The 144,179-nt window shown below is 39.0% G+C and overlaps 1 long non-coding RNA gene across 7 annotated transcripts; it reads right to left on the reverse strand.

Moving 5' to 3' along the window:
* Positions 1-2,807: 2,807 nt before the first annotated feature.
* LOC147002471 (uncharacterized) lies at positions 2,808-100,544 on the reverse strand. Of its 7 annotated transcripts, none has more exons than XR_015048664.1 (7): positions 100,418-100,538; positions 41,180-41,280; positions 40,501-40,731; positions 16,078-16,302; positions 10,363-10,483; positions 6,868-8,192; positions 2,808-3,711 (listed from the first exon to the last, which is right to left on the reverse strand). It is a non-coding gene; the product is annotated as an uncharacterized LOC147002471 (long non-coding RNA). The 7 variants fall into 7 exon arrangements; XR_015048665.1 differs by having other exon boundaries at positions 2,808-4,220; XR_015048669.1 differs by lacking the exon at positions 41,180-41,280 and having other exon boundaries at positions 100,418-100,544.
* Between the last annotated feature and the right edge of the window lie 43,635 nt (positions 100,545-144,179).

Here is a 144,179-nt window from a genome sequence, read left to right on the forward strand (position 1 = left end):
ATATAATTTATTTCACGTAGGAAATTACAAAAGAGTATAGTGTTCAGGCTGTGGCATGGTTTTGAATTTTATTTATTTTAATTGTCTGTCTGTATGTGTCTCTGTATGAGTCTGTACATATGTGTAGCTGTTCATGGAGGGCAGAAGCATCAAGTCTCCTGGAGCTGGACTTACTTGACATGGGTACCAGGGGCTGAATTCAAATTCCTTGCCTGAACAGTGTACACTCTTAACCTCTGAGCCATCTGTCTAGCCCTAAGTTGTGGTATGATTACTATTGACCGATCTTATCCAGTGTATAGTGATAGAGAACAGACAGTAGAATGGGAGGTTGTGAAAAATGTGCAGTTATTCAAGGAAAGGACTACACGTAAATTTAAATTTATGGTCAGAGAGGATGCAGGGTAAGCACTTGCAATGGTTAGAGTTTAGCACCACTAGAAGGAAACTTGGGACTCCACACTGGACCACACTCATGGGAGAATCCATGCTTGCGTTTTTACAAGCTCCAGCTCTCATTGGAAAGGAAAGACCCTAGGATGCTAATGATACCAATACCATAGAACATCTGTTGAGGATAGTTGTAGGCATGGTGTGGATCAGCACAAGAGAGAGGCTATGTGTGTTGTAGAACTGGACTGGTGAGAGCAAGTCAATCTAATTGGAAGAGAGATAATACCAACCTACAGCCAAACAATGCCTGTGGAGTTGAGAATCTCTGGTGTTTGCTCTGATCTTGATCTGTCCTTGCTACCATTCTGAAATGGGAATTATATTCTAGCTCAGTGTGTATTGGATGAACGTAAGCTGTGTTTAAGAAAATTACAGGGGCTCACAAATACGAAATTAAGTTTCAGGACTTTGAGCTTTTGTGTGATAATAGAATTGGTAAGGTGGTGGTGGTGGGGCTCTGAGAGATGAGCAGAAGGAATTTCATGTCCTGAGATGACCATGAGACTTTGAGGACTAATGATGGAATGCTATCAATTAGGCAATGTGTTTGATGTTAAGCTGATGCAGGTCGAACTTGTGGTTAATCTTCATTATTGACTCAGTTGGCTTAGGAGATATTCCCAGATGTGTATCTTTGAGAGGGTTTCCAGAGAAACTTACCTGAAGAGGGGAATTTAGAACAAGATGGAGCCCAGATAGGAATTAGTGAAATACTGATGAAGCACTCAGAACAGTTAAGACTGAGACAGCTGTATTTTATTTAGTTAAACCTAGTAGCATGGCCCACTTTAAAGAAGGCCTCTGTGTGTTGGGGGAGGGTAGATGTGAAATGGTTATACATGAGAGATTTGATGGATAGTCTGCATGAAGTTATACTTTCTTGCAAAGTCATCATTAAGTTTGAGTGTTATTAAAATGTTGTTGAAGGTCACCCTTATATATAAATATTCTTATTTTCCCTAAGTCAGGAATTGCTTTCATATAAAGTCTTTCTGTGACAAATTATCGTTCAATTTTTTTTCTTGACACTGTGACTTGAGAACTCACCACTGTCTCTATAGCTAAGTGCCCAGTTCCTATGAGAGTGGACTATATTGTCACATAAGTGTCTATGAAGTGACACTTGTCAATCAGGTTTAAAAGAATATTTGAGTCAGAGAGTTCTTGAACCATGGCTAAGGTTGACCCAGGAGTCGCCTCTCTCTGAAGCTACAACGTAGCATTTTAATGAGTAGCAGTCACAAAATACAAAGTTCTTATTCTGACAATAACTGAATGCATTTTCCTGCCCATTTATATTCCGCCTTTTATTACCTAGTAAGCTTCTGAGATGATGTAGCGATAGCGGTAGCTACTATTTATATAAGGAGCTTGAGCTCCGATGGGAAGAATACTTTGGAATTTCATGCTTTCATTTGTTTATGAACAAGTGAAACAATGTTTCCATAGTAGAATGCCTTTAGTTTGTTTGTCTTCTCCAGTGGACTTTCCTAATTTTAACACAGTGAAAATAAACCAGACCTTATATTTCTGAAAATTAGATGTTATATATCAGAGGAAATGGAGGAAATAATAAAGAAGAAATCTCTAAAAATGAAGAACAACTGTTCTGAAAACTCTGACTTCAGCTGTGGGACCCTCAGTCTAGTGGACCCTGAAGAAGCATCGATGATTAGTGGGTCAGAAGTTGTGAATCTGGGGAAGACTAGTGGTTTGCACATTAGAATATGCTGACTCCCAAGATACTGTCCTAGAGATAGTATTTCGTGTGACTAGTCCTGGCTGAGACCCCTGGAGACAAGAAACGTTTGGTTCAGGGTTTGTTCCAAGAATCAGCATTTTGGAAAGCGATGGAACTATAGTGTGTATTTAGGTTTGGAATTGGAGTTCCCAGATAAAGAAGCCACAACTTTTCTGAAAAGGAATTAAAAAATAGGTAAGAAAAGGAGATTTAGAATTTAATGAGTTTGTACTACTTTTTTTTCCTTTTTACATATTTTACCATACTTATTCCTTAACATCAATCTTGCAAGATAAATCATTTTATTCTGATTTTATCTCAAGATTCAGAAAGATTTATAGAATTTTAAAGGTCACATCCTAGCTGCTGGGAGGCAGAACCTCTATTTGCATTCAGGTCATTTGGTCTGCTGTTAGAACCATGGGGGCTTTCAGGACAAGATGGTCTGATGGAATTCTAGTCCCACCTTCAGTGCAGTGATGTTACGTTGTCTCTCTGTGCAGTGTATCCACTGCCAAAGACTGGCTTTCTTACTGTTCTGAAAAGAGTGTACTTATACAGAGAGCTGAGTGGGGAGCTTCTCTCTCTCTCTCTCTCTCTCTCTCTCTCCCTCCTTCCATCTATCTATATATTATCTATCTATCTATCTATCTATCTATCTATCTATCTATCTATCTATCTACCTACTTACCTACCTATCTATCACATGTTGAAGTTAGATGTAGTTCATGCTGTAAGTATGGCAAGACTTGATGATGTGTCTCTCAAAGGTCTGTGCTAACAGATTTATTTTTCTAAAAGGAACTTTCCCATTCTGCATATAAAATAAGTAAAAAAGATGTTAAAAGTCCAGTAGTGCCACTGAGCCTGCAGTCTAGAGTGGACTTACACACGGCTTAAGTTCTAGGCTTTGGCTTCTCGATCTCCCTCTGTGACACATGACCTCGTGAATATTGCATGTTGCTTCTAAGCCTTACTTTTAGTTTTAAATTTGTATCATGAGAATAATCTGACTGCTTTAGGAATGAGTATATACTTATTGAGATAATGTGTGCAGTGCCCCCAGACCATAGCAAAGCATCCTGTTAATGTTAATTGGGAGCTGCAGGAGGGATCATGAAAGTCAGCTCTAAGTAGCTCTAAGTAAGGATACAACTGGGCCATATGTGCAGAGATGTAGAAGAAGGCAGGACCTTCTCCATTGCTGTGCTTCACATTGTCTGTGGACCGGGGCATTCTCAGCATGTGCGCTTCACACACTGTCTTAAGGTTTGCAGCCCTGTGCCAACCTGGTGCTCATCAAGGCTGAGGATTCCTGGGTTGCTTCCAGAGCGACTGCTTTCCAGGTGTTGCTAAGGCTCACTGAAGTTGAGAGAGACTGCTTCAATAGACACGGTTCCCCTGTGTTGATCACAGCTGGAGAAAACCGTTCACCAGAGAAGAGCATTTGAGTTTTTGCCCAGGTTTACTGGGGATCAGCAGTGCTCTTCATGCTGGTTTTGCAGCTGGAGTTCTTTCTGCAGAATATAGGGCATCATTAGTGCTAGCAGCAGCGGATGGGAGGCACTGTTAGTGGGGGGAGCAGGGAGGAAGAGAAAAGCAGGAGGAATAGATAGATGATGGATGGATGGGAGGGATAAATAGATGATGGATGGATGGATGGATGGATGGGATAGAGATACATACATGCATACATACATATGAATGTAAATACATAGGTATTGTAGACTAGACAGGTTACATATAGAATATTCCTTATGAGATACCAAGTAGTGATTACCCTTAGAAGAACAGCTGATGCCCTAGGAGAATCAGAATACTGGGATGAAGCTAAGGCAGTATGGACTGATCCCATGGGGAAAGCAGAAGACATCAATCCGATCTTCATATTGGGCTTGAGCTGCAGTAAGTTGGGGCAGGTATCCTTCCATAGGGGGATGGAAATGGCCTCCCTTCACGAATGACTCTTCAGGCATTCATCTGGAGCACTCAGGGGAAACCCAGTCTGTCAGATTTTACTTGTCCACTGGCAGAACAAGAGCATTAGTTCAAATAAGAGGTGTGCCAAACCTTTCCTATCTCTAATCTCCCTAAACCTTGATGGAAGCTCAGGGTTGGACATCATTATACCTATTTTGAAAATGAGTTTACATGAGACACTCTGCTAAGTGAGTAAGGGTGAACCTGAGTTTCAGAACAAAGGCTTCTTTGAAACTATCCCTCTGTAGTAAATGAAGTTTCCCTCTAGGTTTCTTAGAAAAAATAGACACACAATGTAGTGTGCATATAATAAAGCTAATATTATTTAAATCTTGCTCCCCCCCCCCAGATGATTATCCATGACTCATGGCTCCTTTTTCTGGTGTGATTAAATGCTGTTCTGTGGGTTATGGATAAACCGGAAGAACTTATCTGATTTCTGTTTCTGAGGTAGGACCTCACAATGTAGACATAGTTGGTCTATAACTCACTTTGTGGACTAGGCTGGCCTCGAACTCACAGTAATCTATCTGCTTCTGCCTCCTAAGTGCTGTGTTCAAGGGTATATGCCAGCATACCCTGGCAAGAATTTCTTTTTAAAAATAATATTTATTCTTTGAAACTTCTGTGTATTTTGATTGCATTCGTCCATTATTACCTTCCCTTAGAGCCACCCTCTTTTTCCTAAGTGCATGTACTCCACTTTTATTTATAGTTGATGACCACCAGAGGCCTCATTCTGAGCAGAGAAGCTATTGGTCGGGGATGATTACTGAAGGAGAGAGAGTATCTTTTTGTGGGGGACATGGTGCAGAGCCTCGACCATGCCAAGGAGAAAGAACATAGATTTGACCAGACTGTCCCACAGGTGTTTGGCTAAGGGGCTCAGAGCACGTGCTGGGGAACCACAGGAGAGTCTCACGCTGAGCGCTGGATTGAGCTGATGGTTTGGGCAGGAGTATATCTTTTCTTTTCTTTCTTTTTATTTCTTTTTTAAAAAATATTTGCCGAGTATAGTTAGTACTATTTGCAGAACCGCATTGCATATATTTGTTGTGAGATGATAAAACAATGAGAACAGAGTCCCACAGCTTGCAAACATTAGCCTCCTCTTTGGATAGGTTCTGCACTAACATAAGCTCCACTGGAGATAATAAAACCCTTACCAGTTGGAAGAAAGTTTATTTATTTTTTTATTTCTTTTTTGATGAAAAAAACTTATTTCAACCATTTTTTGAGAGAAACGTAATTTATGTTTTAGTAGAAGAAAATTAAATAACACTCTGACTTAAATTCTATTATGAGAATCGTGTCCTTGTTCTATATTGAGGTGAGTTTTTTTCTTTTTTTTCATCTGTTGTTGAGAGTCTGGATATAGAGTCATATTCTATGGTATTCTTTGGCCACCATTTATATTTTTAAATTAATGCCTGACATCTTACCAGCAATTGTGTTCACACTTCTTATTACTAACATTTAATAGGGACCAGCAATTAAAACAATTGCCATCCCTAAGAATATTGTAAATTTATCAGACATACTTTTGCTCCTGAATTATATCTTGGAAAATAATTAAAATTCTTGTTCCTATTGTAATGTGATTATTATGATGATTTAGGATTTCCCCAAACAGTTTATTTAATTTGGTCTTTTGTTTCATATGTATTTTACTTTATTTTCAGGGTAGGATGTTTTAGTAGTTAGGCTTAAAAGGCATACAGTCTCACAGTTGTTGATTTGAGAAATCCCTTTACAATGCCAAGTTAGTCTGTTTGACTCTCAGGTATTCCTTAGCTGATCAAAAGAATCTCTTGGCCATCCTAGGATGTCTGACTGACTTCTATTTGTCCTAAGGAAGGTAATTAGCTCCTCAGCTCACTGGGGTCTGCTCTTGGCCTTGAATGCATTAGTCCCTGTGCTTCTTAATTTTGGTCATGTTGACACAAATTAGAGTCACTGAACAGGAGGGACCCAACCCCCAAATTGAGACATTGCTTCCACCTCTATCAGATTGTGCTGTGGGAATGTCTGTAGGGATTTTCTTGATTAATGGTTGATGTGGGCAGGTCCAGCCTATTATGTCAGCGCCATCTCTGAGCAGGTCGGTCTGGGCTGTATAAGGAAGGCCCCTGAGCAAGGCTGGGAGAGAATGGCAGTAGAGTGTCGCTCCATGCTCTTCCCTTTCAGTTCTTGCCTCCAGGCTTCTGCCTGGAGTTCCTGCCACAGCTTCTCTTGATAATGGATTATAACCTGAAAGTTCTAATAAAACCCCTTCCACCCCCAACTTGCTGTGGTTTTGTCAACTCAACAGAAACCTAACTAGGGTAGTTCCCAATAGAACCTTCGGAGAAGAGGGCTAGCAGCTTGAATCCATTTCAAAATCTTTGTCCTTATGTTTTAGAAAGTGCTGATTTAAGTAGTTCTTACAGAGTTTGTTCTCCATACTGTATAGTGCTTAGTACTTTACAGAAATGTAAGTCCTTCCTTGCCAAATTCTGATTATTATTCTGAGTCTAGTGTCATTCATTTCTGTTGGATCTATGATACTTTGTAGCCATATATAAACAAAGCAAACGGACCATTAGCTAATAAACCGAACAGCCTGCCTACTTTGGCCATGCCATTGATTTCCATAGATACTTTTATAGCAGAAGACATTATAGAAAGCCATTAATTAAATGATGTGCTCTGACCTTTTCGATCCAATGCTCTATGGATGTCTACAGTTTCATATCTGCAGCAAGATGTTAAAGTCATCGAAAAGTGAGATAGCGCTATTCTCAACCTCGATATTCACAGTCGTTAATTGAATAAATCAGTTTTGGGTACTGTCCCAAACACCATGCCGGCTGCTGCAGATACAATGCTTGCTTCTGTTATAGGAGCTCATATGCTACAGTCTGTCAGACCAAGTGTTCTCTTGAGGGCCAGCTTCCCTCCTGAAATAATTCCTTAGATTAAAAGGCATAGTATCATTCTGAGGTTCGATCTGAGATCTAGGCCTTTCTCCTGACCATGACAGGGCTTGGGGAAAAGAAAGAACAGCCAAAGCTGACTTTACTAAGGAGAAGTAATTTATATTTTGAGCCATGGATTGGAACTTTGAAAATAGATGAGGTTATTCAGTCAGCCTGGGCCTTGGTGGGAAGAAGCAGGTAGCTTGTGAGCACGTGGAAGATTCCTAAATTGTCACCCACTGCCTAAGAGTTCTCAATATCGTGTAAACATTGTTCATAAATTTGACACTGAAAACAACAGCATGCAAGCTGAAAATAAGCAGCGAACTGAAAACGAGCTGCCTTTAATACAGGGAGCGTTTATATTCAGTTGCAGTGCCTCCGATACACGTTAGCTCCTGGGTTTCTCTGGTCATTGTCCAGATCCTATTTGGACTCCATATGTCTGACTGCTTCCCATGTCCTGTGCACCAAGAGGAGTGCAGTGATGAGCTTAGACTCACCCATTCCCGCTGTATTTTCTTTTTCTGGTGTGGCAGGCTTTGAACTCATGACCATCCTGCATCAGCCTCTCCAGTGCTGGAACTGCAGGCATGCAACACCAGCCTGACCCTCGGCAAATGCTGTGAAAGTACCGATGGAAGTTTCCATATGTCTAATGATATAGGATATGTGTTCCTAGGCTTTCTTTCCAGGACTGGGATGGAATGGGTGTGTGAATGTTAGATAGGAAACCCCCAGGAACTTGTTATTAGGATATGGGTGGGCGACACAGGGAACTCTTTGCATCTGTCTTCCTCCCATCCTCTTTCGCTTTACTCCTCGTGGTAGAGTTGGTCTCATTGTTGATGCATCTGTCTTACTTTGTACCTTCTTTCTTGATCTGCAGTCAATCAAGGGAGGGCTCATGTTCCCAGTGATGGTTTGGCCCACAGGTGCACATTAGGCAGTTTTGTCTTCTTCACCTACTGTGTGCTGTCCAAGCATACTACCACCCATGGCAATGCTGTCAGGGTGGTTTGTAAAGGGACCATTTGTCTGCTCCATAAATGTGGTACAAACTGCGTAGGAAAAGTAACTGTTCAACACTGTATATGGCTAACATGTAGCTATCTGTATGTTACCAATTATATTCTAGATGTAAACATTTCTAAATATTCAAAATTTGGTCAACAACATTTGGAAATTTTAATCCTTCTATATTTAGTTCACATGAGCAGGGAAGCCAAGCTGGGAAGGAAGGCACAGGAAAGAATGCAGAAATAACCTTTGCCCCATCCTCCAAAACACCAGAACAGCCCAAAGGAGGTCTCACATCATTTACCTTTACTGTTTGTAGGGTACCTGAGATGTATTCGGCTGTGGAGAGTGTGTAGGTGCCTTATTTTCCTGCTAAGATTATAATTCTGAATCTGATACTGTGCCTAATTAATATTTTACATGAAACATGACTTAGGGCACATTTTTTAAATCTATAAGATATTTCTATAATTGTAAAGAATTGAGAGTGAGGTTTCAGAAGGGCAGAAGGTAGGTATATTCCCTGTAGGGTGGTAGGAGAGTGGAATTATGATTTGAGTAGACATTAAACCCTTCAAAGCACCAGTTTGTCTCTTCTGGGGTTTTATTTTTCTCCTTTCTGTTGTCCAGGTTTTGCAATTGGAAACTGAGGGATGCTACTGTTTGAGGTGTTGGGGGAAAGGGTGGAAGAAAAGTGAAAACATTCGGTAGATGGACTCAGCCTGGCTTATCTCACCTGTGTCTCTAACTATGACCAGGAGAATGTGGTTTTCCTTATATATGATTAGTGGATTCTCTGGGTGATTGATTGACTAGGAATAAGGCAGGGAGAAATGCTTTGTGCATTTGCTAGCTTGTGGACATTTATTGTTTTGTCTGTCTAACACTGAGTCATCTTCCCCCTCCCTCAGCAAGGAAAGACAGGCATTGGGGAACTTCTGACAGTCAAGACACCACACACCTGGGAACTCACACAGAAGCATAGGTCACTGATGGGCAATTATACTTGTCCACTCCAAAATTTGTTGGGCCTCTTTTGAAGGTGGGGTGATTTAAATGAATAGTAATGTAATTATATGGGGTACAGGGCAACAGAGATACCTACATATAGAGTGGTTCAAAATTTGAATAGATCAGAAGATATAATTTGGTGGCAAAAGTTGCTGAGGAATTGGCTGGGACGGTTTTTTTGCTTTTTTTGTTTTTGTTTTTGTTTTGTTTTGTTTGTTTTTATTGTGAGGTAGAGGCTTGCTCTACTAGTTTGCTCAGGATTCTGCTCCAATATTTACTATTTTTTACCTCCCTAAAAGGATTATACTCTATAGTACACTTGGCACTTAAACTTGAATTCCACTTAACATTATAATGAGGAAAAAAGCCTTATAAGTTTTTACTAGATTCCTTGTGCCAAGTTAAAGAAATCTCAATGGATGATGAAGTGGAGTGAGCAGGCAATAGCTATCTATCTATCTTCAAAGTCAGAGTGGCAATCCCTAACTCCTGTTACTGAGGAAAAGAAGAACACCATAGACAGCTGGAAAAACACAATTCAGTTATTAATTAGTCAAGGTCACAAAATCAGTGTTTGATACTGTGATGGGTAAATGAACAGAAAGCATGGTCAAGAGTCTCTAGGTTTGTAGTCCAATTGTGGGGCAGGGGTCTCTATACATAACTATGCCCTAAGATTATTTTTGGAAAATGGGAAATAAGGCCTAGGATACAGACAAACAATCATGTTCTCAGGGACATCGAACTCACTCACACCTGGAGGGATCAAAAGTGGCTTTTGAGGGAGGTGACACTGGGTTTTAAAGTATAGATGGTAAAAGGGATGTGAGTTGGTCTTGGGGCTGTTTATTTTATGTACCAGTGATGGAGCTGCCTACAGCTCTGGAGAAGCATTCGAGCATGTACTTATAACATGGCTCAGAAATTATAAGTAAGAGATCCAAGTATCCTTAGCCACTAACAATGTCAGTTCTTGGCTGGATCTTAAGCCTGGGCCCTCTGGCTCCTAACTCCTCCTTTGCCCACACCATTTGCCCCATGGCATCCTGAGCAAAGGAATAGGCTTCAGGAACAAAGCAAGCAAGTTGTGTCAGGAGGGAAAGCAGATCAGCTGGGTGAAAGTCAAGTGATTTGGAGCAAGAGAAGGCTGGAGTGTTAGGAAAGGTGAACGGGGTAAGAAAGGAGATTGAAGTTACGTACCACTGCCAATTCCAGGCAGAGTGGGGTCAGCCACCCTAAAGTTGACATCTCTTAGAGGGATGTTCTGTGGAAGAAATATTCTAAAAGACATGGTGGGAGTGTTTCAAGTTAGGATCTGCATCTGAAAATGAATGATCAATACAATCAGTGTTATTCATTGTCTCTTTTATTGGTCAGCGTGGAAAGGCTCAGGCTTCTTTTATTTAACTTTTCAATTCCTGTGCCTTTGTTTCGTTACATCGCATTCATCCTGGATGCATTAATGAGGTAGTGAGATATGACCCATGGCTCCCATCTGTTTAATTTTGCTAATTTGCTCCATTTTCAAACGAGCTTCCGCCCTTGCAGGAGCAGCAGCCGGGCGTGAACGCAGCTGAAAGGAATTTCCGTTTCACCTCTCATGTCACCTCTGGGGCCTTGGATAATTTTCTTATCTTCCTTTTGCCATTTAGGATGCAGCCACATTGTTCTCAATTGAAATACAGTTTTTTAAAGGTACCCTCCTACTGTGTTTCTATGGGAGAACCACCTCATCTGGAAAATAAACCTCCACGGATTGAAACAAGAGCCTTTCCAAAGGGCTTTAATGATGGCATTAATTGTGAACTGGCTCTAGAGCAGCAAAGGAAGACCAGTTGACTGAGCTACTGCAAAGGGAATGGCGGAGCCTTTTAGATATAGGTGGCTGAGAGTGAGAGTGGGTGGGCTCATGGGACGAATTAATTGTGAGGCATCAGTTCATCAACATAGATGTGAAAATGGTAAAATGATGGATTTAAAAGTTATATATCATATTAATTTCTGATTTATCAATTGAGAAAATGATCCCATTTCAAGGTCATAATATGGACCACTGAGACTTATGAGGAATTTCTATGGGGATATTTGACATTTTTCTACGTACAGGTCATGGGAGATGACCAAATGAATTACTTATATTCTTTTTGGAATTAAGGGAATGTAGTGGACTAGGATATTGGCTGTGGAGGCTATTGTTCTTGAATCATTAGTTCAGATAGATCCCAGATTAGTAATACCCAAAATTTATTTCAATTTCATATTTTCTCAGTGGTCAAAGGGGCTATAGGTTTGCTTTCTGTAGTCACAGAAATGCCTAATGCTAACTGACCTTCCTTATATATCCCCAGGTATTTTAGGAGAGGGAGAGGGAGGAGGGAGGAGGGAGGAGGGAGGAGGGAGGAGGGAGGAGGGAGGAGGGAGGAGGGAGGAGGGAGGAGGGAGGAGGGAGGAGGGAGGGGGAGGGGGGAGGGGGGAGGGGGGAGGGGGGAGGGAAGGAGGGGGCAGGGAAGGAGGGGGCAGGGAAGGAGGGGGCAGGGAGGGAGAGAGAAGAGTTTATTGTAGATACTCTTGTTGGGTAGAATAGTGTTTACGAGAAACAATATTTAGAAGACTGAGTCAAAATTTAATTTACTGCAAAGCTTAATGAATAAGAGAAAGTACTGAGATGTCAAATCTTTTAAGTTCAGACCCCATTTTAGACAACCTGACCTAAGTTTAAACTTAGGTAAACTAACAGGCTGGTACCTAGCATTAGTTTCCAAGTTGCCCCTCCAACAAAACCTAGTCTCTAGGCTAATCCCTAACAAGGCCAGCATCTCCAGGTTACACCCTCAACAAGACTAGTGTCTCCAGGTTATTACCCTAACAGACCTGTACCCCCAGGTTACAAGCCCTCCCCTGGCCAAATGACCATCAATGCAGAGGTGAGCAGAAGTTAAGTTTATATTACTCCCAGCACCAGGCAATTATCTTACAGTCCACGGTAGCTTTCCAATTAGATGCTTGCACACATACTAAAGCCTTGCTCTGATAGACATCTGGGGCTTCCCCACTACCAAGACCATCCTTCGTGATGGTGGTGCATTGGGGGCCTGAGCTAGCTCAAATAGAATAAACACCCTGATTGATGTAAGTTACATCAGATTGGCTTTTGTCTGTTTTTTTGGGGGGTTACAACTAACATTTCCCTGGCATTACAGTACTATGTCATTAAACAGAAGTATGTAGTTAGAAAATTATCAACAGGGCATTTGATATTGGAATGCTTAAGTGCTAGAGGAAGACAAAGGTAGAGGTGGAGGCCTGTAAGCTATTATGACAAGGATACAACATTGTGTACGTGGTTCCTGGTGTAAAGTGGGGTGTAGAAGGAGTCAGTGATTGTTGGAAGTATGAATAAGTATCATCAGCGTTTGTAGAACAAAGCTCATACGTGGATAAGAAGCCTTTGCATCACCTGTGTACAAATGATGAATCTGATATCAGATACACACAGACATTCAAGAATAAGATTTTGTCCTGCTTTCTTCTTTAGATGAAGTTCCAGCTTTCCTTTGATCCTGCCACTCTCTTCTAAGCCAGAGACTTCATCTCTTAAAGTTCTACAAGCCATGGGACCTCTTTGCATGCCATTTCTCTCCAGAGACCACTTTGAAGCCATGCAGTCAGAACTGAGTTCTCACTGAGTCATGCTCCTCCCGAGGTTCAGTTTCGTTCACTTGGCTCTGTTCACAGGGAAGTCTGGTCCAGTCCCTATCCACTCGCAGGGCTCCTAGGCTGCAGGCTTTCCTTTGTCTTTTTTCTTTTCCTTCACCAGTCAGTCAGTCTCTCTACTATCAAAAGTTATTAATGAATCATACATTGCCACTGGTGCATTTTAAAATAGTCATTCTTTTCCATTTTCTTACCTGTAAGTCTGATATCAGGTAAAAGCTAGGCCAGGTTACAAAGGCTTAGTTTTAACCCCCGAGGACGCTGAGGCAGGAAGATTATAAATTCAAGGCTTCCTGAGTTACAAAATGAATTCAACGCTAGCCTGCGTGCTTTAGTGTGACCTTGTCTCAAAGGTATGAAAAGGTATGAGGGATGGAAATGTAAGCTGGAGGTAGAATGCTTGGCTAGTACATAAGAGGCTCTGGGTTCAATCTCCAGTAAAACACTCACCCCACACATGCACACGCATGCACAGACATGTACACATAATCTCCAGCTCCCATGATACTCCCTCACATACCTCTCACATACATGCACACATACACATACACCCACAGGCACACATGCATGAGTATACACTTATACACCTTACACATAGCACACATACAATAACCCCACATGTACACACACACACACACACATACCTCCTCAGGCACATGCTTACATGTGCATATACACTCATGCATGCACACACAATCACCCCATATACACACAATACCCTATACATATACATACATAAATATACCACATACACACAACACCCCCTATATACACATACATACACAAACACACCACATACACATGGCACATGCCACTCCCACAAACACACACACATACATGCACAAACAATAAGTAGACTATGAAATTATCACCATGATTGTCATTCCTTACTTATTTTATAAAATCAAAGGAGATCCTAATTGTGACTTTCACATAAATGTGTATCAAGTTTGTCAGATGATACATTTCTTTAGTGTCACCTGATACTGACAAGTAGGACAATGTAGACAAGGGTCACAAAACACCAGGTAGACAAGGGTTTTATGTTTTTACCATCTTTTCCTTTGTTAGACAGACATTGCATACCTGGTAGTTTGGTAATAACATTCATTGATTTTTGCATGTGAATTTTGTGGGTGAAGCCTTTAGAGAATCTCAGCACCCTCGCGAACAGTGAAGTGAATAGAATGACAGGACATCAGGGGGAAATTAAAGTGAACACATTTTGTATTTACTTATTTTATTTGTTTAAAATACCACTGTAGCAGCTACCCTGGTATTGTCCAGAAACTTAGGGTGTAAATTGGATTTCATTCACTATGTGGGAGCGCTGGCACAGTTAGGCGGATGCTCATAAGCATGTTTATTGTAGTAACAAGTTTTTGTTTTTTGACAGATTCATTTCTAAAGGAGTCCTCTGTACTTCGGCTAACTCTTGGTTCCATTCTTACTTCCCTCTAAAATAGACATGAGAAATAACATAAGTCTAGGTTTTGCCTTGGTAGTGATTTAGAATTAATTATGTTTTGGTGCCCTTGACCAAGAAATTATTTTTAAAGATATTTATTTTTATCTATGTATCTACCTATGTGTGGTCATAGGTATGTACATACCTACATACATACCTACCCTCTATCTGTCTGTCTATCTATCTATTTATCTATCATCTATCTGTCATCTAATGTGTGTGTGTGTATGTGAGAGAGAGAGAGAGAGAGAGAGAGAGAGAGAGAGAGAGAGAGAGAGAAGAGGGTGGCACACCCCTTGGACCTATAGTTAGAGATGGTTGTGTGCTACCAGACATGTATGCTGGGAACCCCCTTCCCCTCTAAGAGCAGTCCATGATCTTAACCACCAAGCCATCTTTCTATTCCCTTAACTACTAAACCTCCTCTCCAACTTCAAGAAATAGTTTTGAATGGCATCAAGAACAAAGCAGAGGGGGTGCTATATGAAAAGCAGTGGGAACTGCAGGGGATGAGGGGTGCATAGTCTGTTTTTCATTGTATAGAAGGAGACTGGAAATCAGCGTCATATACGGATGGAGGTGGCTTCCCGATTCTCTCAGCAGCAGAAAATAGAATTGTTCTCAGGACACATGTTTGGTCTCTCACGATCCATCAAAAATAACAAAGAGCTAGCAGAATGACGAAAAAGCAGAGGATGAGAGCCAACAGGTTGAGTTTGATAGGATGTTGGATATGAGGCTGCGTTAAACGTCACCATTGGAGCGGTCTCGCTGTCATTGTGCTTCCTGTCTATTTGGATCTGCTCATCTTAAACCCTTTCAGTTGTCAGTTTGAGAAATGTCTCCCCTCAGATTCTTTCCCTTCCCTAGCACAAGTCAGGAACGTTAGGTAGGATAGTACTGGGAATATCTCTCACCTCTGTAAGCCAAAATACCACTGTTTGGGAGGAGAGCTACTTAGCATTCTTCCTTCAACCACAGCCTGTCAGATACCAGCCTGATAGCAGGTGAACTGGGAGGTGACACTGGTCTAGGAAGCAGGAAGTTTGGCATCAGCATGCATTGTTTATCTCATTTAAAAAACTGTCAGGCTCATTTGAAAAGGCAGAATGCAGACAACTTCCCTGAAGCTGTGCACAAAAGGTTCCCACGAAGCAGCAATCTGGAGCAGTTTTTAAGCATAGGTTTTCTGAGGTTCTGGACAAGAGCTTTGTCTACTGACTTATTGTAGGACCCATGTATGAAGACCGGATACCCAGGAGAGTGTGACTTGTAACATGGAAGTTCCATGTTTTCAGTGATAGCAATGTAATACTCAGTGACTCGGAAGAATGCTGCTGTTGCTTCTGTAGAAGCCACCACAGCGTAGCTGCCACCATCTTCTCCTCCCCCTCCTCCTCCCCCTCCTACCCCCTCCTCCTCCCCCTCCTACCCCCTCCTCCTCCCCCTCCTCTTCCCCTTTCTTCCTTCCCTCTCTTCCTCCCCCTTTCTCTTTCTCCTCCTTTTTCTTATCTTCTTCTTTCTCCTCCTCCCCCTCCTCCTCTTCTTCCTCCCTGCTCCTCCCTCTCCTCCTCCCCCACCTCCTCCCTCTCCTCCCTCTGCTCCTCCTCCTTTTCCTCCTCCTTTTCTTCTTTCCTTCTTTCATCCTTCTCTTCTACCTCCTTCTTGATTTTGGTACCTTCTGGAAGAAGGTAGGTTTGTGAGGGAAAGTGTAGGAATTAAAAAGAACATACCAGCAATAAAAGGTAGTTTAACGGTAATGATGACTCATCTCGCTGGCCTCTCAGTAGCGATGCACTCTGGGTTGATTTCTTTCTGAGAGCAGGCATACTTCTTTAAGTGATTAAGCAGCTCATCTCCATCAGTTCTGGAAGAAAGTTTCTCCAGGGTACGTCCCCACTCTGACTCTCCTGTGTCAGTAAATAGGCTGGACTTATAGGACTTCAGCTTGTAGGCTCCTTTGGTTTAAAGAAATACAGAGCATGGAAAGCAGAATCGCCCATGAAACGATGCCGTATGGATTATCGTTTTAGCAAACACTTGTATTCTTGTGACTTTTGGTAGCTAATGTAGGCACGATTTGTAGGGACAGATTTTGATTTCACTTTTGGGGTTAGCCAGGACCAGAATTATTCCATCACAGGTGACTCACTGTTTCCAAGTGACAGCTTCAAATGTCACAGTTCCCTGTGATGTGTAAAGCTTGTAAGGTTTTCTTCATCCCTGCCAATACCTGTTGTAGGATACCGTCACTTATGGGTCTGTGACTTTTAGTTATTTTTCTCTCATCACCTACCCAACAAGGGGGAAAAAAACTATGCCTGGTGGTAGAAGCCTAGCTAACTACTCAGTCTTGGGAAGTCATGGTTACTGGGGGATAATCTACAACCACTAGTTTATTAAACCAGCATGATCCTTAGCAACAATCTGTAAACATTTGTCCCTACTCCCACAGATCAGTGTAGTCCTCACCCCTCCTCGTGGGAACTTCTTTATGCAACAGATGGGGACTGATACAGAAAATCATAACCAACCAAAATGCAGAATCATAGCTTATGGTTTTTTTTTTTAATTTTTGCTCCCCCTCTTTTTCTTTTCTTCTCCTCATCCTTTAGTCCCCTACTCCTTCTTTCTCCACATTCCCCTTTTCCTTTCTTTTATGATACAAGATCTCATTAGACAGAAGTGGGCCTTGAACTGTGGGTTCTCTTCTCTCAGTCTTGCAGGCTCTGTAGTTTCAGGTGTATAGCACCATGCTCCACTCTTTTCACTTTCCTAATGATTTCCTTTGGAACATAACGTTATTCATTTTAATGAAACCTGGCTTAGGTTTGTTTACTGATGATTTCTTAATGTTCTACTCCAGGATGGATCCCTATCTTGATATCTGTTGCTTTTTGAAATATATCTAAGATTGTCTGGGCTTTGTTTATAGTGGGTAGCCAGTGACAATATATGGTGCCTTGTTTAAATAGATTACTGTTTTAATTCAGAGTCTGTAAACTAAAGATACTCTAATTAAAACCTGGGCGCAATTATCTGCAGGTCCTGAAGACTGTAAAACCACCATCCACTGTCCTGCAATGGACTTTGTTTCTTCTGCATCCTTCTTAGCATCTGCTTTTCAGAAGATAAAGGAGAGTGTCGGTGGGTGTTTCTTTTGCAGGATGTCTTTCTGGTTTCAGAGCCTATACCCAAGACTCCACAGACACAGCACACAAGTTTATTTTAAATTATATTTTAATATATTTATTTTGTGTGCGTGCCTATGTTCATACATGTGTACATGCACATGTTTTCATGTACCTATGGATGTCCTAAGACAACTTTCAGGAGTCACTTCTGTCCTTCTACCATGTAAGACTCAGGTCATTGGACTTAGAACCAGGCCATTTCACCTGCTGAACCATCTCACTGGCTCTAGCTTTGCCTGCCCCTGTTTTAGAGCTGGATTTCAGACCAGTGGTGCACAATCAGGAATGACTCCATTAAAAGAAAGAAACATTTCTGCCTTCGAGATTTCACTTGTGAACATACTGGTCAGAGTATGCGTAGGCAGGCATCAGGCTTTGCTAAAGGCTGGTGGACTTGCTGCATTCATCCAATCTTGATGAGTCATCCCAGTCTTTGCTTAAATCCTAAATGGCTTTCTTTCCCTTTCAGCTCTGTACTGGCTCAGTTGAGCTGAGTTGCAGAGCAGTGTCAAGACCCAGTTTCACTAATGCCTCAAGGATTTACGTCCTTCTGCCTGGATGGGAACTCTTGTTTATAAGCAAAATGGCATGCATTATTGTATGTGGTAACCCAAATATGCTTTCATGACTAGTACCACTTCATACCAGCTGTATCATTAAAAGCAGTAGTCACACTGCATAATCCCTAAATGAGCATGCTCTTTTTACAAGTTTGCTTGATTCTTATGTCTCCAAGAAGAACTACTTTTCTTTCATGGAGGCCCCAAATGACTTGTCAAAAGTAATTTATTTCCAAATACAGAACTTTTGACACTAAATTTTGTACCTTTTCTATAGCACCATATGTCTTCTCCAAAGTATTAAAGATGTTTTTGAACTTTAAGGAAACAAGTTTTGATGTATTCTTTTAGACTTAGGACTCATATATAAGCATATGAAATGGAAAAGACCATGATGCAGTCTCATGTTTTAGAAGAACTTTTCTTCTCAGGCTCCCATCTCTGATCAGAATGTGCAGTGTGAGGGTCACGTGACTAGTAGGTAAAACTGCTAGGAGAGCTGAGCATGAGGGTCATCCCTCTGTTTCTAACTATACTGTGTTCCAACTTTTGTGTACCGTTTTAAGCTACTTGACTGACAAGAGATGCTTGCTTCTTCATGGTAGAAAATACTCATAAGAAAACGTTTGTGAGATCTGTTGCATCTCCAGTGTCTTGTTTATGATTGCTGTGATGAAGCACCATGGCCAAAAGCAAGTTGGGGAGAAAAGGGTTTATTCAACTTAGACTTCCAGGTTCACCAGGAAAGGAAGTCTGGAAGGAACTCAAACAGCACCAGGAGGCAGAGGTGGATGCAAAGACCATGGAGGAATGCTGCTTACTGGTTTGCTATCCATGGCTTGCTCAGTCTGCTTTCTTTCTTTTTTTTTTTTTTATATTTTTTATTAGGTATTTTCCTCATTTACATTTCCAATGCTATCCCAAAAGTCCCCCATACCATCCCCCCCACTCCCCTACCCACCTACTCCCACTTTTTGGCCCTGGCGTTCCCCTGTACTGGGGCATATAAAGTTTGCAAGTCCAATGGGCCTCTCTTTCCAGTGATGGCCGACTAGGCCATCTTTTAATACATATGCAGCTAGAGTCAAGAGCTCCGGGGTACTGGTTAGTTCATCATGTTGTTCCACCTATAGGGTTGCAGTTCCCTTTAGCTCCTTGGATACTTTCTCTAGCTCCTCCATTGGGGGCCCTGTGATCCATCCAATAGCTGACTGTGAGCATCCACTTCTGTGTTTGCTAGGCACCAGCATAGTCTCACAAGAGACAGCTATATCTGGATCCTTTCAGCAAAATCTTGCTAGTGTATGCAATGGTGTCAGCGTTTGGAAGCTGATTATGGGATGGATCCCCGGATATGGCAGTCTCTAAATGGTCCATCCTTTCATCACAGCTCCAAACTTTGTCTCTGTTAACTCCTTCCATGGGTGTTTTGTTATAGAACCCAGGATCCCTGGCCCAGGAATGACCCATTCACAATGGGCTGGGCCCTTATCCCGTTGATCACTGAGAAAATGCCCTACAAGTGGATGTCATAGAGTCATTTCTTCAACTGAGGGTCCTTCCTTGATGACTCTAGTTTGTGTCAAGTTGACACAGATCCAGCCAGTAATCCTTCATTCCTCTTTTTCTTTCGTTCATGCTGACTCAGCCACCAAGATGCACTCCTGTCCGGAGCCTACAGGATACCCTTACTGGGATCTCCTTGTTCCTCACCTGTAGCTTAGTCCATTTGGTATAGGATAATGGTCCTAGACCTTTGAACCAATTACAGCACCAGCAACTGGTTCAAAATGCAAATGAGAGCCCCAGCCAGATCCATTTAATCAGAAATGGTGGGGACTTGGATAAGATCTGCATCAATAGACTTTGATGCATGCTCACATTTAAGAGCTAGGGCTGCTCCTTACCACTGAGCCATCACTCCAGCTCATAAGGTGTATTTGTTTATTTTTATGTGAGTACACTATAGTTTGAATACACATGGAGGGACCCATGGCTCCAGCTGCATATGTAGCAGAGGATGATCTTAGCTGGCATCAATGAGAGGGGAGGCCCTTGGTCCTGAGAAGGCTTGATGCCCCTGCATAGGGGAATGCTACAGCAGTGAGGCAGGAGTGGGTAGGTGGGTCAGAGGGCAGGGGGGGGGGTTGTGGGATAGGGGGTTTGCGGAGGGGAAATAGGAAGGGAGATAACATTTGAAATTTAAATAAATAAAATAACCAATAGAGCTTTAAAAAAGAAGAAGAACTAGGGCTGCAGTGGTTAAAGCTTTTTGGCTGAGCAGGCAGGTTTCAAATGGTAACTGTTGCTTAGTAGCTGTTACTTGTTGCTCCTTATGTACCCATGTTAATGTCGGCAAAGATACTTTAGGGAATTTAAAATTACACTTTATTTATGTGTGTGTAGGTGTGTGTGTGTGTGTGTGTGTATGTGTGTGTGTGTGTGCATATATGCACTATGACTCCTGTGGAGGTCAGAGGACAACTTGTAGGAGACAGTTCTCTCCTTCCACCACAGGGATTCTGGAGATCACACTTAGTCAGTCAATCTTGGCAAGAAGCCCTGCTACCCACTGAACCATCTTTGCTACCCATGTTTCTCTTTAAAGATTTTTTTTTCAAATCTGATACTTTGCAGACTGGAATAGCAGTTAGTTCTGTAGAAAGCTGAGAGGAAGAAAGGAGATGCTGCAGATTGCATGGTTTAATAGATGTCTAACGTGGGTTGGCATCCATGAGAGGAGGCTTTCTAGGCTAAAGAGATGTATGAACCTTTGCCATTACCTGTTAAGTGCTTGGTAACCTTTCATTGCTTATGCCTGGCGTGCTGGCATTTCACTAGTCAGTTCTAAACCTACATGTCTGCTGTGCTCCATTTGCCATGGTCAAGGCCTGCTCCTTTCCGAAGAGAAAGGGGAGGACGGTGGATTTGGAGGAGAGGGAAGGTGGAGAGCTTGAAGGTGTAGAGGCAGGGAAAAGTGTGGTTGGGATGTATTGTATGAGAGAAGAGTCTATTTTGAATAAAAAGACAAAATAAGAAAGAAAATGAGACTAATTTCCACACTGAAATCCCTAGATAAACAATGTTTGAAATTTTGCTTAGGTATTTTGTTTTCTGCAAGCAAACCAGTTTTCTATCTGGGCCAGAAAATCTCTTTTGATAGGAATTTAATATTGAAAGCTTTTGTTTAATGATATCTGAATGCATGTTGAAATTCCAAACAATAATTCCAAGCATTATTTTCTGCCTGGTATGACATGAATGTATGCTCCACGAGTCCACGTACTAGAAAGTCAAGTTCTAAATTTAATTAAAGATGAAATTCAGAGGTGGAGCCTTTGGAAGAAAGTTAGAGGTAAATCGGGTTATGGAGACATGTACCCTGTGAGGGGACTTGTGGCTTCATAAGATGGTCAGCTCTCACCACATGGTATATGTTAAGGTGCTCTTCTGGCTAAAAGGCTCTTATTGTATCTTGTAGCCTCTAGAATTGAGAGAAATGAATTTCCTACTCTCTTCTTTCCCTTTCCTCATGCCTTTCTTATTCAACTTTAACTTCATTTAAGACGGGGTCTTACTACATAGCTCAGGATGGCCTTGAACTCAAGTTCTTAATGTCTCAGCCTCCCAAGTCATGGGCCTATAGGTATGAGTTCCTCATTCATAGCTAAATTTATTTTCTTAATAAATTACTCAATTATCATACTCTAGCAGCACAGAATACAGTACATCACTGTTTCTATTTATTTACCAAGCCAAAATATTTCTATGTTTCATACTTACCTATGTCTATATTTAATGAGCATCTACCCATAAACATACAATTTGTGGACACCAATACGGAGTCTGCTGGGCTCTATAACTTTCTCGATCACATTTCTTTTCTGAGACTTAGCCTGCTCCAATGCCAGTCTACTGTTGATCAGAGATGATGTCCATGTGTGTGATACTTCCTAAGAAGCCGTGCTGAACTTTAGGTTATTGAGAAATGTTCAACATTCTTGTAGAAGCCAGTATCTGAGTCTTTGTGTGACTTTATAACTTTGCCTTCACATTCTTAATTCTTCTCAAGCACATCCTCAGCAGGTTGCGTACCACTCCAGTCTGACAGATTTTTTATCTTTCAGTTAGGCCTGATGCATTCTTTGCATTTATCTTTCTCAGACTGAAGGTGCTTGGATTTCCTATTGCAAAGAAGAATTTGTGTCTAACTACCATGTTTATATAATGTAGCATTCTGACTTTCTACATTTTTACCTTGGATTTGTCTATGTGGTCCTTTTTGCTAGTTCATCTAAATTTTTGGTTAGTTTTCTGCCAAAGATAATATATATATATATATATATATATATATATATATACATATATATATATATATAAACATTTAAAATCAACTAGAAAAGCCTTTTAACTGGTTACATGTATATTTATATATTTAACAACTTTTGAACTCTTCAAAGTCTTTTATGAATGTCACCTGACCCCACTAGCTCACAGGGCAACATTTTTCCATCTGGGTTATGTTTTTGCCTGGAATAAGGGTTCCATGGTCAGTTGGCACAGGAAAGGCTACATACTTATGCATACTTACAATGTGCCCCTTTTCACCCTAACCCCTGATTCATAAGTCACAGCAGCATTTGAAAAGTCTCTGAGATGTCCTGCATAAAGAAACCTATTAACGTGCCTTGACCTATTTTTTCCCCCTGCCTGAACACTTATTAGCATCCCATGAACCAATGCTTCATAAACACCTTTGTGACCCCTGAATTTAAGTGCTTCATTTCTCCTGTTTGCTTTGGCTTATATTTTAGATATATGCTTTACTCTTTACATCCTTACTTTTTTAGTCTAAACCCATTATTTGTATTTTATATCCCCAAATTTATTTTGACAGGTCTGTTGTGACCTATGTTAAGCATTTTTAGTGTCAGTCACTTTGAGCAAAGACAACTTGCTAATTACTAATTTTTCCTATTCTACATATATAGACCTTGTTATTTTATGTGTGCATTTGTGTGTGTGTGTGTGATGCACATACATATCCACACAAACATAAATTACACCAACACATACACACAAACACATACATTCAGGGTCAAAGCATGGATGGTGGGTGGCAGAAGTAGGCTTTGAGTGTTTTCCTCAGGTGTTATTTCCTTTGAATTTTTTTTGTATTTTGTATTTTGTATTAGATATTTCTTTATTTCTTTAACATTTCAAATGTTATCCCCTTTCCTGATTTCCCCTCTGAAAACCACCTATCTCCTCGCCCTCTCCCTGCTCACCAACCCACTCACTCCTACTTCTTGGCCCTGGCATTCCCCTACACTGAGGCATAGAGCCTTCACAGGACCAAGAGCCTTTCCCTCCTATTGATGACCAACTAGACCATCCTCTATGATGAAGAGCTTGCCAAGGAAGGTGGGGCTGGCTGGCCAGAAAGCCCCTGAGATCTCTGTCTGTGGCAACTTCTCCAAAGTTGGAATTATAAGCAGATGCTACCTACCCCACCCCCACCTTTTTTTTTTTCTTCTTTCAAACATAGGTTCTGGAGATGTAACTCATGTCTTCTTGCTTGCAAGGAAATCACTTTGCTGACAGAGCTATGTGCCTATTCCTAGGAATAGTTATTTTAGTGTTTTGTTAAGAATATTACATTCGTAGTACTCATGGTTATAACTCTTTCCAGTTTATATTATTCCTGCAGTAACTCATAAGATATGTTAAGCAAATATGGAGATAAAGTGTAGAGCAGAAACTGAAGGAAAAGCCATCTAGAGAGTGTCCCATGTAGGGATTCATCCCTTATACAATTGCCAAACCCAGACATTATTGTGGATGCCAACAAGTGCATGTAAAAGGAGCCTAGTATGGCTGTCTCCTGAGAGGCCCTGCCAGAGCCTTACAAATACAGAGACAGATGTTCACAGTCAACCATTGGACTGAGTGTGGGGTCCCCAAAAGAGGAGTTATCAAAAGGACCAAAGGAGTTGAAGGGGATTGCAACCCCACAGGAAGAACAACAATATCAACCAATCAGTCTCCCAAGTGACTAAGTCATCAACAAAGGAGCACACATAGCTCCAGCTGCATACATTGCAGAGGATGTCCTTGTCATGCATCAATGGGGAGGAGAGGTCCTTGGTCCTGTAAAGGCTAAATAGATGCCCCAGTGTATGGGAACTGAGGGTGTGGAGGTGGGACTGGGTGTGTAGGAGGGTGGAGGAACACCCTCATAGAAGCAGAGGGAAGGAGGATGAGATAGGGGGTTTTCGGGGGGAACTGGGAAAGGGGGTAACATTTGAAATGTAAAGAAATATCGAATTAAAAAATCTTTTGATAGGTCTGAATACTGAGTATAGGACTTCACTCATGCTAGCCATGAATTCTGTTACTGAGCTGTATCTCTAGTCTTCAAAAATTTTAATACTTATTTATTTACTCAAAACATGTACACAATATTTAGGTAACTGGTTAAATTAGGAAAAAAAGTTTCATTCTTAAGAAAATATATATTTAAGCTTTATTGTTTTTGATAGGAAACAAATAACTGAAATTACATATTCACATGGGTATTCCCTACTTTATCTTCTAAGACCATACTTCTTAGTCTGTGGATTGTGACCACCACACCATGACAACCCTCTAGTTCCAAGAATTTCACAACAGTTGCAAAAATTATAGTTACAAAGTAGCAACAAAATAATTTCAGGGTTATCACAACCTGAGGAACTGTGTTAGGGTTACAGCGTTAGGAAGGCTCAGACCTCCCTAATGACGCTGCTCTAAATCACTTGCGGTTTCTACTGCTTCACACTTTCTACCATTGCACTTTTTTTTTTCTTTTTTCTCTTTTTGCTCCAGGGCTCTCATCCTGAATGCCTATCTGCAAGTCTATTTTCCTCACCTCCCTCAGATCTCTCAGCTGTCATCTTAGTGAGCCTGGCTTGAATTGTTTATAGATTTATTTCTAAGTGTCGCAGCATCCCACTGCCTTACTCTGCTGCAATACTACCTCCTTGGTCTTTAGTTCATTTGTGTATTTTATGCATTGCTTTTGCTTCTTCTTCCTTCACAGAAAGTGATGCCCTTGTGGCCTGGACTTTTATCTGATGTGTCCCTACACTGTGGTCTAGATTAGTATGACATAGTTTAAATGCTCAAAAAATCTTGGTTGAGTTAATAAATATAGTAGCCTCAATGTACAGAATGCATTCTATAAAATTTACACTTCACTTATAATACAGAATCAGTTAGCTGTGAGTAAAAAAAATAGAAACATGAATATTTAATACCAAAACATTAAAAGTATTTTCTTTGCTTTTTTTGTAAGACAGGGTCTTGCTACAGAATCCAGGCTGGTTTGAACTTGGAACCTTCTTGCCTTAGCTTCTTAATTACTGGGGTTATGTGCATACTTGGCTATTTCCAAATCAAAAAGAGTTCCCTTTTAAGATAAGTTGGAAGCAAACATATTCTTTATCTGTAATAAGACAGAAATTGTATATATAATTTATAAAAAGGCTTTGCTAAGAAAATAACAGAAAAGAGAAATGTATAGTTCTTAGCTTTCTTGGGTAGGAAACAAGAAGTCATCATTGCAGAAATTTTCTCTTTTGTACTAATGGAAAAACTACAGATAGAATATTATAAGGAATAGAGGAGTTATTATATCTGCCACTAACAAAATCAGTATGTAAAGCCATTGTCATGTTAGCACATTGGTATAAATATTGGAAATTAATAAAATTCTGTTTATAAAATTGTGTGAAGAACATAAAGTACCTGGAGGCAACTTTAAATATAATTTTCTCTGTGGACATAAAGAAAAATGAGATACTTAGAGAAATATAGATGAACGGAAAATAAATCATGTATGTAGAGAAAATCTCAATCTCTACAAGATCTGATTTTCACAAATTATTTTTTCACATTTATTTATGTGTCTACGTGTAGGTATGAACATACTGCTGCAGGTACTCATTGAGTGCAGAGAGGGTGTCAGATCCCCTGGAGCTGGAGTTAAAGGTGGTTGGGAGCCGACTGATCAGGGTGCTATGAACCAAAGTCTAGCCTTTTGCAGGAGCAACAAACTCTCTTATGGTGGAAACATCTCTCTAGTTCCTCTTACTACTTCTAGAAATCTAAGCAAACTCAAGTGAAGATCTTTTTAGCCCTCTCCACTGCTCCTATGAACCAGGCACGTATATTAACAACAAATATAAAAATGAATAAGGAGTCTCCTAATAGATACTGAGACAGTATTGCATATTATATTAATTATATTGTTAATTAAGACAGTATGTTATTACATACTTAAGATAATAGAGGAACAACAATATGAACTAACCAGCAAACCCAGAGCTCCCTGGGACTAAACCACCAATCAAAGAAATCACACGGAGGGACTCTAGCTGCATATGTAGCAGAGGATGGTGTAGTTGGTCATCAATGGGAGGATAGGTCCTTGGTCCTGTGAAGGTTTTATGCCCTAGTATAGGGGAATGCCATGGCCAGGATTCGGGAGTGGGTGGGTTGGGGAGCAGGGAGAGGAGGAAGAGGATAGGGGATTTTCAGAGAGGAAACTAGGAAAGGGGACAAGATTTGAAATGTAAATAAAGTCAATATCTAATAATAAAAAAGATAATAGAATTTGAAGGAGAAAATATAGAGCTCAAGAGTATGTCCTTATGGAAATTATGTTTATGGAGAATCTGACTATAGGTAAAGAGACTTTTCAATAAGTGCTATATGGTAGTCACTGGATATCTATGTGGAAAATGATTGTATCTCACATTGTGTGTTAAAGAATAAAGCCAGATCAAGTTACAAGGAAATCCATAGGCTTGTTAGAGGAAAATCCAAACACAAAAGTTTTTACCTTGGGTAAGGAGGAATTTTTTATGAGAAAACCATGAGCTGCATATAAAGAGCTTATTTCATTATACACTACTACTGTTTTTTAGCAAGATCTATATGAAGAATTAATCCAGCGGGAGAAGATGGACATATACTACAATGAAAATGACAGTAGACAATGAGATCCATGTTAGAAAGATAATTAGCTCAAACATAGTGTTCAAAGACTTGATGCCATATCTTACAAAGGAGAAGACAGAAATAGCAGCCATGGTGAGAAGACGCACAATCTCATTAGTAATTAAAGGATCACAAATATAACCCATTCTGGTAGCATCTCTCAGTCAGCATCTTTGAAAAGCTTACAGTGGACATACTCCAGTTGTAGAGGTGTTGGGAGAAGGCATACTCATGCAGTGCCGGAGAGAAGGTAATGTGTATGAAAACATACAAGCTGGAAAACACTTTGGCTTTGTCCCCCCAAGTTGAGGACATCCCCTGATCTCACACCCAGGTGCATTCACTGATATCCTACAAGCATACTATGTGCAGCATCATTTTAGAATTATATAGAACACTTCACCACCCAAAGATCAGTGTGGACTGCTCAGTTATCCTCTGTTCTTTGCCTGTCAGTGTTGCCTCCTGCACAATGTTATATAATTGACATACAACATGCAGTAGCCTTTTGTCAGGCAGAGTTCTCTTAGTAGTAGGCCATTTTGTGCCTACAGTGGATGAAGATTTAGTTGTTTTACTTCTTGATGGGTATTTGGTAATATAGGTGTTGTGATTCTAGCCATTCTAATAGGTAGAATAAGTATAAATTAGGGAGAGACGAAGGAAATGTTGGAAATGACCACTAGTATAATGTTTTAAAGATTGAAACATACTCACATAGAAAAGTGGCAAAAATGTTTAGATACATATTTTGGTTAATATGTTGGCCAAGATTTTGCATTATAATTAGCTAAGATGCCAGAGTTGGTCACATAAGCCTGTAATTATCAACTACTTTGGAGGGAGATTGTAAGATAAAAGGCTGTGTGGCCTATAGAAATTCAAGGTCAGCCCAAGTAGATTAGTGATACCTTGGGTCAAAATGAAGAGTAAAAAGGCTGGGACATAGTCAGTATAGAATACTTGTCAATAAGGTACAACCAGAGAAGAAACTTTGCTGAAGGTACACCGAACCTCTATCTCACCAATTTCCTGAATGCTTAATTTTGATTTTCAAAATGAGAATGAAAATAAAAATCTATTAGTGTTGTTTTCTCATAGATGAAACACTATCCTGCTATGAAATCAATGAACCATTGATAAAAAAAAAAAAACCACGGGGGCTACAAAACATCATCTTAAAACATCTTAAAAACACCACAGGCAGTGAGGAAAAGACACTGCATTAAAAGTAAAACAAACAAACAAACCGAAAAGATAACAGTTGGCTGCAGATATGGCCCAATGGTTAAGAGCACTTGCTACTCTTGCAAATGAGTGGGTTCAATTCCCAACACTCACATGACAGTTTACACCATCCCAAACTCCAGTTGCAGAGGATCTGGCACCCTCTTTTGGCATCAGAAGGCCAAACACGCATCTGGTGCATATACATACATGCAGACAAAACACTCATCATGGATACACTATCTCTCACAGAGGTGTTCATAGACCAGCCAGTCTTGACGATCCCTCACCAAGACACTACACCAGAGTGATTCTAGATTGTGCCAAGATTGGAATGAAAACTAACCACTCTTTCCTTTTATTTCTCCTCTGTGTGAAAACTCAACAATAAGGTATTGTCTTTGAGGCAGAAGGGCAACCCTCATCGCACACCCAGTTCTGTTGCTGGCCAGATTTTAGATTTCTGTCTCCAAGAAACAGCCGGTCTCGAGCTTTGAACACAGATGCTTCAGAGGATTCTGATGTACATAGACCATGGAGAAGCACTGCTAGGACTGACCTTATCACCTTTGACTTCAGTACACTGGGAATGAGTCCGTTCTTCCTGTGTTGGTGTATGACTGCTAATATGTAAGATCTCTCTATGTGACATAAACAAAAATATATTTTTAAGAAGTATTGCCCTTGCAGAGGGCCCATGATTGGTTCTCAGCACTCATGTGGAAGCCCACAGCTATCCATAACTCCAGTTTCAGGGCATCTGACGCCCTTTTCTGATCTCCATAGTCATGAGGCTTGCATGTGATACAGATACTGATTTGGCTAAACACCCATATGCATATAAAATAAATACATCCCCAAATAATGTTTCACTACCTATATCTATTTTAAATTTATTAGAAAAATTTATTAAACCAATACTGTTTCATATATGGCTAAGTTTAAGACAAAGAGAAATAAGGAATAATTTTGACCTTAAAATTGTAAGTCAAGTTCTCAGGGTGATAGAGGAATATCTAAGATTAAGGAAGTCATTTCTTCAAACCAAAACCTTGGTAACTGTGAACTGGATACTCTTCTAAAATGATAAGACTAATTATTTTGTTTTTAGTATTAATTTGTCTCCTTAGTTTTACTTTTAAAAATTTGAGCTAACATTAATAAATTCATAATGTTTGTGTCAGGAAGGGAAATGATCTATTGATATGCTTTTGGATCAGGGAGACTATCTATTGAAGACTCAAATATAACCATGGCTAATAGATAGTCTGGATCATTCTTACACAATCCATTGAAATTAAATGTGTTAAGCAAGAATCGGTTTTGAAACTGCATTTGATTTTAGAAGCTTCTTCTGCCTTTTACTATGTGTATTTATAGTGTGATAGGCAGATGTTGAACATGAAAATACCATGATAATTGGGCAGAGCAACAAACATTTTGGTAAGCAAGAATTTATAAAACTTTACAAAATGTTGCATAATATAAGTAGTCAGAAATAGTTGGCATGCTTAAGTGGCATTTTAATAGATTTATTGAGATATGATTCACTTATTCTACAGCCCACTGACTTGCAGTGTGGAATTTGGTGGTTCTCTGTAATTTAGAGTTGGGTAGTTAGCACCATGAATAATTTTTCTCTCAAAAAGAAACCTGATATTCATTGTCAGTTTCTCCCATCTTTCCCTCTATCGTCCTCAAATCCTAGGTTATCAGTTATTTATTGTTTAGCTTAATGGATTTTCATGCTGTAAATATTGTATATGCTTAGAATAGTGCAACACACAGTCTTTGCTGTTGCCTCCTTGCCTCCACATGTCTCCAAGGTTCAATCATCTCACAGCTTGTATTGTGTTACTTCTCTTGATTCTGTTTTTCTACCATAGAAATACGTTTGTTTACTAAGTTTTCAGTTGATAAACATTTAAACTGTTTCCAGATTTTAATTGTAATTTCATATAAATAATGGGGCTGTGAGTATTTATGCATAAATTTCTCCTTATCTGAGAACCTTTTCTTTTGCTGTGATGAACCACCATGACCAAGGCAATTTAAAAAGAAGGCATTTAATTTAAGGCTTATAGTTTTAGAGTGTGAGTCTATGACCATCATGGTAGGGAGCATGGCAAATGATGTAGATTTTTGAAATCTCAAAGCTCACCATACCTCCTAGTTCTTCCCAAACATTCCACCAACTGGTGACAAAGCATTTAAGTATGAACCTTTGGGGCCATTCAAATCACCAAACTTAAACTAACTAACTTTCTCTCTCCCTCCCTCTTTCTTTCTTTTTCTTTCTTTCTTTCTTTCTTTCTTTCTTTCTTTCTTTCTTTCTTTCTTTCTTTCTTTCTTCCCAATTTTTATTTCTGGGAGTAGAATTGTTGATAACTGACTGTCTAAAAAATGTACTCTGTAAAATTATAATTTTTAATATTAATTAGATTTCTGTATTAATTATTAGTAACAGATCAATTTTGTTTATCAATAGTTTTATATAAAATATTTTCCCAAAGTTATTCTTGGCCAAAAAATCATTAAAATACATTTTGAACACAACTGCTTACAAATGCTATTCTACCTCACAATTTATCATCATTTATCAAAATTGTCACAGCCTTCTATGACATATTTCGTTCTTGGAACATTTTATGATCGCCTGTGCCATTTAAAATTTAGAGAAAAGATGGTATGGTATCTACTTCCTGACCTTATGCAATTCATATTTTTTGTGGATCTGTGTGTTGCCTTTTATAAATAAATGATATGTTGTTAAGAAAGTGATGGCACTTTTCTTATTCTTTCAAGATTGCCATTTCAACAATAATAGAAGTATATTTCTGGAATATAAACAATATTTGTGTATCTATGTCTGTATCTGATAGTGTACATTTTCTTTGCTTTTCTATTTATTACTAATGTTTTTTTAAATCTTGAGGAAGAGATTCTCTAATGGACTTTTATGTTCAGTAAATTATAACTGGACTCTGACTTACTGCTTCTTAGAGACGTCTGTGCTAAATTGATTGTCTTCAGGTTTTTTTTTTTTTCAGGACAGGGCTTTAGGATGTTTCCTTTTGCATTTATGTCTGCAATTATATTTTAGTGCTCTGTCGTCAGAACAGAATGTTTCTGAATAAAGAGAGCCAACCGAATATGGCAAAGAACTTCTGAGATAGTGTGGTGATTCTAATATGCTTGTCCCAGGGAGTGGCACCATTAGGAGCTGTGACCTTGTTGGAGTATGTATGGCCTTGGGGGAAGTATGTCACTGTGAGGGTAGGCTTTGAGACCCTCCTCCTAGTTTTCTATAAGACAGTAGCCTTCTCCTGTTTGTCTTCAGAATAAGATGTAGAACTCTCAGCTCCTCTAGTGTCATTCCTGCTCCCACCTTGGTGATAATGGACTAAACCCCTGAACCTGTAAGCCAGCCCCAATTAAATGCTGTCCTTTATAACAGTTGCTTTGGTCATGGTGTTTCTTCACAGCTATGAAACCCTAAGACAGATGGAGAGACATGAAACTGAAGAGAAGCATGCTTCTCAGGGAAGAGAAAGCAAAAAGAATACATTTGACTTGAACGGATTAGATTTGTTTATTGACCAGGAAGGTAACCCTTTCATTGCCACATCATAGAAACACAGAAGCATACTTAGACAACAAGAGACAGACACTAGGTACACTTTTTTAACTAAATGAGATACATCTTTAATCTCTGGGTACTCTGGGTAGAGAAACCTGTATGATTGCAAAGAATCAAGTGACCCTACCCCAATTTTGGTAAAGAAGATGTGTCTACACAGCAGAGTAATGGTATCACCTGGGAAGTGAACTCCAGGGAAGAGCTTATTAGGTAGAATATGAAGAAGTGTGCTTAAAAACAAAATGGAAGAGAAGCTAGAGGTTCAGGGTTGGATGGAGGGGCCAGGCAAAGTATTCCTTTGGATAACCATAGTGGGATCTTGAGAGCTCAAGTGGTTGGTTAGGAAGGAAGTTTTATGTGTCACCATCTCCTTGTGTCAATGGTGAAGTGCCCTGTTGGATGCCCCAGCATTTTGTGCACCTCAGACCTTTCATCTCCTATAGGCTTCCTTCCTAGGACTGTTCTTTGACAACCTTCCCAATGGCTGGACCAAGCAGTTGTCCCTTAAGTCTCTGTCTGAATGGCATTGCTCCTTATGCCAACCACATTTGTCACTATCCCTTCAACCACAACAAAAGCTTTCTAAAATATCTTTTGCTTATAAAAGTAGTATAATTAGATGTAAATGGAAATTTGGTGTAGCAGCTTTGCAAACAGAGAGTGAGTGTTATGATTTGAAGGTATCACCCCTCTTCACATCATTAGGTGAAACCTTGGCTCCCAGGTGATGGTATAAAGAAATGGGGATCTTGGGAGGCACTTGGAGCATGAACACAAAGCTTCCACATATGGGATTAATATTAATGCCTTTATAGAAGAGGCTTGGGGGGAGTTTGCATCTTCCATCATACAAAAACTTTTTTGAAATAAGTGTCTATGAGGAGGTTATTCCTGATAGACTCTTTTGACAGCCTGACTTTGGACATCTTAGCCTGAAGAACTGTGGGAATGAAGTTTGCCTGTTCATAAGCCATCTGGTTGATGGCATTTTGGTCTAGCATCCCTAATAGACTAAGTCAAAGTGACCTTACAATAATGCAGTAATGTATATACTGAAAATGAGCTATGTGTGAAATATCTGAGGCTAGACATGCTAGGTTGCAGGACATTATGCTTTGGTTATACTTTTATTTGTTCAAAACTGTATAAGGCTCCACCAACCACTTACAGAGTTTTAACATTCTAGATTGGATGGGGGTAAGCAAAAAGGTAAGATCTTGGTGATTTATTTTTGCCCTTTATTTTTTAGTTTTATTTGAAATACTGTTGAGTTGGAATCGTTACGTGGTCATTTAGTATGCTAACCCTATTATGTTTTGGTGTAAAAATGTCACCATTAAAACAACAGGAATTTGTTACCTGAGATTTTGTTAATTTGTTAACTGGAATTAATAGTTCTGGGGTCAGAAGTCTGGAAATGATTCTTGGTACGCTAAAATCAAGGTGCCAGCTCCTTTTAGGATTTTTAAAGGAAGAATCTATTTCGTGTTTTCTGTAGCTTTTAGAGGATAAACAGGCCAATTTATTGCCTAATTATTGTTATTTATTTTCAATAGCATTTTTAACGTAAGAACTTACTATATATTATGTGTGTGAGGGTTGTACCTGCATACACACACACACACACACACACACACACACACACATAGTCTAGTGCCAGTCTCCACGGGCCAAAAGACAACATCCAATTACTTGGAACTGGATTGTGTTCCAGATGGTTATGAGGAGCTGAGAACCAAACCCTAGTTCTCCGTAAGAGCTACAAGTGCTCTTAAGGACCAGCCATCTCTTTATCCCCATTAGCAGTATTTTAAATTTACTTCAAAAAGAATTCAGAAAAGCAGAAGTACCCAGCTAGAGAAAAAAGAAAAACTGTTAAGAGTCTGTATGGTGCATCTTCTGCCTGGCTTTTCTTCTTTTTTTTTTTTAATGTACTGTCTAGTGGAAAAATGATCACTATATTTCTAGTTTATCTCTAACTTCTCTGGGATATTCTTAGAGTATTTTTAAACTTCATTTTTTTCAGTATATTCACCAATATTTATTGAGTACTGGTCATGTACCTGGTTTTCTGGAACAGAACATTTACAATAGGTTAAAGACAACTAACAACAAATGTATGTTTCAGTTTTTTAGTTGGGAAAGAGAGGGCATATATATGGAATCTTGTGACTAGAAAAATATGGATCAAATAAAGAAGGTTTGAGTGGCAGGGATAAGCAATGTCTGTGATATTAAAAGCTTTGCCAGCAAGGGCTCATTAGGAGAGTGATAGTTGAGTACAGACTTGAAGGAATTAAAGAGTTAGTCATGGATGTCAGGGTAGGCTTTTGTAGGAGGGTATGTCTTAGTAAAGACTTGAAGAACCTTTAAGAGTCACTTGAGTAACTGGGAAAATTGTGTGGAGGTGGAAGGAACATCAGTCACAAAGTTTCTAAGGCAAGACAATTCTAATGCTTCCAAGGAAGAACAGGGGAGTGTGTAGCCATGCCTTTGGCTACAATGATGACTTCAGAGTCAAGAGACGACTGTTGGAGATACAGTAGGAAGACCATGCCATGGAAGTAATGTAAGAGACATAATGTGGCTCAGAGATAGGAGATAGCCATGGGAGTTATATTAACTCTTCCAGTATCATGGGAGCTGTCCTTCGAAGTCAGAGCTAGGGAGGTTTTCTGATAGCCCAGCTGTTGGGTATGATAGAACTATCAACTGTGTTCAAGTGTATGGTAAACATAAAGGTGAAGCTAACAGAGACAGAGATGGCTGTGGGGAAAGCAGCACTGGCAGAGAGGATCTGGAGTTAGTGTTGAATGTAGTACATCATCTAGTGACAGTGATGGGCAGGCAATTGCTCCTATGAACCCAGAGTTAGGAATGATCTGCGATATACATAACTATGGGATCTACCAACTTATAGTGGATGCTAACCAAGCCAAGAGATGAGATGAAGCCACCACATGAGGATGTGAGGGAAAGGGTGGGTTCTGGAGTTTGTCCTGTGCTTGAAGTAAGAGCAAGATGTGAGATCAGCAAAGATACTGAGGAAGAATCCTAGAGCTTTGTACACTACTTACCCAGGTAGGTGAGAGACGCTTATTTAGAGGACGAATGCACAAAAAAATGGTGGAAATTAGCATAAGAAAATGGTGAATTGCATTTTTTAAATAACAAATTAAAAAGCTAAAAGGATCAATTTTATCTATCTCATCAGCTAATGGATTGGAGCAAGTCACAGAATTAAAGTAAAAACCGGTCCATTTTTTTCTGTTCTATAAATATGTATAAGAAAATTAATGTGAAGCATTCATTTCAGTATGTTAAAGTGGGTTTTCTCAAAACAATTATTTTTAATCTTCATAACACTTACTAGGCTGCTGTGGTTAGTTCTTCAGGAACACAGGCTTGATTATTTCTATTGTTTGCAAATTGGAATACAATTTAGAGTAGACAAACAAAGTAGCTGAAACTCCATGATTGTGATCTACATTCGTCATCAGGAATGAGAGAACATTGTCTAGAATCAACCTGGGAGAACTAACAGAAGGTTCTCCTTCAAGGGAATTTGCTTCATATGGTTTATCATTTCTAGAAAAAAAAAACAGAAAACAACAAAAATACCATAATACCCACCAGCATAATGCCATGTATTAAAAATCTCTTAGAAAATTTACTTAATATGTAAAAGTTGGACATCTCAAGGGTTTTATGTTCTAGGCTAAAAAGTGAAAACATTTATGTAGATGAATGAATATATATTAGTTGAGCAAACAGCGATAGAATTCTGGTCCTGTTTGAACCGGGTCTTCCTTTCTCTTTTGAGAACAAGATTTATTAAGTAGACTGAGAAAGTAGCAATGTCAGTTAGCTCACATTCTGACAGATTGGAAGACAAATGGAAAAGGCAAATCACGGACTCAGCTGCCCTGCTTTGGATGGAGACTCTAGAAGGACAGCCACTGTACTTGAATAGCCAGCCGCAAGTACTCTTTCGAAAACAAATGTCTGTGGTATTGAGCCTGACCTGTTTATGTCTCAGTGTGAGAAGGGAGGTGAATCTTCTCAGGACTGAAGAGCCTTAGGCTGAAGGCAGAGGGAAATGTTTCAGAAGGGTAGAAACTAAATTGGCAAGAACACTTTAACAAGCTGGCCTTAAACCAGAAGGCCCAGGTTTCACGAGAATTTTAACAATGTTTGAGGATATAATCTAGATTGGACTACTACCCGAGACCTATTAAATATTTAACCTGGGGAAAGTTGTCTGAAGCCTGGTGCTTCTGCTTGGTGGTGTGTGATATGAGAGGCACCAGAAAGGCCTCAGCTGATCTCTAGGTCCATCTGAAGTGTCTGCCATGACCACACCATTCTACAGCTCCCCCTCTGTGCTGAGCTGCTCTTACTTCAGCTTCTGTTGTCACACTGCCCCTGTTTCTGCAGGATAATTTCAAATTCCTTGTAAAATATCGAAAAGCAAGCCTTCTGTCTTCCTTTGTGAGTTGTTGGGGTGGGGGAGACCCTTTACATATAACATAGAAATACTGTCCTCTTTGGACCTGTCTGGAAATGGTTAAGTAGAGAATCTCTTTAGAGTAGAATCTGCCCTAACATTAATTTGAGAAATCCCCACGCAGGGAATTAAAATTTACATTTCAAATTAAAGCCGAGAAGAACTGTTTACCACAGAGATCCAGAAGTTGATGCTGTTCTTTATTATGCTATGAGATAGTTATGGACCCTCATTTTACAGTTATCTCTCTGAAATGCAGTTAAAAAAAATACCTCATACCAGAGCGTCCCCCACGAAATGAAGCATATGTTGTTTCTGAGACTCACAATATGTTTTTCTGACACCATGTTTTCTCATAAACATGTTTATTGTAGGTGCTGTCTGAGGCAAGGCTGCTTTGTTAGGGAAATCTTCATTTGAATGTATTAGCCCCTGGCTTTTCTTGTGGGAGCCTTTTGTGCTTTAGCTATCGATTCCATGGTTGGGGGCAGATGTGTCCCTTGATGACCCAGGAGCTGGGTGGGGTAGAAGATAAGGGAATAGAAATTCTGTGTCCACATGGGCACCTTATTTGTAAATCTTCTGCGTATCTCTTAAGGTTGTTGTACATATCAGAGTGGCAAACTCAGTTCCGTGTAACCTGATCCCACCTTGTGGCTTTGCCACCGAAAGTTGATGACTTTGGTGTCCACACCTCTCTGACTCTAGAGAAGTCTATGCTGTTCTTTTGATGTCTCAGGATACCACTCTCACAGCTACTGAGTCCCAATGATACATTCTTTCTTTGAGTAGCAGGAGCTCATAAAGGGAAAAGGGAAAGGCAGGAGATAGCGAGGGCCAAGTCGAAGAGCTGCTAAAGTCTGCAAGGAAGGCCTGTGAAGAAGCAGGCATTCTGTCGGCATGACTGCTATCTCACACAGCTGGCGTTTTGTTACAGAAAAATCCATGTGAGTGCCTGGAAATAATGTCCTAAAGCCAGCAGAGACTGCAACATTTGTTTGTGATCTAACTTGGGTCCCTTTCCCTAACTGCTAGGCTAGGGGAGAAGCTGGCCACCACTCTCTTGATTTTCTTAAATTGGAACAGTCTAAATGTGTGGGGTTTCTTTGGGGGAGGGGGGCGAGGAATGATTGCTTCCATGTTTCTAATAGAACTCTTGATTGTTTCTTTGGTTTCTTAATTGGAAAAACATTATGGAAATTAAACTTGAAGAAATTACTTGAGAGAATTTCTTAAAAATAACTAAGAAATGCTGAGAGTCAGAGAAAGTCTTCCCCAGGGACGAGCACTCCAATTGGTTATCCAATACCAAATGGTTGGCCCTTAAAACATACACAAGTAACTTTATAAAGACTAAATGGGTTGTATTTAGGAACATGTATTATGATTAAGAAAAATAGAGGGTATGAATTTGAAAGAGAATTTTGGGAAAAGATAGAGAAAAAAGGAAATGTAATTATATTATAATCTCTAAAATAAAAATAACCTAAATTATATGGTCTGTCTGTCTGTCTATATTAGAACATGAAGTTTTCTTATGAATGGAATGTTCTATTTAAAAATTTAAACATTTTGGTTTCTTTCAAGATATAATAATAGTATATTCGATAGTTTTAAGGTATTATTTATTTAAAACTAATAGCCAATAAGTGTAAATAGCAATCACTTAACAATAAAATGATCTGTCAGAAATTATTATACAAATCTTAACATTTTAGAATTGTATGGGGCTAGTTGCTTTATTTTACAGAGTGGCTAACTAGGTGTTCGATTTCCTTAATTTTCAATATTAAAAAGATTTCTTGTTTTACAGCTGTACTTTAGAGATGAAAAGAAAATGTATCCTTTCACCTATCTTCCTTTCTTACCTGCGGATTATGTGCTCAGCCATATGCTGATTCAGACGGTGAATCAGTGAATAGAAGAAAGAAAACTGGAGTCTTTGCATTTTGTGGACTGAATGGAGGAGAATTTGCCTGATGTTGGCAAATGTGAAGGAGATGTAAAAGCTCTGGCTGCAGCAGTACCAGGCCAGAGGAGGAAGAGAAAGAAAGAGAGCGCATCCATTGTCTGGTTGAATTATGAGAGTGGTCCTGTAAATCAGGCTTAGTTTGTACTGCTTACAATGGCAGAAACAAGTGTTCCTGTAGCTGTAAGTTCAAAGAAGGCTTAAATAAATCAGTGAGAAAACTTAAGTGAAGATTAGTCATACAGCTTTCCCAAGGGTCAGTCCGCAAGGCAGGGTCAGGGCTGGAGCATAAACTCTGCCTGCCTCTAGCCTAGGGTCCTCCCAAGTCTCCAGATGCATACATGTGTGGTAGATAAAGATGGTACACAGACCTACAGGTCCCGTGCCTGGTAATATGACAACCATTTTACACAATGCAGATAATAAGAGTAGATTTGGGGTTCTGGTGAAAGCAATTTTGATAACAGGATTTATGGGAATACTCTGTTTTTCAAATAGATTGACAGCAATGGGTGGATTTAGTTTATTGATTAATAGGATCCACTTCTTTGCTATGATGTTGTGTTTAGGAGGCTATTGTCTCTGAGGCAAACTCAAGCCAGAATCAAGGTCATTCATGCAAAATTCAGAGTGCTCTGAGATAGAAGGTGCATGTGTCTTCTTGTCTAATGAATGTGTCGTGTGGGAGAGTTTCCTCTGAAAATTGAATCATTGGAGACCTATGATCCTGTAACTGCATTTGAAATCCTTTTTTTCTGGCAAGTCTTTGGTGATTTTAATTTCTTCCTCAAAGAAAACATGTGTTGTATTTGTAGTCTATTTGTCTGTGGGTTCTACATAATTAGTATAGATATAAAAACTCACAGGATTTTGTGAAGACTGAAGACTCTGGTTCTAGTTATGGAGGAAAACATTTCTGATTCCTCCTAAGTACCCTATAATCAAATAGGAGTTTGTTTATATCCTAAACTCTCTAACCTAACTTCAACACATATACGCAAACACACTAATATACATATGTACACACATACAAACACACATATAGACACACATTCAACACACAAACACACACACACATACAGACACAAGACACAAGACACAGACACAGACACACAGACACACAGACACACAGACACACAGACACACAGACACACACAATGTGGTCTCTTTTGCTTTCAAGAAAAGCTGGCTCTGTAATCCAGAAGAGTTAGTTTCAGAGCAATGGAGTAGAGTTCTCAGACATGTGCTTGGGAAAGCAGTCATTTCATCAGAGAAAGGAGACACTGCCCAAAATGAGACATATAAGTTGTCATTGTTCTTCGGCTAAGACAAGCCCACCCTTATTTAAAAGCCTCAGTTACAGGAAGGTATACTGTGGTTGTGTTTCTCCTCCTAGCTTCTCCGAAGCAGTCTTTCTTTCCAAAACACTTAAAAGATGTGTTTGATTCCTGCCCTTGCAGCTGTGTTACAAGACCATGCTGACACACACAGTTTTCTCCCAGACAAGGACCGACTGTGATTTATGAGCATTTTCAGGGTGCTGGTGATGTGTGGAAAGGGTGCATTTTTATCCAGCAAGGCCACATCATTTGGCAATAAAACCATGTTACTAATCAGTATCAGAGTTAAGAAGAGAATCAGCCACTGCAATTTTATTTTGCATGCAGAACCCTTTGACTAACTTTCTGTTCAACTACTTGTCTATAAAAATACCATAATAAACATTTAACTCCTCCTTAGGTCTGAAGGGAGAGATTTTATGAAAAGCCCTATGAGAAGAGTTAGAAACCTCAAATATAGGATGCTACTATGGTTCTTGTTTGTTGTAGCTGAATAAAAATTGTAAGTGATGTTGCCATTTAAGACAATAACCTGGCAGTTCATCTAACTGCTAAACACAGTTACTATGTGGTCTCCAAAGTGTTATAAGGCAATCTATCTTGCTCTCCAGAAATCTGTTGCTTACCAAGCATCAAAACTGCTAAAGACAAAAGGAAGATCTGAAACACTTGCTCACCTTTAATATGCATGTGAACACCCATATTCTCCAGAAATCCCTTTATAGCTTGATTCTGTTACAGGCAGCTCTGGGTTTGCTTGGAATATAGACATAATAGCTTCTGGGAAGATGCAAATTCTTGCAGTGACTCCACAATCTTCGGGAAAATTGACTTGAGATGTGGAAGAAACAATGTTCTTATTGGTTAGGGCATCTTAGCTTCTGCCATTGTGATTACTGTGGTCTAACCTGTATTATATGAATGATGAATTATTCATTATTGTTGGTAATATTACCTTCTGCTGTTGCTGTATCTGGTAGTTCTTCATTTCCCATGGTGTCCTTTGTATTCATTTTTTACTTAAATAGGTGCTGACTGAAGACTGATTTTGGTGTCACCAAAATTCTCAGAACAAGTCAAGGTCAAATCTAACATTATTATGAGCCTGTACCTATTACAGAGCCAGTTCAGAATATGTGGTCTTAGTTAGAATAGTTGGTCTAAATATGTGGCTACCCCTCCATAAACAAAGACCAAGAAAATAAAGTTATTTTAGCCTTGACATCTGAATAGACAGCTAAGTTTTAATAATGAGAAGACCATTGCTCAATACCCAATTTGAATATTTTTAAGACAATTTTCTGACTCTGATTTCTCTCTATAATTAGAAGAAAACCCGGCTGTTTTTTTTTTTACCTCTTTAAGTGTGATGTTTATATTTCATGCCTATCTTTCTTCCTGAGAATATTCTTCATGTCCCTTGCAGCGTTCAACCACATTAGCTTTGTGGAAGCATCCTTGAAGCAAAATAAGAAAAGGATCTTTTGTGCCTTCTTTCCTTACTTTTGATTTAATTGTCAATTCTAATTATCTTTGCAAACAGATTCATGCAGAAACATGTGATTCTTAGGGGAAGAAGGACCCTGAGGCTAACAACTTGAATCTGGAGACAGAGGCAGGGGAAGTTTTCAGATGAAAATCTTGCCTAGTACCAGATAAGGGGGCACTGTTGCTGGAAGAAATAATGGCAGTCATTTGTGCAGGGCAGACTTTTGTTTTTAGAAACACACACACACACACACACACACACACACACACACACACACACACACAGAGACAGTTCTTTCTCTAGGTCTCTCAACCTTACCTTAAACACATTGTGAAAATGTGGTTGGCATAGCTGCTTTTTTTATCGTTGGTGATCTTTTAAGGAGGAAGTTACCTATAGCCATTCTGCTAAGCTATCCCTTTTTTTAAGAAGCAAAGAGAGTCACACAACATAACACACACACACACTCACCACCACTACACATTTACCCCCACACTCACCCCCACTACACACACACACACACACACATACATACACACACACACACACACACAGTCACCCCCCCACTACACACACACACAACAAGACACTACATACACACATATCATATACACACAGTAACATACACACCATACACATAAACACATACACACTCATATACACAGACATTAAGCATACTATGAACACCAAACAAAAACTATATATACATATATACATACACATATATACATACACTATACTCACAAAAATACACATTATATACACATACTACATGCATGCATTAAACACATACACTCTTATTCATGCTGTACACATACATACAACACACACTAAACACAGACTCCACACATATCACACACAGACTGTATGTGTGTATGGGGGGTGTATGTGTGTAGTGGGGGTGAGTGGGGGTAAATGTGTAGAAACACAGACTATACACATACTCTACACATACTACACATATACACACCACACATACTCCACAGAGACTACATATATCACACATACAAACTCAAACACAACACATACTACACACATATACATTATACACACAGTATATGCACTACACAGACACACAACACATTCACAATACACACACTATGCAGATTGCACAGACACATACATTATACAGATACACACTATACACACATTACACACACACTATGTACACACACAAACATACACAAAAACACATACTGCATACACATGAATTAAAGACACAACACAAAGACACACCCACACAGACACACACACTATATTACACACCACAATACTATGTACCATAGACGACACACATACACATAAACATTTGAGAGTTTCTTGTGAAAGACCTACCTCTATCAACTACCTTTTGATAGCACGTTTAAGCAGGAGGCTGACCTGACACCCCATAGGAAGGACAACAATATCAACCAACCAGACCCCCCTCCCCCACCCCAGAGCTCCTAGGGACTAAACCACCAACCAAGGAGTACACATATGTAGCAGAGGATGGCCTTGTCTGCACCAATGGGAGGAGAGGCCATTATTGGTCCTGTGAAGGCTCAATGCTCCAGTGTAGGGGAATGTTAGGGTATTGAGATGGGAGTGGAGGGTGGGTGCAGGAGGGAACACCCTCACAGAAGCATGGGGGAGAGGTGTAGGACAGGGTGTGTGTGGAGGGGAAACCAGGAAAGGGGATAACATTTGAAATTTAAGTAAATAAAATATCCAATTAAAAAAAGAATGTTTGTGATGAGGTGGAACTGCAGCTCCGTAGAGTTATCAAGATGCTTCTGTCATGGGCTACCCTACAGTTGTTTCTGTGGCTTTCAAATACACACACGTCCTGTTCATCCATAGCCTGGTGCATAGGGAGTATCTCCATTATAGCTTTGTCTTGTGAGTTGCTCAAAGGCTGTTCCGAGTAGAAGCATTGCATTAGAACTTTGGTTCTGTGTTCTAGGCCCAATATTCTGCTCTGCTGCACTAAATTTCTCAGGAAAAATGGGATTTGTGAGTTTAGTAGAACAGGGAACTCTCAGTTCCCACCTCACAAACCAAATAAGATGTCGGAGCACAGGCCCAGAAACTTAACAAGCTCATCAGATGACTCCAAGGAGTCACTGATATAGATAGAAACTGTCTCTGGTCTTTCCCTAAGGACTCTGACACTCTCTTTTGTGGCTTGTATTTGCATTTTAAGTTCATATTTAGCAACTGAAACAGGTGAGCCGAATTCTTCCTTAAGGCTTTGGACTGGATGTTACTGTCTTACGACTTAGCTGGCTCTATTGACATATTTGTCTTTTGTTCCCTCATTACCCTCGATTACAAAACCATTGTCCTCTGCTGCAAACACATAGTGTTTCATATAATTATGCATATTAGTAGAATAGTTTGGCACCATTGCATAACAGATGGTAATGATATAAAGAAAAGGGATGAAGGAAAAATTACCTAAAATGTACTACATTAAAAATATAGGGTTTTTTTTTGTCTGTTTTTAGATAGTATGGGTGTTATCTGGCTTTTACATCTTGATACTAGTTTAATTTAAAATCATAGATAATTATGATTTCATTCTTGTAAATGTCCAATGGCTGTTACCCAGCTATTATAATTGAATATTTTTGAAAGTCTGATGAATTCAAATATGCTTAGCAAGGTCTTCATGTATGTTGTGATTACTATGGAAAAATGAGAAGATATTATAGTTGAGATGAGATTTTTCTAGCTAGTTATCTGTAGACAGAAAAAAATTTTTTTTTAAAATTAATGTCTCAGCAACTGTAGCTTTTAACTTCAACAGGGTTTATTTACTTCCCCCAAAGGCTATGGGTTGAGAAATGAATGTCATATATCGCTATTTTTCAAATTGTTTACAAGACTTGCAAAGTAGATGTGCAGACTATTTATAGTTTTCTGCTGAGAAGTTTTGATCTTGTCTTACAATTTCTCTGTAAAGCAGTGAGAAGCACAGGATTTATAAGGCTACTCGGCAAGGTTCCACTGAGACATTTACATACATCTATGTGGTGTTATGCTTAGCATCTAACTTGAACACAAATACATATGTGAATATTCATTCAGATTTAAGAGTAATACACAGCCTTCTATAAGATTCTTCTACCTGAATTCATAAAATACGGGAAGTTTGTAAACTTCCAGAGGGTGGAATGAATATACATATATTCATATATCTATCTATATAGTGTGTCCACAGCCTTCATCATAATGTATAGAAATTCGTCCATTTTATGCTGGAAACTGGATAGGAGCAGATGTTTGCTCCTAAACTAGAACTTTGAAGGACCGTAATTAAAATAAACATATCTCTGCCAAACCTTGAACTAAATTAAAAAAATTTAGCATATAAATTAAAGCTTGGTTGAAACTAAATTTATCAAGGAAATACATTTGTTTTGCTTTGCTGGTTTCAATTATTCTGAAAGAACTTTTATTTTTATGGAACACTGAAGATTTTTAAAAAGTTTTAAACAATTTATTGGGCAATTGGACCATTTAAAATGATGTGTGAACATTTAGCTTAAATATAGGAACTATTAGCACATCATTGATAAGCTTACAGGGAGACATTCAAACAGGATTAATCTGTACTTTAGGTTCACGTTCCCAGAGGCCTAGAAAAATCTACTGTAGACCTAAACCAGATAAAGCTGTGGGCTGTGGGACTCCATAGTTTCTCTACTTTCTGGTTCATTTGTGCTTTCTGTAGGAAATCTACTTCTGAGAGGTCTGCAGTGAATTATTCGCAGTCAAATATTTCCAACTGTAGTTTACTGCCATGGGAGAAAAGAAGTTGTTTTCTTGCTCTTAGAATCTCTTGGTTCTCATTGGACTTGTTTAACGTTGCTTAATTAATCTTTCTTTAATTCTCTCTCCCTGACAATAATCCTTTTTCCTAAAACCTTCATCAAGCCCCATTGGGGATGCTAGCATGGCAGGCTCTCCTTCTCTACCCAGCTTCAACCAGTCTTCAAATGTACAAAACACTTCCTTGCTGTACATCCCCTTATTCTCTTTTCTACAAGGATCTAGTGAGATCATCAGGTATGACTGCCTCTGCAGAGAGAAGAAGATACTTTCAAAACTATTTTAGATTTATTGTTGCCATGAAGATTTAACTTAAACACTCTAAAATGTAGTCAGTTCATTGAATTTTTTTTCCTCTAGGCTTCTGAAATGCAAATGCTGAACAGAGGTTGGTCCTTTTCAGAGACTTTGGGATGATGTAGCTAATAGGAGTGAGCTGGAACACAGAGATTTCTATGAGATGGGGGAGACAGAAAGGACTCTTGTTCCAGGGTCAAATTGTCCAAGGCTGAGCTTTGCTTGTCTTTCTTGGGTGAATCTCTTTAATACCGTCTCTTTTTTTCTGCTTTCCTTGTGTATGTCCACTGTCCCTGACACTTAAGGAAAAGGGTACGTTGTATGTGAACCGCTTTTCCACTATGCCCCTTTACCTTTCCCCATTGCATGATTCTCTGTCTTATCAGTTGGCTATGTTCACACAGACAGTATTTCTTCTATTTGCTTGTCTGGCTGATATACATGATTTATGTAGCTAGGTAAAATCTAGGATCCACATATGACATGTATCTTTTGGAAACTAAAAAATTGGAGATAACCATGATCTTTGACTGTCAAAATTTGAGTAAATTGATTTATTTTTTTACAGTCTCATAAATACATATGTATAGGTTAGGTATTAGAATTATATTTATCCTCACTGGTTTTTCCCCTGACTTTTCCTCTGAAGGCTTTTTAAAGATTCCCACCTAGTTTCAAAATGGCTGACCCATCAGATAAATGAACCTCCTGCTTGGGCAACCATTCGAACCACAGGAAGGATGGGGCCTCTTATATCTAACTTTCTGTCTGTGTTCTCTGTGCCACCAGTGTCTGTTCTTCCATTATAACTATTCGAAGCAGAAGAATTTCCCTTTGCAATACATTTTTTTTTCAGAATTAAAACTTACACCCATTTTTTTAACCAAAGGGAGACTAAGAACACCCCGAATAAACACTGAGAAACCATGAACACCATGCATGGGCTGGGCAGTTCCTCTGTGTCTGCTTTTGGGTACCTTGATTATTTATTTTAGAATTCTTATCTATAATTATCCAAAAAGGAGCCCTTCTGTAATTTGAATGTAAGGATGCAGGAAGCACTATGTCATGAGCTATTTTTAAGAGATGCCTGCTCAAATTTTGATTGGCTTATAACTATTGTCCCTATCAAGTCTTCAAAGTTCATTTTTAACACATGACTCTCTTTGATTGGTTAGAAAACTTCATGTTAGGTCATGGCAGTACATGCCTTTAATCCCAACATTCAGTAGGCAGAGGCAGATGGATCTCTGTGAGTTTGAGACTAACCTGATCTACAGAGTGAGTTCTAGGACATATACCTAAACATAATAATAAAAACAATATACAGCAAACCAACAGCCAACATAAAATTAAATGGAGAGAAACTTAAAACAATCCCACTAAAATCATGGACAAGATAAGGCTGCCCACTCTCTTCCCAATGTAGTCAATATAGTACTTGAAGTTCTAGCTTGAGCAATTAGACAACAAAAGGAGGGATACAAATTGGAAAGGAAGAAATCAAAATATCACTATTTGCAGATGATATGATAATGCACATAAGAACCTCAAAAATTCTACCAGAGAACACCTACACTTGATAAACAGCTTCAGCAAAGTAACTAGATATAAAATTTTAACTCAAACATATCAGTAACCTTTTCTCTACATAAAGGATAAATGGGCTGAGAAAGAAATTAGCGAAATGACACCCTTCACAATAGTCACAATAGAATAAAATATCTTGTTGTAACTCTAACCAAGCAAGTGAAAGATCTCTATGACTAGAACTTCAAGTCTCTGAAGAAAGAAATCAAAGAAGACCTCAGAAGATGGAAAGATGCCCATGGATTGGTAGATTTAACCTAGTAAAAATGGTCATCATACTAAAAGCAATCAACAGATTCAATGCAATCCCCATCAAAATTCCAACTCCATTCTTCACAGAGATAGAAAGAGCAATTTTCAAATTCATCTGGAATAACAAAAAACCCAGAATAGTGAAAATAATTCTCAATAATAAAAGAACTTCAGGGATAATCCCTATTCAAGACCTCAAGCTATACTACAGAGCAATAGTGATAAAAACCACATGGTATCAGTACAGAGACAGACAGGTAAATCAATGGAATAGAATCAAAGACCTAGAAATATACTCACACACCTATGGACACTTGATCTTTGACAAGGAAGGCAAAACCATACAGTGGGAAAAAGACAGCATCTTCAACAAATGGTGCTTGTCTAACTGGCAGTCTGCATGTAGAAGGATGCAAATTGATCCATTTTTATCTCCTTGTACAAAGCTGAAGTCAAAGTAGATCAAGGAACTCCACATAAAACCAGATACTCTGAATCTAACAGAAAAGAAAGTGGGAAAGAGCCTTGAACACATCATCACAGGGAAAATTTTCCTAAACAACACCAATGGCCCAGGCCTTAAGATCAACAATGGGACTTCATGAAACTGAAAAGTTTCTGTAAGGCAAAGGACACTGTCAATTGGACAAACGCCAACCTACAGATTGGGTAATAATCTTCACTAACCCTATATCTGATAGAGAGCTGATATCCAAAATATACCAAGAACTCAAGAAGTGTCAGAAGAAGACTCCAGAAAACCAAAAAATGACAAATAAAAAATGTGGTACAGAGCTAAAGAAAAAATTCTCAACTGAGGAATCTCAAATGACCAAGAAACATCTAAAGAAATGTTCAACATCCTTAGTCACCAGGGAAATGTAAATCAAGATGACCCTGAGATTCCACTTCACACCAACCAGCGTGGCTAAGATCAAAAACTCAAGTGACAGCAGATGCGGGTGAGGATGTGGAGAAAGAGGAACACTACTCCATTGCTGGTGGGATTGCAAACTCATACAAATACTCTGGAAATCAATCTGGACGTTCCTCAGATCATTGAAAATAGTTCTACCTGAATACCCAGCTATACCACTCCCGGGCATAAACCCAGAAGATGCTCCAACATATAAGAATGACACATGCTCCACTATGTTCATAGCAGCCTTATTTATAATAGCTAGAAGCTGGAAAGAACCCAGATGTCCCTCAATAGAGAAATGGATACTGAAATTGTGGTACATTTACACAATGGAGTACTACTCAGCTATTAAAAACAATGACTTCATGAACGTCATAGGCAAATGGATGGAACTTGAAGATATCATCCTGAGTGAGGTAACCTAGACCCAAAGGGACATACATAGTATGTACTCACTGATAAGTGGATATTATCCCAAAATCTCAGAATTCCACTTCACACCAATCAGAGTGGCTAAGATCAAAAACTCACGATATAGCTCACAGACCATATGAAGCTTAACAAGAAGGAAGGTCAAGGTGTGGATATTTCAAAACCAAATAAAAGGGCAAACAAAATAATCATGGGAAGCAGAGGGAGGGAGGGTCTTGGGTAGAAGGGAGGAGGGGAGGAAAAAAGTGGGGACAGAACCAGGAATGGAAAGAGCCAGGAGAGAAGTCCAGAGGGTCAAGAGAATGAATAAAAGTATGTAGTGGGGGGGGGGGATGAACTTGGGGAACCACTAGGAAGTCCCAGATTCCAGGGATGGGAGAGGTTCCCAGAACCCAATGGGGATGATATTAACCAAAATACCCAACAATGGGAAGAACCTAAAGAGACTACCTCCAGTATACATGGCTCCCAGTAGAGGAATGGGGCCACTGACCCATGTAAAAAGTTTTAACCCAGAATTGTTCCCATCTAAAGGACAAAAATGGAGCAGAGGCTGAAGGAAAAGCCATCTGAGATTGCCCCACTGTGCTATCCATTCCATCAGCAGACACAAAAGCCTGACACTATTGCTGATGCCAAGATGTGCTTGCAGACAGGAGCCTGGTATGGCTGTCCTCTGAGAGGCTCTGTCAGCACCTAAGACAGATGCAGATGCTCACAGCCAACCATCAAATTGAGTAAGGAACCTCTATCTATGGAAGAGTTAGGGGAAGGACTGAAGGATATGAAGGGGATTGTAACCCAGTAGGAAGAACAACAATATCAACCAACCAGACCCCTCAGAGCTTACAGGGACTAAACCACCAACCAAAGAGCATACAACGGCTGGTCTATGGCTCCCACTACATATGTAGCAGAGGACTGCCTCATCTGGCATCAATGGGAGGTGAGGTACTTAGTCTTGTTTGAGGCTTGATGTCCCAGAGAAGGGGGGGGTGCTAGAAGGGTGAGGTGTGAGTGGGTAGGTGGGTGGGTGTGGGAATACCCTCTTAGAGGCAAAGGGGAGGGGAACGGTGTGGGGGTTTCGTGGAGGGGAGAGACCAGGAAGGGGAATAACATTTGAAATGTAAATAAATGAAATGATTAATACATAAAAAATGGAAAGAATAAAAACAAAACAAAAACTAAAAACCCCAAACTAAAACAACCAATCTAAAACCAAATCCAACGTCACAACGATATATATATAAGTAGATAGATAGATATAGCACAGTATCTCTGAGGTCAAATCTGAAAGAGTCCAACAGCGGTGGCCCACACCTTTTATCCCAGCATTCAGGAGGCAGAGACACATAGATCTCTTTTCGAGGCCAGCCTGGTCTAAAGAGTGAATGTTTCCATCTCTCTAATTAAAAAAAAAAAAAAAAGGCCACTCTTTTCCAAATAATCATAAATAGATCTGTTTCCGATTCACTGTTTTAGGAGATGGCCTTGGGGTATCTAACAATGGAATTCTATAAATTAAGGAGCTATGGAGGAGAGCAGTTTCCAAGAGACTGGAAATAGTGCTTCTCCTTTGCTTTCATCCTTCCCCCGCCCTCCTGCCAGCCTTCTCCCTGCACTAGGACAAAAGACGTGGTGAAAGCTGGAAAATAGTAATTTATGGAGAAAGCCTGTGTTCCGTGCTTTATGGAAGTAAATTGTAGAAAATTAATGTTGTGACAAGATGATTCTATTTTGATGAACAAAACCATTGAAAAGCTATCAAGGCCCACTGTTTCTCCGTGGAGAGAATTTTTCTCAGTGTGTTCTGTATTTGTATTCTTGGCTTTCTTCCCAATTAGTTTTTACAAAAGAGAGGTAATTAGGGAGCTAGGATTTTGACCTACCTTGTGAACAATAAAAATTTCTGCTACCCATTTTCCCACCTGTTAAATCTATTATTAGCACACTGTGCTCTCTGGGGGGAGGAGGGGAAGGGACAACTTGCACAGTGGTATTTCTACTTAATACAAGAAGCAATGTACACATAAAAGACACTTTATAGATGCTTTATGACAGTCAAAGGACAATGGCCACAAGGAGCCAACTGCTTTTTTCATACCAGATGATCAAGTTCAAGTATGCTGAATTTATTTCTTTTTACATCATCTCAAGTTTCTTAGAATGGCAGCAGTAAATGAAAATTATGTTTTGCCTTTAAGTTTAATCATTCGGTACTATCATATTTACATGGTCAGAAACCCAAGAGTAAATACATCTGTACTAAAACAAGCTTCTTTCTACATGTGCCCCTTTCACCTAGCTCTCTTGAGTCTCCTTACCATCCTCATGTAAGCTGATACTATTTCGGATGTATCTTGTTAGCTTTGTAATGCATGCCTAAGGTAAAAATAAACCTTTACACCTTCATTTTCTACAGAAATGAAGCACATTTTACACAAAATTTCACTTAATACATTGTACCTTGAAATATTTATATACACATATACAAAACTAGCTTGTTTTCTTCTCCTGCCTTCCATTGTTCCCTCCTTCTCTCTTTTCTTTTCTTCCTTTCTTTCGTTCTTTCTCCCTCCCACCCCTTTGAACACAGGGTCTCACTGTGTAGTTCTGGCTGGCCTGGAACTCACTATGTAGACCAGGGTGGCCTTCAACTTACAGAGAGCTGTGTGCCTCTGCTACCTGAGTGCTAAAAATAAATACTTGAGCTACCATTCTTAGATTTTGTTTTTAAATTACATTTTAGTGTGTGTGTGTGTGTATCTGTGATATGCATGCATGTGTGTGTGTGTGTGTATGTGTGTGTATCTGTGGTATGCATGCATGTGTGTGTGTATCTGTGGGGTGTGTGTATGTGTATGTGTATCTGTGATGTGTGTGTGTATCTGTGATGTGTGTGTGTATGTGTATCTATGGTGTGTGTGTGTATGTGTGTGTGTGCATTTAATGTACACACACGCATGTATGCATATGTGGGTATATATGCATATGTGCTTGTGGATGTGATTTTCCATCTTAGTGACACAAAATTTTATTTTCCATAGCTGTGTAATTTTTTTTGCACACAAGTAACTATGTATGATAATAATTGCCTTAGAGATATTTGGCTCATTAAAATCTTTTGATATTTAAACAATATTACAAATGAGAATATCAATCATTTACATTTGTGTACTGCAGAATAAATCTACAGAAGCAGAATTGCTTGCCTAGAGAATTTTAAAGATGTTAGAGGAGACTGGCAAGTCTCTCTCTGGGAGTTATGTTAATTTACTGTACTAACGGGTATATATGAGCTTATCAGTTTCCCTTCAGCCTTGACAATAGAGCTTGTCACTGACTTCTGAAATTGTGCTAACATGATAAAAATAATATATTCATAATTTGATTTTTCTTACTATGAGTGAGGTGAAAACTTTTTTATGATTCAGAGTAATTTCTTTCCCCCGTAAATTATAAGGAACGTTGATTTCATTCTATTGTTTCTTTTGATGTTACCTCTCAAGGTCTCCTAAATATTCTATGATTTAAAGTGGAAAGATGTTTTCAGAATTGTATTGCTGTATTCTGATTCTCAGCTCTGCCCTCCCTCCTCAGGGGTCTCCCTTTCCTGTCCTGAATTTCTCTAAGCCAAATGTATCTGTGTTCCTTTATGGTATCTGGAGGTTTTCTAGTGTAGTTAGGAAAAGGTTCACGCCTTTATGGTTAGAAGGAATTTTGTTGGCTTCTTATTATTTCTGGTAACTATTATTTTAAATCTTTGGTTCATTTAAACTCACCCTTTAGCATTAAGTGTGTCTTTACTTTCCATGAGTTGAGTTTGTTGAGCCTTTTTCTCCCCGAGCAAGGAGCTCCCTTTAACAAATTCTTGAATTCCCTGCACACTAGAGCCATAGCTTTGATATCTGCTCTGTGTCATTGTCCACTCTACATCTGTGACCAAATTAGCTGAGGCTGCATCTTTAAAAATGTATTTTAACACCTAGACTTTTTACTTACCTCCCATAAATGAAATCGCCTAATTATTTGCTTCTCCCTTTCAAAAGTTTTCTGGATAACAGTTTTTCCAATTATGTTCTCTTTCTGAACTTCCAGATTGACATATTTTACTAAAACACATCTTGGAAATTTGATTTAAGTCTAATTTGTCTTCTATTATGTGATTGCTTTCTGCTGTGCCTAAATATTAAGCCTCAATTTGGGTGATAATGGTCATCTTGTTCCCGGTTTCAGAGATGTTTCCTAGTATTTTGTTATCAAGCAGGACATTAAGAAGTGCCTATCTATATCAAGAGCAGATAGAGCTGTAGCTGGTCATGTGACTGCTTCCTTAGATACGTGTCCGCTCACCTTGCATAGAAATGTGGCCTTGTGATTGATGTGTGCCTGTGTTCAGTGTACTGAGGGAGAACATTGAGTGAGCCTTGTTTTCTATGCCTATGCTTTTCTTCATGCTGTGAGTGAGATACCAGGAGTGACTGCAACGCAGCCAAGACTGTGTGGATCCAACAAGGCTGTCAGGTATGACAAAGTGAAGAAGGAACTGGGGCCCTGGGAAATCTCTGTTCAATGGAACCTTTCCCTGGAACAACACTTCAGATTATTCTTAGACAAAGAAAGTAGGAAGATTCATTCTTAAAACAATGTTGTGTCCTTTAGCTAAAACACTTAACCCTTGAGTTATTTTTTATTCTAGACTGAAGATTGAAGCTAGCCAATCATGAGAACCCTCCACCACTGAGACACATAGAGGCCCAGCCCTGGGTCTCTTCTTTTTAGTGTGTTTCTCTTTATTTTGGTGGAAGGTCTTTTACTTTAGTCACGGAGATGATCATGTTCCAAGTCCCTCTAGATGCATATTAATGGTTTCTCAGCATTTGACTTCCCTTGTTTCCTTGATGAATCACATTGATGGGATAAACAAGTCTTGTAGTGTTTCACAGAGCTCCATGCCTAAGATTTGCCATTTGTTTTCATTTTGTGTGATCTTTATATGCAGTCTTAAAATCAAGGTTATTGTTTCTTTGTATAAAGAATAACCACCCTCTTCTCAAGTTCTGGGATTATTTTTGGCATTGAAAATTACTATTCTTTAAAAGTGTGGGGGGCTGGTGAGATGGCTCAGTGGGTAAGAGCACCCGACTGCTCTTCCGAAGGTCCAGAGTTCAAATCCCAGCAACCACATGGTGGCTCACAACCATCCGCAACGAGATCTGGCGCCCTCTTCTGGAGTGTCTGAAGACAGCTACAGTGTACTTACATATAATAAATAAATCTTAAAAAAAAAAAAAAAAGTGTGGGAGAATTCTCCTACAAAACTTCCAAGGCCATGTTGCTAAGAAAACATTGGTTTACTTCTCAAGTTCATTTGTTGAACATGGACTATTTACATTTTCCCTTTTAAAGATTTAGTTATTTTCCACATGTCTGTGCCTATGTATTTGTGTGTATCATGTATATACAGAGGACTGAAGAAAAAGCAGAAGGTATCTACTCCCCAGAACTGGAGTCATACCCCGTTCTGAGACGCTATGTGAGTGCTGGCATGTAAACCTCTATCCTCTTCAAAAGCAGCAAGTGCCCTTAAGTGCTGAGCCACTCTTTAGCCCAGTGGTTCCCAACCTGTGGGTCATGACCCTTTTAGGGGTGGCATATCAGAGAAGCTGCATATCAGGTGTTTACATTAAAATTAATAACAGTAGCAAAATTATAGTTACGAAGTAGCAATAAAAATAATGTTAGGGGGTCACCACAACATAAGGAACTGTATTAAAGGGTCTCAGCATTAGGAAGATCGGGAACCTCTCCTCAAGCCCCTGTTTGTTTCTATGATCTCTTGAATCATATCTTCCTTAGAACACCATACATTTCAATTATGTTTTAAAAATAGAATTGAATAAAAGAGTTCCTCCTGATATTTAAAATTTTCTCTGTTTTCATGGATTTTGTTATTTTGTGGTTGGCTTCTATTTTCTTGATTAGTTTTACTGTGTTTCGCGTATTCAGGTTTTTTTTTTTTCTGAAAAAAGCAAACTCTTAAACTTATTAACTACAGTTTATACTAATCATCCACTTCCACTTTTAGTTCCTTTTTGAACATGTAATTATATTGTAACAAGTGTACATCATTGTATAGATCCCTTTTTATAGATCCCTATAACAAACAGAATTTCATCCTTAAATTAACAGTTCTTTGATTATTACCAAATATAGCACTAACATAAATGCACACACTGCACTATTAACACCCAGGGCTGTGATGAGCAGTGTTCAGAATTTCATTCTTTCATTATGCACTTAATTTAAATTCTCAGACTTTTTCTTGTTTTGAACTTTTTATACCAATCAAACGTCACGAGATCTCCTTTGAACTGTGTTTTAGCTTTGTCTTAGGAATTTAGAAGCAATGTCTTTTTAATATGAATTTTACCCAAACTGGTAAATACTAGTTTTCCCATTTTCTTTGGGGGAAGATTCATTTTACAAGAAGTTTTAAAATCATTGTGAGCAATTTTTAGATTATCTTTAATTTATTTCTAATTCTGGTTTGCTATATTTAGCGTTACTTTCAGCATATGTATGGTCTGATTTTATAAGTCTAATATTGATCTCTCATGACAGCAATTTTCATAAGCATGCCAGAAATAGGGATTGTTGAAAGGAGGATTTATTTTGTATTTTTAATAAACGGTATTTGGGATTTACCAAACATATGCAACCCTGCGAATGACGAAACTGTCCTCAGAATTTCAGAGATGAGGATTAGTCTACTCCAGTTGGGACATTTCTGCCTTGTGTTTTCTCTTAACCTCGTAATTGCAAATATGTTACTATATTGAGGTTATCCACAGTAGCAATGTTTTAACAGTAAAAGATACTCAGGTGAGTTCTACAGTGTCCTTTCTTTGTTTTTCTTTGGTCTTGCTTGCTTCTTTGATGATGAAGAGCCAGACCCCTGCTCAGGCTCTTGCCTGTTTGGTTAGTATATTTTGTGCATATTTTAATTTTAATTATTGGGCTATTTAAAATGTGCATTGGGTGTCTGGAATAATTGGTGAATGAGGGTTCACTTCTTCAATTCAATCTTCAGATCTTTTAACAAGTTCAACCTGCTGGTATCCGTATATGTCTTTGCTGAATCCTGTCTTATTGGTTTGCATCTTACTTTGGGTTCTTCAGAGGTCTTTCACTATGTTGTATTGTTTTTCTGATTTTATGATGGGGGCATATTTTCTCTAATGTTTTCTGTATACCTATTCATTTGTATTATAATAATTATTATTTTATCTTTTGCTAGTGCATCAGTTTTCTCTTAGGTTCAATAATAACGTCCTCACCATCAGCTTCTCTTATTCCCCCTTTCTCTGAACAACCCAGTGATGGAAATAGCTATTTCTGATGTTTGCCTCGTAGAAAATAAGTTTATACTTTTTATTCCTTGTTTTTTGGATTGCTTTGTTAATACTTGGCTTTTACTCGTACCAAGGAAAGCAATAAACCTTCATAACCTTTTAGCTTCTTTCTCCTTCCTTCTAGTCTGTTTGTGACACCATTTCTTTTTATCGAAGTACAGGTGATTCAGGTTGTTGTTCTTCTTCCACTTCAATCCTCAGTGCATCTTTTAGGCTAGTTTCTTCGATCATGTTTATTTGGTTGAATTTCCTCTGTTATGTTTTCTAGAAATATTTATTTTCATATGGCTTTTCTTCTCTTCCCATCCCTCCTTTCTTTTTCTTTTACTGTGACAGTGCTTTACAACATGTTAGTTACACACAGTGCCACAGGATACTCTGTTGCTTTTGTTCTGAAAGGACAATCGTCCTGATTGCTTTTCTCCAGGATGTCATAAGTTTCATCACTTTGACTCAAACCTAGACAGACTTGGGAAGATGTCATCTCAGTTGAGTAATTTTCTCCATCTGACTGACCTGTGGGCATTCTGTGGCCTGTGGATGTCTGTGGCCTGTGGGCATGTCTGTGGGGACATTTTCTTGACTGTTAATTAATAGACGAGTGACAAGCTCACTGTTTGAAGGGAACCATTCCTGAGCAGATAGGCCTGGGCTATAATAAGAGAGGTAGCTGAGCAAGCTTGCATCAGTAGTACTGCTCCAGGGTCTCTAGCTCAGTATGTGCCTCCAGATTCCTGCCTTGGCTTCCCTCAGTAAGAAGCTGCAGCCTGTCAGTCCAAGTTGCCCTTCTATTCCCCAGTTTGTTTTTGGTCAGTGTTTATCACAGCAATAAACAATAAAAAAAAGCAACAGAAGATGAACTAGGAAAAGGAGCAAGCAGTGCATTGTTAGTGTTCGGTGCAAATGTGGATGCTCACAGTCATCTATAAGATAGAACACAGAGCCCCCAATGGAGAAGCTAGAGAAAGCACCCAAGGAGCTGAAGGGGTCTGCAACCCTATAGGTGAAACAACAATATAAACTAACAGTACCCTCAGAGCTCATATCTCTAGCTGCATATGTAGCAGAAGATGGCCTAGTTGCCCATCACTGGGAAGAGAGGACTCTTGGTATTGCAAACTTTATATGCCCCAGTACAGGGGAACGCCAGGGCCAAGAAGCAGGAGTGGGTAGGTAGGGAAGTAGGGCAGGGGTAGGGTATAAGAGAACTTTCGGGATAGCATTTGAAATATATATAAGGAAACTATCTAATAAAAAAGTTATTGTTCACTTAAAAAAAAAACTCAATTTGTGCTTTAAGTGATTTGTCCAATTGGCCGAGCGAAGCTGCTGTCTGGCTCAGGGATGGCTGTCTTTTAGCTATGCCTTTGCACAGTAGAAGGGGCAATGAAACTCTCTCTGGGTTATCTTTTATACTCTCACTAATCATGTCTTAAGATGATCATCATTACTAGAGGGTAGAGTTGAACATGAGAATCTGAAGAAGCACAGCTATGTAACACAGGTCACAAATGTGCTATCTCTGTTGTTCTGTCTACATTCCCTGTTGGCTATGTCTATTATCTAGTATGTATTTTTTTCACTCATTCACCTTCAGTTTTATTTGTTAGATTTCAGGAATCTTGCTCTGTTTTCCATCAATATTTTGATCTTGTATTTTTATTTTTATCATCATGTGGGTGATTTTTCCCCCCTACAACTTATAGTCGCTCATGTTTAAAGACTTTCTGTTCATTTTTATTCCTTCCTGGTTTTCTTTTCAGAAAGTTAGATGTTTCACTTGTTTTATGAAAGAATAACAACATTTTGAGCAGATGTTTCATCTTTTCTGTGGTTTATCTCCTCATTCTTCCTCCATTTCTTATATAGTAGCTCTGTCAACCACAATCCCATTTAGTAATGTTGTCTCTGGCTTGAGATGATTCAACCTGTTTCACTGCTATGAAAGCACCATGCATTCAGTAGAAGAGATGGTTTGAATTTGAATGGGGATCTTTTCGTTAGGCTAGCCATAGTGAGTACAGTATACTCTGATGCTGGGCAACAGCAAACGGAGCTCCAAGTCAGCTCTGAGATAAGGAGAGTGAATAACTGACCTTCTACAGTGTGCTGAGTGTGCATGCTGAGCTATGATGGTCATAGGTTAGACGTACATAATGTACTTTCATTGTTTGATATTAGAGATATGTGATGGTTTTAGCAAGATATAATTCAACTGTAAACTGAGCAGGATCTGAAACCAGTGTGCGAATTGGGGATTTCTGCTTTGAGAGCTAAATTGGCATCAGTGTTTATGAACTGGGTATATTATTAAAACCTTTCTCTTTACCTGTTTTCTCCTTAGTTCTGCAGAGGCTTGCTGCTAATGGACTGCTTTGCCCACCCCTTTCACATGTATCTGTCCCTGTCTGTAATCTGAATTCTTGAATGTTTGTGTGACTCTGCATCTTTCTGATCTGTGTCCAAGAGCTGAAGTGCTTGGCCCCACCCAGTTCATTAGCTTCTTTCTCAAATATCATATAGGGCAGGTAGTGATGTCATCCTCTTTCACTCTTAGACTTCTTGTCCATGGTGGTCCATCATTGCTGGTTTTTTTTTTTCTGAGAACTGTCATAACTAAAATATTTAAGTATTTAACCTCATCCTTAACTTATTTCTCTTACTTTCTTTGGCTTCTGTCAGACCTCTACTTTATTGACAGAATTTTGTCACACACACACACACACACACACACACACACACACACACACACACTAGCTTGAGCTCTTCAGGGTGACATCTATGTTGAGAAATGTATTTGTCAATGTCTAAAGAAGTCTTCTATGGAAAGACCAACATCACTACCCTTTTTCAAAATAATTTCTCAGAATATTTTTGTCCACTTTCGATTGCTTTGGTGAAGGAAGTATAGGATATTTAATCCCTTGATGACAGGCCCACACTAAAGATTTTGTTCATGTTATCATTATTTTTTAATTGATGCCAATTCAATATGAGTCACACATTGCTGACTACAACATTAACTGAGGTTTAGAATGGTAAGTTATAAAAACAATTTATCTTCCCCACATTGAATTATGTTTAGTATTATTTCCAATTTCTATATTCCTAATTTCTATATTTATAATTTCCATGTTTCTGGAGTAGTTACAGTAAAGTACTAGATTTTAAACTTTTGTAAGAAAAGCGATCTGTGATGTGACATCATTATGACTAAGCACAGTGCATTATCACACCGAGGGATAAAAAGTACCATGTGTCTATACATAATCACACAACTAGACACCTGTCTGTCATCAGTATGTCCATCTATCAATCCTCTATGCAATCACCTATCAATTGCCTTTCTATTTATATTGTCTAAAGTCATTTATTCAAACTCAGGAAGCCTTGAGCCTTTCTTTATAAGCTGCTCACTCTCCACTGGAAATGTAATTCTTTGAATCTTAGAAACATAAAATTGGCCTTGCAGCCATGATAAACACCTGAGGTAAAGGATGGTTGCACCAAGAGAAAAACACAGTTGCAGTCTCTGATAGCCTCGTGGTTTTCTTGTTTTTATGGTAATTTTTATCTTTACATATCTGCTATGTGCATATGTAAAGGATCTTACAAATATTAACATTTTTTTTTTTTTTTTTTTTTTTTTTTGCTTTTCGAGACAGGGTTTCTCTGTGTAGCCCTGGCTGTCCTGGAGCTCACTTTGTAGACCAGGCTGGCCTCGAACTCAGAAATCCGCCTGCCTCTGCCTCCGGAGTGCTGGGATTAAAGGCGTGCGCCACCACGCCCGGCTAAATATTAACATTTTATAAGGAAAAAATACTTCTATTATCTTAGTTTCTTCTTCCAAACTACTCTTTTGTTTCACTAGGAAAAAAAAGTTTTTTTTTTCCCTTATAATTTATAAAGATTTAAATAAAGCCCAGAGTTTGGATCACAACACAATCTTGAGTGCAAATGTAGCACAGGGTAGAGGGATATGAACTAAGTATGATTGAGAATGGAGAGAAAGCAAGGCCTTGAAAACAGAAAAATAAATGTATACGGACAGCTCTAGACTAGAGCCTGGCTAGCACTTAGGAAAAGTACCACCTAATCTAGATAAAATGACCCATGATTAGGTTTCAAGAAAGTCTAGCTTTTTCATTTGAGTTAACTTGCTCACTTGAACTACTGTCCTCTTTGTCAAAGCATAGATCAGCTTTCTCAGAGAGGCGTGAAACATGGCAAGCTTATGTCAATCTCTGAAACACTTTCAGTATAATTTAATCAAGGAAATAATTAATGTGTATAATAGACATCTATTTAAATTTGCTCTTAATGGTGCAATTTCTTATTTGTTAACTTTTGTGGCATGATTTAATTATTTTTGTCAAGATTTTAAAAAAAATGTCATAACCAGCTGGCACTGTAATTGCTTTTCAGAAAGGCACTCTGTCTGGGGACAAAAACTTGATAAATCATTTAGAATGAAAGGTGAGAGACTTGGAGGATTGTAGCCCTGGCAACAGGTTAAGTTGTTCTGCATGAGAAAGAACAAAATGTTTATTTTCAAGAATTTTAAAACAATGGAATAGGGAGCTACGAGAATCTTGAAAAATTATTTGTTATGATACCTAATATATACACTTGGAGACTTTGCACCTCTGTGTGTGCCTAGGATACCATTCCCATATTGAAGTACCTCTCTCTCTCTCTCTCTCTCTCTCTCTCTCTCTCTCTGTGTGTGTGTGTGTGTGTGTGTGATGTGTGTTTAACACAATATAAATATATTCTAACCATTTTAAATTCTCAACACTGTGTTGTGAACTATAGGCACCATGGTCTATAGCAGATGCCAAGGTCAACTTGTAGAACCTTAGTTTTAACTACAGAACAGCTCACCACTGTACCCCTTCCTTCCATGCCAATCACTGTTCTATTCTTACCTCTGTAAGTTTATTGATTTTATTAATGCTTAAATAACTATATTGTGTACTATTTGTTCTGTGCATATACTCTTGGATGTATGGCTACCCACCAGTACCACACTCAACTGATGAAAAACCACCCTTTAAGAAAACCAACTCTCCATCTCTCAGCAGTTATTAGTGGCTAGCTCTTTAGATAGTGGTGAGACTTCACACTCACCTCCACTCTCCATGGCAGAATTTTGTCTGGCTCGAGCTTGGCCAGGTCTTGTGCATGCTGTCTCAAGTATTGTGAATTCACATATGTAACAGCCCTACTGTGTCTTGAATATTCTGCCTTCTTGTAGTCATCCACACTTTCTGTCTCTTAAAATCCTTCTTTTCTGTAATGAACCTTGAGGCTTAGAGGGAGGGAGGTAATTTAGTTGCCCCCACTTAGAGCTGAGCATTCATCAGCTCTTTGGCTGCCTGTGGATCTCTATGTTAATCCCTATCACTGCCAAAAGACGCTTCTCTGATGATGGTTGAGAGCTGCACTAATTTGTAGTTATAATGATAAATCATTAGGAGTCAGTTTAATACTATATCCTCCTAGCAGAGTAAAAATAATCAGTTCTCATGTCTAGTCTCAAGTTCTTGGCCCAAATAATGTGCCAGATATTGGTTTCAACTTGTGGATTAGAAAGACCTCTTTCTTTACTTTAGAGATGACTACTACTAAGTTTGGCACATATAAACACAATAAAGCTTCTTAATTCATTCATCGGCTTGACCACACTTGGGTTATTTTTATAGCTTGGCTATTAGGAACAAGTTGGGTGAACGTGGCAAACTATGTGAGACCATGTCTCAGAGTGGCTTGGGTGTGCGCTTCCCTGGTAACTAAAACTTAAAGACTGATGAGGCTTTACTGCACATCTGAGTTTTTATCATTTTATACAAGCATCCTTACAAAGTCATAGCTATTTAGGATTTTAAATCAAACACAAAGTTTTAAGACTGCGATATATTATATATTATATATATAATATATGTATATATTATATATATATTTAACTTTATTAAATATAATATATCATTGTTTTTCCCAAGTTGTAGAAGTTTTTGTAGTTATTGTTTTCAGACATCAATTGCATTGTTAAAGCCTACATCGATTCTTTATAACAGATCATTTCATAACAGAGATAGTTTAGACCGTGTCTGTATTTCTGGGACAGACTGCCCTCAGACTACCACATACAAGAGGGGTCCTTTTGACAACCACCTGCCAGTCCCCATAGGTTGTTGTCATTGTAGTGCTTTAAATTTGACTCAGCTCTAGTGACATGAGTTTGTGTGTTTGTTTGTGCTTTGGTCACTTTTTAGTTGCCCAACAATTGCCAAGCATCCTTACACGACATTTATGACGATGTTGCTCCCATTCCCCTTCCATCCATTTCTGCGAAGAGAGGCAACACTTGATATGAACAGTATGTGCTTGTGATAGCAGATTCCCTGGTTCTAAAGGTTGCAGACTTTCTCTGTCATATCATTTCAACATCTGTAAACATTTTTCATCACACAGGGAGGGGCAAGCAATAAAATTTGGACTCTAAATTTGCTTCTATGTACACATTATGTTTTTTATCAGCCAGTCCTTAACATATGTAAGTTTAGACTTTTATTGAGATGCTCAGGAGACTACTGTGTAACCTTATCTTTAGGGTAAAACCTTAGAGTCTGGCAACTCTAACCAAACTGGACCACAGTCAGCTGAAGATCCTACATAAAAACGGTATCAATTATTTAAGTTAAAATGAGAAGTCGTTGACTTTATGATTCAGGAAATGTTAGAAGAAGGGTGTTTGGCTTGGCCTTTGGGTTGTGTGGGTTATTTAGAAAATGTAGTGCAGAGTCGTGAAGATACTCAAGCTAATCCTGATTGCTTGTGGCTGAACTGTCAATACAATCACCTCTGTATTTACCTTTGGTTGTTGTTATGCCCTACTCTCTGACTCTGTTAAAGGAAATAGGAAGGAAAATAAGTGTTGATGGTAAGGAAGGTTGTGTCAGCATGGGGACCTGGTAGATTAGGGAAGTGAGAAGAGACAGGGGGCATGTAGATCTGAAGATCCATGTCTCCCCTGCTGGTGTGTACTTTCAATTGTCTCTGCTCCACTCTTACAGACACGAATGTCTGCTGAGTGCCTGGATATCTTCTCGTTTGCAAGCCTATCATCCCGTGCAATTAAAACTATACACCCATACCTATTCTCAAACAAGAGAAACGTCGATTTTACTTTTAGTGATGCTGTTTGGCTGCTGTCCCCCAAAATGCTGCAGCAAAGCATGATGGGAGCTGTGTCCTATTTGGGTTTGCTGTTATTGATGCTGGTGCCATTTTCATTGCCTTCTTCTGCATTACTATTATTTGTCTTTAAGACTTTTGTGTTTTAAGATTATAATTACATATGTCCCATATCTTTCCACATACCCTCCTTATTCTTTTGAGTTCATTTTTGATGTGTACATGCTTATAGAGTCTATGTGTATTTGTTTGCATGTAGATACATGTGCATGTGCATGTACATACCTGAGAGGCTAGAGGCAGAACTTCGGTGTCTTCATTAATTTTCTGTTTTTGAGATGGGGGGGGGTGTTCTCTCTGAATCTGGAAAACATTGATTGACAATGCTGGCTGTTCAGTGAGCTCCAGGGATCTGTGTGTCCCCCTTTCCTTGTTCTTGCATGGATGAAGAGATCCAGACCCAGGGCCTTGTCCTTATTTGGCAATCCCTTTACCTGTGCCTGGAATAACCCACGTGTTTGAAAACCCATAGTTGGGAATTAACAGTCTAGAAACAGATTGCCATGGTTACTGTGTATAACACTGTGCTTAATGCGTCCTTGAGTCTTGTGCATGGGTGTGTGTGGATTGAGACATTTTTATTCTAGTTTAGTTAAGGCATAAAATCTTTTTCTCTCAGTTAGAAAAAAATGAAAATGCCTCTAGTGTCTTAGAAACATGATTATTTACATCCTTTATTTTAACAGATATTATGCTGCAGAGAATATTCTCTCTCTCTCTCTCTCTCTTTGCATGTGTATGTATGTGTGTGTGTAGTCAGCTCCTCAGAAAATTAATCGAGTTGTAGACAAAACTGTCAGACCCACATTCCTTATCTTAAATTGTGTTTGAGTTTAATCTCTTTTGTCATATACTACTAACAGAGCAATGTGCACATTATGAATGAGGACCTTCCATCACGAAGTAGTGTTTAGTTCTTGTTTCAGACTAGGTTGACCAGGGCCATGCATGGTGTAGAGTCTGTTTTCTTTTGGTTCAGGCATACCATTTATATATGAATTCTCTAATGCACTAAAGTCACTCAGAGCTACTGCATGCCTAAGGTGCTTCATGTTTTACTTCAGCAACACACTGCCCCACAGATACTGTGTCTTCCAAAGAAGTCCAAAATGTCTGCATCCAGGTTTATTTGTTTCAACCCAAGTCTTTACTTTCTGTGATAGTCATTGTATACAATTGCTTGATTAATTTTATCTCTCAGAAAAAAAAATAATACTAGTGGAGAGAGAAACAAATCCTAGCCATAACCAACTAGGAACCTTTATGAAGAGATATGTGTATAATTTTATGAACAACCCTTTATGTTGTCAAACATGGCAGCACATGCCTGTAATTTTAGCTCTAAGGAGCCAAAGGAAGAGGGGGTTTTTAGGCCAACTTGGGCTGAATAGTAAGATAATGAACTAAGACAATAAGACTGGTAGCAATAAGCATTCATATAGAGAGACTCAAAATAGTCTAGATTGAGTATTTTTATATCAAGAAAAAAAAAGAATAATCATGAAAATAAGACAAAAACTTGTTTAGTAAAAACTTTTCTACAATGAAAATTTTCTTACAGTATATGTGTAGTTCTTTCTATTTATATTTGTGTGGGGAGCATGGCTATTTCAACCAGTTGTCCTTAATGACCTTGCTTAAGGAAGGAATGATTATTCTAAGAAAGAATATGTACATGTGGATAACCTGGTAAAACTTCTATGACTTGAATCATGGTTTGAACATGATTTGATTAGCTTTCTGTGATTGATAGTTGATAATTTTTCCTTATGAACTGTTGTCTGTAGTAATTATACAACTTGGTCAGATTGGTTAAATATATTTTCTCTAGTGTGAACTGTAGTTCTAGATATTGTTTCTTCTTTGATATTTTTGCTAGGTTATTGCCTAAAAGTTGGAGAACTAAAAAGTACCTTCAGCGCCTTAGAATAATATCGTTGCCCTGTCTGCTTTGCAATTTCATTTGCTGAAAAGGGAGGGACACTCAGAAAATAAAAGGGAGAGTAGATGGTACGTAGTCATTCTCTATTTGTGGTGTGGTGTCTCCATTTGTGTTCCTTTCTCAGAAGCTTTCTAGCCTGAAAGAAGCTTTCAAATTGAGATGTGGAAAGCAAGTGCATTCTGAAGGAGGACGGGGAGAAGAGATTTGTATTTTGGTGGCCAATTCTCATTTCTGATAACACGTACTGTCTCTATGACTAAAACACTTGTCAGACTTTAATTAAGGGAGGAAGGTTTTACTGTAGTTAATGGTTTCAGCCACCATGGCCAGTTAGACACAGCAGTGATCATGGTGGCAGGCATGTGTGCTGACCACATCTCACATCATGGGGGAAACAAAGGAACAAAAGTGCTATTCCTAACCTTCAAAGGCCCACTTCTATCCATTGGACCCCATTTCTAAAACTTCTACAGCTTCATGACACAGGGCCTTAGCTGGAAGACATGATTTCACATCAAGGGCATCTGGAGGTCATTAAAAATTCAAATCATAACACGGTGCCTAGTATAGACATTTGGCAACATAAAGTTGTCACCTAATTCTTACAAAGGCCTCTGTTACAATGATCTCCCTCTCCCATTCCAAAGCCAAATGAAGGATGCTTTTTTCCTTTTAAGTATTGATGGGCAGAATGGAATACCTGTTGCTGGGGCACAAACACCTGAACATGAGCCACAGACACTGTGATCTGTGTCAGCACATGAGGAGATGGTTGACAGGATAGAAAGGAGGTAAGACAGCATTGTGTGTGTGTGTGTGTTTATGTAGTTGTGTAATCAAAATGCATCAGATACATGATGAAAATGTCTAAGAACAAATCCAATCAATAAAAAACATTTGTGGACTATAACAGGTTATGTTTCAGATTCTAGGTTTGTGATTTTTAAGTAAGTACATTTTGTTGTTGCTGCTGTTAATTGAGTCTTATTTTTTGTGGGGGGTGGTGATTTAGTATGACAAGGGTATATATATGAATACACATACACATATATATCCTTTCTTAGGATATATATGTATATATTTTTCTTACAGTTATAAGAGCTATATGTTGCCTGTGTTTGTATGTGTACTGTACTATGGAAAGTTGTCTAAACGCATCTAGTTTTGTGCCCATGTGTTAAATGTTCAAAAGCATCTAATAAATGACTAATACATCCAGTTTCTTGCTTTTGGTATTTTCTGTAACACTTGCTTCATATTTCCACTGCTGCGTATACCAATGTGCATTTTAATGACTTGATAACCAATGTTCCTGCTGGCTTTAGTATTTTTAGGAAATTGCTTATATATAAAAAAATTCAAAATGACTGACACATAGTAGGAGTAGCATAAACATTGGAGGGAAAACATAAACCTTTAAGAAGAAACAGGGGACACTTTAAAATGCTATGAGCACTAATTCCAAAACCAAAAAGAAGCCGGCAACTCCAGTAAAAATGAGTAGGGCCGAGCTGTAGAAGTCAGATGCAAGGATTGCAGCTGTGATGTGGCTCTTCTCATCTCCTTTGTTTTAGCTTTTGATTGCTCAACAATTTGTAAACAAAATCATCCCTTTAGCAAAGCAATTCACAGGAGCCGAGGAAGGCTCTGTATGAGCAAGGAGAAGTACTACCTGGGGCTGATCTCTGTGGGCAAATATGTTTATTTTGTTGGATGGAGCTGAGAGATGTAGAACTGATAGAGAGAAGGTGGCAGGGTGTGGTGGTGGGGGGTGTTCTCTGCTCCACCAAATCACATATGACTAGAAATTGCAACCAGACAGCAATCTGTGAAGCTAGCAATAGGCGCTCCTCCGTCTGGTGCCTGCTGTGGATGTCTGGCACCCAGCAGCGCCAGATTTGGTGTAAGTGGGGCTTCTGTTTAGGAAACTGTGCCAGTTTTTTTTTTTTTCCTTGAAAAGTGGATTCTGGCTTTTTTTTTTTTTTTCTATATTTGTGTATGGAGTTAAAAAAAAAAAAAGAAAACCTCAGAATTACAACCGTGTTTATTATATCCAAAGCATTAGATCTTGGCTGGTTTTCTATAGATTATTATAATTCTATATGTCTGCATCTGCTGCTGCTTTTGAGAGTCATGAAAGTAGTTTTCATTCTGCAAGCTTTTACATAGGAGTTACGCATAATTTCTAATTCATCTGCCCCCCTTTTATTGGTACACGCATTTGTCTTGGCAGATTTGGTGGTTTCTATAAAACCTATATTATTGTTTGAGATTGTCATCTTTCTTCTTTTCGAGCCTTTGAACTGTTGGTGTGTGAGAGCAACATGTCCCACCCAGTTACCCTTGGTCTTGACCCTTGTCCCTCTGATGAGCATCACCTCTTTCTCCTCATGAAATTGAAAGATGTGCAATCCACTTTGACACCTTTCCTTGCCACCTTACTCCCCTTTGAACACTGAAGTAGCAGCACCGAATCTTCCTTCTTTTAATTGCTTTACACACAACCCAGGAGCTTGTTTAATCTGGGTTGGAAACATGTGGCTCTCCATCCCAACTTCCTTCCCAGCTTTGTGTGTGTGTGTGTGTGTGTGTGTGTGTGTGTGTGTGTGTGTATGTAGTCCCTAATGTTGTGTTTTCTGGAATTCCTTCACAAAGTCAATTTAAAAATATTTTCCATCACTGGACAGCTTTGTATGTAATAAATAGGTAGTTGTCAAAAATAAAGAGCGAGTCTGGGGAGATGACGCAGCCATAAATACTTGTCCAGTAAGCTTGAGTCCCCAGGCTTCATCCCTGGTACCATCCCCCACCCCACCCCCCCAAATAAGGAAACAATATGATGCAACTTAAAATATGTCTTTATCCTTCCTCTCACTGTTATTAGCATAAAAGCCGCACTGTTGCCCATGTGGTTCATTGAGGAAATGTCTAGATCCCTACATAGCACTTTCCATTTCTCAAAAGCATCAGTCCTCATTAAATAGTCTTCATTGCCAGAGCAGGAAACCATTTACTCTCTGAATTCAGCAACAGTTCCTAAACCATCTTTTGCCCTTTACCACCCTTCGAAGCCCTCCATCCCATGTCTTTTAGTGCCACACCTTATTAGTTACTTCCCTGCCTAAGACCCTGCAGAGCCTTGGGGTTGAAGTTTGCTCTCACTAGCTTGAGGGGCAGTCTTGACATCTGGCAGTCTCTTCTGTGGCGCCGTCTCAAAACTCTGTACTGAAGAATTAACCTGTAACTAGTTTTACCTCTGTTTACTATGGCATGTCACTGTGATTTTCTATGAGTATTTACATTAGCCCGTGATTTCCCTTTACCTCTCTATGATTTGGGTAAGTATCCTTCCTAGGCCCTCCAAAGGCCCACGTGTACAGAGTTTTGTCTGCCAATCTGTGGTGCTATTGGGAGGTGGTAAACTCTAGGAAAAGGAACTGAGTGTAACGTCAGGGTGGACAGGACTTTGAAGTTGATAATGGGACCATGCATTGTCTTCTCCCTGCTTCCCCAGTATTAGTGAATAGAAAGACAGCCTCTGTGAACTATGAGGTACTGTGGCAGCATAGGCCACAAACAGTACAGCCTGAACATTAGACTAAAAGCTCCCCTAACAGACTCAACTGTGATTCAAAAGAAACCATTTTTATTTTTTGGACATTTTGTCAAAGCAATGGGAAACTGACTAAAACAATGCCTGTCCCTTCAAAGAATGAACTCCCGACGGCTCCTGAATATCAGGCATCTGTCACTGCCTTTATTTCTCATTTGCATGTTTCTTGTCTGTGTTAATGTACTCCTTGGGGGCATCCTCTGCTTACTACCAACCCCACCATTTCTATTGGTTTACTAGTCCTACAGTAGGCAGAGAGTACGAAGGGTTCCATCATCATATTGTTTGCACATAATTACTCTGGATCAATGAGTAAGTTCATCTAAGAAATAGTTAATTGTTCTTATGTAGTCTCTGTATTTTAATTCCTTATTCAATCTTGATATCTTTAAATTATACTTGCAGCCTTGAATATTGGCTCATGGAACACTAAAACTTTCATTATTGACTATGCATTTAGATGTATAACAAGACACAGTGACTCAAACTGCATGGATAGTGGACTGAACTCAATAGCAAAAACAGGTATAATGTGTGTGTGCATGTGTGTGTGTGTGTGTACATTTTACCTTGTGGGAAGGATCAGGGCTCAAACTCAAGTCCACATGTGTATAAATATCTGTACTCTCTGAACCATCTCTCAGAAATCTTTGTCTTAAATGAACATGTTTGTTAATTTTTGCATGTTCTCAATTAACATGTAAAATTGAAGATATTTAGAGATTACAATATGATATTTCAACATGTGTTTAAGTGTGTACTAATCAAATCAGGCAATTAGCGATTTCAATTATTTTTAATTTATTTATGTTTAGAATTCTTTTAGATCCTTTTTTATTAGTTCTTCACACATGATATACTAGCCTGAAATAAACTCAATACAGAAAGACAAATGCCACATGTTTAGTATGTAGATCTGATTGTTGAATAGTGATTATTAGCAGTTGGGCTAGATAAAGGAGACAGGAGGTAAAGTCCTCCAAAGAAGGCTAGCCAGCCACACATTGAGTAAGTCTGAGAAAGTGTGACTTTGCCCTTGTGTGATCAGTGACTGCTCAGACACAGGTAGATAGAAGATGAGTTCTAATGTTCCACAGCACATTGGACTACTATTATTCTAATTTATTTTCATAGTTGTTAAAATGATAACTTTTACTCTAAAGTTTTTTTTTTTTGAGTTTCATACATGATGTGTGAGTTAACCTCAACTAGTGCTGTGTTAAAACACTATGAGTTTATTTTATTATCTAGTGTATATTCCAATATTCAGGGAAGGCAGGACAGGGACTTAGGCAGGACAGGAGACTAGAGGCAGAAACAGATGCAAAGGACATGGAGGAGTGTTGCTTACTGGCTTGTTCTCCATAACTTGCTCATTCTGCTTTACAATAGTGAAGGACCACCTATCCAGATGTAGCAGCCCTCACAATGGGCGGGGCCTCCTATATCCATCACCAGTCAAGAAATGCCTTACAGGCTTGCTCCCAAGCCAATTTGGTGGAGGCATTTTCTTGATTGAAGTTTCTTCTTTCCAAATATACGACTCTAACTCATATTGAGTTGATATAAAACTAGTCAGCACCACACACCCCATTGGCTTAACATACACCCACATCATTATTCAACCAGAACCTTTCCTTTCTCATTTGCCCACATGATGTCACATTAACACTGATAATCCCAATATGAAGCATTAGTAACTTAAACTTAAAAGTTAAAAGTTCAGCCTCTTTAAAACACCTAAAGTCTCTTTCAGTGTTCAGTCTCTCTAAAATTCCAGTCTCTTTAAAAATTCAGTCTCTTAACTGTGGGCACAATCACAACCACCCCAACAAAACCAAATTCCCACAGTATAGAGATCAGTGTTTGATGTCTGGAACCCATTCTCGATCTTTTGTGCTCCGAAGGACCTTGGAACAATGCCATTCCTCTAGTTCTGCTTTCTGAAGCACACACAGCTTTTCTTCTAGGCTTTCCATGGTAGCATCTCCAAAATACTGGCTCTCTGATAAATGCAGGCTGCACCTTTACCAATAGGCTTTGTTGGTCTCTCCTTGGATTCTAACCAGCCACATGGTGCCAGACCTCAACTTCTCTCCATGAACCCTTTCATCTTGGGGTTTCTGATACAATTGAGGCTGTAATTTCACCAGTAGCCTCTGCTGGCTTTTCTTCAGGGACTGTAGGCCTGCCACATAATGCCAAGCCTCAACTGCTCTCCATGACCTCTTTTTTTTTTTAATTTTTAATATTTTTTTATTATGAATTTTCCTCAATTACATTTCCAATACTATCCCAAAAGTCCCCCATACCCTCCTCCCCTCTGACTTCCCTACCCACCCATTCCCATTTTTTTTGGCCCTAGCGTTCCCCTGTACTGGGGCATATAAAGTTTGCATGTCCAATGGGCCTCTCTTTCCAGTGATGGCCGACTGACTAGGCCATCTTTTGATACATATGCAGCTAGAGTCAAGAGCTCTGGGGTACTGGTTAGTTCATAATGTTGTTCCACCTATAGGGTTGCAGATCCCTTTAGCTCCTTGGATACTTTCTCTAGCTCCTCCATTGGGAGACCTGTGATCCATCCAATAGCTGACTGTGAGCATCCACTTCTGTGTTTGCTAGGCCCTGGCATAGTCTCACAAAAGACAGCTATATCTGGGTCCTTTCAGCAAAATCTTGCTAGTGTATGCAATGGTGTCAGCGTTTGGAAGCTGATTATGGGATGGATCCCTGGATATGGCAGTCTCTAGATGGTTCATCCTTTTGTCACAGCTCCAAACTTTGTCTCTGTAACTCCTTCCATGGTGGTTCCTTAGAAAATTGGACATAGTACTACTGGAGGATCCAGCAATACCTCTCCTGCACATATATCCAGAATATGTCCCAACCGGTAAGAAGGACACATGCTCCACTATGTTCATAGCAGCCTTATTTATAATAGCCAGAAGCTGGAAAGAACCCAGATGCCCCTCAACAGGGGAATGGATACAGAAAATGTGGTACATTTACACAATGGAGTACTACTCAGCTATTAAAAAGAATGAATTTATGAAATTCATAGCCAAATGGATGGACCTGGAGGGCATCATCCTGAGTGAGGTAACACAATCACAAAGGAACTCACACAATATGTACTCACTGATAAGTGGATATTAGCCCAAAACTTAGGATACTCAAGATATAAGATACAATTTGCTAAACGCATGAAACTCAAGAAGAATGAAGACCAAAGTGTGGACACTGTGCCCCTTCTTAGAACTGTGAACAAAACACCCATGACCTCTTTATACCTTTAAAACCGGCACTATCTGTGTGACTGTTTTACTACTGAGTTACCTGCCAGCATGAGCTGCAGCCTTGGCCCCTCTGTATCACAGATTGTGGGTACTAACCCCAAGGAAATAGTCCCATATTTATGCTCCTCAATGATGTTGTTTTCTTCTTAATCACTGCTAATTTCTTAGCTCCAGCTAGCCCATATTAATTGTCACAGTAAATCAAAGACTTCAGTGGTACTAGTCTCTTGTCAATCAAGGAATAGTCTTTAGTTCTGGCCCTATAGTTTCTTAATTCAATATATGAGCACTGTATTTATATCATTTCCACCTTCCCTCTGCCCTGTCCAATTCCTCACTGTCCTTCCACTCCATCTCAAATTTATGACCTCATCTTTATTATTACAGGGCACACATACTTATACATGTGCATGCATGTTCATGCATACACACACATACACCAAAAACCCTGAATTCCCTTAGCATTGCTCACATGCACATGTGTCTATGGCTGGCCACTTAAGATTGAGTAACTTTTCAGGGATTCACCCTGGAGAAACTGATTCTTACTTTCTTAGCAGCCATCAATTACCTGTAGCTCTTCATCTAAGGTAGGGCCTTGTGTAATTTCTGGTATCAGTGTTGGCATGTTGACTGGTATGGTCACTATGCAGGTCTTGTTTAGGCAATCACATTCTTGAGAGTTTATGGGAATTTAATCCCCTTTAAAGTTTAACAAGAAGGTGCCAAACCCGCTTCAGGGTCTGACTGATCAATTTAAATGCAAACCAATTCAGTAGCTGTGTTATAGAGGGACACAATATGGAAATTTTCAGTAATAGGATCTTTTCAAAACTAATAAGGAAGTATTAATAGCCGAGTAATCTAATGATAACCTTTTGTTTTTAATATCAGAACTGAGACAGAAGTTATTTTAATGAAATTTATACTATGAGAGGTAATATAAACAGAATGTATTTTGATTTAAGCTAACGGGTTAGATTCATTATTAGCATTTATCATGAGAAAGATTTGTGGATTTGCAGTGGATTTGCCATTTTGAGTCTTGAAAGATCAAAGTCTGTCCTTTTGACTAAAAATACAAAAATAACTTATGCATGGTACACTTGACAAAAGCTAAGGTCTTACCTGCCTCCTGTGATAGGGACAAAGCAACCCAGTGTGAGCAGGGGAGATTTATAATGGACTGTGGAACTTTCTAGTCAGGCATTACTACTCACACACACACACACACACACACACACACACACACACACACACATATGTATGTACATACATACACATATATATACATCATATGCATATGCATGTGCATATACATATATATATATATACTTGTAAACACACACACATACAAACACTCTGAGAGCTCTGTTTAGCATGAGATAAATGACATGGAAAGACAAGTACTTCATTGTAATCAGGTTTTCTGTAATATTCTTTATCATGTTACTACAGCATGAATACACCCAAATACACATGTGTTAAAATTCTGACCCCCTAGCATGGTACTATGGGGAGCTGGTATGAGCATTTAAGAAAGCTGGGGTCTGGGACCTAGAGTGATGCATTGCTAAAGAGCACATGTTCCTCTTGCCGAGGAGCCCAATTTGATTTCCAGCACTCATATGACAGTGTATAACCATCTAAAACTCCAGGCCCAGGGGAAATGACATCTTCTCTTGACTTCTGCAGACACCAGACATATATACGTTATACATACACACATGCAGATAAAACACTTGTACACATGAATCTAAAAAGTTTTTTTAAAAAGGAAATTGTTGGGAGGTTCCATTGTCACTGGAAACATGCTTTTGACAAGAGATGTAGGATTCTGGTTCCCATGTCTTGGTGTATGATCTATAGAAATCCCTTATTTTGTTTTATTTTTCATAATGTGCATATGAGTGTGTGTGTGTGTGTGTGTGTGTGTGTGTGCACGTTCGCACACATGGTTGTAGGTACCTGAACATTCCAGAAATGGTATTGGATTCCTCGGGAGTTTTAATTACAGATGGTTGGGAACTAGCTGATATAAGTATTAGAAATCTAAGTTGAATTTCCAAGAACAGTACTCACTTCACCACTGAGCCATCTCTCAAGCCTTTGCCTTTGCTTCTTCAAGAAGCTTTGCTTGTTCTATGCTTCTGCCTTGGTAACCCATTCAAGTCAGAAGTTCAAAGCACCGGGACCCTTAGTTTTAGACAGGAACTTCTGATAATATGAGCCGACATACACTTGTCTCCTTAGAAGAAGCTAATTGCTTCAATTATATTGTTGTTGTTAGAGAAAACTCACACACACACACACACACACACACGTTTAAATACACTCTCTCTTTCATGAGCCACCTATGTTGTAGTCTTTTCTCTGTTAGAAATGAGAAGACTGCGATTTGCTTAGATTAAAGGAACAGTGGTGAAGTATTCACAAATGGAGGTAATATTCATAATCTGTAGAGGTTAAGCAGCTTTGTGTGTTATATGCATGAAGAACCACACTTAGATCTGTTCAGGATGTTCCTAAAGTTATATAGTTTTTTTCCAGGCAGGGGCAATGTCTCAGTTTTCCTAGACCTGGTCAGCATTTGGCTGGTAAGTGTTCTTAGTAGGACTTTATGTCCCACTTATTCAGCATTTAATAAAAAGAATTGGTAATGATTGCATATACTCTAGTCAAGCTTTTACAGCATGAATTAGCTCTGTAATATACATACAGAAGAAAGGCCTAAAGTTAAAATACATATTCTATAGATATACATTTATAATAGAAAAATCTTGGTGGAGGAGGGGGCGCTCCAGCTCTGTGGAGAACATCATTAGTCTGAAGATTAGATGCACAGTCTGTGGGAGCTACACAATCGCTTAAGTCACCAAGTTTCACAAGATTTTGAATTTATCCAGGTGATCGACTGCGTCTCCATAAAAGTCTTCAGGAGCCCAAGTGAAACATGCTGTATTCATAATTCTCTTCCAGTGCATTGGCGAATGTCAGGAACTGGAGAGAGAATCCTTGCCTCTCCTTGGAGTGATGAGTCTGCTAGCTAATCCTGTCAGGCAGAACTCAATCTCTGAGAGGTTGATCCTTGGCCTTTCAAAAAACTAAAAGACTCTTTAAGTGGCTGCTGTTTTAACAAATTGCTTTTGATTATAGTATTGAGAAATGAAAGGGTGCCAGCATTTCTTACAACCCCAGTACTAATTAGCATTAGTAATGATCACACCACTTATTTATAGATGCTCTTTGGCAAGGCAGAAGAATGAGTAACAATGCTTCCTACAAGTTGTGTGACCTTGTGCAGTCATTTTCCTTTTCGCCTTTTCTTTTTTTTTATTAGATATTTTCTTTATATACATTTCAAATGCTATCCCGAAAGTTCCCTATACCATCCCTCCTCCCTGCTTCCCTACCCACCCACTCCCTCTTCTTGGCCCTGGAATTCCCCTGTACTGGGGCATATCAAGTTTGCAATACCAAGGGGCCTCTCTTCCTAGTGATGGCCGACTAGGCCATCTTCTGCTACTGGCACAACTGGTGGTTATCATGTAGAAGAATGCCAATTGATCCATTCTTATCTCCTTGTACAAAGCTCAAGTCTAAGTGGATCAAAGACCTCCATATAAGACCAGAGACACTGAAATTAATAGAGGAGAAAGTGGGGCTGGTGAGATGGCTCAATGGGTAAGAGCACCCGACTGCTCTTCCGAAGGTCCATAGTTCAAATCCCAGCAACCACATGGTGGCTCACAACCATCCGTAACGAGATCTGACTCCCTCTTCTGGAGTGTCTGAAGATAGCTACAGTGAACTTACATATAATAAATAAATAAATCTTTAAAAAAAAAAATAGAGGAGAAAGTGGGGAAAAGCTTCAAAGATATGGGCACAGGGGAAAATTTCCTAAACAGAACAGCAATGGCTTGTGCTGTAAGATCAAGAATTGACAAATGTGACCTCATAAAATTGCAAAGCTTCTGTAAGGCAAAAGACACTGTCAATAAGACAAAAAGGCCACCAACAGATTGGGAAAGGATTTTTACCAATCCTACATCACCTTTTCTTTACAGCAAGCATAATATCATCCACTTGGTTGAGCATTAGGATGAGGGCACAGCAAACCCCTTGTAATGGAAAGTTTGAGATCCAGCTCCTTAACTCAATAATGTGGGTGCTTTGAAAAAACTGTCAACAGTTAAACGTTTCTAAACACACAAGCAGGGAGTTAGCAAGATGGCTCAGTGGGCATTGCTGCCTGCTCCTGAGCCTGAAGACCTGAATGTGATCCTCTGGAGTCAAATGGCAAAAACAGAGAAGAGACTCTAGAAAGTTGTCCTGACTGCTGACTTTTCTCCCTCTCCCTCTCCCCTCTCCCCTCTCCCTCCCTCCCTCCCCCTCTCCTCCCTCTCCCCCTCCCCCTCCCTCTCCCCTTCCCCCTCCCTCTCCCCTCCCCCTCCCTCTCCCTTCCCCCCTCCCCCTTTCCCCTTTCTCTCTCTCTCTCTCTCTCTCTCTCTCTCTCTCTCTCTCACACACACACACACACAGTGATTTTTGTCATAATTACTTGCCATGTAAATATTCCATGGCTTTTTTAAAAAAAATAAACAGATTTTGTTTGTTTTAACTCAGGGTTTCATGTAGCCCAGACTTGTCTCTCACATACGTATATTACATAGCTGAGACTGGCTTTGAAAACCTGATGCTTCTGCTTCCACATTCCTAGGGTTAGGATCACAAATGTCTGCCACTGTGTACAGCACAGATTGTATTATTAGTATTATTAGTATATTATTTTGCATAATACTATCAGAGTTTTTATTTGAGTATCTATCTATCTATCTATCTATCTATCTATCTATCTATCTATCTATCTATAATGCATTTTGGCTTCAGATTAGGAGAGAATTCCTAACCATTTCTGAAATGGCCCTAAATATGTGAAATCATGTTTTCAGCATTAATGTTTATAAAATAAGAATATGGAAATACTTTTAAAAACATTGGCAGTTTGAAGCCAAAATGAATGCTTTTCGTAGAAGCAATTGTACATATTTCTTACTAACATGTGTTAGCTTAGATTTTCTTAAACCCTACTTTTAAAAATGTGATTTTTTTGTTTTTTGTTTTGTTTTGTTTTGTTTTGTTTTGTTTTTAGTGCTTTAACCTCCCTTCTAGTCCACTACCCACCAGAGGTAGTGGACAAGAAAGGTTATAGGATACGGGGGAAGTGGACCTGTTGAGAATTGTATTTTTTTGGAGTAAATTTCATCTGCGTTGTCAGGAAATCAGCAGTTCCGTTCACAAAATCAGCAGTTTAGCTCATAGGATTCAGCAGCAGCAGCTTGATCCACTTGCAACCACTTCACGAATATACCAGCAGTCCAGTTCAGTGGTGTCGGGATAGCAAACATGAATCAGTGGCATGACCTAACAGAGGCAGCCAGGCCTCAGCCTAATGGCAGGAGTCATCAGGAGTGACTATGCCCAGCAGGTATGCCAGGAGAAGTTCTCTGCTGTGCCTCTTTCCAAGAAATGAAGATTAACGAAGACAAAGAAGCAAAGAAGTGTGGCAAAGCTAGCTATGTAAATAAGCCTCTCTCACAGTCCATTGAGTCCTATTTATACTCCCTCCAAACATCTATGGCTTTTGCCTCACCACGTGTCTTGCCTCAATACCAGAGTCTGTTTTAGGAAAACTCCACACAAGTTTGCATCACCTGACATCACTCTGCCAATCGACCTGAGTCTGCACAACTGGCGAGAAGCTGCCAGAACACCACTAGAAGTTTTTTGACACATTTCTCTCTATGGAGTCACAACACACAGAGCTTAACTATGCGATGGAAGGCAAACCAGCACATATGTGTCATTAGCAAAGGATCCTTCATCATGTGTCCTTTCACATACTTGCTTTAACAGAACATCCTTTCACCTGTGTCTGCCCCAGCAAAACACCACCTGGCAATTGGCTTTTCAAACAAACTATAAGTTTCCAATTAAAATATGCAATGTTTTAACTTAAAATTTTACTTTAACTTTTAATGGTAATACAATTGTATGCATATGGGAGAACTGCTTTAAAATATATTTCTTTATGATATCTGATTGGTGAATGTTTAAGTATGTGTTTTATATATTTATATACCTGGGCTCATGCAAAAAAAAATCATTGAGCTTTTAAAGGATTATGAGTCAAAAAAAAAAACTTCTGTAAGTTTTGTAAGTAAGCTCTAGGTCTTGGGATGTCAAACTTACATAAAGAACCAGAAGGTAATGTCTTTTCTTTTGTGGGTCACTGTTGTAACCCAACACTGCCACTATCATATGAAAGCAGTGATAGTTTGCCCGTAAGCCACTGATATAACAATATTCTGGTAAAATCTTATTTATGAACATCAAAATACCTTTGTGTATGTTTAGTATTCATATACCACAAAATATTTTCCTTCAATTTCCCCCATCCCAAGCATTTTGAAGGCTATATAAAACCAAATGGTCTTTGCCCTATGTCCATAGGTTGATGCTTTTCCCCAGGTGATGGTGTGGCTAGAGAGCATCTCCACAATTGGAGGAACTGGTCTAACAGTGATGTTGGGGCTGTATTTCCTGGCTGTGCCCATGAGGCTGTGCCCATGACTGAACTGAACTCTTTCTTTGATTCTGAGGCCATACTTTGGGTAGTGTGTGACAGTGCTCATAGTAGGAGGGATGCTCTTTGGGCTACATAGCTGTTTTGGAGTTGGCAGTGAATGTGGCACATTGTATTCATACCATACAAAGTCAAGTTCATGTTGAGAGGTACTGTCTGCATTCCTCCCTGCTTTTTTTTTTTTTAAATTAAGTTCCCAAGGTTTCGGGACGTAACACTTTCTCAGTCACTGCATATTGGCTCTTGGCACATAGACTCATACTTTCAATACAAGGATCTCCTTTTTCTCTCTCATTTGTTTCTACTTATATTCTAAAACCATTCTCTTTATATTAAACGGAGACTGAAAATGAAAAACTTTTTGAAATATAAAGAGCCAAAAGAAAAAGTGCTTATTTTAATGTTTTTTTAAAAAATTGTTGGCCTATAAATTTATTTCAATAAAATACCCTAATTTAAATATGTTTTGCTCAAGGCTTTAGAACATGGCATTGGATTTTATATGGTTCTTACAGTAAGATCACAGATGAGTATGGAAAATGTTTTATTGACCAAGTGGTTAATATTATTGGTACAAATTTTGTTTGTTTTTTCTTTAAAGGAAAAGGAATGTGTTATTTAGTTGTTTATTTGCTAGGAATGAACAAAGCATTAGACTTGATCCATACCACCATATAAACAGGGGATCTGGGATACATGTTTGTAATTCCAGGCTTCTGGTCATCCTGGCTATTCTTAGCTACATAGTGAGTTGGAGAACCTGGCATGTATGAGACCCTAAGTCAGACAAAAGGTGGGAAGAGAGAGGATTTAGGGAAGAGAATGGAAGAGGAGGGAGGAGAAGGAAGGAGAAGAAATGAGGGGAGAGAAGAGACTAAGGACACTTAGTAGAAATCCCAAGGCCCGCCAACTCTATTTCTTTTATTATAAACCTAATTGTGACAGAGTCTGAAATAAGCTTTGAGGAGTGTTGCCATGTTGGTCTTTAAAGTAATTTCTACCCCACTTCACCATAGACAACAGACAGTTATTTATGGATAACTAATGAAAATTCCTTTTTAAATATGTTCTAGTGGAAGATCTGCATTAAAAATAATAATATCTGTTGAAAATTAAAAGTTACACCTCAGCTACTAATAAATATCTACTCTATAAAATACAGAAAACAAAATATTGATTATTACATGAAATATAGCAAATGAAACCATTATCTGTGACATATTAGAGGGTGTGTGTATCCTTCTATGTTACACCCAACTGCCTATTAAATTCAACATATCTTCTTCAATTATTATTAGTTTTTGATAATACATATATGTACCTATTTTACAGACACACACCTTAATGAGTTTAATGTTACTTGTATGTACATGTATGTGTATCTTAGTTACTTCTCTATTGCTTTTACAAAACACCACAGCCAAGACAACTTATAAAAAGAAAGCATTTACAGGGGCTTACAGTTTCAGAGGGTGAGTTCATGACTATCATAGCAGGAAGAACGATAGCAGGCAGGTAGGCAGGCAGGCATGTTACTGGAACAGTATACAAGAGCTCACATCTTGAGACAACACACATACACACACACACACACACACACACACAGAGGCAGGGAGCTAAATGGGATTTTTGATACCTCATAGCCTGCCCCCAGTGACATAGCTCCTTCAACTGGGACACCCTTCCTAATCCTTCCTAAATAGTTCCACGAGCTGGGGACCAAGTATTTAAAAATATGAGCCTATGTAGGCCATTCACATTCAAACCATGACATGCCACTCCTCGCCCCTATAGGAGTGGCTATATCATAATGCAAAAATGCATTTAGTTTACTGTAAAGATCTTCATGGTCTTTCGGTCTCCACATAGTTTAAGTGTCCAAATTATGTTTTAAGACTCAAGATAATCTCTTAACTGTAGCCCCATGTAAAATCCTAAGATTAAACTATGTACTTCCAGCATACAATGGCACATAATATTCATTACCATCCCAAAAGAGAGGAGTGGGTTCATAATGAAGAAATATTGGATGAAAGTAAGACCAAAACCCACCAGAGAGAACTTCAAATCCTATAATCCTATTTCTGATGTCAAAGGGTATAGATGACTCTGCCTTTCCAGCTTTGCTGACCACACTTCTCTCTCCCTCTCTTTGGCTGGTTAGATTCCCTGTATGTAGCTCTCTCAGGCAGCAATCCTACAGTTCTGGCACCTGCTTTATGCTGGCATCTCCAATGCTAGACAGTTTCATGTCTATTGCTTCATGCAATGGCCACTCAGAACTTCTCAGATAATCATCTGTCTTCAGAGGCTTTCTTTAACCAAGAAAGAAGATTCTACAATTTCTTTTCTCTACCTTTCATGACTCTAACGCTAAAAAGCACATGACATGTTGCCAAGTTAGGCTGCCTGCTTGACCCACTACTTGATTTTTACAAAACTTTATTTTTCCTCTATTTTCCTTTTATTGAAAATAGATTTTTTTTCTGTACAATATATTTTGATTATGGTTTTTCCTCTACCAACTCCTCTGAGAACCTTCCCACCTCGTCTCCCATACAAATTCACAGCACTTTTGTCTCACCTTAGAGAACAAATAGGCATCTAAAGAATAATAATAAAGTCAAGTAAGAGCAAAGTAAAATAAAATAAAATAAAACCAACCAAACCAGAACTGGACAAATATGAACTAGACTTTTCTACTTGGTGGGTTATTCTTTTTCTCACCCTTTATTGGCCCTGCCCCTGCTGGTTTCACTTCCTAGCACTACATAGGGGAGAAAGGATAGAGGGAAGGGAGAGAGAGAGAGAGAGAGAGAGAGAGAGAGAGAGAGAGAGAGAGAGAGAGAGAGAGAGAGAAAGAGAAACAGTGAGAGACAAACAGTGAGAGACAGTGATAGACAGAGATAGACAGACACAGAGACAGACAGACAGACAAAAAGAGAGAAAGAGAAACAGAGATATAAGGATTTAATTTCTTCTTGTTTCTTCTTTGAACATGACTATTAACAAACCAAATCCAACTCCCACCCCTGAACAACCACCAACCACCAATTCCATCTACTGGGCCTGTAGCATTTATGCACCTGCTAAGAAGTTCCCAGAATTCCAAACATCACACAATTTCAGAAACTATTCACAACTTGCAAAAGCATGGATCTGGTAGAGCATGAGGCAAATCATAGTCAGCTGCTTTGAAGGAGTCACATATCCCACACCTGGGATTAAAATGAAAACATATTCTTATAGTATTTCTGTGTTTTTATAACAAACCAAAATTCCAGGATTTTCACTACATAAAACAGACTAAAGAAAAGAAACTAAAGTAAAAGCATAAGAAACACATATAGATGCAAAGGCACTCATGTTCATAGACACAGGAATTCGATAAAAACACAAAAGTGGTAAGATGGTCATTTTCACTATAATGAGCATAGGAGATTTTTTTCATCTTCTAATATCTTCTTCAATTTCTTTATTCAGGGCTTTTTTTTGTTGTTGGAAGGCTTTTAATGACTTCATCTGTTTCATTATAGGTTATTGAACTGTTTAGATAGTTTACCTGATCCTAATTCAGTTATAAGTGGCATCTGTCTAGAAATTCAGACACTGTCTACAGATTCAGTGATTTCCAACACAATTTTTTTTACAGGCCTTGAAAGTGTAATTTTCAACTTCATATGGAAAAACAAACAAACAAACAAACAAACAAATCCAGGAAAGCCAAAACAATCCTGAACATTAAAAGAACTTCTGGAGGAACCTCAAGTTTTATTATAGATAATCAGTGATTAAAAACTGCATGGTATTGGTACAGAAACAGACAGGTTGACCAATGGGATAGAATTGAAGGTCCAGAAGTGAACCCACACATCTTTGGACATTTGATCTTTGGCAAAGAAGCTAAAAACCATATAATGGAAAAAGAAAGCTTCTTCAACAAATTGTTGCACAAAACTCAAGTACAAATAGATCAAATACCTCAAGATATACCTAGATACAATAATTTTAATACGAGAGAAAGTGGGGAATAACCTTGAAGGCATGGAGGCATGGGCACAGGACATACCTTCCTGAACAGAATACCAACAGCTCAGGTACTAAGATCAACAATTGCTAAATGGGACCTCATGAAACTAGAAAGCTTTTGTAAGGCAAAGGACACTGTCAATAGGACAAAATAGCTGCCTAAAGATTGGGGAAAGATCCTCACTACCCCTACATCCAACAGAGGGCTAATATCCAAAATATATAAAGAACTCAAGAAGTTAGACTCCAACTAACTAAATAACTCAGTTAAAAATTGGGTACAGAGCTAAATAGAGAATTCTCAACAGAGGAATCTCAAATGGCTGAGAAACACCTGAAGAAATGTTCAACATCCTTAGTCACCAGGGAAATGCAAATCAAAATGATCCAGAGATTCCATCTTACACCAGTCAGAATGGCTAGGATTAAAAAACTCAAGTGATAGCACATGCTGGTGAGGATGTAGATAAAGAGGAGGACTCCTCCATTGTTGGAGGGATGACTGCAAACTTGTTCAACCACTCTGAAATCAGTGTGGCAAAGGTGAGGAAGAATGAGGGGAGGAACTCTGTGTGGAGAATTGGCAGGCATTTAGGATGTAAATAGATAAATAAATAAATAACCCACAAAACTGGAAGCCATGGTATATATTCAAAGCACCTGTATGGTTCAAAACAAAAACAAAAACTAAACTAAATTAAACAAACAAAAACAGCTCTAATTAAACATTATGAGGCAAAGAACATCTAGAGATGCCACTGAGTTCCTTTTGTGTTGTTGGTCCCCTATTTGGATTGCTTTTTTATAACCTTTTCTTTCTTGCATAACCTTTCCTTTTTATAAGTTGGAAGCTTAACTGAACAGGTTCTTGCCCTGAGAGCATCATCCCTGTATTCTTTCCCACTCTCTTCTCTCCTTATCTCTTTCAGCACAAACCTTGGCTCCAATATTAAACTTTCTGGTGTTAATTTTCTTTTCCAACTGCATTTTCTACCTCTCTCTGCCCTACTTCCACTCTTTTCCACTGTAGATCTGCCTAAGAGTGATCACTAATAGCTATGTGACACAGTCAATGTTAGGCTGTCTCCAAATCTCCTCTGACAAGAAAATTAGTCCATTATTTTTCAATTTTGCCTCAGGCAAATTTTTAGGACAAGGGTAGAAATCAACTATATTCTCGGCTAAAATATCACATGACTGTTCTCTAGCTCATCTGGCAGTGTTATTCACATTGAAACTTTATGAGCTAGGCCCTCATTGTCCCTTTGATTTTAGCACTATTATCTTCAAAGCTCTTAAGCGAAAGGCTCAATAAGACCCACTTCAGCTTTGGCTTTTTGTTTATTTTGTTTTGTTTTGTTTTGTTTTGCCAAAGATCAAGTGTCCATAGGTGTGTGTGTGTGTGTGTGTTTGTGTGAATTTCTGGATCTTTGATTCTGTTCCATTGATTAACCTGTCTGCTTATGTGCCAGTACCATTTGGGTTTTATTGCTATTGCTCTGTAGGACAGCTTGAAATCAGAAATGGCAAGACCTCCAGAAATTCTTTTATTATATGAGATTGTTTTACCTATTCTGGATTTGTTATTCTTCCATGTAGAGTTGAGACTTGTTCTTGCAAGGTCTGCAAAGAATTGTGTTTGAATTTTGATGGGAATTGCATTGAATCTGTAGATTGCTTTTGCTAAGATAGCCATTTTTTTTTTTACTATGTCAATTCTACTAATCCATGAGTATGGATCTTTCCATCTTTTGATATCTTCTTCAATTTCTTTCTTCAGAGACTTGAAGAGCTTGTCATACAGGTTTTTTACTTGCTTGGTAAGAGTTATACCAAGATATTTTATATTATTTGTAGCTATTGTGAAGGGCGTTGTTTCTCTACAATGTAAAAGAGAAAGCCTCTTCAACAAAGGATGCTGGTCTATCTGGATGTCTGCATATAAAAGAATTCAAATAGATCCATATTTATCATCATGCATAAAACTGAAGTCCAAGTGGATTAAGTACCTCAACATAAACTTGAATACACTAAATCTAATACAAGAGAAAATGGGGAATAACCTTGAATGCATGGGCACCGGAGACAACTTCCTGAATAGAACACCAACAGCTCAGGCACTAAGATCAACAACTGATACATGGGACCTCATGAAACTGAAAAAGCTTCTGTAAGGCAAATGACACTGTCAATAGGACAAAACAGCAGCTTACAGAGTGGGAAAAGATCTTCACTCACCCTTCATCCAACAGAGGGCTAATGTCCAAAACTTATAAAGAAGTCAAGAAGTTAGGCACTAACAATCCAAATAACACAATTAAAAATGGGGTACAGAATTAAATGGAGAATTCTTAACAGAGGACTCTTAAATGGCTAAGAAACACTTAAAGAAATGTTCAAAGTTCTTAGGCATCAGGAAAATGCAAATCAAAATGACTCTGATTCTCATACCAGTCAGAATGGTTAAGATAAAAAACTCAAGTGACAGTACATGCTGATAAGGATGTGAAGAAAGGAACACTCTTCCATTGCTGGTGGGATTGAAAACTTGTACAATCAATCTTTAAATAAATTTGGTGGCTTCTCAGAAAATTGGGACTACTTTTACATTAAGACCGAGATGATTTAGACCTGGGCATATACCCACAAGATGCTCTACCATACCATAAGGATACTTGATCAACTATCTTCATAGCAGCAATATCTAGAAACTGGAGATAATCCAGATGTCCCTCAATCAAAGAATAGATAATGAAAATGTAGAATACTATTCACAGCTATTAAAAACAAGGACATCATGAAATTTTCAAGCAAATGGATGGAACTAGAAAATATCATCCTGAGTGAGGTAACCCCCAGATCCAAAAAGACACATTGTATGTACTCACTTATCAGTGGATATTAGTCATAAAGTACAATATAACCATGCTACAATCCACAGACTCAAAGAAGCTAAGTAACTAGTATGGCCCAAAGGAGGATGCTTGAATCTCAGTCAGAAGGAAAATTAGAATAGACACTGGAAGTTTATAGGGGTGGGGGGACTAGGTAAGAGGGGGCAGGGGGAAGGGAACAGGGGTAGAGATCAGGTATAGGGAGGTGGGGAGAGGGCTGGTAGAGGGAATGAAAATTGACATGGGGCATCTCTGGGAAAAGGCTGGAACTGGGGTCTGTGTGTGATTAGGATGTAATATAAATGAATAATAAGTTTTAAAAGATTCATTTATAGTATTCAACCACCTTCCTAATCCAAAGTCCCAAAGTCTTCCACAGCTCTTAAAAACCAAACCAAACCAAACCAAACCAATAAACAATCACCAAAACAAACCAGTATGATCAGGCCTGTCACACCAACAATTCATTTCCTGGTTCCAATTTCTGTCTTAGTTACTTTTCTATTGCTGTAATAAATCATCTTGATCAAGGTATTATAAAAAGAAAACCTTTATTGGGGGCTTGCAGTTACAGAGAGTAAGACCATTATGTAAGGGAGCATAGCAACAGACAGGCAGGCAGGCAGGTCACTGGAGCAGCAGCTGAGAGGGCCACATCTTGAGACAAAATCTAGAGAAAGCACCCAAGGAGCTGAAGGAGTCTGCAACCCTATAGGTGGAACAACAATATGAACTAACCAGTACCCCCAGAGCTCGTGTCTCTAGCTACATATGTAGCAGAAGATGGCCTAGTTGGCCATCACTGGAAAGAGAGGCCCCTTGGTATTGCAAACTTGATATGCCCCAGTAGAGGGGAATGCCAGGGCCAAGAAGCAGGAGTGGGTGGGTAGGGGAGCAGGGCGGGAGGAAGGTATAGGAAACTTTCGGGATAGCATTTGAAATGTATATAAAGAAAATATCTAATAAAAAATTTTTTTAAAAATATACAAGGCATAGAAAGCTAGCTAGCTGGGCTTTTGAACCCTCAAAGCCTACCCTCCGATAACATGGCTCCTTCAACAAAACCACACCTTCTAATAGTTCCCAAGCAGTTCCAACTGGGAACCAAGTATCCAAATACATGAGTCAATTTGGGCTATTCTTATTCAAATAAGCACAATGTGCTTAGGGTCCACCACTGGGATTGAATACCTTATCAGGTTGTCGGCATGCCAACTGCTATTATCATCATGTAGGTCTTGTTTAGGCAGCTATACTATTGATATTTCAAGGGTTCAGATGTCTGGCAGAGACTATTTCACAGCCAGTATCCTGGTCCTTTGGCTCTTCTAAGTTTTCCACTACTACTTCCACAATTTCCCTGAGTCTAAGGCATAGGGATCATATTATAGATGTATCAGTTGGAACTGGTCCCATATTCACTCACTCTCTGCATTTGGACCACTTGCTGCTCTCTATAATACTCTCCATCTGTTGCAAAAAATGCTGCTTTAATGAGGGGTGACAGCCATGCTTACCTGTGGGTATAAGGATAAGAATTAAAACAAATGCAGTTAGAAATTATACTGGTTAAGGGAATTGACAATGATAGTTACCTTTTTGTTTTAAGCCTTTTTTTTTTTTTTGGCATATAACTTAGGTAGTTTGACTGTAATATATCTAGTATGAAGTATGGGGAACACACACATGTAATTTTATGACATTCTACTACTATTTATTGGATTAAGTTGAGCAATACAGGATTTGAGAGGCAGATAATACTAAGTAGGAGGTAAGAGATTGTTTGGGAGTGTTGTGGAGACACTACTGCAGGAGCAGATGGCAAAGCATGTTCACAGAGGAGGTGAAGCTGGCAGAAGATCACTTTGCAGGCTGATTCCAAGGACCCCCGGAGGTATTCTGCCCTAGAAAGTTCTGATATGAAGCAAGGAGGGAAGTTGGTTCTCTGACCCTTATCACTCCATGGTAGTTTTGCTGCCCCAAGACAAGGTAAAGAAGAGTGAAGGAAACACCTTGATAGAGAGGAGTGCTCAGAGAGCATCTAGCTATGAGGTGTTGGCAGCAGACATGATGGCTCTGAAGGTGTTTTGGATATCAGGATCCACAAGAATAGGTGCTTCATGATTGAGTCTAAGGATCCACTGGGAGGAAATATGTGCACTGAAGGGTAATTGAGGAGTACTGATCTGTTTCTAAAACCTGTATTGAATGCTCAGTGTATCAGGTGCTAACAATGTGAATAAGAGGGGCACAATGAGTGGGAGGCAAAGAAGAAACAAAACATAATTCCCCAGAGAGAAAGAGAGGAAATGAGAGGGGAAGGGAGAGAGGGAGAGAGAGGGGAGAGGGAGAGGGAGGCAAGGGGGAGGGGGAAGAGGGAAAGGGAATGAGACAGGGAGACAGAAAGAGACAGAGACAGGGGAGGGATGGGGAGAAAATAGAGAGTAGAGAGAGACAAACAGAAGGAGAGAGAGGGGGAGGGAATTTCAGAAATTTCAGGATAGTTCAGTTATGCCTTCTATTCATTCTTCTTATTTTGCTTGGCCTGGACTTTCTTAATTACATGTCTTCCAGACAGTTTTGCTGTCTCGTCTAATTCCCTCCCCCTTTTTTCTGTTTATATACTTTGAGACAGAGCCTTGTTAAAGTCCTAGGAAGGTCTTGAATGCTGCCCCAGCTTTCTGAGTGCTGGTGTTGTAGGGAAACACTACTGGTGACCTTTTAACTTCTTACAGTGTTGTGAGACATCCAGGATTCTTAAAAACAAAGATTCTGTTCTTCTGAAATCAAACACATGAATACACCTCCAGGTTGTGTAGTCTATAGATACAAATACTATACCTAAGCTTTTCAGTTAAGAGGATGATTTCCCTGCCCTCTTGTAATTTCCAATGATATATTTTCCTTCTCAAAGCTCTTAAACTTTAATACAAGGCAAAACACATTTATTCTTTTAGAGTCTGTCTTAGTTAAGATTTCTATTGCTGTAAGAAAACACCATGATCAAGCTGAGTAGGAGAGAGTTTATCATATGTGTTCATATTGCTGTTCATCATGGAAAGCCGTGAGGAACTTAAGCAGGGCAGGAACCTGGAGGCAGAAGCTGATACAGAGGTCACAGAGGATGCTGCTTACTGGTTTATTTCCCATATCTTCTTCAGTCTGCTTTATTATAGAAACCAGGATCACCAGCCTCAGGATGGAGCAACCAACACTGGGCTGAATCTTCTTCTATCAATTACCAATTAAGAAAATGTCTTATAGCTGGATCTTATGGAGGCATTTTCTCAGTTGAGGTTCCCTCTTTTCAGATAACTCTAGCTTATGTTGAGTTACTATGAGACTAGCCAGCACAGACTCTTCAAGTAATATGTAATATGGCAATCATTGATAATATAAAATAGTTTCTTTGTCACATCATGTTTAACTTTTTCCTTTTTTCTTAAGTATTAGTCGTTTTAGCTGGGCAATGGGGTTACAGGCCTTTAATCCCAGCACTTGGGAGGCAGAGGCAGGTGGATCGCTAGAAGTTCAAGTCCAGCCTGGTTTTGTAAATTTTGTTCTAGGACATCCAGGACTACACAAAGAAACCCAGTCTCAAAAAATCAAATCAAATCAAATCAAAGCAAATCAAATCAAATCAAAGCAAAGCAAAGCAAAGCAAAGCAAAGCAAAGCAAAGCAAAGCAAAGCAAAGCAAAGCAAAGCAAAGCAAAGCAAAGCAAAACAAAACCTATTAGTAGTTTTTAGGGAACATTTCTGCAGAGTAATACCAACACAGTGATAAGTAGAAAGAACAAAGTTGGATGTCGATGAATCTGGCAGGTGAATACTGTTGATTAGGTGAGGAATTCACTGAAGTGTGCAGTGTGTACTAAGCATTCAGCTCAGATTCTCATGGAAGTTAGACATTTTCATAAGTCATGGACTTTAGGGTTGATCACAAATTATTATACATAATGTTAGAGTTAGATGCCCTGAACATTCAGTACTGATATTTCACCAGTATATCCTGACTGAGTTTTATTTCTGATGCTTATTTCATAAAAGCACTGTGTTCAGAAAAGTGCTATTTCAAAGCCTTTGTATTGTGTTTCTAGGACTTAGTATTAGAGTGATCTGGTAAGCAAGTGATAGTGATGAGAGCTTGTTTTGTAGTTTTATTTTTATTCCACATTCTATCATTGATTTAGAAGATCATCTAGAGTGGGATTTCAGTTTCAAGATAGTAATGTTTTCATTTTATGAAGGAGCACTGTATATTTGTACATGTGCATACTTATTTTTGCAAAGAGACACATGTAGCTGATGATGTTCAACAAACCTATGCTCAAGCAGTGATTTCCTTTCGGCAGAGAAATGATGTTAGACTGTGGAGGTAAAGAGGAAAGGGTCAGAGATTAATCTGAAAACAAAGTCTCACCTCCCATTTTGTGCTACTTGGCAAGATAGTCATGTTAGAGATAAGCACATTGCATTTCCTCCTTCAGAAGCAATGTAATGTGCTTGCAGTTTATGGGCTTGGGCAACTACAAAAGAAAGTGCAGTTTGGAAGGAAAGCAAATTGCTATGGGACCGAGTAGCATCACAGACATATACCACTGAAAAATGACTGGTGATTTTATGAGATTACATACAGCAAGATTTTCCTCTCTCCATATCCCACTGCACATAAGTGGGATTTTGCTGAGCACAGCTGTGTCTGGAAATCTTGGTCTTTCCTAATACTAAAACCGAGGGGAAAAAATCATTTTACTTTTCTAGAGTTCACTTTATTGATGTCCCACATTTTCTAAAATATATTTAAGACAATCTATCTGAATATCTATCATATAAATGAGTAACATAATTGAGGAATTTAGGAGAAATAGAATGAGATATTTTAAAGTAAAGAGAAATCTTGAAATTACTACAAAAATGTTTGATGTCCTGATCATTATCTGAGTGCTGGGATTAAAGGCTCATTATTGAAACTATTCTGATTCTGACTGAAAAGCTGAGCTAGTTCAGTTTCCCTAGAATAAAAGACAAGTCAGTTGCCTAGAAAAAAATCTGACTCTCTATAAGTTAGATTATTTGTCTCTAGAAAGAGTTCCTATATAGTATAGGTAGTGTTTGAGTTTATAAAGCTTCATCCTTTGTGTGTCTGGGGTAGCCAGACAAGGCTAAGGGCAATGTAGTCAAAATTTCTTGAGAAGGTCCCTCCAAGAATAATATTCTTGCACTATTACTGATCTATGTGAATATACATTTAGATTTTTAATGATCAAATTTCACATTATCTAGGGATAGTACATGGTTATGTCTATTTGCATGTATATACATATATGTATGTATTTAAGAATTTGAAAGATGTAATTCAAATCAGTTTGTTGACTAAGTAAATTAGAGATTCTTATCTTTCACATTATATAAGACATAAATGGATTAAGGAATCAAATTAAAAACAAAATTATGGGGGCTGGAGAGATAGCTCAGTGGTTAAGGGCACTGACTGCTCTTCTGAAGGTCCCGAGTTCAAATCCCACCACATAGTGGCTCACAACCATCTGTAATGAGATCTGATGCCCTCTGCCCTCTTCTGGGGTGTCTGAAGACAGCTACAATGTGCTTACATATAATAAATAAATAAATAAATAAATAAATCTTGAAAAATAACCAAAATTATGAGAACTGAGTTATTTTATAATATTGCAATGAGAAGAGAGGCTCCAAACTTGAATCTATATACCATAAAAGAAAATTATCTTTCTTTCTATGGAAATGTTTATTTTTATGGAAAATAAGGAGGAAGAATGCAAGTTTTGGTAAAGCCATTTTGAACACCTGAAAGTTAATATAAACAAAGTAAACAGATATGGGGTTATAGTTTTAAAAATGTACTTTAAATGGAAATATGTAGAACTGTAACTATCTATGACTAAAGAATGCTGGTGTAGTATAGTGAAAAAATAACAATACAATAGGAAAGTTGGTAAGTGACCTTTTGTTGGTTTGAATTCAAGGGTTTTAATAAACCTTAATTGATTTTGCCTAATACTGGGAAAGATATGCAAAAGCATGCTTTGCCTTTCTGGAAAATTTATAATAAATTTAATTATACACATACTTGCATATCTACCTTTATACCTTTGTATACATCTGTATCTATCTAATAAACTGATAGTTGGGGTTACACATTGCTCATGTACCTAAGTGTTAGCGGTTTGGTTCCTAGTCTGGGCACTTCTGGAAGGTGAGGAAAACTTTTAAGACACAGAGATTTGTGAGAATCTTAAGTGCCTTTGGCAGTATGTGTCTGATATTAATTCTCACATGAAGTGAGGGTTAGTCCTTTCTGACCACTAGCAGTGAATGTGCATTTTTCTCCACATATTTTCATAATGCCACCAAAAGTCCAAAGTGATAATGCCAAACAGCTGTCTAAAATTAAAAAAAGGAAAAAAATAAATAATAAACAAGTAAACAGGCCTTTCTTCTCTATAATCTGATTATCATAGATACTTTACTACAGGCATAGCAGAAGTCTAATTAATGCATTATGTGAAGATTGAGAGTATTTTAGGAAAAGGAGACCTCAATCCAGTGTCAAAAGTCTATAATACATTTCCTGTAGAACTCATCTTCTGTGAGAAAATACCTTAAAGGAATTGTCGATAGCTGCTTATTTCACATTATGTTTCCCCTTGTTTATGAATCCTCCTTATTTACATTGATTTCATAAAACACTATCATTCTATACCCAGAAGTGGAGACATGGTGTTGGAGCTATGGCAACAATGAAACTGGTGTTCTTGTTGGCTTTCTATTGCCATCATAAAAAGCATGTCCCAAAGCACCGTGAAGGGGAAAGGGTTTCTCTATCATCTCGAAGGACTTTATATAGTCCTTCTGTGATGGGAGCCAGGGGAGGAGCTCAAGACAGGAATCTGGAGGCTAAAACCATAGAGGAATGCTATTGCTAGCTTGTTCCTCATGGCATGCTCAACTTGCTTGTTCCTCATGGCATGCTCAACCTTCCACAAAGCAGTGCAGTGGCTTAATGGGCTGGGATCCCATAATGGGCTGGGCTCTGCTACATCAATCATTATCAGGTCCTTTCACATCAATCTTTAAACAAGGCCCTCCCATTTCAATCATTTATCAAGAAAATGCCCCATGGATTTGCCTACAGGCCAATCTGGAACATGCATTTTCTCAACTGAGATTCCCTTCTTCCCAGATGGCTTTAGCTTGTATCAGAATAACTGGCACGGAATTCTGATAGGTAATGAAATTTAAATGCTAAGCAAGTTCCATGTATGATCTCTATACAGGGATTATATTGCTATAGATTTTTTTCAAAGGCAAGAAAAAGAGACAATGAATGTCCATAGAAGCTAATGTTCTGGAACGAGATTTTTAGTAGAACCAGAGGTGACCTGTCTGAGAACATGACCACGAAGCAGAGTTGTGATGGAGTTTAGAGCAGGTTCCAGGGAATAACTTAGACAAGATACTTGAAAGTATAAGAAAGAGCAAGTGGGGGTAGGGGGAAGCCCAGAGATGGAGGCATGCCTGAAATGTTTTAGGAAAAATGGGGAAAACTGTAGAGTTGAGGAAGAACAAACAATAGGAAGTAATGTTGAAAATTCTTCCCAAGTTCATTCCTTCTCCGAGATCCCCACCTCTGCAGGCACAACTGATCTTCAATCTGTTCCAGTGGACTCCTCGAGGTCACCTCTGGGTCTTTTCCTTGCCTTTACACTCAGCTGGAATCTCAACATTTCCATCTGTCCATGTCTGCTGCTATAGCTCAATCATGACCTTCTGCAGAGGCTTCTCAAATCTTCTCTCTTATGTCCCCCATCCCCCATTTCTCCCAAAACAACCTCAGATTTTTAAGTATCATAAACCATTTTTTTCAAAATGACCCTCACTTGGAATAACATCTACGGTTCTCATCTTGACTTTCAACATGTCAGCTTTCGTCGTTCATCATTCTCAGGCTTCACACTGAGACTTATATAACACACCTCTGTATTTTACTATTAGCTCTGTCACAAGGCTGAACCAAGAAACTTCTTCACTTACGAATCACACAAGGCAACTGAAGTCTTATTTGATGCATGCATCCTGTCAGAAATAAAAGAGGAGTATTTTCTGCTGCTAGTGGAATTAACCTTCTAAAATGGGATGAATTTTATAAGGTCAAAATTAACAGTATGGTATGTTCCTTTGCTGTATTAAAGTCTCTCTGTTACACCTCTCTTCACTGCTTACATGGATTTGGTCTGCTTGTTTAAATACTTTAGTGGCATAGCTAGTTTGGGGAGTTTGCGTAATCTAAAGTAGAAAAGAATAGAAGAGGAAACACACTTAACACAAAACAGCCTCGTTTCTTTCCCCCCACCAGGCAAATGATCTCAGCTGCAGCAGCCTTAAACATTTATAGCTAACTAAATTTTTTATGAGATGGTACTAAGAAGATTTGATTCATTCCTTAAGAATGATAGTCTGGACACAGAGTCTCTTAGAAAGCAGAACCCATATTTTTCTGGAATTTTCATCAGAAGATTGAAGCAAGCTCAGTGCCCCAAACCTCAACTCTCCCATTCACAGTGATTTTCTGCTTTTTTCTGTGTTGTAACTGTTTTTTTTTTCTAAAGAACAAAATAACTAAAACCAAAAAAAAAGTGCCAACAGAAAAGGAACACACTGCGATGCACCTGCATCCAAAGAGGAGCAGTCCCTTTTTGTAGAAAGTAATGCCCAGGGGATCGGATGCTCCCTGCAAATGTCCCAGCTCCATTTTCCTGCCCATTCAGACCCACGTACAATTCTAAAATGCTTTTCTTGTATAAGCTCCGTCACAACATTTTAGCACAGAGAGTCATAGGAACACATTATTAATATTTATGAACCTGGAGAAGTCAGTAAAGCCTGGCTTTCAGAAAGGCCACTCTGCTAGACTCCCACCATGAAAACAGTAATAAAATTAGCTCAGACCAGCTTCGCCAAATAACCTGGAAGGAAATATGCTTAGCTCATGATGGGAAGGGTGTGTCTGAAGTATAAATGATAAAGAAATGTCAGGTCACGAAGAATACATTACTCAGAATTAAAAGTATCATTGCTTTTTATGGATGCCAGCATGAGGCAGGGTCCTGTGAATAGATCAGGCACAAGGAAAGGCCTGAGCAGACAAGTGATTGACTTGTACCAAAAAGAACATGGTAAGCAACATGAAGCTTATTTGGATTTGGCTTTGTGTATCTTGTATAGCAAAAGATACACAAAGATAGATTCTCGGCAACGGTGTCTGAGAAACTAATCAAATTTGTGAAGATAATGTGTTATATAATGTATCTTTCATTCATATACACACATGCAAACCATACAGAGTAATGGGATATGTAAGAGTCTTAAATGATAATGCCTTAGATGTGGTCTTATCGGAAATACAGACATTGCAGATATGACGTCATGTTAGGGTAGATCTTTATCTAGTATGACTTCCATATTTATAAAAACAGGTACCTAGACAAAGAGACAGGTGTACAAGGAGGATGCTGTATGGTAACAGGGCAGAGATTGGAGTATAAAGCTATGAGTCTGGAAACATCAGAGACTGATTGACAATTGTCACTAAGAAGAAAGGGAAGACAGGAGGAAAGATTTTGCTGTAACCCAGGCAGACTGTGACCCTGTTAGCACCTTGATTTTAAACTTTAAATTCTAGTTTTCAGAACTGAAGATAAATCACTGTTTAAGTATTGAGTTTGTGTGAGTTTGTTATAGCAGGCTAGCAGTATGTGATAATCTCTCTCTCTCTCTCTCTCTCTCTCTCTCTCTCTCTCACACACACACACAAAGAGAGAGAGAGAGAGAGAGAGAGAGAGAGAGAGAGAGAGAGAGAGAGAGAGAGAGAGAGAGAGAGAGAGAAAACAAACAGGTTAGTATTAGGACTTGGTCTATATGCAGCAAATAAAAGTTAAAATATGCAATGAGAATAAAATATAACATCTACTAATACCTTGTCTTTCAATAAACATAGCAGGGCACCATATATACTATACATTAAGTAGTGGAGGCACTTTCAGCTACTTAAAAACCCATACTGCCCTGAAATTTAATCCAAGCCTCCAGTTTGAGAAGCAAATTAAAGCACTAGATTCCAGAGACTGTACTTTCCTAAGTGCCTCAGTCATGTCCCTGAGAGGCCATTGGGTAAGACCATCAGTTTCTTATATAAACACTTGCACTTATCCAGGGCTACCTTAAGGTCTTTGGCAGTAGGGTTCACCCTTATACAGGGTCTGACTGCCGCTTCCCTGCCAGTTACTTCATAGGAATCACTGCCATTGGACTGCTACCTTCTAATACTATTTATGACCTCTGTTTGCATATAGCTTTGCTTTCTGAACCATGTTTCACGGAATTCCAGTCCAATAGGATGTTAGCATATAGAGCCAAATAATCTTCCTAAGATCTGAAGCATGAGGACATTTTGGCTTTAAAAACTAAAGTACGTTACTGAATGACTTAGCCTCTAAAGGCTTGTCTGAATATCAATATTCCAAAATGAAAGGTACTTGGAACCCTTTAAACCAAGTCCTATGGAATTGAATTCTACATGGCATACTTTGAGTATTTTCCTAAAGCAAGAAGGTCAGCCTTTGAATAGATGACTATCTCTCTGTACATATCTATATTTATCTATATCTACATATCTTTATATCTATATGTCTGTATCTATATCTATTATGTGTGGGGTGTGGGTTTCCATTGCCATGAAGAAACACTATGACCATGGCAACTCTTATAAAGGAAAACATTTAAGTGGGGGTGGCTTAAAATTTCAGAGGTCCAGTCCATTATTATTATGACAGCAAGCATTCAGGCAAACATGGTCCTGGAAAAGCCAAGAGTTCTACATCTTGATTTTCAGGCAGTAGATCCCACTAGAGGAGGCTGTTCCACTGGGCGTGGTTTGAGCATATATAAGACCTGAATGCCTGATTCTGCAGTGCCATACTTTCTCCAACAAGGTCACATCTCCTAATAATGCTACTCCCGATGGACCTATGGTTGCCAATTACACTAAAACTATTACAGTATGTACCATCTCTATCTATCTATCTATCTATCTATCTATCTATCTATCTATCTATCTACCTACCTATCTATATATTTTCCTCCCACCCAGATTATTCATAATTGTATTTGTATGTGTGTGCATATATACATGCATGTGTATGTCTGTGTGTTCCTGCTGTATGATACAAGGCACACGTTCTATTATTCAGCTACACCCCAGCCTGATCCATGTTATTCTAAAAAGTGGTTTAACTTCAAAATTCTTAATGGGATTCTGTTGGGAGATTTAACCAAGATAAAGATACATTTTTATAATATGTGGAAGATAATTTCACCCAAGAGAGACATGCTCAGTAGGTCAGCAGTGCCAAATACTCTGTCCAGGGAGACATTCATTCATTTGTCTATTCATTAAGAAAATTTATAGGGCTAGTTAGATACAGGTCCAATTCTCAGTTCTCTGTGTACCCTGGCAAAAGAGGATAGCCATGAACAGATCCTGCCGAGAGCCCTTCCAGATGGGAAATTACAATATGATATAAATAGTATAACTGAGATGAATTGGATCCTAAGTAATAACACAGGAAAGACCAACAGGACAGCCCTAGACTGTGAGATAGATAGGAGTAACACAATGCTTGGAAGGATGAACAGGAGAGAAAGGTTTCAGGAGACTATATCAAGACCTCTGTACTCTTCTCCATTTCTAAATGAAAGATACCCTAAACCCATGATAGAAAACAAGTTGTATCTTCACTTTCAGTTAGGATGACTTTGTTTTCTTTCTCAGAATATGGAAAATGACTATTTAGCTCAGTATTATGAGGAAAGCAATAATGTGGGAAGGAGAGAGAGATATCTGTGTACATACACAAAGGAGAAATGACTACTCACCCACTTGGGTCATGTAGATGAATAAAACTATAACAGAACCAATAGTTGGATGACAGGTATTATTGATGTGAAGGTTTTTAATTAAAGGTTTTTTTTTTTTAATTTTGGGGTTATATGCCCAGGAGTGGTATAGCTGGGTCTTCAGGTAAATCTATTTCCAGTTTTCTGAGGAACTGCAAGCTTGATTTCCAGAGTGGTTGTACCAGTTTGCAATCCCACCAGCAATGGAGGGAGGGTTCATCTTTCTCTATATCTGCTGTCCTTTGAGTTTTTGATCTTAGCCATTGTAATGTATCATAATGTGAACGTCTGATATACAGGACATCTCATATGCAACACCTGTGAAAAGTACATTCAATCCCCAAAGGTTCTGTGGAGCATACAAGAGAAACAGCAGTAGCCTATTTTTTTTTGGAGATTTTTTTAGACTGCTCTAACAACTTGAAGGGAAATTTCCTTGTCTTCCTCTGAGGTTTTTGTTAAGTAGTTTGTGGCTCTTGGGGGAAAACATTATCAAACCAAGTAGCATAACTCTATTTAATAGTAAACAAATATATACATATATGTATTATATGCATACCTAAGCATTCATATATATACACACACACACATACATATTAGCAGAGTGGTTCAACAGGAACATACTGGGTCCATAAAAATTATCTATTGTGTTTTAATTCTTGAATTTGAGATTATGAAGAGTAAAGTATCTGAAAAAGCAGATATATCAACACAGCTAAATAAAGACTCAGTTTTCCAATGCCCATTGTAGTTTTGGCCCAAAGAGTAATTTTTTCAAAACATAGTCATTCAATAATTACTCTGTGATAACTATTTTAAGTATTAAAGATCAAATAAATGCCATATTTTAGATGATATAGTTTATGGGATAAAACAGAATAAAGAATAGGGACTTGGAGGTGGGAGAGAATTCTAGTTTATGAAGGGCAGTGTGAGGACCTCTCTAAGAAAGTAATGTTTGGGCAGAAACCTAAAAAAGAGACAAAGAAAAAGCCAAGAAAACACCGAGAGAAGGCTGATGGCAGCTATAGGAAGCTACATGAGCAAGGGACCAAGGCAATTCTGAACTAGGAGGAATATCTTGACTACAACCGAGGTTTCTGGGAAAAAATGGTGGAAAATGAGGTCAGAGGGTAATAAGAGATCAGATGGTAAAAGGTCTGGGTAGGGATACTGGGGAGATAGTGGATAAAGTGTTTGCCATGCAAGCTTGCAGAGTCGAGTTCAAATCCCCAGAGATAGATGAATCCCAAGAAACACTTCGACCTGATAATCTGACTTATGCATCAACAAAGAGATTCTGTTTCAGACAAGGTAAAAAGATCAAGACCAACACCTTATATCTTCCTACACATGCACTGTGGCACATATTCGCTTGTACATACACACAAGCTTGCACATACTTTTTCTTTTTCTTTTTGTTTAGTGGGCATCACCTCCTGAAGAATAGGTTATCCTTCAGCCTTACATACCAGCAAATATGTGTGCACAAGTACCCTCAGCATGTACTCACACATCAAAATGTATTTTAGAAAGATATGTAGAGCAGAGGTGGGCAAAGAGCTTAAGAAGGATTAATGTAGCCAGCCAAAAGATGGTGGATGAATACTGAGTGATGCTTGTTAAGAAGTGGGCAAATTCTAGACATGCCCTACTAATTGCTTGTTTTGGTTTGAATCTGAAATGTCTTCCACAGACTAGTAGTTTGAATGGCTATTTCCCAGTATTTTTGGAGACTGTTGAACATTTAGGATGTGGGGTGTATCACTAAGAGTGGACCTTGGGAAGTTATGTCTTTAAGCCAGACTTCTGGGTGTTGATTTGAGCAGACTTCCATAGACATCATTTTGCAGCCACAAACTAAGCTGCTACTCCAGTAGACCCAACCCAAGATGCTGGACCAAAACTCTGAAAGTATGAGCCAAATAAGTCTTTCATCCACTTGATCGTTTCTGTTAAGCATCATGGTCATAACAATACAGAAATACCTCACATATTCCTCACAGATGGGTGAGTTGAGACAACTCAGATTTTGACACTACAGAAAAACTAAACATATTCTTTTGAGATGAGAGGTGGTTGGAAGGGCAGGTAGAAACAGTTCTTATAGACTACTAAACAGAGCAGCTAGAAAGAAATTCATCTATATGTTTTCAAACAAACAATTTTACCTCCTTTAAGTATAACTACAAGAAAAGGTGCTGAAAGCCAAACATACAAATAACAGCATCAATACATAAAGCCTGATTAGGATATTATTTTTTTTAATGATTACAAAATACTGTACTGAGGTTGCATTTTGAGATGAATGTCTAAATTTTTGTCATCTGCTCACATATATAATCATGCTGTCTACATTCAAAGATACAAGTGCACATAACTGCAAATTCCAACCACTTGATTTCAAAAGAAGTCAAAGACTTTTGTTAAAAAGGTAAATCTCCAATTTAAATTTCAATTAATGCATTAAGTATAGCTTATACTACACTTTAGGCACCAAACCCACAAACTTTCCTAAGCTTAAATCTCTATAAGACAGTGTAGTTTTTAGCAGTAAACAGTGAACTACTGGGAGGAAGAGATGGACTGGGCACATAGTTTAAAGTTAGTCCACCCTCTCATGTCTTTCTATACTACTCTGAGTTTTTAGCAATTAGGCAGAGTATTCTCTGTCTAGACTTTACACAAAAACTGGTTCAACATACCATCTTCAGAAGGCCATTGCCAAGATGTTGAAGCAGCATTTGGCCTTCGTCCAGGTGTCCAGCATTGCACACATATGTGAAGGAGTTCTCTAAGCCTCTGCCAGCATTGCAAGTGCCAATCAACCATTGCATCTGCAGACAGAAATAGGGCAGAAGCATTAAAGAAGGAGCACAAGGCAAAGCTATGGAAGCCAAAGGGGACAGAGGTTAGGAGTAAAGGTAAGGAAGGGAGTGGTCAGGGTATTTCTCACACAGAATCTTTCTCTTTTTCTACAAATTCAGTACTGGCTTAGTATCTAAAAGTGAACAGATTTGCCAATCTCTGGGAGCAAAATAAGAGTGAGCAAATGTCTGAGGGAACATCTGGAAAAAACTAAGAGAAAAGCATCTTGATATGCAATCGTTCACTGTCAGCAGGTGTTGAAGTTTAAAATTGAAGATGGATCTACTGATTTCCAAAGTTTTAATGCAGTTAAAAAGGGTAGAGTTTTAGAAACAAATAACATCTTTTATCTACTCTAGTACTCAAATTCATTAGACTAAAAAACAATTAACATCCTGTGTATGGGTCATGTATATGTATATGATGTTTATGTATATGTATATGATGTTTATGTATATGCACATGTAAATAAACACACACACACATATTTACATTACTTGTCATTATTTTCTAAGTAATGACCAAGAAAGAAGATGTCACTGAGTACTATTGCTAGATAAAATCTGCGATGAGTTTAACACATGACTTGGGTGGAGATGGGAAGAAATTGGATTGGTAGAATGGTTAGAATCTCATTATCTAGGAAATTCCCATCATCACCTCGGTCATGTTCATCTGGCTAAACAGTCAGTCATCTGTTTAGGGGAGAATCTACATTTTCCCAATGCTACTGCTCTCTTTCAGGGAAGTGCTCATCTTTTTGAAAGATGACAGTGAGGTCAGAGGGGTCAGACAGATTCCTTCTTAGAAATGGGGCATGTTAATTCAGTAAGGCTTGGAGTGCCAACTGGCTGCCATATTCTAGGCAAGTTATCTTATCCCATCCTCCCACTCTGAGCCTGGTTTTAGGGAACAATATTTGCCTTTTGCTGATCCATAGAGAGTTTAAAGAAGAATATTAAAACAGAGACAACCAAATCACTCTTCTCTACTCATGGGCTTCTAGAATTGAGGATAGGCATTGCTGACAGAATGTAGGAAAATGGGCATCACTGGGCTTGATTTGAAGGGCTAAGAAGGCCCTTCTTTTATCCATTGAGTCACATCTCTAGATCCTAGAGTCTTTTCCATATAGTTTTTGGGTATGCTGCTTGTAGTCTTGTAACTAGGAAAATTATCTCCTTGGCATACCTCTACAGCCACAAGATACCATGGTGTGAGGCGACTGAATGGGTTAGGATAACGACAAAAATGAAGCCATTTGACCAAAGAAGAATGGAAGAGATTGCCTTCACTGGTTCAGGCCATGAACACTATCTATCCTTCAGTAGGGTGAGATGTTACTGCTCTTTCTGGTGCTACTTCCTGTATGTCTAGAGCATCACAGCATGCCCATTGTATCATGGTACCATGTGAGGAATGAAGGAGGGGATGCATGTACAGGTTGTATAGTCCTTGTCAGAAATTTGTGGGTTAAGATGTGTTTTGCATTTTGACATAGTTCAGATCCTTAAAATATTTGTATCTATAGCTTGGAGATAGGACAAGAATTCCAAATATGAAATTTGCTTATGTTTCATGTGTGTACTTTTTCCACACAGTCTGAAGGCAATTTTATATGGCATTTAAAATGATTTTGTACATAAAACAAACTTTATGATATGGATCTTTTTCTCTTACAGCATCCATCAATACTTAAGAAATATTAGTTCAGAACATTTTGGATTTCAGTATTTTAGATTAGTGATATTCAAGTTGTATTATGTTCTATATATGGAAAGAACTATATAATTGTTATTCTTTTACTATCACAACAAACTTAAGTGCCCAGTGCACTTGCACTTGAATGCAATTATATTAGCCTAATTTGGTAAAACTAATTATCATGGTTATAACAAAGCTATAAATGTTTTCTTTATTTTTATGAGCTTACACAAATACACATATACATTCATACTATATGAACATATATATTAGCCCACATACATATTAGTACATATGTGCATGTTTTTGTATGTGTGTATTTTTATAAGAAAATTATTAAATAGTATGTATATTTTCTTAGCTATAAATTATTGATAATTGTGAAATTTCAGAGGATGTGGCTTGAAAATGTCACTTTAAAATTCCAGCACATACTTTTATACAAAGGACAACTTTACCTTCAGCTGGTTTACAGTTAGGAGAAAGGTAGATAAATGCACAATCACCATTTCATGTGGTATCTGTTAGGATAGAGATAGATACCTAAGACCTGCCAAGAAGCTGGTGGTTGAAAGAGGCTTGAGAGATCAGAGGAGGTGGCCTACTCTCTTCCCCAAGCACAGGGAAGAGCTGCACAGTGATGACCTGAGGAAAGCCCATGAGTTCAACTGTTCAGCATGCTGAAGGGCAGTGTACAACCGGGCTGGGCTGCAGTGCAGAATTCAGGAGGGTGGTGATGGGTGAGAAGCACCATCCTTCAGTGTGGGACCCAGTTGCAAATGCAGTTCTGAAACTGCACAAACTGCTCTATTGAACACATGTACCTTGAAGTGACACAAAGACCAAGAGAGAGCATCTCCATATTTCTCTCACTGAGATTGACATTGAAGAAGAGATTGCTTCATCCAAAGAATGTGAGGTTGTTTTCTGATGGAAATGGAAACATCGTAGTTTGAACATAAGTCAAGTTTAGGCTGAGAGCTTGGTCTATAGTTTGTTAGGTCTATTGGGGGGGATTTCTCCCACAGAGGTCTCTTTCTTTATTTTGAAGAGAAACTCTGAGATGATGACCACCTCTTACCCTTGCCATGAACACAAGAACTAATACATATTTGAGAGCCCATGGCAGCTATTTAGCATCTGGTAGGCACTTATTAAATGATCTTAGTACAGAAAAAAGGCATAAGTCAAAAGAAGGGAGAGATAGACAATTGTCAACTGTTGCCAACTGACTTAGCATTGAGGATTACAGCAGCAGTGAGTGGAGCCTCAGCATGGGACTTGGGCTGCCTCTTGAGAGCAATCACTGTGATTTCAGTTCTGTGTCTCCTATGCTTGGACAAATCAATACAAACTTGGTTGAAACAAAACATGTGGGACATTCTTCCCTGAAACAAACCTTTTTTATTTGGCACAATAGCATAGTATATAGGAGGAAAACTAGAGAAGGGTGGTGCATAGTTTGGATCGTGGGGTACAAAATGTGCCCCAGGATAATGTCTAAATGTGTGACCACCAACTAGAATGAATCCATGCAAACTTCCATGGGAAAAAGCACTGAGATGCCCAATACATTACTGCTTTGCAGATCTAAGTATTTGCTGTTATTGAGAGTTCTTGAGCAATCCAATTTTCATAACTGAATTTATTAAAAATGAACAAATGGGATAGAATTTGTTCAGCAGAAAAACAGTTCAGAATCAGAGAGCATATCCCTTCCTGAAATAGGAGTCTTTGTTTGCTACGTGCAAGGCTCACAGTGCTAAATGCTGACACTGATATGGAGGAAGCTAGATGCAGGTCTTTTATCTGATTTTCAAAAAAAAAATATGCCACATTACAAGTATTTCCTTGTTTACAAGAAGGCAAATGCCAGAGAGAAGGGATAGAAGAGAACTAAGTTAGCACTCAGCTCACTGAGGTACCACTAACACACTACAACCTTACAATTGAGAAAAGTTCATTCTAAGGCCACATGTGTAATAGTCCCAGACTTGCCTCAAAATGACCAGGTGCTCAAGGGAGGTTCTTAAAATCTGATGTACAGCTTGAGAGACAGAGAAGCCTAATAAAGCCAATTAGCGTGACCAAGGTCAGCATAGAAAGGTTGACAGAAGTGCTAATGGTTCCAGTGGCTACTACCTTGAAGAATAAGCACATAAGCACATAAGCATTAAGAAACAAAGTCACTGGAGTCAGAGGATCATTTGACTACTCTTCATACAGACCATGCCATCTCAGGCAATACTGGTTAACAAACTGACACATTAAGCCTTTAGAAAAGAATTCCTGTGTTTATATCCAGCCAGTCTTAGGAGACCCTGTAGTCCCCAACCATCTGACAAAAGTAGTCTAAGTGTGCCTTCCACGTAGCAAGCAAATCTTCAGCATCGTCTTAGTCTGAGGTCTGAATGCATATGTAGGGGAAATGAAGAACAATTCATTTTATTGTGGAAACTACTGGCTGGACATGAAATCCTCTGTCGAGTGGTGTTCTTTGCAAAGTTAACTTTAATTCTGTTCCTGCTGTTCTTTGAACAACCTTGCAAAACATACAGTCTTCCTATCAAATTCAATTACCATTGTAAGAGCTTTTCTGCTATCCTGGTTCATTCTCTGCCAGTGCTCTTTCCACATAGAAAAGGTTGTTCTCCAAATTTGTCATATGCATTAATGAAATTATCAAAGATTAATTAAGAAGTTGGGCTTAGCTTACTGATGTGATCCCCCACCTTCACACATCATTTTTGAAGACAACAACAGAAATGCTACTCAAGTATTCACCAGAAAATAATCATAGTTGGGAAATTGAGGCACAAAGGTGTTAAATATATCACTTCATAGTAAAAGATAAGGCCAGCACTTGAATCCATGTAGCATCTGTTAATTGCATCCCTTCCCTCAAAGGTGAAAAAGAGGAATTGAATGTCAGATAGTAATAGAATATTTTGAAAATTTTTGATAAATGCACATAATGCATCATGTGACCATTATCCTGTTTATAAGGACGTTAACAAATGAGAAAATGCAGAGTTTAAATGTTGAGGGAAACATTTAAGGTGGTAGTACTATGATGGCGACTCAAGAAAAATCAAAGGATAGAGAGGGCTCAAAGCCCCAAGCATTTGCCACAATGATCACTCATAGCTTCCTGTCTTCAGATGTGCTGGGTTATAACATAGAAAAGTTACAAATCTCACTCATGTAAATTGCCTAATCTCTCGATTTACATACTTCTATTATCATTTTCAGAAATGGGTACCTGCCTGTCTCCAATTTAATTAATAGGATTCCACATTACAATAAAGTGAACAATTTTATATCTCTCTCTATATATACACATATATGAAATAGAAAAATCCCTCTCTATATTTTATTTTATAAATTATGCATCCTATATATGTATTTGTCTTATATAACTATAAAAATTGAAATAGAACATCTACTATTTAACATTTAGAGACAGTTTCTTTTCTGCATACCCTTTATTCTTTTTAACTGAATGATATAGGTACTCAAGCTTCCTGTTTACACGTCATGCTTTATTTCCTTTATCTTTTTTTCTTTGTTTTAAAACACGTCTCCATATTGTTTTGGTACAGCATCCATGCTGCTTGAAAGACTGAAAGATCTATAGATCTGGGATGCACTAAAGGCAGTGTGTATGTCTGCATCTGTCATCAATGGTGGGATTGCAAATGGATTCTTTATATCTGATACAGTTCTGTGTATGCAAATTTTGACTTGCTTGTACTCCTTTGCAGCAATATTTGCTAATCTATTACTTCATCCTTGTCATCCCTTCCCTTCCCCTTCCTCCTACTCTTTGTCTTTCTACCCCCCCCCTGTTCTTTCTCCTCTTCTTCACCAAGCTAGCAGTCATCTGAAATCCATGCATGTGGGTGGGACATGTGAAGGCCACACAGTTGAGCTTTCAGTTGGATATTCCTTGTATAATTGACTTCTACCTCTCACCTCCTTACTTTTGATGGACAATCCGTTTGTCACTTCTACCATTTGTTTTCTCTAAAGAACGATTTGAAAAGAAGACTGGTCACTTTGATTCCAAATATAGTCTCCCAGGGAATGCAACTCCATTTACTAAAAATGAACTGATCACAGATGAAAAGAGAAAAATCATAATTAACCAACCTTGGGGGTCCAATTCTTAATCTAATTCCTATTGTGGCCTAGATCAGCTTCCTATTACAACTGTTTCCACAGAGATTCTGCTGACAAAGAACATTCTGTGGGAAGAATAAAGACTCTCCTCCAGTAGGCCATCACTCTTACATTTATTTAGGGAATTATGCATGCATTTGATTACTAATAATATAAATACATAAAAAGAAACTACTTTATAACTTTTGAGTTAATTTTCTCTCCTAGACGGTAATATGTGAGAGAAAGTTGAATTGTATGACTAGATCAAATATACTTAAAAGTTGAATTGATTAACTATAATGTTCTAAGAGTCTTATAGCATCAATGTTGCAATCATCTGTAAGTGCCTTAGGGTTGTTCTTTTCTGTTACTAATATATTCAGATTTTACTATGAAAAGACATGGTGACTAGTTATATGTATATTAGATTACCAGATGGTATTTGATGCACTTCTTCATCATTAAGTGATACTTGATGAATAAGGAGATTTTTTACTTTTCCCACCTGTCTTCTAGGGCAAGAGGTAGTTCATTTCCTCTGCCTCTGTTACTTAAACACTTGTATCACTCATCAATATTCCTTGTAATATATCAAGCTTAGGTCATTCGGTAGTGTATGCTCTATGAGAAATGATAAGATAACTTGGGAGCTGAATGCATTGAAAACTTCTGGCTTCTCAACTGTTAAGCAAATGATTTTCCTTTGGAGGTAGAAGAAAAGGGGTGATCTTTTATAATTTCAGTTCCCTGTATATATTTAAAGCAGTTCTTGACCCTACAATAAGATAGGGGTTGGAATATTTAAGAAGGGTTAATTGTATTCATTTACTACATACTGTATGCAAGACAGTTTACAAAATAGTATAATCTGTGTTGCAACTCTGAGACATTTGGTTATCTGTATGCTGCATTTTAAAAATTGCAATTTACAAAATTTTATGTTGAGTTAATTAGTCCCAAACTCTAGGGCAGGAGAATATGGGGAGTAAAAGAAAGTTTAATTGAAGAAATGGCCCCTGGGCAGCTATCAGAAGATGAAGGAGCTGCCTGAGTCTGGAGGGGAACAAACAGTGTTCTCATTAGGGGACACAGTGTTTGCATAGGATCTACAGTAGGAGGGATCTTGACTTGAGGGCAGATAGTATGGGACACATACAATACCATGAAGGCTGCTGCAGGTAGCAGGGCTCTACTAAAGTCCATTGAAGGACTCTGAATCAAAAGGAAGTCATGGGTGTGAATGAACCTACATTTTTATTACAACATATGTGTTGTTTGCACACATGGCTACATTGTAATATGGAGAAGAGTTTGACATAATGTTAGTTCAATAATCTATGTGAATTACAGTGATGATTCAATAGCATGTTGGCAGAAGAGCTAGAGAGACACATAAGAGGATATGAGTGAAGCTGATTGAAATTATTGATGTGAGGAGATAAGGAGGCTAGAAAGATATTAAAAATGGCACAGATATGAATGACAATGGATGGTGCTATCATCTTAGAGATGGGAAGTACCAAAAGAAAAAGCCAACTTTTGCTGATTTTAAGTGTTTGTTCATTTTAAAAAATAGTGCTGGATTAAGGGCATGCATGCCGTTTATAGTTGGTTTGGGCACACACCACTCCTGTGATACTTGATAAAAACAATGTAAAAGGGCAATTGGGATTGTGATCCTGAAATTTAGAAGAGAAATCTGGGCTCATAGATTTAATGATGGGCAATGACCAAATCTCTGAAAAATTGTGAACCAATCAGAGTTACCTGATAGGAGGAAACGAATATAACTACTGTCAGAGTGAAAAGGAAGTGGGTGTCTCAAACAAAAAGAAGGATATATAAAGTGTCAAATATGCTGGGAAGTCAACTGAGGAAGAAGACAGTTGGGTTTTGGTGACAAGAAGGCAGTAGCTGATGTTAGCAGATTCAATCCAGAGATCTGATGGGGATAGGAGCAAGATGGCCGAAGGGCTGCAAGGGGATGAGAACACAGACAGGTCTGGTTATTAGTAGAGTAGTGGCCAGAACTGGAAGAAAAAGAAATAGAGAATTGCGTGTTAGCTAGCTGTATACTGCTATTGGGATACAGTACTATGAAGTATAAATGAATAGAAAAAAAAACCCGCCCCAAAGGCTTATTTTGACTCACAATTTTGAAATTCTCAGTTCAAGATCATGGAGACTCAACACATCTGATTGGGGAGCAAGATGCCAATGGCAGGGTGCACGTGTGGTGGGAAAACTGCTAAAATCGTGGTAATGAATCAAAGTATCTATTCAGGATCAAGGTCACAATGATATAAGGACATCCTACAAGACTCCATCTTCTAACAGTCCACCGCACAATAGTATCACCCTAGCAACCAAAGTTTTAACACATGGATCTTTGGGAGTCAGATAGTTCAGATTATAACAGAAAAAAAATGATGTTCTTAGTAGAGAAGAGAGAAAGTTTGTGTTCCGGCAGAAGGTTTGAAATTCTTGGGGAAGAACACAAATGATGGAGAGTTTCATGGGCAAGAGGATTAGATTTTATATCTCACTCCAAATTTGATTAGAGTGTATTGAAAATACTTAAGAGAAAAAGTATCAATTCCCTGCTATATATTGGCACTACATGAGACAGTTTACAGAAGGAAGACTGAAGGTGGGGGCAGGGTATATAGAATGGGACTGGCAAATGGGACCAATTAGGATTCCACTTGTTCTACAGACAGCCAATATTTAACATCTGTTATATGCCAGACATCTGTAATCCAGTCTAGAGGAATTGTCATTTGGATTTGGACAAGGGAAATGTGGTCCTCCTTGAGGTTTGTTTTGTAGATAGAGCTAATGGGTTTCCTAACGAAAAATGTGAGTATGCAAGGAAGGAATGATCTAAGTAAGGGTGGTTCAAGGCTTTGGCTTTTGCAATAATTGTGTGGGACTGAGAGTGAATCCCAAAGAAGGAGAACAGCAACAAGAGTACTTTTCTAGATTCCATGAAAGAATGGTAATTTCTCAGTTATTTCCTCATTGAAACTTGCAAAGCTGGTCTTCAGATAAGCAATTGACCTGAAGATCTTTAAGATTCCAGTCAGTTTAGCAAACCAGGAGCAATAGCTAGCTTCAGTGCTTCCGAAGAGCTGTTTTTCTTGTTGTTATTGATATTTTCTATGTATTTGTGTGTGTGTGTGTGTGTGTGTGTGTGTGTGTGAACATGCCATGGTGTGTGTTTCTCAAGGTCAGAGGACAACCTTGGTTGCCAATCCTATTATGTTGTGTCAAGTGGGAATTCTTTATTGTTCCACACTGAGAACATGCCTCCTTTTTAATCTCTTGATGGGAGTATTAGAATTACAGATGTGGTACTAGGCCCGAATTTATATTGATTGTGGTGACACGAACTCTGATCTTTATGTTCCTAAGGTATATCCAATAACCATCTCCCCAAACACTGATATTTTCATTTACAAACAAGTCACTTTCCAAAGCACATTTAGCCAGCTTTGTAAATGGTCTTTTTTCCCCTATGCTGAACAGCATGCATTATATTTGAAATACAATAGCAAAAATTAGGGCTGAAGATGTAGCTCAATCAACTAGAGCACTTACCCTGTATGTGAAGGGCCCTAGATTCTGGTTACTGCATTGCAGAAGGAAATAAATAAATGAACAGAAATCACCTTTCAATGTAAAATCAGCCATTGTCAAAAGTCTCCCCAGGAGAGAGAAAACTATATCCCCAATTATCTCCCCTCACATGTATTCAGCTATTTTGAAATTAAATTTTGAGTCCCTACTGTACGATCTTAGAAAGTTAAACACAAACTTGGAGAACTGTCTAGAGAAAAGCCTAGGGATTTTTGAGATTTAATTACTTCCTTTAAAAAGTAAACTTAGGTCAATTAAGGAGCTATAATTTGTCTTCTATTATTAAATCAACTGAATCATGCAATAAAATATCAGTGGATACTCTGGTTCTTACTTGGACAAGCACTGCTGCTTTAATTATTGACAAGGCTCAATATCTAAATATAGTCACATGTCTAAGAGGTAATACGGGGAATGGCCATCTCAGAGCTGTTGTATTTCCTCCTGTCTCTATGACATATCTAAAGTAGAGTGAAGAGAAAGAAAACCAACAAGTGCTATGGTTCACTTTTCTGTGATTTTTCTTTGCTCTTTTATCCTATCAGACAGTTCCATTGTTTGGTCATTATAATATATAATATCAGTGCCAAATAATGATTCTTGGGACCAAGTGTATCAGTTCATAGGCTAGTTCTGCATGTCCAGATGCAAATAGTATGAGCATTGGGTTTGTTAGGTGTTGAACTGGAAATTCATCTCTGTGTACTTCCATATTTGGCATCTGACAAATATGTTAAACTTCTGTTAATGACATATGCCTTATTGCAGTATAGAGACAATACTCCTAGGGACAGGATGCTACCTGCAAGGAGCTTGCAACTTCTTTGAGCCATGTGGTTGGTGTACAGAGGATATCTTCTATTGCTATTCTCTGGGCAGGAAGTCTATCTAATAGTGCATTCCTTTCTAATGACTGAAGGCACTCTAGGGATAGGATCTCAGGGCTGCTTTGGATACAGTCCCAGAGATTGTTGGTAATAGATGCCCCTGCTATTACTTATTCAACTGAAACAATGAAGATATGTTCAATTTATGCAAGCCCCTCTCTCCCCTTTTAGCACATCTTCCTAATAGTCATTCTGATTGCCTTTATTGAATACAAGCTGTTGTGTAGACATCAGGACCAAGACTGCTTTGCTCAGCCTTGGCTCAGTTCACTGGCACTTAGGTGGAAGGTGAGGTTCTTCCTTTACCAAAGAAAGCAGCAGGTCTTTCTCTGAACTGGATCCTGCTAGTTCTCTCCCTCTGTGATCGTGCTTAGCCTCTTCTCCCTGACTAACTGTAACTAACGGCCTCTCCAGGTCCTGTCCTGCGCAGGCCTTGACTTTCTGGGCATGCTGCCAATGAATGACCGATTGTTCCCTCATTTCCTTCAGAGTCTCAACAGGGAATACTGACCTGTGTGGCTTTCTGTGTACCACAGATTTTTCTTTCTTGCATCCAAGTGTTATGGTTAGTTTTATAAAGAGATCTGTACCTGTGATCCCAGTCTGAATCTTCACAGAGTTATCTCTGCTGCTCATAGCACCTGAAGAATGGACTTGGTACTTTCAGAGATTGACACCGAGAGTCATCTTCTTCAAGAGTGGGTTATCCATGAGGATTGAATTCAAATCCTCCTTCTGCTTACAGGGCTGTGCTGTGCAACATTCCATTTATCATTCCTTTATATCATTCCTTTATATCCTTTCACACACACAAGTTACTATCTACTGGTCACATTCCATTTACATGTTATACTTCAAAACCAATAGATAAGGCATTTCTGGAACCTTGCTATTTTCAGGATGTGCTTTGTCAAAAACTTTGCCTAGGCTTAATCAATCTTTGCTCTCCTTCCCAAGGGTTTAGATATAACTAGTCAATATCCCTCACTATACATTTGTAAAGTTAGCTGAATGTCATACGTGAAGTCCCTTTAAACTTCAGCAGTCAGAAATCGTGGCTCCCAAGGGTGTCCAGGACCCTGGCAAGAGTATTTCAACCCAAGCCTTAAACTTACCATCAACATTTCTACCATAGTGTGGAGTGAACTACAGGGATTTCCTCAATTCCTGAGCTCTTGTACCAAAAGAGGAACTTTTGCTTATTGAATACTGACAAAGCATCTCCCCCCAGGATCCGGGCTGCACAGGCTGGCTTGGAAGGTCAAAGGCAGGCGAAGGACCTTTAAGGAGAAAGCGAGCTCAATGGGAAACTTCACTTGTTCGTTTCACCACATAATTTGTAGTAGCCCTTTAAACGGCAACAGTCCAAGTCCACAAGGGCACTGTTTGTGTAGCATAACCTCAGAAATCCTGGTAAGCCGGGTGACAGGTTCTGTTTCTTCCATCCAGGTTCATAGGACTGAGAGCAGGCACCTGGGACCTAGACTCATATCTCCTATTTCATAAAAAGAGCTTCATTCTTTTATATAACTTATTTATTAAAAACACATTATTGATTGCCCTTTAAGCCCACAAGTAGCTCCGATGACATGTTATGTGATACCCAGCGATTTATACTTTTTTGGACATCTTCACACGCACCTGGCAGACAGCTGGTCTGCTAACAACAGAGGAGGAAGATACAGAAGAAGGAGTCAGTGGGTGCTGGCTGGGAAAGAGGCCACCGTTCTTCCCGAGCTGACCTTTAACTGAGGAGTGCAGAAGATATTAATAATGGCCGCTGCAGCCTATCACGGACAGCTCAGAGCCACACAGGAGAGAGCAGTGATGAGGTCTTTCACCACAACATGTTACCTTCCTAATTTAGATGTAGAATACTCATGCCTGTTATCACCACAGCATCTTTTTGTCTGATCCCCTTAGGATTAACTTTGCAGTCTGCTTTGTTTCCTCTTCACATCTCTTAGAAGCAAACAGCCAAATGGATTAATCAAAGGTAGTAATGGCTTAGGAGAGGAAAACCTGTTACTTGTGTGGCTTGTGCTTCTAAGAGAACTGCAGGGTCTCAGAGATTTCACGAATGCACTGACCTGACCACTTTCTCTTGGATTCGCTTACACAGCTCATTCCATTCTGGTATTCTAGCAGTCAGCCTTAAGCAAACATTGCACCTTGGGTTTTAAGGGTTAGGGCAACAGAAATGCATTTGCTAAACCAGCCAATAGCAAAGACTGAGACAGCTTTGGTTGATGACAAGTCAGTAGTTCTCTTTATTTCTTTACGCGTTTAGCTATAAGGCATTGTATGCATGTGTATAATCAGATTATCATAAGCAAAAGAGCAAATGAAGTTATGTTTCTGGGACATGCATTGACACAGTTTAGAGTTGCTTAGTATTTTTAAGCTGCCTTAAACCTGGAAAATGTTCTCTATTTTTTTTCTCACATTCTCTCTGCCTCTATTATGGCCCTTTGCCAAAGGGTGGGTAAAGATTAGGACCCCAAAGGGATAAGGTAGTTAATGCTATTGCTAGCTCTGTCATAAGCTGCTGTAGCAGGAAGTTTGAGTTTTATTTCATCGTTCAGTTTGGAGTTATTTTTGCTTCATACAAGTCTTCATCTTAGCTCTCTTACTGTCTCAGATAATGCAGAATCTCTCACACTGGCTAAAAAGCAACTTCACTAAACCAGGCCATTTGTTTTATATTCCACCGCTCTACATTCTAAAATAAAATGGCCATTTGTTCTGGGGATGGTTTTAAAAGAAGTGGGTAACACAACACGCACAGTCCCTGATTTTCTCATGGCACCCTAGAAAACTGCCACAACAAAGCTCAAGAAGTTCAGCTCTGCACTGGGTAGGGCTTAAAGAAATCTCATTTCAACTCCCCATCTTCTCAGTTTATTCCCTTTCAGAGGACCCTGTGATGGAGAAATGGGGGAGATGTGGAAAATAGGTAATGCCAACTGTTATAGAGCAATAAAACATTGTTTATTAAGGAGTAATATTTGGAATGCTGCAGATTGGACCCAAAGTCCTGAAGAACCTAACTACTGTGCCTTACTACATAGGTATATCTCCAGGGTTGTAGAATTTATATTTAAGAAAATATAATGTTTAGTGTTCAGTCCAATAAAACTTGACTTGGGTATACACTTGTGGACACTCGCTCCACTGAGATATAAATGAAGTCCTCCACTCTGAAAGGCTTCTCTAGGTCCTCCACCTCCAGAAAGTTCTTCAGGTTCCATACACTACCACCTCATCCCCCACTGAAAGAGGCAGTGACTGTACTTTGTGACTGTAGCTTAGCATTGTCTATTCTGCTTGGAAGGACACAGTGGGCACCACTTCTTTTGTTGAAAACTATGCTCAGCGTGGTGCCTTCGAGATCCTCCTAAGACATCCTATGTCCCCTTGTCCATTTCTTCTGGATTCTCTTTATTTGGATGCAATAGAGTGCAGATACATGAGTTGTTTCCAGTTTTGAAAAAAATACAGCCCTGTAGGCAGAACAATATCAACTAACTGGACCATCCCAAGCTCCCAGAGATTGAAGCACTAGCCAAAAAGAAGTCATGGAGGGATCCATGGTTCCAGCAGCATGTGTATCAGAGTATGGCCTTATATGACATCAATGGGCAGGGAGGTCCTTGGTCCTGTGGAAGCTTGATGCCCTAGCATAGGGGGATTCTAGAGCAGTGAGGTAGGAGTGGGTGAGTAGGTGGAGGAGGAAAGGGGAGAGAGGCGGGGACGGCGGGGATGGAATGGTCGGTTTGTGGAGGGAGAGGTAACCAGGAAGAGGGATATCATTTGAAATGTGAACAAATAAAATGATTAATTTTAAAAAATACTATGAGTGAAGGGAGGATTAGCACTCATACGGAATTTGTGTCAGTTTGTGCTACAGTCTCTCTTAGGTAAGGCCTGAGTTGCGTGAGGTTGTTGGATCATAAGGTAGGTGCACGGTTGACCTTATGAGGAGTAGACAGTTTTTCAAAATGGTTGTACCATTTCACAATTTCTCTCCCTGCTCCGTGATAGTCCCAGCTGTTATATAATCCTGGCCAGTGATTTAGTAGTATTATCTTTTTAATATTAAAAATATACATAGCAATGTCTCCCTGTGGTTTTAATCACATGTACCAGGCAAATAGCAACATTGAGCTTCTTTTTCTGTATTTCCTGCCTCTTTGAGGTGTTTGTCCTGTTGTTTTAAAGGCTTGTTTGCATCGTTATTGGTCTCATACACATGGCTTTTTGTCTTCCCTTTTTAGTGTGGACAATGAGCAGAAACAAGGTTTCAGGATGTACTCAGATCTCTGTTCAAACTCCACCTGCTTTGGCCTTCAATGTATGGTGAAGGCAGATGTGGACCGCCATGCCTGGCTTGTTGTAGGCATTTCTAACATATTACAGATGGATTCCCAACATTTGTATCACTGATATTTTTCCCCCAGTGTGTGATGTGCCTTCTCACTTTTTTAAAACTTAACTTTAAAAATGAAGACTTTAAAAATATTGACAAACTCCATCTTAACATTTAATGCTGTTTTTCATTCCACTTTAAAAAAATGTTGTTCATCCTACATTTATGACACTCTTGCCATTGTTTTTGTCTAGGATCTTTAGATATTAACTTACATTTACCATCTTGAGTTAGTTTTCATGCTTATTATGAAGTATGGGTCAAGTTTAGTTTTTTTTCCATATAGATATCCACTTATTCTAACACATTTGTCAAAAAGATGTTTCTTTCCCCCCATCGAATTGTATCTGGGTTGTTTCCAGTTTATGGCTATTACAAATAAAGCTGCTATAAACATTGATGAATAAGTTTTTGTGTGGACATAAGTTTTTCATTTCTCTGGGATAAATGCCCAGGAGTACAATTACTGGGTCATATGGTAGTTGAATGCTTAGGTTATTTTTTTTTAAAGCAATTGTCAAACTCCTTTCCAGAATGATTCTACCATCTTGTATTCCCACCAGTAAAGGTTCACTTGATCCAGTTTCTCTACAACCTTGCTAGCATCCAGAGTTGTTGGTTTGTTTTATTTTCGATCTTCAGATGGGTGTCGAATGAGTATCTTACTGTGGGTTTAGTTTGTATTTCCTTAGTAGCCAACAATGTTGGATGTTGAGCATCTTTTCTTATGCTTACTTGCCAGCTGCCTAATCCCAAGGTGGACATGTCTATACATGCCCTTTGTTTGTTTTGCATACCCTAGGGACGAGTGGTTTGCACAAGTCTCCACAGTCTGGAGCTTCTTTTTATTCTCTTAGTAGAACCTTCTGTTGGGCAGACATCCTTGGTTTTCAAGTCCAACTTTCAGCCTTTCTGTTACAGAGCTTGCTTTTGGATTCAAGTATAAAAAGACTTTGCCTAGTCTGTATTTTCTCCTTGTTTTCAAAAAGTTTTATAAGTTTGTGTTTTACATTTTCTCGAGTTATTAATTTGAGTTCATTTGTGTATAAAATCTGAGGCTTTAATTTGAGTTCCCATCTTCTGCCTATGTATGTAGCTGATGCAGCACCATTTGTTGAATGGGTTCAGTTATACATTATTAAAATAATATAAATACATTGTGTTTATCTATATTTGGATCCTTGCATAGTTCTACTAGCCTATTTGTCTATATTTAATCTTCTTTTCTTCTGAGACAGTTTTGCTATGTAGTTTAGTCTGTCCACAAATTCTCTGTCATCCTGTTTTAGCCTTCTCGTTGCTAGGACTACAAACATATGAAATGGCACATGATGATGCTAAGATATTTATTTGTCTGTCTTCCCCATGTCATATAATGTGTGATGAAATTGAATAGATTGATTTGTCTTCTTCCTACTTTATAGATCTTTTCCAAAACTCTTGAGCTGTTTGAATTCCTTTGCCATAAATGTCAGAAAAAATTTGTCTATGTATATCAAGTATTTGGCTAGCATTTTTATAGAAAATATGCTAAGTCTATTTGTTTATTTTTTAGTGAGTTGACATCATTTCTAATTCACAGACAAACTATGTCTATTTTTTAGAACTTTTCTGAGTCTTTCAATGGTGCTTCATAGTTTCAAACAGGCAAATCTTGTATGAGTCTGGGTGTACTTATACCTAGATTCTTTTAAAACTCTTTAAGCAGCTGTATAACGGTATGATTAGTTTAGGTGTTCACAAATTCATTGCTAATGTGTGTAGATTATAGTTGATTTCTGCATTCTGATTTCTCTTGTCTCTTGCAACCTTGCTGAAATCAGTGGTTGAATCTAGGCTTTTTTTGTGGTTGTTTCTGTGGATCTGTGAGGCTTTTCTAAGCAGACATATCTTTCATTTTCTTCTAAGGACAGAAGTGTTTCTTCCTTTTTCATTTGTCTTGCCCCAAAACACAGATTTGAACTTCTAATACCATAATAAATATCAGAGGTAAGAGCAGTTATGCTTGCCTTATTCTTAGCTTTAGGAAAAAGCATGCTGCTTCACTAATAAACCCATTAAATAAGAATGTTACCTTTGGAACTTACAGATTTTTTACCAGTGGTCATTGTTATTTGTATGGGTTTTTAGCTCTGTAGAACAGACTGGTTTGTAACTCACTATACAGCCCAATTAGGCCTCAAACTCATGGTAATCCCCCTGTCTCAGCATCCCAAGTGCTGGGATTACAACATGAGTTACTATACCTGGATATAGTGAGACGTTTCATAACTCTCCTTGTTCTTTCATATTTTGCAACCTTGTTTTCTTTTCTCTAAAGGAAAAAAATCATCACGGAAGACAAACAAGCCTGTTACAAGGAAGGGTTTATACCTGATTCTTTCAAGCTCTTCATTTAGAGATTATAATTCTCTCAATTATAATATGATTTATTTTATATTTGAGAATTATTACAGTGATGACCAGTTGTATTGATAGGTAGAAGAAATTATTTGTCAATGTAATCAATTTTTGTATAGTTTTTTCTTAAAAACAGGAGGAGAAGGAAAATTCTAGAAACCCAAAGAGGAAATGAAAGGATACTAGAAAAGAACAGCTGTAGAGATGTAAGCTAAACAGAGCAACCACTTTGAGGTACCATGACACCTGGAGGGAACTCTGATTCACTTCCAGAAGGCAAGCTAGAGGATAGCCAATTGTTCCCTGCTCAGCACAAAACCAGAGCCCCCATGAGCTTCAAATCTAGTTACAGGTTTTGGTGAAAATATGGTTCCTCTGACACAGTAGTTCTCAACCTGTGGGTTGCGTCCCCTTCATGGGTGGAATGTCACTGTTCACAGGGGTTACATATCAGATATCCTTCATACCAGATACTCATATTACAATTAATTACAGTAGCAAAATTATAGTTGTGAAGTAGCAACAAAACAATTTTATGGTTGGGAGTCACTACCTCATACATAAGGCACTGTATTAGAGGTTTGCAACATTAGGAAGGTTGAGATATTGCTTCTGATGAATGAGTCAGCAGTAGACAAAAATACCACTTTGTTACCTGATCTGACACACAGGACAGCAACATGGGTCCATTTAGAGAAAGAATTGATTGGTAAAACCCTGAGCAACCCCAGAAGCCCAAGACCAGAGAATGGACAGAAGTTGGGGCTCCTCAATCTGGTCTTCCACAAGGCCCAGAGAGAGAGTCATCTCTAGAGAGAAGGGTTAAAGAGTGTCTGTTTTCTAAGGGAATAGAAGACAGGAGACAGAAATTGAGTTGAGAATTACATTAAGGAGAGAGAGAGAGAGAGAGCCATGCCTTCACAGCTAGGAGCAGATCCCATTCACTGAGTAGCCATGAAGATTGATAGGTCCAAGTGTGATACTAGAGGGAGGAGCATATTCTAAAACCACCTATTTGCCATCCACTGCTATAGAGTCCAAGGACTCTGAGCATCATTCCTCCAGCCAGGTGACTGATACTATGGAAACCTTGAAAGGATGTATATGGGTCTTCCATACATTCTCATTGCTGTACTGTAGTAGATTTCCATATACTCAATGCTACCACTCAACCCAGGCATGTACAACTGAGGATTTGCAGGAGGGTGAAAGAATCTGCCCAGCCCACAGATTGCAAAGTTAACTATGGCCAGTAGAGGCCTCTGGTACACAAAAAAGGAAACTATCATAGCGAAGACAGCTCTGATAGACACCATATACTTATCCAATAAAGGCTCAGCAGCAGCATGAACCAAAGATGAGACTACAAATTCAACTGGGCTGCCTCTCTTCCATGTAGATAATGACTGCTACTTTCCAATTTGTAAAGACTCTTGTATCACCCCACCCATATCCTCTCTTACCTTCCTTACTTACCATTGGACCAAACTCCTTCTTTCCAGTTCCCTTCTCCTATGTCCATGTAATTTTTGGTTTGTTTTCGATGCGCTATTGTATTTAATTAGGATTGCTTTCATGGACATGGTGGGAAGGTGTTTCCTTGAGCAAAGGCAACTTACTAATGTCTATACCACTGAGAAATGTGACTTCCCCTTCCCCAATAACCTCTAACTGCCTTTAGCTCCTTGATATGGGTTTGAGTCATATGACTTCCTCACCAACATCCACTGTAGTGAGATCATGAGCACGGTTGATTTGTCATATCAAGAAGACAATATCTCATACTATATGTGTCCTAGGGGGAGGATGAGCACTCCCCCTAAGATGAGTAGCGCCTCCACACTTTTAAGTAATTTTACCCTTTATGAATTTCTGTATTAACTGTACTATGATTATATCCACCCACAACTTTTTGTTCAATCCCACCTAATGATACATGTGTACCTTACCTTAGCCACACCTGTAGGGAAAAATATTGCTTCCCTCCCAGCTTCTACCAAATGCCAATAGCTTCCTATGACCTCCTCCCTTATCCATGCTGGCATGTTGACTGCCCCGATTTTGTGTAGGCAATTGTAGTTACTGTGAGTGCAGTAACCATATCACATCTACAAGGCAGCATTTCACAGCATCCCGCTCCATCCTCTTGCTCTTAGATTTTTTTCACTTCCTCTTCCATAGTGTTTCCTGAGCACTGACAGAGGTGAGTTGCAGGAAAAGGGTGATGAAAGTTGTCTAATTTAGAGTTAAACATTCATAGTCACTTGTTCTCAGCATTTTGACCAGTTGTGAGGTGCTGCTTAATGGATATCCACCACAAGAAAAGAAAAACAAAACCAACCAACCAACCAACCAAGACAGAGGCCTCTTTAAGCAAATTGAGGGAAGCCTGAGTCTTTGAGCAAATGCGTGAAAATTTAGGAGGAAGTCTGGAGACACGACTATTTTGCAAACTATAGTAGGTCACTCCACGGGGCAACCTATGGCTTTACCATTCATGGACATTTGACCAGGTTTACAATATCATCCATCTCCTTTTTGTGGAGACGAACTCAAACTCAGTGAGAAAGTAGTTGATTGCCCTTTAAATGTCATGGAACTATTGCACCAGTTGGCACACTTTGCCTGGCAGTCTGGTGTTATAGCATTCAGGGGATAGCACTGGGCAATGCCATTGATGCCTTTCTTCGCTAGCAGGCTGTATAGCACTATGGAAGTTAGCGATCAGGAAATAGGTTGTTTGGTCAGTTTGAGACTGATTTCCCCATGTCTGTTGCAAAACTATGTAGTATTATCTTCAGCAATAGCATCTCATTATGAAGTTATTGAGGGTAAGCAGGGCAATGGTAAAATGTGTGTTGTTTTGGAGACCCCCAGGGCCTTCCTGACCAGTAACACACAGGGAGACACCCCGTTCCTGGCACTGCATGTCTTATGTGAACATCATTGTCTCACCATTTTTTTTTACCTGCATTTGAACTCCTTTTTACAATATATATTTTGGAGCTAGTTTACTACCTAGCAAATTTTCATAAGGCTTTTTCATACCTTTTTAGTTTTGGTTATCCCAGTTCCTGCCTCTGCCTTCTCTCCTGCCTTCCCTGCTCCCATCCCCAGTTAAACCTTCAGCCCCAGTATTCTCTCCTTCTTTTGTATCATTCTCATTCTACCTTCCCTTCCAATTACATTTCTAATTGGCTTGTGAGATACAAAGTTTCTATGTGGCTTTTTCAAACACCCCTTTTTTTGGCGCCTCATTTCCCCCATTCTTCCATTCCAAGCCTTTCTGCTCCCAGCATTCCACAGCTCCACTTGTTCTGTACCTATACTCTCAGTGCCAACCTCCTCACACTGACACCCCTTCTAGTTTCATGGTTTACACTTGTGCTCCAAGTTAAACGCACAAAAGAGAAGAATTGAAGCCGAGACCCACTTAGAATACACAGCATCTGTCTTTCTGGGTCTGAGTATAATTGGTTCCAGTTCCTCCTGTTTCGTTTCATTTTTCTTGTAGCCGAATAAATTCCATCGTGTGTGTATCACAGTAGCTTGGCTGTTTTCATTTCTGTGATCACTAATGATACATTACTGGGTTATAATTGATTCAGAGTGCATTCCTCCCTGTTGTATGGTTTGATGCTGTTAGTGTTATAGCAGTTTATTTTCTCATTGCAGTGGTTCTGGGGATTGGACAATTGAGATCACCACGCTACTCAAAAAGATCTTCCCTTAGAACTGGAAGAGATATTCAGACCAACAGATGCACAAATTACAACACAGAAACACAAGAACACAGGGGGGAGGCAAAGCAACATGTCTCTTCCAAAGAGTTCTAATTGCTGAACTACTGAGTAGATCAAATACAAGCTGGCTATGTCAAGTTTTATGGGAAAACAGTGGCCAATGGGCTCATCAAGAATACAAACAAGCACATGAATTTAAACCTAGGTCTTGATGGAGAAAGTAAGCAACATGTCAAAAAAGTCAGCAAAATGGTTGAGCAAAATGAGCAATGAGATAAAAAGACAAGATAAGAGGCAAGTGCCCATTTAATTCCACTAAGAAATGCCCGTACACAAACAGAGACTGAAGGAACGGCCATACAGAGACTGCCCTACTTGGGGATCCATCCCATAAACAACCACCAAATCCAGATACTATGGCAGGTGCCAACAAGGGCTTGCTGACAGGAGCCTGATATTGCTGTCTCCTGAGGGGCTCTACCAGTACCTGGCAAATACAGAAATGTATGCTCACAGTCATCCATTGGACAGAGCTCAGGGTCACCAATGAAGGAGCTAGAGAAAATACCCAAGGAGCTGAAGGGGTTTGAAGCCCCATAGGAGGAACATCAATATGAACTAGCCAGTACCCCCAGAGCTCCTTGGAACTATACCACCAATCAAAGAAAACACATGGTGGAGCTTGTGGCTCTAACTGTTTATGTAGTAAAGGATGGCCTAGTCAGTCATCAATGGGAGGAGAGGCCCTAGGTCCTGTGAAGGTTCTATGCCCCAATATAGGGGAATGCCAGGGCCAGGAATGGGAGTGGGTGGGTAGGGGAGCAGGGGAAGTAGGGAGGGGATAGTGGATTTTCGGAGGGGAAACAAGGAAAAGGGATAACATTTGAAATGTAAATAAAGAAAATATGTAATAAAAAATAAAAAAAGAAGTGCCCGTACACATGCATGTGTGCACACCCCCACCGACCCCCAAACACACACACCACATAGACACACATAGGTATATGTACCACACATACACATACAGGCAGATATGCCATACACAGGCACATGTACCACACACATATGTGCATGTACACACACGTACAGGCACTACACACAGAGTGACATGTACCATTCACATATGCACACACATATATGCACACACAGGCATGCACATACATGTACTAACGCACATTCATGTACAAATGCACATACATGCCTCTAATACAAAGTTTGTTTATATGAGGACTCTGACATGTAGAGCTGTAAAGATAAGTTAATATTCAGGTAGAGACAAGGAAGCAGGTGATAGTTACTGTGAGTATGTAGTGGGGGGTCATCACTTTGCCCCAATACATCATGGATGCTTCACTTTATGCTATCACTATAGATGGACACTTGAGTCAGAACAGAGTAGTGACTACTCTGGAGAACCTCTGGGTTTGGGACTGAATGAGTGAGGAGCTGAGGAGCCGAAAGTTCTTACAGGGACCAGAAAGCCTCTAGGTTTGGCCCCAAAGGAATCCCAGTGGAGTCAAATTCATGAGAAAAAGACTAAAAACAACAAGAATGATGGCCAGAAACCCATGATTTCCTATGAGAGTTATGACTGAAATTGTCTAACTCACTGTTTACTCAAATCTTATAATTTGAAAAAAAAAAAAGAATACAGTACTGTTAATATTTGAGTTTAATAGAATTTTTGGCCTTGAGCAATACCTCAGACTCTGTCTAGCTGAGCTTTTTTCCTGTTAATTTAATGTTTTATTTAAATTTATTTCTTCTGCTTTGAAGAGAGGATTGCTAGTCAGCAGAATCCCACTTGGCATCGTCTTGCATCTTGGAGTAGAACACAGTGTGCTGCAGATGTATGCGTTTACTACCCTTTGGCCAAAGCAGCTACCTCCCTTGCAATGGTCACCAGATAGCCAACGGAGCATTTATATCTCTTCAGGATATAGCTCTTGTCTCTGAAATCTCAAAAAAAAAACCAACCAACCAACCAAACAAACAAACAAAAACAAAACAAAAAACAAAACAAAACAAAAAAACGAAAAAGAAAAAACAAAAAACCTTCATAATTGCTTCCAAACACTTTCAGGATTTATGTCGGTGAGACCATCCCTCTTTTTAAAGGGTTTGGTAGAAGCTGGGTTTCCACTTGAAAGAAAGGAAATGGTTTCCCAGCGGCCCTCATTATTAGTCCGTTCTTGCACTGGCTTAGTTTACACAGATCCAGAGGCTGAACTGTGTATCAAAATGTTCAGTTTCTCCTCTAGAACAATCTGCATATGCTTTCTTTAGTAGTTTGTTCAAGGCTATGAGAGCACACTGAGCCATTAAACAGTCACTCTGGGCAAGACAGTTCTTTGCCCCTATAACTATGGAAGGTTCATTTTTGTTGCTTGGTTTTGTATTCTGAATGCCCCTGAAGAACATATTTCTTTGCTTATATTCTTGGTTTGACAGGAGACCCTGAATACTCTCCTAGTTTATATATATATATATATACACACAAATATATATATATACATACATACATATATATGAGTAAATAACTATACCTATATAGGTATATAATATATAAATATATATCTGATATTTGTGCATTTTAACACACTGAACATAAATATATGAAAGTGCTTAAATTTAAAGAAGTGTCAAGTAATGTTAATAAACAAATCATATGTAATTTAGCATAAGTTGTAATTAAAAAAAATCTTCTGCATATTTGACCCTGATCATCCTTCAGTTCACATGGCCACCACCACTGCCAAATAGCGATACACACTTTGGATCCCTAGTATACGGGACATATTGCAGGACTGAATCTATCTCCATAGATTATGTTTCGATCAAAACATGAGAACCAAGACAGCCAAGTCAGGGAGAGGCAGCTACCGTTTTACTTCATCTCATGTTTTCACTTCAGACAACTAGAAGGGATAGCACTTGACACTACGTCTGCAAAATAGCTCACTTTAATAGCCAGGTTAGACAGCTGACATCCTCCATTCTCAAGACAATAATTCAGCGTATTTACAGTCTTGTAAAAGAACCACTCTATTGCTTAAGACGAACCAGACCTTCAGTTTACACAACAGTTTAGAAGAACTTTGCTTACTGTAATATACAAGGCATCCTCCTCATACGTGGCTGTGGTAAGTAACTAAATTAGTTAAGTGTAAGCAAGTGGGGTGAATCATTTGTAAGGACATTGGACATATGAGCCTATTCTGTGTAACTTGTTCAACGCTGTTCAAATGGCCTAGAGGAGTCAACAAACCTCCACTGTTGCTCCCTTCTTAGGAGTGATTTGGACATGGAGTACAACTCCTACATAGCCTTCAGGGTTGTACCTCCCAGCCCCCCCCCCCCCCTCTTGATCCCTTGGGACTCCTTTGGAATCAGTCTTGTTCTTCAAGATACTACATTTTGGTAAATCTAAAAGTAACTTTTTATACAAAGCTTATATAAATCTTTAATTGGTCCCAAATTGCAGCTGAAACATGGTTCTCATCCTCTCTCTTAAGAAATGGTCGGTATGTCTGAGGAAAGAGAAATATCCGGGCATAGGGACGCTTGACCCTTGTGAATTCTGGGATCCTATAGTTATTCTTAGACTCTTCCACTTCCTCTGGGCACCAGACATCGTCAGTGATCCCTGGTTCTTTATGTAAACATGGGCTAGTCCATCAGTGGACTTGGAAAGGGCAAATATGCTTGAATGGGATTTTAACGTTTTACATTATAAAAATGACCAAATATGCAGAAAAATAGCGGGAAGCACATGCTTCATACCTCACTTTAATAATTTCTTCCTGTCTCCTACCTCTCATTTATACTGTTTGTTTTTCTAAATGTTTAAAGGGAAGCCAGACAGTACTTGGTTTTATCTGTGAATGCGTCAGTAGTTTGCATGGGTGTTTTAATTGCTAGTTATTTGTTCAAGGACTTGTTTTTAGTATCTTTGTCTACATTATGGCTCGTCTTGCTGGATGCCTACTCTATTATTAGCCAACCCAAGCTAAAGCTCACTACTTTCTTTTCTATGAATCATAACGTTACCACCTCTATGTTGACCAAAGTTTGGCTAGAAATAGTTTTCCAGAAGCCCCACTCTCCAGACAGCTCTACGTTATGTTCATTTTTCTTGGTTTTCAGTTAACTGGAATACTGGCTGCTCAGAGTGAAATGTGGCCTTTTGCTCAGTAAAGAAAGGCCTTTATTAGAAGTGAGGATGAGGATACACACACACACACACACACACACAAACACACACACACAGCAGAAATGGGACTTCGGTGACAGAAATGAAGCCTCACCTTGAGTGCTGTAGTTATTGAAAAGTGTTTGAAGGGTCTTCCTCCCCTATTTTAGGGTTGGTCAGTTTGAAGAAAGCTAGGATGGCTTATTGCTCCATGACTGTGTGTGAACATGTCCTGATCTGGCCTCGAACTTGAGCCAATTTATCAGCATCAGCAAGGATAGCAGAGAAAGCATACAAGGCTTTTGTTTATGCTGTTATGCCTTTTCTCTCAGGAAAGGAGGATAAAGAACAAGACAGCCATCTTGGAAGTTCACCATCTTTACTACCTAGCCATGGCTCCTCTCACTATCTGCCTATCAGGGAATCTAACTCCTAATCCCTTATCTGTTCCTCGCTGAGTTCACTCTAACAGTTGTCAGCCTTCCTAATGCTGTGACCCTTTAATACAGTTCTTCATGCTGTGATTTCCAACCATATAATTAGTTTCTACTTCATAACTATTTTTTGCTACCATTATGAATCTTAATATAAATATATGATATGTATAATATCTGATACGCAGCCCCAAATGGTCATAACCCATAGGTTGAGAACTGCTGATCTAAACTATAACATGCAACCAGTACGAGAGTCAAGATATGGAACTTCTTAGGTATTCATAGGAACAGTGTGTCTTAGCCCTAATATAGTCTCATCCATCATCTAATCACAATGTTTGGCTCTCATTAATCTCCAGAATTGACATCCCACCAGTCAAGAATGCTGCACAAGTAAAGGAGTAAGTGTAAACTCCCAAGTTGACCTTTCATGCAATAAAAGGCCCTCAGGTGCATCCAGGTTGTATGCTGCGGTTGCTTGTAAAGTTCTGTTGTATGACTGTAGCACAGACTACCTATCCAATTATTATTAAAAGACATTTGAGCTTTCACTCGTTTTTGACTATTAATGAAGTTACTTTTTTAAACTAACTTTTCCTAATCATATAACTTTTAGCACTGCTTCTATGCCATCTGGCCTTAACTCCATGTGGAATGAGTTATTACTGAAAGGGTAACGACTAGGTAACTAGTTTTCCATGGATGGTGGTGATGGGTAGCTTTTACATGGATAATGTGGGTATTTCCTTTGTGTGTTTGTGTCAGGAATATGCAAAGAACTATAAGAAAATACACAGGTGAAAATCATTAGGAAAACAAGAGAAATACCAAGGTTCACAAAAGCTCAGAATATTCTTAAAAGATTCTGCAAGGCTGCCATTTCTTACTTTTTCTTAGCTGGTGTGAAAGGCTACCCCTTTGCACCTTGTTATTGCTGAGCACTAACTCCTGCGTGTGTCCCTCCTTCATGAACACCCTCACTGAGTATACTGCACAGAAAAGTACAAGCCCAGGGCAGCACTAGGGGTGAACACAGTATTGGCACAAGTGCTTCAGTGTGACTCAGTGGTTACTCTGCTTTTCTAGGGGAATTTACTTTGGATGAGACCCATTTCAAGGCTTTCCAGCATAGTAATCCTGAGGTAGTTATTCATCATTATCGTGCGTAGTTTCCAAGTCACTCATCCACTCTATTTGGTTATTTTCTCTTCACTACTGGAAAAAGATGTACTCTATCTCTCCTCTGCTTCAAAGTAGTTATATCTTTATCTTTTCCAAAAAGGTTTCCTCTAAAGATTCTATTGGTTTTCTTTGTATTTTTGTGTATACAATTTTTGCTTATGTTCTGTATTTTTCTGTATTCATCCAGTCTCTTCAGTGTAAAGTCATGGCTTCTAGTCTTAATAATTGGTGTCCTGTAAAGCTCAGTCTGTATCAAGCCTTAGCCTCTTTAGGGGTTTGCCTTTGGTGACAGATTTAATGTGGTCATGAGGAAGAGAAAATACACATTTAATGTATTCTATCTGTTAATCCTACTTATTTGCTTTTGAATTTTCATAAAGATTAATATTGCCTTAGGTTTCTATGACCTCCTGCCTGGATCACTGGTAAGTATCAATGAGAAGAGTCGTGTTTTGTAATAGAATTAGCTCTAACTGCCATGTGATCATGGACATAATTTCTCTGTCCTCATCAACAAAATCAGGCTGATGCCAAAGTAGCCACAACTGACTATGCTGTGGCAACAAAGGAAGAATGTAGGTCGCATTCTAGACCAAGGTGTGGAGACCCCACCAATGTAAATTGCAGATGTGCCAGAGGAGCTACCTCTGGTTTAGTGTACAGAAGTGTACACTGGCAATGCTGCTTAGGTATGTGTTTAACCTCTGTGAAATGTATGTTCTCTCTCTCTAGAAGTGTACATGATGCTTGGTTGCTTCAAAGACAACTTTCCCCAAGAGGACTGAACTGTTTCGCTTCTGTGAACATCTTGGTTCAGACCCAGCTGATGGTGAAACAGCTTGCTATGTCAGATGGCAGGAATTCCTTGTGCTGGTGGGGGGTGTGCTTCCTGGTTGAAACAGAGGTTCAGAGAACAGACTATCTCAGGTCACCGTATATGGGACAAGGCTAAATCTGTGAATTGGAGAGGATGTGTGGAGCACAGGATCAGGAAGATTCACCCAGCAAGATATGTAGGACCTGGCTGGACCGAGAGGTTGGATAGAACTGTAGGATCCCTTGTACATGTCTAACCCTGCCAAAACTGAAGTCCCCTTAATATATTATTTGTAGATATCCTATATATGTCATTCTGCATATTTAAAATTATCTCTAGATTATATGTAACAACCAATTCAATATAAATGTTATGTAGTTTCTATAGTGTATTATTTAGGAAATAATGAAACTAGAGCAAGAATGGTACATGTTTATAGATCATATCTTCACCAAGGTCATAGAAGAAAACTTTCCCAAACCGATGAACTATACCAAAACACACATAAGAAGCACATGGAGCACCAAATAGACAAGATTGTAAAAGAAACTCCACACAGAATATCACAGCTTAATCACTATCTATACAGAACAAAGGAAGAGGATTGAAAACTGCAAGAGAAATCACATAAGTCACATAAAATGGAAAACCCATCAGGGTAAGTGCTGGATTTCTAGTCGAAGCATTGAAAACCTGAAGAGCACCTAAAGAGGAGTCCCTGAAGGGGAGCAATGTACCTCAGGTTCTAAAAGGCCACAACAGTGATTAGAGACTACTTACTGTGTCCTGCAAAACTGCCTGCTACTGCCTCCTTCAGCAAATCCTACCAGTGTGCACCGCCACTACTGGCTATAGCTGTCTCTTGTGAGACTATGCCGGGGCCTAGCAAACACAGAAGTGGATGCTCACAGTCAGCTATTGGATGGATTCACAGGGCCCCCAATGGAGGAGCTAGAGAAAGTACCCAAGGAGCTAAAGGGATCTGCAACCCTATAGGTGGAACAACATTACGAACTAACCAGTTCCCCCCTGGAGCTCGTGTCTCTAGCTGCATATGTATCAGAAGATGGCCTAGTTGGCCATCAGTGGAAAGAGAGGCCCATTGGTCTTGCAAACTTTATATGCCTCAGTACAGGGAATGCCAGGGACAAGAAGTGGGAGTGGGTGGGTAGGGGAGTTGGGGGGGGGTATGGGGGACTTTTGGGATAGCATTGGAAATGTAAATGAGGAAAATAACTAATAAAAAAATTAAAAAAACAAAAAAACCAAAAAACTGCCTGCCACAGTCAAAGAAGGAAGAAAAACTTTACTCAACATTAACTGCCTAAAAGTCATATCCAGCACACCAAACCTTTTAAAAAACTATAGGAAGCAGTGTTATGGATGATGTGAGGAAAGAACATAGTCAAGAGACTGAAGAAAGAAAATAAAGATGTAATTATTAAGTACTAAGTATGGCTAGACAAGTAGTAAGAATTAAGGCAATGTATCAAGAAAAGATAATTACAATCAACACATACCTTTCAATAATAACTTTAGATTTTTGTGAGCTCAATTTTCCAGTTAGGCTGGCCCAAACAACATCCATATCTGTTGTCTTCAAGCAACTCTTCTTAGCTCTAAAGACAAGTACTACCTTAAAGTGATGATTTGGAAAAGGTTTCCTGATCACATGAGACCAAAGAGTAAGCAAGTGTTACTATCCATTCTAGTCAGTGCAACAGTTAACCAATGAGACAATCCTATCCTCAATGTACGTGCATCAAACTGGTGACTCCAATTTTATAAAAACTATACTACCCATCTGAACAAAAAATAAGAGTGGAGACATCCTTGTGGAGAAAGGGGGACGGGAGGAAGTATGGGATGTGGAAGAGTTGGAGGGTGGACCGGGAGGGGAGTAAAATCTGGAGTTTAAAATAATAAAGAAAAAAAATGAAAGAATCTAAAATCTATAGCAAACAAATCTCTAGTAAGTTCACAAACTCATGAACATTAAACACCTCACCACTTATTCATAATTGGTTGAACTGATGAAGTAGAAGATGGAGGGGGCCAAAACCTGCCATAGAATGGGTGACTCCCGAGTGTCCACTTTACCAGAATCTCTGCAGTTCTTCCTGGGAAGTAGACCTGAAGCTCAGGTTTCAGGTTGCATCTTCCTGTGATAGGGAGATGTGGAGCTCAAGTGTTTGCCTAAAGCCTTCAGAGGCTTGTAGGACATAAGAGTTGAAGAACCACCATCATATGTGGAAGGGAAATGAGAAACAAAAAGTTGCAAAAACACGTGTGTGTGTCTCCTAAGCCCAGGTGCAGAGGTTATTTGATGTGCATCTTCACGGATGTTATTGATTGGCTGTACTAGGTATATTACCTATGCATTCAAATTGTCAGACATCTACGCTAGGAATGCTGGGGAGAAATAATGAGTTTATTGCATGGGTGAAAATTAGAACATGTGTTGAGAGGAGATGTTGCCTTCCTCACGTTTGTTCTTGCCAACCTTGTTACTAAGGGCTAGCACCCACTTCCATCCTTTTACTCCTTCTAGCAAGCTGTCTCACTTAGGGTTGTACCACTGCAAAGAGACACCAAGACAACTCTTATACAGGAAAACATTTAATGTGGGCTGGCTTACTGTTTCTGAGGTTCAATCCATTATCATCATGGTGTGAAGCATGGCAGCATCCAGGCTGAGAGTTCTACATCTAATTCAGGGCAAGACTGGCTCCAAGCCCACCCTCACACCTACTCCAAGGCCACAATTATTCCAACAAGGCAATACCTTCTAATGGTGCCACTCCTTAGGTTAAACAAATATTCAAACCACCACACAGACATGTCCAACATCTCCAGGAGCCTGCCAAATGGATACAAGCTGAAGCTATATGTTTCAGGATATTTGATCACATTTTGAATCCCAAGATTATGAGTTTAACTGGAAAAACCTGTTTCTAGTTGTGGTGTGGCTCAGCCTTAGCACACACCTTTAATCCCTCTAGCTGGAGTAAAGACACACCCTTAGTATACATCTTTAATCCCAAAAATGAAGGTGAAGCTAATTTATAGAAGGAAGTACTCATATTTGAAAGTGATGTCTTATTTATTGGCAGACAAAGTAATGAATTAGAGAAAGACCTGACAGATTATGATATGCCTGACACTCATGACAGCAGAGGGAACACAAAGGTGACTTAAGAGAGAGCAATGCAGAGACAGGGTGCAGTTCTACTGGTACAATTGAACAGACAGGTTGCAGAAAGAGAACAAACTAGACACAGGTAAAGACAGAATGATCCAGAAAATGAGGAGGAGCCAGAAGAGGAGAAAATATCACCAAAGTTAGTATGAGGTCAAGGAGAGAAATTCCGTCAGAATATGAAAGAAGCCAGTTTGAATCAGTCAAGTGGACAGAAGTTTTGAGCCAGGAAAGCTGAGTTGACCAGCTATTCAGAGTTCAGAAAGAACTAGAAAGGGTGAAATTATCCAGCAGTAAGTCTCTGAAGCTGAAAACATTCTAGTCCTACATTAGATTGTACAGAGGTTAGAAGCTTCCAAGACTAGGCCTAGATTAGCAGACTGAGGCATTAAGTCTCTGAGACAACAATTACATCAAGTGGATAAAAGTGGCTTTTACAGCCCTACCTACAGAAGGTCTCAGCCCAGAGAAGTAATTAAGAAGCCAGAGCAAGGTAGAGAGCAGCAAATCTCTAAGATATTAGGGCAACAGCAGCACTTACATAACACTTAAGCCAAGAACTTTTCATCTGTTAAGTTGCTTAGTACCCCCCCTAAAAACCTGTAAGGGTGTTGGATATTATGAGAATTAATTTCTAGATAAGGAAACCCTGAGGCCCAGGGAGGAGATTTATACTGGTCACAGAGCTCAGCAATGGAAAAGTGGGTTCCAGGCTGTAGTCATCTGAAGCCCAGGTCCAAATGCTAGCATGGGGCAGATAGAGCCTCCACCAAATTATTTGCTCCAAATATCATAGCTCCATGGCCCTCCAAACAGGCTCAGGTTCAGAAGAGAGATCTTTGCAGCTATCAGTCATGTGGTAAGTCGAGAAGGCAGGACTTTCTTAGGCAGTGGGAGCCATGTTCACAGGAAATCTTATCTCAGTTTCCCAGCTGTGTAGTTTACTAGATACATCCACCTCCTTTACATTTTCATGTCCACAGCATCCCTCTGAGGCAGATGATCCATTCCCCCTCCTACCGTCCATTGCAACTGCTGAGTCTTTGTGCTGTCATTCTCTGCTCTCAGTGCCTCGCCTTCTCCCTGCTGTGGCACAGTCAGGACCGTCCAGCTGGCCTGTGAAGTTGCCTGTTTCTTTTCTGGTAACCACCAGGACTCTATTCATCACTCACATTGCGTGTAGAAATGTCTCTCTGGTTTGCAGACATTTGTTCTCACTCCCATCTGTGTTTGTCTTCTTTCTCCCAGAGGAAAGCTAGGTCTTGGAAGTTAGAGGAAATACGCTTTCCCCTTCTTCCTACCTCCTTCCTCAGTTCCCTGGGTAAGACACTACACCAGCTCAGTAAATGCCAGTAAGGCAACTGATCAGCCCTGGGTATGGAAATGCATTATAGCCTTGGATTATTTGTTTTGTGAGAGCAAAGATGCTATCAGAGGGAGAAATAATTATGGAGATTCTTCATTGTGATGGCGCCCAATGGCTCTATGTGTACATTCATTAAATCTTCCCAACAAGCTATAATCCAACTATTAGGAAGTTCAGTTTTCACTTGAGGAGAATTTTGCTTGCAGGATGGCTAGTGTTCAGAGGTCTGGCATCACTTCTCTTGAACCATTTTTTGCGTGAAGGAGTTAAATTTCTGTTCTTAGAAGGGCTGTGGCCGGGTACACATAGGCTTACAGAGCTAGAGATGAGAAACTGATTTAGAAGGTATACATAACTGAAGTCATGTTTCTGCTAGACTCATGGGTATGTTCCACATATTTCCTGGACTTTCTTTGTTGGGAAAGGACAGGGCCTGAAGAATGTGTTCTCTGCTAGAAGATGGAGTCTAGGTATTGAGGATAAAATTGAGGAAAATTAGAGGCATTTTATTGTAATGGTGGGTGTAGTTGGCTATTCACTATCTATTTGATCTTGGATTTCTATACATGAGATGTCTGATTCATTGAAGGGAATTCACTGTATCTATTCTCAAAGTCATGATAAAAGTTATGTATGATTCTGAGTGTGCAAAGCACCTACTGGCAAGAATGACTGAGGAGTTTGTTCAATAAGCATTGATGATTATTAGGAACTGACATTATATTAAAATCCTATGTATTCCATAGGTCTCCAAAAAGGAGCTAGAAGCCTTGGGTTGGTGAATCATTCTCCATATACAGATTGCAGGTTCTCCCATGTCCTCCTGCATTGCTGATGTTTATTTGGAGACAGTCCAGGCAGATAACAAAAATCTGGGAAGGCTGGTATTTTATACAATGCCGTGAGTAAGACATTTACAGTTATTGAGCCAAAATTTGCACTGTAATAGAAAAAAGTTGCTTTTCAACTTCTGGTCCAATTTAGTAATTATGGTGGGTTAAAATGTAGGCCATTTAAATTGGATTTAGAGGATAAAGTTCTGTCCTATAGTGAGGATGACTCATAGAGGAGGTAGCCTGGCATAGCAGAAACAGCAGCTGATAAGGAGCCAGGAGACCCAAGTTTCTGGCCTAGATTTAGTCAAATAAGTTCTAATCGCTTTTGGGCAAAATCATTAAACATCTCAATTTTCTAGTATCTAAAACAAGAGGACTATGTTTGAATGGATTGTTCAACTTACATAAGACTCCAAAAAGCAGGTCACTGGGAATGGAAAATGTTATCTATGGTCATTGGAGAATAAAGCACTCCTGCTATGTAACACTCTTCCACTGTGGACAACCAGAACCCAAGAAAATATATTACTGCTGAAATAATATAGGTATAAGCAGACAGTTGGGGCTCTCATAATAATCTGAGCTCATTTCTATGTCCTGAGAAAACATAGCCCTGCTTGCTTGAAGGGTCATCTGATCATGAATCTTAATATATGTATGATATATTGCAGTCCCTTAGGGGAAATTTTAGATAGCTACATGATATGGCTGTCTGTTGCATGAGCTTGCATTATGTCACATTTTGAGAAATTGTTGATTGGTCGATTAATCTCTTTAACCTCATGTCTGCAGATATAGAAGGTAATTTGGGCCAAATAGCTGGCTTATTTATTTTCTCTTTGCCTCCCTCCTTTCTATTATTTTAGTTGTAGCTAATGGTCTCTCAAAAACAGTTCAGGTTTTATGTACCAAACTTTGGGCATTTTGCTTTTACAGCACTGTCAGTCACCATAGCACTTAGTTATTTCAGTAGTGGAATAGATAGTTATCTAATTAGTTAGAAATCCACATTAGCATTGCAAGGTTAAGTTGCCTAGAATTGTTGAGAATTAAACTTTTAAGAAATCGAATCCAATTTTCCTATTGGCTTGCATTAAAATTTTAGAGGTCTACATCTTCAATTATGATTTATTTTCAATTAGAAATGGTTCCTGCCATTTTTAACTTTAAATTTCATAGTTCCCTCCACCCCTTTTTTCCTTTCTAGAAGTAGTTAATGATCTATGAAGGGATACTAGAGCACATTAGAGAAACTTCTCTACCAGGCAACAATGTGGATTACCCTGGTGTGTGAGGGATGTGAAGGCTCTGGGTTGGAATGCTTAATCTACTACCAGAGACCTGGAAATCTTTGCAGAGCCCATTTTGCCTTGGTCAGTACTAGTTTCTCATGTGTTCATGTCTGACATGGGGCCCGAGCAGTTCCAGTTCTTCAGATACCTGAGAATGGGAAAGGAAATGTTCTGTGAATCATAATCCCTTAATTTTTATTTTTTTTTTTGTAGACTAATTTTCTTAAAGTGGATTTTATCTGTCAAAGTGAATAATGACATCCATTTATTATCTTTATTTTTACTTAGTTCTCTTTTCTTTCCTTCTGAGCTACAAATTCCTTTTTGGCTGGATTAGATTGAGAATCCTTGGAAAGCTCATTTAGCCCTAACAGATTTATACACTCTTCATTCTGGAGGGAGAAGAGGAAATATTTTAGAATGGAGCTGATATGGAACTTTAACTTGATTGAAGGCTTTGCGTATGAGGAATATTGTAGCATCTTCATTGCCATAATGGGGAGAGATTAGCATGGATGAGATTTGCCTGTGTACAAAGGTTGTACAAACTGATTGCTCTTATTTGTAGGATGGGCCAATCCCCACAGTTACTGGCAGAACTTCTTAAGCAGGATAGTCATACTTCCTTTCATGTGGTTTACATGTGGCAGTGAGAAGAGAACGTTTTCCTTGCTACTCAAACTGTGCGTCTCCCAATGAGCACTTGGCACAGACCCACAAAACACAAGCTGTGCATGCAAAACAGTAAGGACACAGCAGTGGTCATCTGTGCTGTCTAAGACGAGAGTACACATTGGCCAGAGGCAGCTGAGTTCCTGAAACAGATGTTCAGACAAGATGGCTAGGATGCTGTCAGAATATACTCTAGAATAATTTTATGTACATAAGCCTTAAAAAAGTAGCCAAGATATGGCTCTGAATTAAAGCCAGTCATGGGATTATTATTTAATTCCAATTTAGTATGCTCCTTGCCAAGTATGTGCCAGACCCTCTGAAACAGAATCTGGTTTTTGCCAGGAGTACTTACCGACTATATTTTAAGGCTAAATCTTTCTTGAGGCACAGAAGAATAAATTGTTCTCTGATGGAAACAGTTTTTTTCCCCCCAGCAGCCTTTGAACCTTACCTTCTCTGGGAAAGGCTTTCTGTAGATGCATATCCTGGGCATCTTTGGAACTGTGGAACCAACCTGAGCTGGTTATACCAGGTCTTTATACACATGTGTGTAGGGCATTTGGTTCATGTGTTTGATAATTCTTAGAACTTTTATGGTAACCTTTGTCCTACCTCACTGGTCTCTTCTTTGCTTCTCTGCCTTACCTTTATATTCTAGAGGGGCCAGCATCTTCCTTTGGTGGCATTCAAAATCTTTCAGCTGTAGGGATTCTGCCTTCCTTTGCTGAAATAATCTGTCTACAGGAATGTAGCACCCAGGGCCTAGCTCCCTACATATCTTGTCCTGATACTGTCTTACACACAAGATATCCCTGGCAACTGAATTTTAAATGCAGCATCCCTCAGCATTTCTTATCATCTTCCTCACACTCCTTTTTAGTTTTCATTCACTCATTGCTGCCTGACAGATTATCTATTTCCATAAATATTTGCTCACTGTCCACACTATCCTTTATGACAGAGAAAGGCTTTGTTCCAGTGACTAGAGCCATGTCCGGCACATGATGGGTACTTGATAGATATCTGTTATAACAGTGACTTAAAGGACGACTAGCCTTCCCTGAGTAGTTCTTCATAATACATACTACATCTGTGGCTTCTAGAAGACAGTATTAGAATCTCAGGTAAATTGGAACTCACATGTTGAAAGGATCTTGGAGATCAGAGGTCTGCAACTCTTCGTGAACATACAGCAATGCCTCACAGAATTTAATGTGTAGTTGAGATAGCTGGGGATCTTGTTAAAATACTCACTCTGATTCAGTAGTCTGGGTAAGGGCCTGGGGTTCTGTATGTCTAACAGGCTCCCATGAGATACTAATGTTGCTGTTTTCAGGATTATGCTTTGAGTAGTGAGGTTATATGTATCCATCAGAGATGTTTAAAAAGTTCATGGCTTCAGGGTCATTATTATGAATACTGGGTATCATTGTTACAGAAAAAAACGAGGAATACTAGTTTCAGGAAGTCTCTTATTAATAAAAGGATATTTTATTTGGGCCTTTATTGGCTCAGCTTCAAGTTGATAACAATAAATTCATTATTCTTCAGATATATATAGTGATGTATCAAAATTATTACCATGTTTGGTGTCATGGTAGGGAACATTAATCGGGTTCTCAAAAGCATGTAAATTCTAAACAAAACCAACACATATTGATATGATCCTATTGAAAAGGGAAACTTTCAGGCATCAACCCCAAAGATACCGTAGCCACACTATAGTGGTGACGAAATCAACACAAATGTTTCCAAGTACCTTTCCAGAACTGTTTTTACTGCAACACTTGGTACCAACAAACAACCAACTCTTTGACATTCGTGAGATATGTAATTCTCCCAGAGAATTATTTGGTTTAAATAAAATTACATAAGGCATGGTGTCCAGTTATTTCAAAACAAATAATTTCCCTCCATCCACCTGCAATGGCCTCCTACTAAAACAAACACCAACAAGAAATGGGAATGAAATGAATATTTAGAAACATGAGATCCCACACCCACAATAGATATCCTGCAGTAGCCCACTGCCTTTCTAATCTGAGGCCAAAATGCCCATGTAGGACATTGGTGCTGAAAACCTGTTTTAAAGCAAAGACCAAGCAGCAGTCTATCAAGAGCTGCTCAGTCTTTTGAGAGACAGATTACAGTATGTTTTTTTCAGCCCTGGAGTGTTGGCACTTTAGTTTTAAATGTCCACTCAAAGAACGGGAGAGCACATTTGGAATAACATATCCTTAATGGTAAAGGGCTATAGTAAACACATACATACATACATACATACATACATACATACATACATACATACATATATACTACAGTGCAGACCTTAGCCAAATATTGAAATTTTAGAGACCCTTCTCTAAATATGGCACTGCAGCACAGGATAAATGCTAGTTGCATTGCTAATGCTAATGGTGTGTGACATTTATTGAGTGTGAAATGTATGCTAATCAGCGTGCTTGGCACCTTCTAGCTACTTTCTTATACGGTGTTTACAAAACTCATTAGAAGTAGGTATTATAATTATAGTTTTACAGATAAACTAATGCATGGTTGTGGGATTTATATTGTTCAAACTGACAGAACTGCAGGTTGGAACTGAGACAAAATTCAGATATTCTGACCCCAGAGCTCATGCTGTACTGAGGAGCACCAGGCTGTACTGAGGAGCAATAAGCTGTACTAACAAGCACCAGGCTGTACCAAGGAGCAATAAGCTGTACTAACAAGCACCAGGCTGTACTGAGGAGCAGTAGGCTGTACTAAGGAGCACCAGGCTGTACTGAGGAGCATCAGGCTGTACTGAGCATCATACAGTAGTACTGAGGAGCACCAGGCTGTACTGAGGAGCATCACACAGTGCTGAGCATCACACGGTACTGAGCATCATGTTATACTTATAGCTGTAAAAGGCTGATTATTAGTGATCACCAGCTGCCTCTTTAGGATACCAAAAGACATTGTAGAAAGTCTGGCTTTATTTACCCCCGCCCCAAAAGTGAAGGAAATAGATTATCACAACTTGCTCCATTGATATGAGTCTCATAATTTTTTTTCCAGAAAACCACTAAATATCCTTGATAAAGAAATTGCAATGTTTAGCTAATTTCGTATTGCTGTGAGAGAATGCCAGGATCTATGAAGGCATGGCTCATTTCAGCTCAGTGCCTCTGAGAAATTCCAATCCATCGTGGTGTGGTGTGGAGGTGTTGTATTAACATTTTCCAGGAGGGCATGAACAATAGCCACTGTAACCTTAAACAGGACACCACCCACAGGCAAAGCAAATTGTTGACCCAAGTTCAGCTTCAAGAGCCAATGAGTTTTTGGAGCTTATTTATGAGAGCATAGGTAAGCAGTTACTTAAAGAACTATTTAGGGGTTATAGCAAATAGTGTTACCCCCAAAAGTTATACCACAGCCTAGATAATGATTTCCCCCAAAGTTTCATAGATGGACTCTCCAATAGATGGCTTTTACATATATATATACATATACATATATATATACATATATATATATATATATATGTATATGTATATATATGTATAATAGTACCTCTGACACCATGTATACACCCAGGGCAGAATTCCATTAACCTTGGAGGTAGGCCTGTAGGAGGTCAGTGAGTGGCTGGAATCTCAGGTGAGGATAAATGACTTGTTCACCTTCTTTGAGAGAAGACTTGCTTTCATTGAGGGACTCTTTCTGGTGCCCTGATTAAGATAATGGCTGTTATGCTCAGAGAAAGAGTTCCACAACAGGGAGGGGGTGGTGGGAGGAGTGGCCAGTCCATGGGTTTGGAAGCTCCAGGGAGAGGTATTCTCATGGTGTCCTTCAACCAGGAAGCAGAGCAAGCTAGACCAGATCTATGAGTAGGTGTAACACTTAAGCATCTTCCCCTAGTGACTTACCTCTGTCAACCTGGCCTCATTGGCCTTGCAGCCTTCAGAATAGTACTGTAAGTCTAAGGCAAGGTTTGAGTGTTCAAAATAGGAGCTGTAGGTGATATTTCCAACTCAAATCACAACACATAATTATATATCTGAAGAGTATGTATAATCCCATATCTCCAGGGTTCTCAGTCCACAGAAGACTATAGGTATTTTTGTACAGCATTCAATATAACTTGGTGTCTAAATGTGGCAGAGGTGACAATAAATGCTCTTGTTTTGGAAATCAGTCTTTTTTTTTTCCCTTAAATTTCATTAATGAGAATTAGCAGAATCTCAATAATTTCACATGTGGGCTAGGAAGTATTGTGTGTGTGTTGCAGGTTTTCTTTCTTTCTTTTTTGTTTTTTTTTTCTTTTTAAAACAGTGCTGGTGTTTTGTTTGCCTGTTTGGTTCCTAAAGAGAGAGAAAGGAAGGTCATGGGACTGGGTGGCTGGGGAGGTGTGAAGGATCTGGGAGGAGTTGGGAGATAAAGTGTGATCAAAATATATTGTAAGCATTTTTCCAATAAAAAAAATATGTGGATTATACAAGGTCTTTGAATTGCAAATTATAGCATATACTCAAGCTGGCTTAGTCAGAAAAGTCAGTTATTAATAAGCATCCACAATTTCTAGGCAGAGTACCAAAGAGGCCCCACCAAGGGTTTCCCTTAGGTCATATGGCCTCTGAGAATCTATGAAGACAGTGGTCAGCTTTACAAGCCAGGTGCCAAATGCCTTCTGCTTGTTCTTGCCAGAAATCAGCCTCTTCCTGGTTTGGTCTCAGATGTAAGCAACTCTGTCTGAACTCATACTGTCAGAGTCCCAAAATGTAGGGAACTGTTCAAAGATACTTATCTGTCACCATCAGTATACCTCCAGTGACTATGCAAATTATAAAATCCTCGTGGAACCTCTTCTCCTTGGTTGTATTTCTTCGTCGTTGTTATTTCTTTTGAATGTAAAGCCCTCAGAGGCAACAGAGATTATATCCATCCCCAAATGACACTGAGTGAAGTCTGCAAGACTTTTAAAGACTCCTGTAAAAAAAAGGATTTTGATGCCTGGCATTCAAGTGAACATCCAATGGGAGCTGGAGAAAATGATTGCAGCTCAGAGGTACAAGCAGCAGGACAGGTGTGGCGTGGGCGCTGTCCTCTAAGGTGGTGGCTGAAACATTGGCCAGAGAATGGATGGCTTTCTGAGCGTGTGTTTTGATGAATAGGACAGGAACTTTGATCTCCCTACTCACCCTGAGCCAAGACATGGTCACAAGTCAAGGCACAGAAAAGCATGTGGCCTGTAATGGAGACACTAAAGAAGGTAACATCTGGGAATTGAATGCCTTCCCTAACTTTTTGTGAAAATAGTCCTCCAATGTAGAACAGTATTCGAAACAGATCAGCACAGCAGAGATGTACTGTATGTGTGTGGGTTTTGTCCTTCCATAATTTTGAGTCCTTATCACTGCATTTGATTTAAATTTACACAAAAGATTATATTGGAATTAAATTCTGTGTGTGATAAAATGATTTTGCTTTACTTTTGTTTTAATCAAATTTGTTCACAGGTAAAATCCAGTTTGCATATAGTTGGTCACATTTTTTAAAGAGAGACTTCCAGGATTCTCTTTTGGAGAAGAGTGACATGTCCTCCCACGGAGAGAGAGAGGACAAGGACTCCTGTGAGATTTTTTCCTGCTTGGCCGCAAATGAGGGGACCTGGTATGGCCATTCCACAACTCATTTGCAACATTCCCTTAGTGCTACAGGGTGGACCTGGGGATTTCATCTGTGAAGATCAACACTGCACAGTTTATTCCTATAAATCATGTTTTTTGTATGTTCTCTTATTTCTATAGAATGTGAGGGGTCAACAAACTTCTTCTATGCAGAATAGCTTGCTTAAAGAAATTGTTTGCCAGGGAATAGTGTGGAAGGGTGGAGTTTGAAGGCTAAGGTGGCAAAAAGGGAGAGGCTTTCTCCCTATCTTTTGAAATTTACTGAGTTTCATTTATACTTACAAACATGACAGAAAATGTGTGACCCCCCGAATGTGCTTCGGCTTGGCCACTGGTTGTTTACAGAGGGATTAGGGCCATGGGTATAGAAGTAAAAATAAATAAATAAATAAATAAATAAATAAATAAATAAATAGTGGTGGTGGTGATGATGATGATGATGTGACTGTTCTTATTGTTTAATGTTTATTCAGTTAGGAATAGATTGAATGTAGCAGACACAGAGCATTTAGATGTAAGGGCGATAGTGCACAAAACCAGAATAATAATCAATATTTATCTTACAATCCTAATGTTGGTGTGTGTGTGTATTTGTATCAATTGTCATAATTAGAGCATAGCCCTAACTTTACATTCAGTAGATGCCTTGTAAATAAACTAGTATAACAGATAAGTATTTGTGCTGTTAAAGACAGTCTTTTTAAATGACTTGCTTATTTTGTTTGAATGTAAATAAAATGTATTTATTTTTCTAGCAGGGCCACAGGTTGAATTTTTTTTTCTAGCGGGGCCACGGTATTCTTCAATGATAAAATTACTAATATAATTAATAACCAATAATTCAAATATTCATTGAATTACAAATGTCAGACATTAATCACTATATCTATGTATTGACAGATAATATGTGTATGCCTGTGTGTGCATGTGTACATTTTATCTTACAGTAACCTTAACCTATATTCTATACAAATGCATATAACTTTTTTATATCAGGAAAATGTGGTGCAGAGTTTTCAGGAAATATAGGCAAAGTTATTTAGCTACTAGCTTATGAGGCAGTTAGTTATGAGCAGTTAGTTTTCAAGTTCATGTTCTAAAGTCCCAGTTGTTTTGCACATAGAGACAGTGACTGATACTCTTGTAGCATGTTTTCAAACTGAAAAAAAAAACTTAATTAAAACTAAGCTGATGGATGGGAAAATAAAAATACTTAGAGCCTTAGTGTTGGATGAGAGTTTTGTGAACATTTGGAGCTACATATATTTAATTTTTTTTTTTTAGCCTCTAACTACAAATATTTAGGGTTTTTTTTTTTTTTCAAGACAGGGTTTCTCTGTATAGCCCTGGCTGTCCTGAAACTCACTCTGTAGACCAGGCTGGCCTCGAACTCAGAAGTCTACCTGCCTCTGCCTTCCGAGTTCTGGGATTAAAGACGTGCGCCACCATGCCCTGCTTCAAATATTTAGTTTTAAACCATACTATGCCTATTTCTTTAAATTGGTTTTGTTTAGTTAATACATTAAACATTTTCTCACAATATTATTATGTTAAGTGAGAATTGTAATGGATACATTAATATATACATACATACGTGTATGTTTGTGTGTGTGTGTGTGTGCGTGCGTGCATATCTACAACATTTTTAAGGCAGGACTTTGCTATGTAGCCCAGTCTATCTTTGGACTTTTCAACATACCAGCTCTTTTTGAATAGATCATTTCTGACTCTTGCTTTTAGAAAGCAAACTTTATCATAGGAACTTAATAAGAACATATTATCAAACATGTCCAGCTTAGTAAAATATAGTAAAATATCTGTAATCATAACTGATAGATATCTTTATCCTTCTTTTAAAATTTTGATCATTTACCTTTTCTCCATCAACCGGGTGTACTTCATAGTTATAATTTTCATTTAGGCAGTTTGAGAGTTCAGTCTGAACTTAGGGTTTTCACGTGGAATCAGATTCAATGGATGCCTTTTATTTGGGAACTGCCTGTGGCGGCTTGGCTGGGCTGAAAGCCCTCATTGTACTGTTAGAAAGTGCCATGCATATTATTTTGTCTCAAAAATTTTGGATCCAAGGTGTTCTCAGTATGAAGTGCTATTTCCCTAGAGAATTTTCTCCAATTTTCATTACAGCTGTATTCTCTTTGTGAAAACTGACACCATCACATTTAATTCCCTTCGCATTTTGCTAGCAGTACCCTTGTTCTCTAAGGCTGAAGATCTCTCCAGGATGGTCACGTTCATGCTGATAGAGGACACTGTGTTCGCATGAAGGCCATTACTAGGACTTTGCATTGTAGAAAAACATGAAATAGTATTAAGATTGAGTGTTTTGATGTTCCTGGGACCTGAAACAACAGCCTATATCTTTCACATTCTTGTTTTTAGAAGTAATTTGATATTTGACCCCTGACCTCAGTATTCACTTACAGTGTGGGATGTTATAAGGATTATGTAAAGAGGTCATGCATTTTGTTTACATTGCAGGAAGCATTTTTTGTGTGTTAATGCATGTTATCATCATTACTAAATGTATTTATCTTTATCCCAGTAAATGTGGAATATTACTTTATGTAAAAATGTTGTCAGAATATAGTGTTCTCAGTTGGGGAGTTGATGATAGAATTCTTACTATATGCAGAGTTATATAGAATGACCAACCATGAAAATTTGTGTCCTTAACAACACTAACAAATGTATAAATAGTTTGCTAAGAATTAGAACCCACAAATTGAAATTTCTTTGAGCCTCTAATTATTACAAGTGTATCAAATCCATAGTCTAGCATTTCAGAGTTGAGATGCAGCGGCCCTCAAAAGTTTCTCCAGAACAACACACTCTCCTCTGGCAACGCTGTCATCAGATCCCAGGATCATATTCTATACTGATATCAAATAAGACATCAAACCAGTAATATGCCAGAGTATCAACACAAACATTTCTTCTT

Source organism: Mus caroli, unplaced genomic scaffold (assembly GCF_978045245.1).
Source record: "Mus caroli unplaced genomic scaffold, Mus_caroli_1 scaffold_10, whole genome shotgun sequence".
Classification (NCBI taxonomy): Eukaryota; Metazoa; Chordata; class Mammalia; order Rodentia; family Muridae; genus Mus; species Mus caroli.